General features: G+C 43.4%; 2 protein-coding genes across 11 annotated transcripts; one reads left to right on the top strand and one right to left on the bottom strand.

Moving 5' to 3' along the window:
* Positions 1-45,629: 45,629 nt before the first annotated feature.
* On the bottom strand, positions 45,630-80,158 carry lyar (Ly1 antibody reactive homolog (mouse)). 7 transcript variants are annotated; one of them, XM_068040279.1, is made up of 9 exons: positions 79,661-80,158; positions 76,627-76,795; positions 75,635-75,749; positions 64,500-64,607; positions 63,219-63,302; positions 59,886-60,285; positions 54,480-54,557; positions 49,829-49,914; positions 45,630-49,573 (listed from the first exon to the last, which is right to left on the bottom strand). In XM_068040279.1, the coding sequence occupies exons 2-9, from the start codon at positions 76,746-76,748 to the stop codon at positions 49,436-49,438; spliced, it is 1,131 nt and encodes a 376-aa protein (XP_067896380.1). In that variant the 5' UTR covers positions 76,749-76,795; positions 79,661-80,158; the 3' UTR covers positions 45,630-49,435. The 7 variants fall into 7 exon arrangements, with proteins under 7 accessions (XP_067896380.1, XP_067896361.1, XP_067896371.1 ...); XM_068040260.1 differs by having other exon boundaries at positions 79,676-80,158; XM_068040270.1 differs by having other exon boundaries at positions 79,703-80,158.
* On the top strand, positions 79,708-117,647 carry zbtb49 (zinc finger and BTB domain containing 49). 4 transcript variants are annotated; one of them, XM_068040237.1, is made up of 10 exons: positions 79,708-79,877; positions 80,010-80,259; positions 84,300-84,469; positions 85,433-86,613; positions 92,354-92,400; positions 103,382-103,455; positions 108,604-108,686; positions 110,131-110,292; positions 111,957-112,027; positions 116,663-116,909. In XM_068040237.1, exons 3-10 carry the CDS (start codon positions 84,312-84,314, stop codon positions 116,822-116,824), a joined length of 1,938 nt encoding a protein of 645 aa, XP_067896338.1. In that variant the 5' UTR covers positions 79,708-79,877; positions 80,010-80,259; positions 84,300-84,311; the 3' UTR covers positions 116,825-116,909. The 4 variants fall into 4 exon arrangements, with proteins under 4 accessions (XP_067896338.1, XP_067896328.1, XP_067896318.1 ...); XM_068040227.1 differs by lacking the exon at positions 111,957-112,027 and having other exon boundaries at positions 79,713-79,877; positions 84,305-84,469; positions 116,663-117,647; XM_068040217.1 differs by lacking the exon at positions 111,957-112,027 and having other exon boundaries at positions 79,713-79,877; positions 80,010-80,307; positions 116,663-117,647.
* Positions 117,648-132,171: the final 14,524 nt, after the last annotated feature.

Genomic DNA, 132,171 nt, shown 5'->3' with positions numbered 1-132,171 from the left:
CAGCCCAGTCCACCCGGCGTATAATTCACCGCAGCCCAGTCCACCCGGCGTATAATTCACCGCAGCCCAGTCCACCCGGCGTATAATTCACCACAGCCCAGTCCACCCGGCGTATAATTCACCGCAGCCCAGTCCACCCGGCGTATAATTCACCACAGCCCAGTCCGCCCGGCGTATAATTCACCACAGCCCAGTCCGCCCGGCGTATAATTCACCACAGCCCAGTCCGCCCGGCGTATAATTCACCGCAGCCCAGTCCGCCCGGCGTATAATTCTCCACAGCCCAGTCCGCCCGGCGTATAATTCTCCACAGCCCAGTCCGCCCGGCGTATAATTCACCGCAGCCCAGTCCGCCCGGCGTATAATTCTCCACAGCCCAGTCCGCCCGGCGTATAATTCTCCACAGCCCAGTCCGCCCGGCGTATAATTCACCACAGCCCAGTCCGCCCGGCGTATAATTCTCCACAGCCCAGTCCGCCCGGCGTATAATTCACCACAGCCCAGTCCGCCCGGCGTATAATTCTCCACAGCCCAGTCCGCCCGGCGTATAATTCTCCACAGCCCAGTCCACCCGGCGTATAATTCTCCACAGCCCAGTCCACCCGGCGTATAATTCTCCACAGCCCAGTCCACCCGGCGTATAATTCTCCACAGCCCTGTCCACCCGACGTATAATTCACCGCAGCCCAGTCCACCCGGCGTATAATTCTCCACAGCCCAGTGCACCAGGCGTATAATTCACCACAGCCCAGTCCACCCGGCGTATAATTCACCACAGCCCAGTCCACCCGGCGTATAATTCACCACAGCCCAGTCCACCCGGCATATAATTCTCCACAGCCCAGTGCACCCGGCGTATTATTCTCCACAGCCCAGTGCACCCGGCGTATTATTCACCGCAGCCCAGTGCACCCGGCGTATAATTCACCGCAGCCCAGTCCACCCGGCGTATTATTCACCGCAGCCCAGTCCACCCGGCGTATAATTCACCGCAGCCCAGTCCACCCGGCGTATAATTCACCACAGCCCAGTCCACCCGGCGTATAATTCTCCACAGCCCAGTGCACCCGGCATATAATTCACCGCAGCCCAGTCCACCCGGCGTATTATTCACCGCAGCCCAGTCCACCCGGCGTATAATTCTCCACAGCCCAGTCCACCCGGCGTATAATTCTCCACAGCCCAGTGCACCCGGCGTATAATTCACCGCAGCCCAGTCCACCCGGCGTATTATTCACCGCAGCCCAGTCCACCCGACGTATAATTCTCCACAGCCCAGTCCACCCGACGTATAATTCTCCACAGCCCAGTCCACCCGACGTATAATTCACCACAGCCCAGTCCACCCGACGTATAATTCACCACAGCCCAGTCCACCCGGCGTATAATTCTCCACAGCCCAGTCCACCCGGCGTATAATTCACCACAGCCCAGTCCACCCGACGTATAATTCACCGCAGCCCAGTCCACCCAGCGTATTATTCACCGCAGCCCAGTCCACCCGACGTATAATTCTCCACAGCCCAGTCCACCCGACGTATAATTCACCACAGCCCAGTCCACCCGACGTATAATTCACCACAGCCCAGTCCACCCGACGTATAATTCACCACAGCCCAGTCCACCCAGCCTATTATTCACTGCAGCCCAGTCCACCAGCCCAATCCACCCAGCGTATAATTCACCACAGCCCAGTCCACCCGACGTATAATTCACCACAGCCCAGTCCACCCGACGTATAATTCACCACAGCCCAGTCCACCCGGCGTATAATTCACCACAGCCCAGTCCACCCGGCGTATAATTCATTACAGCCCAGTCCACCCGACGTATAATTCACCACAGCCCAGTCCACCCGGCGTATAATTCACCGCAGCCCAGTCCACCCGGCGTATAATTCACCACAGCCCAGTCCACCCAACGTACAATTTGCAGCAGCCCAGTCCACCCAGCACATTATTCACCGCAGCCCAGTCCACCCAGCACATTATTCACCGCAGCCCAGTCCATGCGGCCTATAATTCGCTGTAGCCTAGTCCGCCCTGCATCTAATTCTCTGCAGCCCAGTCCACTCGGGGTATAATTTGCTGCAGCTCAGTCCACCCGGAGTATAATTCGCTGCAGTCCACCCTACCCGGGTATATCACATGACAGAAAATGCTGGAAATACTCAGCATGTCTGGCAGCATTTGTGGAGAGAAAAACAGCGTTAGCGTTTCAGGTCTGTGACCTTTCATCAGAACTGTCATAAGTTAGAAATGTAACTGGTTTTGATCAAGTGAAAGGGGGGAGGGGGGAAGAAGAACAAAAGGGAAGGTATGTGATAGGGTGGAGCACAGGAGAGATTAAATGACAAACGAATTCATGGTACAATGACACATAGAACCACAGAACAATTACGGCACAGAAGGAGGCCATTCAGCCCATCGTGTACTTGCTGGCCAAAAAAAAACTAGTTGCCCAATCTAATCCCATCTTCCAGCACCTGGTCCATAACACTTCAGGTGCATGTCCAGCAACCTTTTAAAACAATTGAGGGTTTCTGCCTCCACCACCATTTCTGGCAGCATATTCCAGACACCCACACCCTCTGGGTGAAAATGTTTTTCCTCATGTCCCCTCTAAATCTTCTACCAATCACCTAAAATCTGTGTCCCCTGGTAATTGACCTCCCTGCTCAGGGAAACAGGTCCTTCCAGTCTACTCTATCTAGGTCCCTCATAATTTTGTATACCTCAATTAAGTCACCCCTCAGTCTCCTCTGTTCCAAGGAAAACAACCCTAGCCTATCCAATCTTTCCTCATAGCTGCAACTTTCAAACCCTGGCAACATTCTTGCAAATCTCCTCGGTACTCTCTCCAGAGCAATTATGTCCTTCCTGTAATGTGACAACCAGAACTGTACACAATACTCCAGCTGTGGCCTAACCAGCATTTTATACAGTGCCAGCATTACATCCCTGCTTTTGTAATCTATACCTCGGCCAATAAAGGAAAGCATTCCATATGCCTTCTTCACTACTGTATCTACCTGTCTACCTTCAGGGACCTGTGGACATGCATTCCAAGGTCTTTCACTTCTTCTACCCCTCTCAATATTCTCCCGTTTATTGTGTATTCCCTTGCTTTATTTGCCCTCCCCAAATGCATTACCTCACACTTCTCTGGATTGAATTCCATTTGCCACTTTTCCACCGACTCAACCAAACCACTCCCTGGTGTGCAGCAAGGTTAGACTCAGACCAAAGAAGTTGCATCATTCCAAGCAGAAGGGCCACCCGCGCATCAACACGAGCAGAATTTCTCACCCACAGCTGTTACAAAAATTTCTAAATTCACTTGTAACAGCCCTTCAAAACACTCCCAAAGGGGATGCTGAGACCAAGTGGGCCCACATCAGAGACGCCATCTATGAGTCAGCTTTGACCACCTACGGCAAAAGTGCGAAGAGAAATGCAGACTGGTTTCAATCTCATAATGAAGAGCTGGAACTTGTCATAGCCGCTAAGCGCATTGCACTGTTGAACTACAAGAAAGCCCCCAGCGATTTAACATCCGCAGCACTTAAAGCAGCCAGAAGTACTGCACAAAGAACAGCTAGGCGTTGTGCAAATGACTACTGGCAACACCTATGCAGTCATATTCAGCTGGCCTCAGACACCGGAAACATCAGAGGAATGTATGATGGCATGAAGAGAGCTCTTGGGCCAACCATCAAGAAGATCGCCCCCCTCAAATCTAAATCAGGGGACATAATCACTGACCAACGCAAACAGATGGACCGCTGGGTTGAGCACTACCTAGAACTGTACTCCAGGGAGAATGCTGTCACTGAGACTGCCCTCAATGCAGCCCAGCCTCTACCAGTCATGGATGAGCTGGACATACAGCCAACCAAATCGGAACTCAGTGATGCCATTGATTCTCTAGCCAGCGGAAAAGCCCCTGGGAAGGACAGCATTACCTCTGAAATAATCAAGAGTGCCAAGCCTGCTATACTCTCAGCACTACATGAACTGCTATGCCTGTGCTGGGACGAGGGAGCAGTACCCCAGGACATGCGCGATGCCAATATCATCACCCTCTATAAAAACAAAGGTGACCGCGGTGACTGCAACAACTACCGTGGAATCTCCCTGCTCAGCATAGTGGGGAAAGTCTTTGCTCGAGTCGCTCTGAACAGGCTCCAGAAGCTGGCCGAGCGCGTCTACCCTGAGGCACAGTGTGGCTTTCGTGCAGAGAGATCGACCATTGACATGCTGTTCTCCCTTCGTCAGATACAGGAGAAATGCCGTGAACAACAGATGCCTCTCTACATTGCTTTCATTGATCTCACCAAAGCCTTTGACCTCGTCAGCAGACGTGGTCTCTTCAGACTACTAGAAAAGATCGGATGTCCACCAAAGCTACTAAGTATCATCACCTCATTCCATGACAATATGAAAGGCACAATTCAACATGGTGGCTCCTCATCAGAGCCCTTTCCTATCCTGAGTGGTGTGAAACAGGGCTGTGTTCTCGCACCCACACTTTTTGGGATTTTCTTCTCCCTGCTGCTTTCACATGCGTTCAAATCCTCTGAAGAAGGAATTTTCCTCCACACAAGATCAGGGGGCAGGTTGTTCAACCTTGCCCGTCTAAGAGCGAAGTCCAAAGTACGGAAAGTCCTCATCAGAGAACTCCTCTTTGCTGACGATGCTGCTTTAACATCTCACACTGAAGAGTGCCTGCAGAGTCTCATCGACAGGTTTGCTGCTGCCTGCAATGAATTTGGCCTAACCATCAGCCTCAAGAAAACGAACATCATGGGGCAGGACGTCAGAAATGCTCCATCCATCAATATTGGCGACCACGCTCTGGAAGTGGTTCAAGACTTCACCTACCTAGGCTCAACTATCACCAGTAACCTGTCTCTAGATGCAGAAATCAACAAGCGCATGGGAAAGGCTTCCACTGCTATGTCCAGACTGGCCAAGAGAGTGTGGGAAAATGGCGCACTGACACGGAACACAAAAGTCCGAGTGTATCAGGCCTGTGTCCTCAGTACCTTGCTCTACGGCAGCGAGGCCTGGACACCGTATGCCAGCCAAGAGCGACGTCTCAATTCATTCCATCTTCGCTGCCTTCGGAGAATACTTGGCATCAGGTGGCAGGACTATATCTCCAACACAGAAGTCCTTGAAGCGGCCAACACCCCCAGCTTATGCACACTACTGAGTCAGCGGCGCTTGAGATGGCTTGGCCATGTGAGCCGCATGGAAGATGGCAGGATCCCCAAAGACACATTGTACAGCGAGCTCGCCACCGGTATCAGACCCACCGGCCGTCCATGTCTCCGCTATAAAGACGTCTGCAAACGCGTCATGAAATCGTGTGACATTGATCACAAGTCGTGGGAGTCAGTTGCCAGCATTCGCCAGAGCTGGCGGGCAGCCATAAAGACAGGGCTAAATTGTGGCGAGTCGAAGAGACTTAGTAGTTGGCAGGAAAAAAGACAGAGGCGCAAGGGGAGAGCCAACTGTGCAACAGCCCCGACAAACAAATTTCTCTGCAGCACCTGTGGAAGAGCCTGTCACTCCAGAATTGGCCTTTATAGCCACTCCAGGCGCTGCTTCACAAACCACTGACCACCTCCAGGCGCGTATCCATTGTCTCTCGAGATAAGGAGGCCCAAAAGAAAAGAAAGAAAAGAACCAAACCATTGATATCATTCTGGAATCTACAGCTATACTCTTCACTATCTACTACATGGCCAATTTTTGTGTCATCTGCAAATTTCCCAATCATGCCTCCAACATTTATGTCCAAATCATTTATATACACCACAAACAACAAGGGACCCAACACTTCCTTTACTTGTTCCCATTCCCCTTCTATTTGGCTTCGTATAACACACTGCCGCCCAGCCTATCCTGCGTATAACACATTGCAGCCTAGTCTATCCTGCATAGGGGAGGCGGTGGTGTAGTGGTAATGTCACTGGACTAGCGACCTAGGCCAATGCTCTGGGGACATGGATTTGAATCCCATCATGGCAGATTTAAAATTTGAATTCAATTAATAAATCTGGAATTAAAAGCTAGTCTAATGGTGACCATGAAACCATTGTTGATTGTTGTAAAAACCCATCTGGCTCACTAATGCCCTTTAGGGAAGGAAATCTGCCGTCCTTATCTGGTCTGGCCTACAGGTGACTCCAGACTCACAGCAATGTGGTTGATTCTTAAATGCCCTTTGAAATGGCCTACTAAAGCCACTCAGTTGTATTAAACTGCTACAAAGTCTAAGAAAAGGAATGAAACCAGACAGACGAACTGGCACCCACCTAGGCACTGGAAACTACAATGGCAAACCCAGCCCTGTCGACCCTGCAAGGTCCTCCTTACTAACAGCTGGGGGCTTGTGCCAAGATTGGGAGAGCTATCCCACAGACTAGTCAAGCAACAGCCTGACATAGTCATACTCATGGAATCACATCTTACAGACAATGTCCCTGACACCACTATCACCATCCTTGGGTATGTCCTGTCCCACCGGCAGAGGTGGTGGCACAGTGGTATACAGTCAGGAGGAGTTGTCCTGGATGTCCTCAACATTGACTCTGGATCTCATGAAGTCTCATGGCATCAGGTCAAACATGGGCAAGGAAACCTCCTGCTGATTACCACCTAGACCATTTACAGCCCAAGTACCCAAGGACCTACCCCACTGAGAACAAAGAATGGAGTAGCGCTGATCAAGGGCAGAGAGGCAGTCAGCACTTGTTGGAAGGAATACTTCGAAGATCTTCTCAATTGTGACTCAGTCCTTGATGTGAGCGCCTTCGACCACATTCCACAGCATGCAACCCGCCACGACCTCAGCACAACCCCAGCCTGACACGAGATCAAAAAGGCCATCCAACAGCTAAAAAAACAATATGACTGCCGGCGCAGATGAGATTCCCCCAAAATTCTAAAATACGGCAGAGAGGCACTCTTGACACTGTTAAGACCGAGGCGGGAGTAATGCACTGTCAGTTCAGTCCCATCACTCCACAGGTCGCAGCATATTATTAAAGTTTTCCCAGCTAATCAGATAAAAGCCAAATTAAACACTTTATTAACCCCAGAATAAAATAAATACGACAAACCAGGTACCTTTAGACAACAAATTTACTATTTATTAATAAATCTTAACACTACTATGATAAATTTATGTCTAAAGACCTTATAACTTCTTATTTAACCTAACCCCCATGCTCACACACATATATTCAAAAACTAACAATTAACCGGTTTAAAAAATAATTATGTTTTAAAAATTAGCTGTTTCTTAAGAATAAATAAATAACTGGGTTGTAAGTCTTTGTGGGTTACGTTCCTGATGGGTGAGGTATCCTAGTGTAAAAAATAATCAGATGCCACTCAAAGTCTTCAGGCGTATTTGATGAACAGTCTTTACTTGATAGGTGTTCAAAGCACTTTAGTTGCAGCAGGCGTCACACAGTTCTTTAAACACAGAGTATAATGGTAGGACTATATTTGGATTTTAATATTGGGAGTCTTTCAGTCGAAACTTTACTGTGAATTTCAGAAAACACAATCAGTCAAGAGAGAGTCAATCTTGAAGCAAAGACTCTTAAACTGGAAGCAAAGAAAAAGAATTTTGCTACCTCCAGCAATACAAATGTTCTCTTCAAAAGAGTATTTTTTCTTCTTAGGCAATTAATGGAGCATGTGGCTCATTGTAGAATTTCTGCTGAGAGAATTCTCTTCCTTCAAGGCTTCATGTTTTGCTAGTGTCACTCCCAAGTTCAAACTGGTCAAAACTGTTTTTTACACAGAGTCAAAAGTTATAGTACACCACGTGACCACCTCACTCTCCTGCTGTGACCTCAGAACAGGTGCAACTACTGCACGCACTGTTCGCAGTCTTAAAGCTTCTCACTCGGTCTTAAAGGTACACTGTTTTAAACAGAGGAGAAAAAAAAACAGTTCCGTGACAACACAAATACATGGTCTCATCTCCCTCATCTAGAAGGAGGAGAACATGCCAGGGGTGCTCCAAGATGCTGTAACTGTGACCATCTTCAAAAAAGGCGACAAGACCAACTGTGGTAACTACAGAGGGGTATCCCTGCTGTCAGCCACAGGGAAGGTCATCGCTAGAGTCCTTCTCAACTGCCTCCTCCCCGTGGCTGAAGAGCTCCTACCAGAATCACAATGTGGATTCCAATCATCAAGAGGCACAGTGGACGTGATCTTCACAGCAAGACAACCCCAAGAAAAATGTAGGGAGCAGCAGCAACCTTTACACACGGCCTTCTTTAACCTCACAAAGGCCTTCGACTCTATCAACCAGGAGGGATTATTGAACATCCTCCTCAAATACACACATGCAGGTAGAGACAGAAAAGAGCAGAGGAAATAAAGTGGAAAAGTTTGAGGCAATATCTGAAAATGGTTTTAGTTACGGTTCTTCAAGCTCGCTGTTGAGTCCTTGATCATAGGTAGGTTTTGCTTTTCATTGACGCCCAGTATTCTTGTTAAATCTTGTTCGATGTAGGAAACTTTTCTCTCTTGAGGTTCATGTGTACTCAGTGGGTTCAGAGGCTTGTGAGAAAGAGACGGGAGAGGTCTTCTCAGTCCAGGAGCAAACTGTCTCTCTCTGTCAAACTATCTGTACACAATTCAAAAAAACTCAGATTGCCCAGCAGGTTAGTCATGTGACTAGCTGGTTTGACCACAACTGTTTGTGGATTCGGCCATTTTAGCAGTCATCCTGGAATGTGAGCTTCCTCGCCTACAATATCTGGTGATCAAAGTCCATTATGGGTTTAATGTGTCAGAGAATGGTCCTTTGTCTCCACCAGCACTGTCTGTTAGTATGTAAATGTTTTTTCCCAGGCACAGCTGATTTGTTTAACAAGTCATTTCCTCGCTCCAGCAACAGTTTAAAATCAATGTTCATATGACAAAATTAATATGCCTCATTCTTGGCAGGTGGGGGTCTGCATGACACAACAAAGACCTCAACCCTGGCACCAAGCTCATGGTCTACAGGGCCGCTGTGTTACCTGCCCTCCTGTATGTGTCGGAAACATGGACATTGTACAGCAGACATCTCAAAGCCCTGGAGAGATATCACCAGTGGTGCATACGCAAGATCCTGCAAATTCAGTGGCAGGACAGGCGCTCCCATATCTCTCAGGCCAACATCCCCAGTACTGAGCCACTGGTCAGGGCTAGTCAGTTATGCTGGGGTGGGCCACAACATCCACATGCCTGACACAAGACTCCCAAAACAAGCTTTCTACTCTGAGCTCCGTCACGGCAAGAGGCTACCAGGAGGGCAGAGGAAATGGAAAAGGAATGAAACCGGACGGACCACCCGGCATCGTCCTAGGCACTGGAAACGACAACGGCAAATCCAGCCCTGTCGACCCTGCATAGTCCTCCTTACTAACATCTGGGGGCTTGTGCCAAAGTTGGGAGAGCTGTCCCACCTAGCAACAGCCTGACATAGTCATACTCACAATGTCCCAGACACTGCAATCACTATCCCTGGGTATGTCCTGTCCCACCGGCAGGACAGACCCAGCAGAGGTGGCGGGACAGTGGTCTACAGTAGAGAGGGAGTTGCCCTGCGAGTCCTCAACATCGATTCCGGACCCCATGAAGTCTCATGGCATCAGGTCAAACATGGGCAAGGTAACCTCCTACTGATTACCACCTACCGCCCTCCCTCAGCAGATGACTCTACTCCTCCATGTTGAACACCATTTGGAGGAAGCACTGAGGGTGGCAAGGGCACAGAATGTACTCTGGGTGGGGGACTTCAATGTCCATCACCAAGAGTGGCTCAGCAGCACCACTACTGACCGAGCTGGCCGAGCACTAAAGGACATAGCTGCTAGACTGGGTCTGCGGCAGGTGGTGGGGGTACCAACACGAGGGAAAAACATACTTGACCTTGTCCTCACCAATCTGCCTGCCGCAGATGCTTCTGTCCATCACAGTATTGGTAGGAGTGACCACCGCACAGTCCTTGTGGAGACGAAGTCCCGCCTTTACATTGAGGATACCGTCCATCGTGTTGTGTGGCACTATCACCGTGCTAAATGGGATAGATTTCGAACTGATCTAGCAATGCAAAACTGGGCATCCATGAGGCGCTCTGGGCCATCAGCAGCAGCAGAATTGTACTCAACCACAATCTGTAACCTCATGGCCTGGCATATCCCCCACTCTACCATTACCATCAAGCCAGGAGACCAACCCTGCTTCAATGAAGAGTGCAGGAGGGCATGCCAGGAGCAGCACCAGGCATACCTCAAAATGAGGTGTCAACCTTGTGAAGCTACAACGCAGGACTACTTGCATGCCAAACTGCATAAGCAGCATGCAATAGACAGAGCTAAGCGATCCCATAACCAATGGATCAGATCTAAGCTCTGCAGTCCTGCCACATCCAGTCGTGAATGGTGGTGGACAATTAAGCAACTAACTGGAGGAGGTGGCTCCACAAATATCCCCATCCTCAATGATGGGGGAGCCCAGCACATCAGTGCGAAAGATAAGGCTGAAGCATTTCCAACAATCTTCAGCCAGAAGTGCCGAGTTGATGATCCATCTCGGCCCCCTCCTGAAGTCCCCAGCATTACAGATGCCAGACTTCAGCCAATTCGATTCACTCCGCGTGATATCAAGAAATGACTGAAGGCACTGGATACTGCAAAGGCTATGGGTCCTGACAATATTCTGGCAATAGTACTGAAGACCTGTGCTCCAGAACTTGCCGCACCCCTAGCCAAGCTGTTCCAATATAGCTGCAACACTGGCATCTAACCGGCAATGTGGAAAATTGCCCAGGTATGTCCTGTAAACAAAAAGCAGGACAAGTCCAACCCAGCCAATTACCGCCCCATCAGCCTACTCTCAATCATCAGTAACGTGATGGAAGGTGTCATCAACAGTGCCATCAAGCAGCACTTGCTTAGTAATAACCTGCTCAGTGATGCTCAGTTTGGGTTCCGCCAGGGCCACTCAGCTCCTGACCTCATTACAGCCTTGGGTCAAACATGGACAATACAGCTCAACTCAAGACGTGAGGTGAAAGTGACTGCCCTTGACATCAAGGCAACATTTGACCAAGTATGGCATCAAGGAGCCCTAGCAAAACTGGAGTCAATGGGAATCAGGGGAAAAACTCTCTGCTGGTTGGAGTCATACCTAGCGCAAAGGAAGAGGGTTGTGGTTGTTGGAGGTCAATCATCTGAGCTCTGGGACATCACTGCAGGAGTTCCTCAGGGTAGTGTGCTAGGCCCAACCATCTTCAGCTGCTTCATCAATGACCTTCCTTCAATCATAAGGTCAGAAGTGGGGATGTTCGCTGATGATTGCACAATGTTCCGCACCATTCGTGACTCCTCAAATACTGAAGCAGTCCGTGTAGAAATGCAGCAAGACCTGGACAATATCCAGGCTTGGGCTGATAAGTGGCAAGTAACATTTGCACCACACAAGTGCCAGGCAATGACCATCTCCAACATGAGAGAATCTAACCATATTCCCTTGACATTCAATGGCATTACCATCGCTGAATCCCCCACTATCAACATCCTAGGGGCTACCATTGACCAGAAACTGAACTGGAGTAGTCATATAAATACCGTGGCTACAAGAGCAGGTGAGAGACTAGGAATCATGTGGCGAGTAACTCACCTCCTGACTCCCCAAAGCCTGTCCACCATCTACAAGGCACAAGTCAGGAGTGTGATGGAATACTCTGCACTTGCCTAGATGGGTGAAGCTCCAACAACACTCAAGAAGCTCGACACCATCCACAACAAAGCAGCCCGCTTGATTAGCTCACCATTCACAAACATTCACTCCCTCCACCACCGACGCACAGTGGCAGCAGTGTGTACCATCTACAAGATGCACTCCAGCCACGCACCAAGGCTCCTTAGACAGCACCTTCCAAACCCGCGACCTCTACCGCCTCGAAGGACAAGAGCAGCAGATGCATGGGAACATCATCACCTGCAAGTTCTGGTCCAAGTCACACACCATCCTGACTTGGAACTATATTGCCGTTCCTTCACTGTCGCTGGGTCAAAATCCTGGAACTCCCTTCCTAACAGCACTGTGGGTGCACCTACCCCACATGGACTGCAGCGGTTCAAGAAGGCAGCTCACCATTACCTTCTCAAGGGCAATTCGGGATGGGCAATAAATGCTGGCATAGCCAGTGACGCCCACATCCCATTAATGAATTAAAAAATATGCTGCAAGGATGTCCTTAAAGCCTCCCTGAAAAAATGTGACATCTCCACTGATCCATTGGAATCTCTTGCCCGAGACCGCTCAAAATGGAGAAGAAGCATCCGCAACAGTGGCAGCCAGTTCAAACAACGTCGACATGCCCAGGCAGTGACCAAGTGCAAACAGCGGAAGGAGCATTCGCCAATTCCAGCATCCAATTCACTTGCGTTGTCAAACACCATCTGCCCCAGCTGTGGCAGAAGTGTGTGGATCCAAAATTGGACTATTCAGTCATCTAAGGATCCACAACCCTGGAGTGGAAGAAAGTCATCCTCATTCCCGAGGGACTGCCCAAGAAGAAGATGGACACCCCACCCCCTCCACCAACCTCAGCTTATGAATCAGTGCTTCTCCCTGTTGAACACCAATTAGAAGAAGCACTCAGGGTAGTAAGGGCACAGAATGTACTCTGGGTGGAGGATTTCAATGTCCATCACCAAGAGTGGCTCGGTAGCACCACTACTGACCAAGCTGGCTGAGTCCTAAAGGACATAACTGCTAGACCGGGTCTGCGGCAGGTGGTGAGGGAAAAACAAACTTGACCTCGCCCTCACCAATCTACCTGTTGCAGCTATATCTGTCCATGATAATATTGGTAAGAGTCACCAATTAAACAACTAACAGAAGGAGGAGTCTCCACAAAATCCTCATCTCAATGATAGTGGAGCCTAGCACATCAGTGCAAAAGACAAGGCTGAAACATTTGCATCCATCTTCAGCCAGAAGTGCCGAGTGGATGATCCATCTCGTTCTCCTCCTGAGGTCTCCAGCATCACAAATGCCAATCTTCAGCCAATCCAATTCACTCCACGGGTTATCAAGAAATGGCTGAAAGCACTGGATACTGCAAGGGCAATGGGCCCTGACAACATTCCAGCAATAGTATTGAAGAGCTGTGCTCCAGAACTTGCTGCGCCTCTTGCCAAGCTGTTCCAGTACAGCTACAACACTGGCATCTACCCAGCAATGTGGAAAATGGCCCAAGTATGTCCTGTACACAAAAAGCAGGACAAATCCAACCTGGCCAGTTACTGCCCCAAGAATCTACTCTCGATCATCAGCAAAGTGATGGAAGGGGTCATTGACAGTGCCATCAAATGGCACTTGCTCAACAATAACCTGCTTACTGATGTTCAGTTTGGGTTCCACCAGGGCCATTCAGCTCATGACCTCATTACAGCCTTGGTCCAAACATGGACAAAAGAGCTGAACTCCAGATGTGTGGTGAGAATGACTGCCCTTGACATCAAGGCAGCATTTGACTGAGTATGGCATCAAGGAGCCCTAGCAAAACTGGAGTCAATGGGAATCGGGGGAAAACTTTCCACTGGTTGGAGTCATACCTAGCACAAAGGAAGATGTTGTGGTTGTTGGAGGTCAATCATCTCAGTCCCAGGGCATCACTGCAGGAGTTCCTCAGTGTAGTGAGCTAGGCCCAACCACCTTCAGCTGCTTCATCAATGACCTACCCTCCATCATAAGGTCAGAAGTGGGGACGTTCACTGATGATTGCACAATGTTCAGCACTATTCACAACTCCTCAGATACTGAAGCAGCCCATGTCCATATGCAGCAAGATCTGGACATTAGCTTGGGCTAATAAGTGGCAAGTAACATTTACGCCACACAAGTGCCAGGTGAAGACCATCTCAAACAAGAGAGAATCTAACCATCTCCCCTTGATGTTCAATCGCATTCTTCTTCTTTGGCCTCCTTGTCTTGAGAGACAATGGGTAAGCGCCTAGAGGCGGTCAGTGGTTTGTGAAGCAGCACCTGGAGTGGTTATAAAGGCCAATTCTAGAGTGACAGACTCTTCCACAGGCACTGCAGACAAAATTGGTTGTCGGGGCTGTTACACAGTTGGTTCCCTCCTTGTGCTTCTGTCTTTTTTCCTGCCAACAGCCAAGTCTCTTCGACTCACCACTCTTTAGCCCTGCCTTCATGGCTGTCCGCCAGCTCTGGCGATCACTGGCAACTGACTCCCACGACTTGTGGTCAATGTCACAGGACTTCATGTCGCGTTTGCAGACGTCTTTAAAGCGGTGACATGGACGGCCGGTGGGTCTGATACCAGTGACGAGCTCGCTGTACAATGTGTCTTTGGGGATCCTACCATCTTACATGTGGCTCACATGGCCAAGCCATCTCAAGTGCCTCTGACTCAGTAGGGTGTATATGGTGGGGAAATTGGCCGCCTCGAGGACTTCTGTGTTGAAGATACGGTCCTGCCACCTGATACCAAGGATTGTCCAGAGGCAGCAAAGATGGAATGAATTGAGAAGTCGCTCTTGGCTGACATATGTTGTTCAGGCCTTGCTGCCGTAGAGCAAGGTACTGAGGACACAGGCTTGATACACTTGGACTTTTGTGTTCCGTGTCAGTGAGCCATTTTCCCACACTCTCTTGGCCAGTCTGGACATAGCAGTGGAAGCCTTTCCCATGCGCTTGTTGATTTCTGCATCGAGAGACAGGTTACTGGTAATAGTTGAGCCTAGGTAGGTGAACTCTTGAACCACTTCCAGAGCGTAGTCGCCGATATTGATGGATGGAGCATTTCTGACATCCTGTCCCATGATGTTCGTTTCCTTGAGGCTGATGTGTGGGATGTTAATGCAGCATTGTCAGCAAAGAGAAGTTCCCTGATGAGGCCCTTCCATACTTTGGTCTTTGCTCTAAGGTAGGCAAGGTTGAACAACCTGCCATCAGATCTTGTGTGGAGGAAAATTCCTTCTTCTGAAGGATTGAACGCATGTGAGAGCAGCAGGGAGAAGAAGATCCAAAACAGTGTAGGTGTGAGAACACAGCCCTGTTTCATGCCACTCAGGCTGAATCCCCCACTATCAACATCCTGGGGGTTACCATTGACCAGAAACTGAACTGGAGTAACCACATTAATACTGTGGCTACAAGAGCAGGTTAGAGGCTGGGAATTCTGCAGCGAGTAACTCACCTCCTGTCTCCCCAATGCCTGTCCACCATCTACAAGACACAAGTCAGGAGTGTGATGAAATACTCTCCTGGATGGGTGCAGCTCCAACAACACTCAAGAAGCTCGACACATCCAGGACAAAGCAGCCCGCTTGATTGGTACCCCATCCAACACTTTCGATATTCACTCCCTCCACTATCGACACACAATAGCAACAGTGTGTACCATCAGCAAGATGCACTGTAGCAACTCACCAAGGCTCGTTCAACAGCACCTTCCAAACCCACAACCTCTACCACCTAGAAGGTCAAGGGCAGCAGAGGCCTGGGAACACCACCACCTTCAAGTTCCCCTCCAAGCCATATACCATGCTGACTTGGAACTATATCGCCATTCCTTCACTGCCGCTGAATCAAAATCCTGGAACTCCCATCCTAACAGCACTGTGCGTATACCTACACCACAAGGACTGCAGCGGTTCAAAAAGGCAGCTCACCACCACCTTCTCAAGGACAATTAGGGATGGGCAATAAATGCTGCCCTAGCCAGTAATGGCCACATCCCGTGAAAGTATAATAAAAAACACTGCAGCCTAGTCTATCCTGCATATAGGACACTGCAGCCCAGTCGATCCTGTGTATAATGCACTGCAGCCCAGTCTATCCTGCATATAACACACTGCAGCTTAGTCTATCCTGTGTATAATGCACTGCAGCCCAGTCTATCCTGCATATAACACACTGCAGCTTAGTCTCCCTGCGTATAACACACTGCAGCTTAGTCTATCCTGTGTATAATACACTGCAACCCAGTCTATTCTGCATATAACACACTGCAGCCCAGTCTATTCTGCATATAACACACTGCAGCCCAGTCTATCCTGCATATAACACACTGCAGCCTAGTCTACCCTATGCACAACGCTTTAAACTATTCTATATGATGTATAAATCACTGAAGCTGAGTCAACCCAGCTATAACTCACTCTCGCCTAGTCTGCCCAGGGTATAACTCACAGCAGCTGGGTGTACCTGGTGAATAACTCACTCCAACCTAATCTATCCCCGGTATAACACAATGCAAACTGATCTACCCCACATATAACTCACTGCATCCTAAACTACTGCATGTAGAACTCACTGCAGCCTAGTGTACACTGTGAATAACTCACTGCAGCCTAGTCTACTCCAATATACCGTACTGCTTCGTCTACACGGTCTATAACTCACTGCAGCCTAGTCTACAACTCACTGCAGCCTCGTCTACCCCCGATATAATACACTGCAACCCAGACTAGCCATGTATAACTCACTGCAGCCGAGTCTACCCCATTTTTAAATCACTGCAGCCTAGTCTACCACGTGAATACCTTACTGATGCCTAGTCTTTGCCATGTATAACTCACTGCAGCCTAGTCTACCCCATTTTTAAATCACTGCAGCCTAGTCTACCACGTGAATACCTTACTGATGCCTAGTCTTTGCCATGTATAACTCACTGCAGCCTAGTCTACCCCTTCTATAACTCACTGCAGCCTAGTTTACTCTGGGTATAACTCACAGCAGCTGAGTCTATCCTATGTTTAAATCACTGCAGCCTCATAGACACTTTGAATGACACACTGCAGCCTAACCTACCTGTTGAATACTTCACATGCTGCCCAGTCTTCCGTATCTATAACACAGTGCAGCCTAGTCTACCCCATGTATAACTCACCGCAGTCTCATAGGTGCTATGAATGACACACTGCAGCCTAATCTACCTGGTGAATACCTCACATTCTGCCTAGTCTTCTCCATCTGACCACCAGACAGTCAAGAAGAAACAGGCAGGTAGTGCAGGAGACCCCTGAGTGCATCTCACTCTCCAACCGGTTCTGAATACTGAGGAAAGTGGTGGTTCATCTGGGGAGTGCAGCCAGAGCCAGGGCCATGGCATCAAGGGTGGCTCAGCTGTACAGGGGGTTCCAAGGAAGAGTTGAAGAGCGATAATGATAGGTGATTTGATTGTCAGGGGAACAGACAGAGTTTCTGTGCACACATACGTGAATCCAGGATGGTGTGTTGCCTCTCTGGTGCCAGGGTCAAGGATGTCACTGAATGGCTGCAGAGCACTCTGAGGGGGAAGGGTGAACAGCCAGCAACTGTGGTCCACATTGGTACAAATGACATAGGTACGAAGAGCGATGTGGTCCTGCAGAAAGAGTTTAGTGAGCTAGGTAAGAAATTAGCAAGCAAGAGCTCAAAAGTAGTAATCTTTTTCTGGATTACTCCCAGTACCATGTGCAAGTGAGTATAGAAATAGGAGGATAGTACTGATGAATGCGTGGCTGGAAAGATGGTGTAGGAGGGAGGGCTTTAGATTCCTGGGGCACTGGGACCAGTTCTGGAGAAGGTAGGACCTGTACAGACCAGACTGTTTGCACCTGAACAGAGCTGGTGCAAATTTCCTTGCGGGGCAATTTGCTGGTGCTATTGGGGACGGTTTAAACTAATGTGGCAGGGGTGTGAAAACCAGGAGATAATACAAGAGAGGAACACCAAGGTACACAGAGAGTTGAAAGTGACAGATAGCACTGGAGTAGGAAATAGCAAATTATTAGGTGGGGTCAGAGTGAGAATGTTAGACAGTACTAGAGAATGAAGTAGTCCTGTATTAGATGGAAGTGGACTGAGATGGACTATGAGGAATGCAAAAACAGGATTACGATGCATGTGTGCAAATGCACAAAGTGTGGTGAATAAGGTTGGTGAGCTATAAGCACAAATAGCATTATGGGAATATGATGTGGCAGTAACGGAAATGTGGCTTAAAAATGGCGAGGACTGGCGCTTAATATACAAAGATGTAAAGTGTTCAGAAAAGATAGAGAAGGAAAAAAAAGTAGCAGTACTGATTAGGGAAGACATTGCCGTGCTGGAAAGGGAGGATGTCCTTGAAAGGGCAAGGACAGAATTCATTTGGTTAGAGTCGAGGAGCAAAAAGAGTATGATCATGTTACTAGGGGTATTGTATAGGCCTCCAAATAGTGAGAGAGAGATAGAGGAACAAATCTGTAAGGAAATCACAGAGATGTGCAAGAACTATAGAGTGGTGATATTGGGGAACTTTAATTATCCAAATATCGATTGGGATAATTTTAGAGTAACGGGTAGGAAGGGGAGAAATTTCTGAAATGTTTTCAGGAGAACTTCCTTGATCAGTATGTTCTCAGCCCAACTAGAAAAGAGGCATTGCTGGATTTGGTGCCGGGAAATGAAGTGGGCCAAGTGGACCAAGTGTCTGTGGGGGTGCACTTAGATAAGAGTGATCAACATATAGTAATGCAGAAAAGCAAGGAATAAAATGATAGAATGTCTAGATTGGAAGCGGGCTAATTTCAGCACGATGAGAAGGGATCTCGCCAGGGTAGAATGCTGCCCTAGCCAGCGACGCCCACAGTAAGAGCTGTATAAGAACAGTTGCCTATCTTTAAGGAAGAGATGCTCCAGGTACAGGCTAGGAACATTCCAGAAAGGGTGAAAGGTAGGGGAACCAAGAACAGGGCTGCTTGGTTGATGAGGCAGGTAGAGTTGATGATGAAATGAAAAAGAGAATGTATGATGCAGGTGAACTCATCAGGTGAGAACCAGGCCTTATAGTATAGGTTGAGAGGGGAGGTGAAGAGGAAAATAAGACTGGCAAAGAGAGAATATGACAATAGAATGGTAGTCAACATAAAAGGGAACTCAAAAATCTTCTATCGACATGTAAATAGTAAGCAAGTCTGGTCACCACACTTCAGAAAGGATGTGAGGGCCCTTGAGAGGGTGCAGAGGAGATTCACCAGAATGGTTCCAGGGATGGAGAATTTTTGTTACAAGGTTAGGTTGGAAAAGCCATGTTTGTTCTCCTTAGAACAAAGGAGATTGAGAGGAGATTTAAAAGAAGTGGTTATGACAGGTTTAGATAAGTTAGACAATGAAAAGCTGTTCCCATTAACAAAAGGTACAAGGACTAGGGGACACAGACTGAAAGTTTTGGGCAAAAGATGCAGGGGGGACATGAGGAAGAACTTGTTTTTACAGAGCAGGTGGTAATTTTTTAAAATTCATTCGGGGGATGTGGGCGTCGCTGGCTAGGGCAGCATTTATTGACCATCCCTAATTGCCCTTGAGAAGGTGGTGGTGAGCTGCCTTCTTGAACCGCAGCAGTCCTTGGGGTGTAGGTACACCAACAGTGCTGTTAGGAAGGGAGTTCCAGGATTTTGACCCAGCCACAGTGAAGGAACGGCGATATAGTTCCAAGTCAGGATGGTGTGTAGCTTGGAGGGGAACTTGCAGGTGGTGGCATTGCCATGCATCTGCTGCCCTTGTCTTCTAGGTGGTAGAGGTCGCAGGTTTGGAAGATGCTGTCTAAGGAGCCTTAGTGAGTTGCTGCAGTGCATCTTGTCGATGGTACACACTGCTGCCACTATGCGTCGGTGGTGGAGGGAGTGAATGTTGAAGGTGGTGGATGGGGTGCCAATCAAGTGGGCTGCTTTGTCCTGGATGGTGTTGAGCTTCTTAAGTGTTGTTGGAGCTGCACCCATCCAGGCAAGTGGAGAGTATTCCATCACACTCCTGACTTGCGCCTTGTCAATCGTGGACAGGCATTGGGGAGACAAAAGGTGAGTTGCTCACTGCAGAATTCCCAGCCTCCGACTTGCTCTTGTAGCCATGGCATTTATGTGGCTGGTCCAATTCCGTTTCTGGTCAACAGTAACCCCCAGGATGTTGATTGTGGGGGATGCCATTGAACGTCAAGGGGAGGTGGTTAGATTCTCTTTTGTTTGAGATGGTCATTGCCTGGCACTTGTGTGGCGCAAATGTTGCTTACCACTTATCAGCCCACGCCTGGATGTTGTCCAGGCCTTGCTGCATATGGTCATGGGCTGCTTCAATATCTGAATAGTTGCAAATGGTACTGAACACTGTGTAATCATCAGCGAACATCCCACTTCTGACCTTGTGATGGAGAGAAGATCATTAATGAAGCAACTGAAGATGTTTGGGCCTAGGACACTACCCTGAGGAACTTCCGCAGTGATGTCCTGGGACTGAGATGATTGACCTCCAACAGCCACAACCATCTTCCTTTGCGCTAGGTACGACCAGTGGAGCGTTATCCCCCTGATTCCCATTGACTCCAGTTTTGCTAGAGCTCCTTGATGCCATACTCGGTCAAACGCTGCTTTGATGTCAAGGGCAGTCACTTTCACCTCACCTCTGGAATTCAGCTCTTTTGTCCATGTTTGGACCAAGGCTGTAAGGAGGTCAGGAGCTGAGTGGCCCTGGCGGAACCCAAGCTGAAGGATGGTGGAAGCAAAGACAATCAATGACTTGAGGAGGAAGTTGGATGGCTACCTGAGAGAAATTGACTTGCACAGCCACAGGGATCGAGCTGGGGAGTGGGACTGACTGCGAAGCTCCATGGAGAGCCAGCATGAACTCAATGGGCCGAATGGCCTCCTCCTGTGCCATAAAGAACTCTATGACTCTACACTGTGTAGAATGCACTGCAGCCTAGCCTAGCCTGTGTAAATATCACTGCAGCCTAGTCTACCCCAATATAAACCTCTCTGCAGCCTAGTCTACCCCATCATAAACCTCACTGCACCCTAGTCTACCCCATTGTAAACAACACTGCAGCCTAGTCTACCCCATTGTAAACATCACTGCAGCCTAGTCTACCCCATCATAAATATCATTGCAGCCTAGTCTACCCCATCATAAACCTCACTGCAGCCTAGTCTACCCTGTGTAAACCTCACTGCAGCCTAGTCTACCCGGCATATCACTCACTGCAGCCTCGTCTACCCCATATAAACCTCACTGCATCCTCGTCTATCCCATGTCAACCTCACTGCAACTGCGTCTACCCCGTTGTAAACCTGACTGCAACCTAGTCTAACCCATGTACAATTTAGTGCAGCCTTTTCATAGAATCATAGAAATTTACCACAAGGAAGGAAGTCATTTGGCCCATCTTGTGCTGGAAGGCCACTTGTCAGTTGTGACCTGAGGAGAAGTGGAACCAAAAAGCAATGCACTCCTCCCACCTCAGTCATAACACAATTATTAATTTAGATAATTAACAGTAATTGTTAGGTTTTTTCACTTAATGTTTATCTGACTCAGATCAGAAATGCCATATTGTAGATTTAATTTTTTTTCATTTTTCTCATTTAACAAAGTTATTCAAAATACAATGTGCCTTTTCTTCTCTTCGAGTTCTATAAGATGTCACACATTTTTTATTCATTTATGGGATGTGGGCCTCGCTGACAAGTCTAGCTTTTGTTGCCTATCCCTAATTGCCCTTGAGAAGGCAGTAGTGAACTGCCTTCTTTAACTGCTGCAGTCCATGTGGTGTAGGTACACTCACAGTGCTGTTAGTGAAGTAGTTCCAGGATTTTGACCCAGCGACAGTGAAGGAACAGCATTATAGCTCCAAGTCAGGAAGAAGGAGGACAACGAAAAGAAAATTAATTGAAGGGGTCCACCTACTTATATGTTCACTAAACTATGAAACTGGGCATTGTTTGATTTGTTTCCCTGAATGGAAATAGTCACTTTGTTGTGTGGAGGAAGATCTTACATCGTCAGGATGTTCCAAAGCATTTTACAGCCAATAGGTTACTTTTCAAATATAGTAATGGATGTCTTTGAAGACAAATATGGCAGCTATTTTGTGCACATCAAGGCCCCACAAACAACAACTGAGACAAAGAACTAGTTAATCAATTTCAGTGGTATTGCTGAGTAGAGCATGGCTACCCGACCCGAACCCAACGGGACCCGTTGACATTCTATCACCACCTCCGGTACATGGCTCCAGTGTTAATACACTTTTTGGACTTGAAAGGTTGTTTAGTTACAGTTTTTTTAAGCTTGTGCCGATAAGCAACAAAGTGAAAAACAAAAGCTAGGTTAACTAATGGTTGGGTCCGGTCGGGCATGGGAAAAAATGAAAGGACTCGAGCCGGGTCGGGCTCGGGTAGGATGTGGTTCTGTCGGGCTTGGGTCGGGTTTCATTTGCTGAGGAATGAATGCTGAAAATGATCCTGGGAGAACATCTTGCTAGTTGGTGTGAAAAATGCCGTTAGATTTTTTCCATTCACTTGAACAGGCAACTAGGAGCTTGGTTTAGTTTTTTGTCTGAAAGATGGTAACTCAGTATTGCACTGAAGTGTCAGCTAAGACTAAGGACGAGATTTTAACTCATTTCAAAATCCATCCACTTACACAGAGTTAAAATCAGACCCTGTGTGTTCAATGTGGGGCTTGGACCCTCAAACTTCTGACTCAAAGGCTACCACTCAACCAAACTGACAGTAAATAGAAATACATGAGATCACATTCATTGAATCAGATGAATTAATACATTGTGAAGTGACATATGGACAGTTGCCTGCATCTACATTAAAGTCTTACATCTACTGTCCTGTCATCCTGTTCCATAATAAATACCTATATCAACATTTATAATGGAGTCTGATTATGTAAACTTTTTATGCTGCCACAGTTCACCATGTCCCTCATTTTATTAATTAGGTAAACCTGTACTTCTCGTCAGGCCTTTTTAAAAAAAAATCTGTACTTTGCTCCCTGTTCTGCTCCTAATGCCCCCCACCCCATCATCCCCCAGCTGTGTTTTACACTCCTGAACTCCTAACTGTACTCTGCTTCCCAGCTGCCTGTTGAGTTCCACTCACACAGACGCCACCACGCAACAACTCCCCTCCCCAGCCTCCACTCAACCCCCAGCCATTGTATTACTCTCCCTGGTATTCAATGTAACCACCTTAAATGACACAACTGCAATCCAGGCCTGGACTACACATGACCAACATTGTGGGGATCAGCAAGATTTTTTTAAAATAAGCTCTCATTTAGATGAAATTAGTACAAAAGGCTATTAGAATTAACTCTTTCTAGGGCAATGTCATTAAATTGGATGGTTCTGTCTTCGTTTGGCATTATTTTTCTTTTGAATTGTCAAATTTTTGTATCAACATGTTATCATAATCTCACTTTTCTGCTTTACTAATTACTGTGATCTCCTGTTTTGTTCAGCAATCCTTCATCATGGGCTCAATTGTTGTCTGTTGAGAACATCAAGCAATCTGAGACACTCAAAGAGCTATTGTTTAGGGGAAAAAACACCCATTTCCAGCTATGCAATTCCATATTTCATCAGTGCACGTAATTCATTATAGTCATGTGCCTCATTTGGTTTCCTCAGAAAAATGGAGTGAGTTTCAGTGAAATGTGAGACGGATAATCTACACCAAAATTGGGATTGCTGCAATATGCACCTGGATTATTGCTCTGGCTAATTTACAAAACTCTGCACTTGATATGGTCAGCTCACATCAACCCTTTGTGGCAAATCACTAACCATGACTAATACAAAAGCCCTAATAAAAACTTTACTTATATGACTAAGTGGTTGAAATGAAGATACGCATGTTTATGTGCACTAAAAAAAGGAAACTGAAATGGAGATTTATTGAGTAAACTAACTATATATCAGTGTCTTCAACAAACCAAAAGATGACTGAGATCTGAAAAGTAATTACTGAAGAAAACACAATAAAAGGTGAGTAATGGCACCAGTATTTCCCATTTCAAATCAGTTACAAAGAACTTTAATTGACTTCATCAATATTTTGTTTACTTTCTTTTTATTTCTGTTTCTTCAATCAGGTTTTGGGTGCCAACCTAATTTTTACTGGCTTCATGTTATCAATCCTGTTAAGCATCCATTGTTTCCCAATTCCCTGTAAACTGCTTTGAGATATATTTCTATACATCAGGTGTGCTATATAAATGAAGTAGCTCTTGTCAGGCAAACCCTCCACCTGCCAAGACTGAGGCACACATGATTTCGTCACATGAACATTAAAACTTAAAATTGCAAGCCCCTGACTGGAAAGACATTTGCATAGTAACTAGCAGAGTTGGGACAAGGGACAAAGGACCATGCCTTGACCCCTTCAACCAACAATGGACTTTTGATTACCAGATGTTGAAGGTGAGGGGAGCTTGCATTCCAGGTTGACTACGAAGATAGCAGAATCCACAAACACAGAAGTGGTCAGACCAGTTTTAGTCACATGACTAGCTGGCTGTTGAGATTTGAACTTCCAACAAGGGATTTGAACCCAGAAAGCCGTGTGCTCATGGACTGAGAACATCTCTCCTGTCTGTCTGCTCATCTCTCAGGGAACTGAATCTTGTGAAAACACGTGAACCTCAAAGAGAGAAAAAGTCTCCCACAATGAACAAGGTTTAAGAATACTGAGCCACAACGAAAAGCAAGACTACTTACAAAAGGACTAAAGTGAGCTTGAAGCACAGTAAACAAGAAGCTCTTCTGATATTGCCTCAAACCCCTATATTTTCCTCTCCTCTTTTCTGTCCCTATTTGCATGTGTGTATTGCATGTGCATGCTAGCGTGGGTGTGTCGTATATCTGTAGGCGTGAACCGTATTAGAGTTTAAGTTTAAGTTTTAATAAAATTTCATCTTTTTTAAACCTCAAAAAGCCTGTGTGAATTGGTTTGTTTGTCTTATAATTGGAAAGCTGTGAACAAGGATTCACAAAAGGGGAGCTCTAAACTCAGTGTGTTTAAAAGTAAGACCAGGTAAAGACAGCAAAAGACCCCTAGACACATTTCTCACCTGGTCGTAACACTCTATTTAGTATATGCTTGCCTCAATAAATGCATGCTAAATACATCTTTGTTACCTGAATTGGAAAAGTTACTAAACTCGAGAGTTTCAGTGAGATAAAATAATTTACAATGTTGAAGTTACAAAACCATCAAAGCACCATAGTTTAATGACTATATCTGCGTGGGAGTTAAATTCATACTGCAGTGCTTTTGGTTCAGTAACTTTTCCAAGCCAGGTTTACGAATAATAGCATCAGCACCCATTGTTGAAACAAAAATAAACAGCAAACAGAAAAGATCACTAAAATTAATCAGAGTTCTTTCCAACTGTTGATTTTTAAATGGGTTATTGATTTTCTATATCTGCAATATATGAAAAAGCTTAAGTTTGCGAGCACTCTTGTCTGTGCCATTGACTTCCTGTTAAGCTTTTGTCACACTTTGTCAATTTTTTGAATTATAAATTCCCATGTTCACATATGTAATGAAAAATGCTTATGTAAGTACATCACTCTGATTGCACAATCTGGTCCTGGATTCCCACAATGCTTTCTCAAAAAATGTTTCTATGAACCATTTTGTTCTTGAACTTATACTACCCAAAATGATGGTTTTGTTAAAATAAAAAAATACATATTTCACAGTAATGTGATTAAATTTATCCATTGAATTCCTATCTTGGAATGCCTTCAGTCTTGCTGAAATCAATGACACTGAGAGCTGAATTTGGATTATGCAGCCTGATCCTGTGCAGTGCTTTTAATTTTGCATGATGCATCAGTATTGTTTAGTCAATTATACTGAATACTTTTTCAGCTTCTAGCAGTTAAAGGTGAAAAAGTTTCTTTTCAAAAGTTCATACTGGTTCCTTTTTCATAACAGACACACCATGAGATCAATTTTAGCTCTCCCCATCAGGCAGGAATGGGGTGGGGGATACACATTACACCACTTTCCTGAGGGCCTTCACATTGGTGGCCCAGACACCTACCTGCATCAGGCAGCATTCTCTTTTTCATATGCAATTCTGGCTTCTACAACCTACATATTTTCCCCCTATACTTTGATATGCTACGCAGTCTGATCACATGCAATGTATCTAATTTTCCAGGATGCATAAATCGCTGTTCCGTCTGCTGTACTGATGGGATGTTTATTGTTTTCCTACTAGCAGTTTCTGCTAACTCTTTTCAAAATTATTTAAGAAAAACTAGAGGGCAAACTTCAAGATTTTTATTAAGGTAAAATTCATAGAGTTTTGCTTTAAAGTTGTGTGTGTGTGTGCAGGTGCGCGCACACATGCGTGCGAGTGAGTGAGCGAGGAATTACATTACAAACGATGCGAAGAAGCATGGAGTGAATAACAGCTGCACCCCAGCTGGCAGTTCCCTCTAGTGATCAAGGGCACCATGAGAGGGCTGAGGAGACAGCAGATAATGATGAGGGAACAACCCTAACAGGGCTCTGTCATCATCATCATTCACCTCCATGGCCCCTCCAATGGTTGAAGCATCTGTAGATTTATGCCTGATGGCAAAGGCTGCAGTGATGCCGTGCAGCAGCCTTTGGAGGTGCCACCCCCACCCTGGGTGCAATCGAAGATCCCCTGCACCTGAGGGAATCCAGTGAAGGAGGCAAATCCCACTGCCCTTTGAGCTTGAGTGTCGCTATCCACCTTGAATTCAATGTAATCTGCTTCCCTCTTGAACAGAGCGTCCATCACCTCCATGACCTCCATGATACAATGTGTTGCTGCTGGTGTGATGCCTCCAATGTCTACTGCTGCTCCTTGGAAGGAACTGGTTTCAAAAAAAGTGCAAAGCCACTCTGACTTTTACCGCCACGGGAAGGCCATGGTGATGGTTCCTATGACCTCTCGCATGATCCTCAATGAGGATACACAAGTCAGAAACCATTTATCTGGACAGGCACGCAGCCTTCTGCAGCACTGACAATCCAACATGTCCAGGTAGTTTTTCCTTTGGTGTAGACCCTATGCTGAGGGTATCATCTTTGTTGCCTTCCTGCCCCTGGTTGCTCACCCCTGCACCCTTGTTGCCCAGGAGTCTGCCTCTGCTCCTGCAGATGTTGTTCCTCATCGCCAGTCAATCTAATCTCAGATATGAAAACAAGAAATGCTGGAAATACTCAGCAGGTCTGGCAGCATTTGTGGAGAGAGAAGCAGAGTTAACGCTTTAGAAGGGTCATTGACCTGAAACGTTAACTCTGCTTCTCTCTCCACAGATGCTGCAAGACCTGCTGAATATTTCCAGCATTTCTTGTTTTTATTTCAGATTTCCAGCATCTGCAGTATTTTGCTTTTATTAATCTAATCTCAGAGTAGCTTCATCCTATTTCCTGTTGTTCTATCCTTCCTTCCTTTTAATTGGAATGTGGAGTCTTCTTGAGACCCTCTCTCATGAATCTGAGAGAGCTCGATGCAGAACGACTCGTTCATCCCTCAAAGCCATCCCCGCCAAAATGCCCTTGTCAAGAGTGAAGGGAAATTACAGATAGTTATCCTGTCGCCGGACCACTAGTTGCCTGTGAATATGGGCCTTCTCTTAGCCTTCACTCTTCAATGGTGCCTCTTGCTGCTGTCCCGCTGCTCTGACTTAAAGCCTGGCTTGAGTATAAAATTAAAACCCGACCCGACAACAGCCAACCCGGACTCAACCCAGGCCAGAGTCCTTTAATTTTTTTAAATGCCCGACCCGACCTGAAAATAACAAACATATTTTTGAAACGGAAAAAGATCATAGACTAAAACAAAAACAATACAAAACAGAACAGTACAGTTCAGAACGACCCGACCCGACCCGAGCATCAATGCTGGACGCAGAATACAGACCTGACCCGAACCCGACACATGTAGTCGGGTTTGGGTCAGGTAGCCAGGCTTTACACTGACTCATTCCACGCTGTGTCACCACCTCCTCCTCCCTGTCATGGTTGTGACCCTGCGTGGATCTCATGCCTTAAAGAAAAGGCTGAGTTTGCTGACAATACAACCATTAGGTGGCGCTGTACTAGCACATGCACGAATGCAGCCTGTTCAACTGAAACGTCATTGTCTGCAACGTTCAGGCAACTGCCAGGAATAAAGATGGCGCTGCTCAATTTATCACTGCGCCGCTTCCCTCCTCTTGGCTACTTGCTCCTACGTCGCCCCGTCACCCCTCGTGGCCCGCCTTGCTTCTTCGGGCGGTGCGGTGGGGAACGATTGAACGTTGGAGCGAGTGGCCGAGAGGAGGGAAATGGTGCGACCCGTGGCCTAGAGCTAGCGTCTGGAGGGATGATGGGGGGGAAGCAGGGAGCGAGCGGCCGGACAGCAGTGGGTGGGGGGAGAATGCGGGGAGCGAGCGGACACAGAGCGGGAAAAGGGAGCGGGAATTGAGCGGCCTGGGGTGAGTGGCCGGGGGGCTGGAGAGCAATTTTGTGCGCATGCGCCAGTTAGTCCTGGCAATACATAGGCTGTGCATGCGCAGCATCTCAGAGCGCAGGAGACCGTTTGCGCAGCTTGGAGCGCTCTGATTACATCAGCGGGACGCTGCGTTGTCAGGAGTCACTTTGTAAAGAAAATTCCAACCTGACCTTGAACAAGCTGACAACAAGCTCATTTAGAGCCTTAACTGGCCATTGACCTATTTCAGGCAGGTAACCTCTTCCAGCTCTCCTTGGAGCCTTTTAAACTTGGAGTGTGCTGGTTTCACATCGGGCAACAGGCACGCTGACTCAAGTGGTGGATTTAAGCGACTGCCCCCTCAGTTCCCGCCCTCATATTTAAATCAAAATCCCGCCCTTAGGAACAGTAATAGATGCCACTCTAATTTTAAATTGTTCTTGATTCCTCCAGCAGAGCAAATAGTTTCTTTGCATCTAGCTTATTGAATCTCAGTGTTATTTTAATGCCTCAACCTGATTAACCTTCAATCTTCTAAACTCAAGGGAACACAGTTATGTAACCTGCCATAACAATTTAACTCTTTAAGCCTGGGTATCATATTGGTAAATCTGTGCTGTAGTACTTACAAGGTCAATGTATCTTTCCTGAGCAAACTACTGTGACTGCTGGAAATCTGAAATAAAGTCAGAAAAGAGTCATTTCTCTCTTCACAGATGCTGCCAGACCTGCTGAGTATTTCCAGCATTTTTTTTAAATAGCTTTCTTAAAGTTCAGTGCATTACCCATGTTTAGATCAATCTATCAAGACTGTAATTATGCACTGTTCAATTAAGACGAACATCCTTTAAATAGTATAAACTGTGTTCAAAAAGCTCAAACCAAAATGTGGGCAGCTTTCTCATGAGCCATGGTACCAAGTGAAATGTGATTAAGGTAATTCATTCCATGGTGAGTTTGACCTTAGGATCAATAGCAGTTATCATAAGGATTTAATTGGATTCACAACACAATTATTATAATTTTTGATTTAGTTATAACCAGGGCTAGAGCACAAAAATCTAGACTGACACTCCAGTGCAGTACTGAGGGAGTGCTGCACTGTTGGAGGTGCCGTCTTTCGGAAGAGATGTTAAACTGAAGCCCCATCTGCCTGCTTGTGTGGATGTAAAAGATCTCATGGCATTATTTCGAAGAAGAGCAGGGGAGTTATCCCTGGTGTCCTAGCCAATATTTATCCCTCAATAAACATCACCAAAACAGATTATCTGGTCATTATCTCACTGCTGTTTGTGGGAGTTTGCTGTGCACATACTGCTACAGTGTTTACTACATTACAACAATGACATTTCAACATACTTCATTGTCTGTAAAGTGCTTTGAGATGTCCGGTGGTCATGAAAAACGCTATAAAAATGCAACTTTATTCAACGTTTATGTCTAATTTACTGCAGTGCAACATTCACAGAATGATAATAAAGCATTTGTGAAAATCTGAGAATATTAGTGGTAATTTTATGAGCACACAAAGCTAGTGAGGACACATACTGGAAATTTGGACATGTTCTGTCCATGACTTTCTATATAGATTACATAGAACATACAGCACAGAAACAGGCCATTTGCCCCAGCCTGTCCATGCCGGCGTTCATGCTCGACTCAAGCCTCTTCCAATCCTTCATCATCTAACTCTAACAGCATAATCCTTTGTTCTCTTCTCCCCCACATGCTTATCTAGCTTCCCCTTAAATGCATCTGTACTATTTGCCTTAACTACTCCCTGTGGTAGCAAGTCCCATATTCTCACCACTCCTGGGTAAAGAAGTTCCTTCTGAATTCCCTATTTGATTTCTTGGTGACTATCTTATGTTGATGACCTGCAGTCTTGCTCTTCCCCAGAAATGAAAACACTCGCTTTGTATCTACTCCATTAAAATCTTTCATAACTTTAAAGAATTGTATGAGGTCACTCCTCAGCCTTCTTTTTTCAAGAGAAAAGAGCCCCAGCCTGCTCTTCATTTCTCAATAGGTATAATCTTGGATTTCTGGCATCATCCTTGTACATCTCTTTTGTACTGTCTCCAGTGCCTCTATATTCGTTTTATAATATGGCAAACAGAACTGTACACAGTACTCCAAATATGGTCTAACCAAGGCTCAATACAGGTTTAGCATAACTTCTCTACTTTTCAATTCTATCCCTCTAGAAACAAATCCGAAATTTTGAATTGCTTTTTTTTTAAATGGCCTTATTACCCTGCATCACTATTAGTGATTTGTGCATTTGTACTCCCAGATCCCTTTGCTCCTCTACCCCTTTTATATTGTTATTTTCAAAGTAATATGTGACCTCCTTACTTTTCTTACCAAAATGAAATACCTTCCACTTATCTGTGTTGAAATTCATTTGCCTATTAAATGGCCATTCTGCAAGTTTATTATTGTCTTCTTGTAATTTATTGCAATCGTTCTCAGCATTGACTGTCCCCCCCAATTTGTTGTCATCTGCAAATTTAGAAATTTTGTTTTTGATCCCAAAGTCTAAATCATTAATATAAATTGTGAACAACAGTGGTCCCAGCGCTGATCCTTCTGGTAGCCCAATTTACACCTTCTGCCACTCTGATTAACTATCTTTTATCCCTTCTCTCTGCTTTCTGTCTTGCAACCAGCTGCCTATCCATTCTGCTACCTGTCCCCCGATTCCACATGCTCTAACTTTATTCACTAGTCTATTATGTGGCACATTATTTAGTGTAGGACTTTTGAAAATCTAGATAAATTACATCTACTAAATTACCCTTGTCTACTCTCGCTGTTACCTCTTCAAAGATTCCAATGAGGCTAGTCAAGCAAGATTTTCCCTTTTGAATTCTATGCTGAATTCATTATTATAATTCTGGTTTCTAGATGCTTTTCTATTTATTCTTTAATAGAGGTTGCACTATTTTTCCTACCACTGATATAAAGCTGACTGGTCGATTGTTTCCTGGACATGTTCTATCGCCCTTCTTAAATATAGGTATAATGTTAGTTAACTGCTAGTCCTCTCGCACTGCACCTTTTTCTAACAAATTATTAAATATGTATAATAGTGCCTCTGCTAGATCTTCTCTAGATTCTTTTAAAATGCGCGAATGCAATCTGCCCAACCCAGGGGTTTTATGCTCTGAATTTGATTAGATTATTTAATATTTCTGCTCTCTATTTTAAATCTGGTTATATTATTTCTATCTTTTATCTATTTTATCTTCCGATGTAATACCCACCTGATCCATCTCCCTGGTAAATACTGAAGCAACGTAATTATTTAATATTTCAGCCATTTTTCTACTGTTGCCTGTGATTTTATCCTATCCATCCCTTAGAGGCTCTATTCCCATCCCAACTTTCCTTCTTTTTACTTATGTGTGTGTAGAATATTTTACTATTTTATGTTCCTTGATAATTTAATTTCATAGTTCCTCTTTGCCTTCCTAATTGGTTTTTGACTTTTCCCCTAATCTCTTCATGTTCTCTCGTTTTGCTTTCCCCTTCTATCCATGTACTTGGTGTATGCCTCGTTCCTTACCATCAATTTTTCCTTATTTCCGGCCTTGATTAACTCATAAAATCATCCTGACTGTCTTTATCTGTGGCACCTGGGTCAAATCCTGTTTATTCTGAAGATAATAAAGTCTCATCATTACTGACTACAGTAGTGTTAAATTAAATAAGTTTGGATAATCTCAATATACTTCCTAATGGGTGAAAACCCATGGTGCAAAACTGTGATTTGCACAACAGAAATTAAAACTAAATTGGCAGTTTCACTTGAGAGAGTCAGCAGAGGATAATAGAGTGTAAAACATTCCATTCCCCAGACATTTCTTACCTTGAGTTTAGCAAAACCATAAATATTTAGTATCAGTACTCTTAAAATGTATCCCTTTTTTCTTGTTGAGGGGAAAACTGTCATCATGCCAATTCACTTAAGTTGCACACCATGTGACACTTATTGCCAGATAGTGGAAGAGGACAAATGTTGATGGAGAGACTGATTGCCAAATGCAGGAGAATTTCTTTCACATTGACCACATTGCATTATATAATCTTCATCTCTGATTGAAGCTAGAGACATCAAATGTTCTTCTGGTAAGTTTGTTTATCATTGAGTGGTTACAGAACAGAAAAAGGCCATTCGACCCATTGTGTCTGTGTAAGCTCTCTGCAAGAGCAACTCACATAGTCCTGCTCCTCCGCCTTTTCCCCATAACCCTGCAAATTTTTTCTCATAAGAGTTCTTTTTAACCAGTAAGATTATGAACATTAACACAAAACAAATTCAGTCTTAGATAAATTGCCAAGATACTTCCATCAGCAATAATAATATTCACTACTTCAAAATGACTGTGCTTTGGATAAAGATTTTAGTCAATCATCAAAATGTTTATTTACTGTTGCAAGTACTTTCAAATTACTTTCTCTGGCCAATGTTTAATGGAAAAAAGAAATTTTAATAATTTCAAACTATTCTTTCATAATTGTCACTACGAGTGGAATTTAATTCCCCCCTCGGGAGTGGGTTGGGGGGGCAGGGTGTAGAATTGGGAGGGAAGGTGGGGTGCTGAGTGCCCGCCGCCTTTTTGACTGCCCCCACTTAAGCCAGATGCAGGAAAGGTCAAGGACGGGTTTCCCGCCCGGAGGCCAATTAAGGTCGCTCAGTAAAACCAGGTGGCCTTTATGTGGGCTGGTCCGGGTCAGGGTGGGGGGTCCCTCCTACTTGGGCAATCTGTGGCCTACGGAGGGCCCCGCAGTGGCAAAGGCCGCCCCTGCACCAACAGCCCTCCGCCCTCAACAACCCATCCCCATCCATGCCTGCCTACCTGTCCCCAGCGAGTCTGCCCTACTTACCTGAACTCTGGGGCTTCAGTGCTGCTCCTGGTCCTGCTGCAGTCCCAACTGGGACTGCTGAGCTGACGGCCCTCTGATTGGCTGGCAGCTCCTGGAGGCGGGACTGGACGGGATCCCTGGGGCTGGGCAGTTAATTGCCTGAGCGTTGTTAAATGCAGCCGGGGCATCCTCCAAACTGCTGAGTCAGGGTTCTCCTCGCCTTGCTGGTTTCACTGCTCTGCTGTTCTCCCAAAAATCTCTCTTCATATAAACTTTCCTATGCACATTTATAGCAATCATTTCAACCCGTGTTCTCCTGTGGCTTTTCTATTCCCAAGGTCTTGATCACAGGCAATTTCATCTCTAACCACTTCCCTGTATCCCTCGCCCACATCCACCTACCCCCTTCCAATTCCATTTCTTTCTGTCCAGGACCTACCAGAGGGCCACTGCCAGCTGACCCAAATTGGTCGAGAGAGACTCAGTGAGCCGTCTCAGGAGACCAGACAGACACTTGAGACCCAATTTCAAACAAACCTTAGGGATCAAGTTTCTGGTACTCTTGCTGTGAGTGTGTCAACCATTTCTGGCCCACTTTCATCAATGTCATGTGCAGGCACTTCAGTACCCCATACCATGCACACAATATACACTAAACCTCACACTCAGTGACAAAAAAGTGTTTAGGTAGGTTTTTAGTTAAGATTTTTTTTAAAAAAGAAAAAGCATAGATTTTATTTTACCTTCAATTTTTTTGAACTCATGGATTTATGTTCATGGATTTATTTAAATCATGGATTCACCTGCACCATTATTTATTTTGCAGTCTAAGTGGCTGCAGTGAGAAAACTGGCATAAATCCAGGAAATTTGCTTTTGCCACTGACCTAACCAGGAGTCTTGGCGGGGCCGGGGGTGGTGGTGTAGTGGGAGGGTGGGGGGGTGGGTGCAGTGAGCTAAGATACAAATTTTGTCCGGTTTCAGCAAGGGTTCTAGTGGAGCAGTACAAAAGTCCCAAGAAATTATTGCAGAGTGTAAATAATAGCATACTCATGTAAAAATCTCCTGTGACCTTTACCTTACTGTAGATACATCATTCCAATGGTGCAAATCTCCAGGAAATGCTGGGATTATATTTAATTAACTAGACCAACGTGACTTTCTTATAAACTGGTCAAGGGAAGGGCAATGACATTGTATTACATACTTTCTATTTTGGGCAAAACTCCTGATTAAAAGAAAAGGGCAAGTTGACAATAATAGTCTGGCTAACGTAATGATTTATGTTCATGCACCATCAAAGCATTTATGACTCTTGCTGAATCTCAGGTTCATGGAGTCCAAGCACAGGTCTTGATGAAAGATTACTAATTTAAAGGTTGACTTGATTTTTTAGATGCCTGCACTTTGGGCACAATACAATGGATTCTATTGTTTCACAAACATGTTGCATTAACAAATTGTGGAAAATAACTTTTTTCCCTCTTTCAATTTTCTTCCCCTTCCACTCCTATTCTGAAATTGCTTATTCATGCTGGTGCACAAGTAATCCTCAGTCAATTGGTCATTCCTCATCTCTAAGCTTAAACTGCCAGTTGCTAGTCTATTCAACAATGGAGAGCAGTATATGCAAGGCTGATCTTGTCTTCACTTAGTATTTAGACACAGGTACTGCCAAGTAAGATTACTAGATAAGTATCAATAGCAGGAACAGTTTGGGAGTTTGGAACTAATAAATCTTCATCTGTCATTTCAGAACTGTAATTTATCCTCAGTGTTGTTTTTAATAACTACTATCAGATCCCTCAGGGCATTGCTCAGTGTTAGTCAGAAGATACACTGTTTTATAATAATAGGGGTATTTATGATATGCAAGGGTGACATTAAGGATTTAGTGACTGAAATAAGTCAATTATTATTAAATGGCATTCTATGGTTTTTACTGATGCTTTGAAGGTTGAGTCCATTATTCAGTGAAAACTGCAAGTGTTGTGTATAATTAATTTACCTACGTCTTTAATTTTTATCCTCTCATTTTTAAGGCTGAAAATATCAGTTTGAGTTAGATAGCTGGGAGTGGTGGTGGGGGGGGGGGGGGGGGGGGTGGTGGGGTGTGAAGAAATTGAACATAGCTGTGCTTATGCTTTGATTCGAAAAGTCAGGTTGCGATCTCCAGTACCAAGTCTCCCCAGAAGCCAAATTGGCGACTTCTGGGTGTGCAGGGCGTCCATGTGAAACACCAATTGGGAAAATACAAATCGGGGTCTGAATGCGAGTTGTAGGACCATAATGCAAAATTGGTCATCAAATCAGCGGAGCATGCTCTCCCCAGTTGCTCTAGGCCTTCAGTAGCCTAACTAGTAGTCCAGGGCTGACGACAAAAAGGTAAGAAAACCTTGTTATGCTTCCATTTCTGTGGAACTGGAAGAAAAATGCTGTGAGTTATTTCCAGCTCAGGCTTGTTCCTTTACGTTTTTTTCAGAAAACATTTTGAATGATTTTTCTTTTGAGAAAACAACTGGTTCAGAAGATTGACATCACCCACTAACTGCACATAGGCAAACCAATTATAAAATGTGGATGTATGTGTTTATAATGGTAAAAATATGATTCAAAAGAGTGACAGAAACATGTGCCAAGTCAGGTTTTGTAGACCATAAGTACATGTACACACAAGATTTCTAATAAGATAGTCAATCTGGCTTGACATTGTGCAGGTGAGTGAAGATCAAGTGTAGTCTTCAGAAGGAAGAGGGTAGTGGGCATATTTGAACCAGGGCACATAGGCATAACTCTGTCCCACTTTAAAGTCATATATTGGCCCGATTTTAACTCAGTCAAAACCCAGTCATGTGCACAGAGTTAAAATCAGACCCTATATGGATTCCACCCATATTTGAAAAAACATTGCAATTTCGGAAGCAGTAAGTACAGTTGGTTGGAGCACAAGAGGTTTGTTTCAGTAGAGGCTGAAAAGCAGGGAGACAAAAAAGTGGTGCTACAGTGTGCATAGGAACATAGTATTAGGAGGAGGCCATTCAATCCCTCAAGCCGACTGCATCATAGGAACAAAAAACTATGAGTTAGAATAGACCATACTTCACCATACAACAAGATCATAGCTGATCTTCTACAACAACTGCACTTTCCCACCCTATCCTCACATCCTTTGACTCCCTCAGTGATCTCAATCTTGAATATACTCATTGACTGAGCATCCACAGTCCTCTAGGGTAGTGAATTCCAAACAATTCACAACTGTTTGAGTTAAAAAATTTCTCATCTCAGTCCTAAATGTCCAACACTCTACCTGAGACAATGACCTCTGGTTCTAGACTCTCTGGCCAGGGGAAACAGTCTTTCAACATCTGCCCCATCAAGCCTTCTAAGAATTTTATACATTTCAATGAGATCACCTTTGATTCTTCTAAGTGCTAGAGAACATAGGCCCAATCTACTTAATTGGAAAACTGCACATGCTACTCACTATTTAAGAAGGGTGACAGAGGGAAACCAGGAAACTATAGACCACCATTAGCTTAATATTTGTTGTCAGGTATTGGTGGAGACTGGGTGACTCAACACCTGATCAGAGAGAAACACCATGGATTTGTAAAGGGTAGGCCATGCCCGACAAACATAATTGAATTTTTTGGAGAGAAGACTAAAGTAGTGGACAGGGGAATGCCTATGAATGTTATTTACATTGACTTCCAGAAGGCATTTGATGAAGTCCCTCATAAGAGACTGTTAGCTAAAGTTGAACTTCATGGAACTGAAGGCAAATTATTGACCTGGTTAGGAAACTGGCAGGATGTGACTTGTGGTTTTACACAGATTCTACGTTGAGGTCTCAACTATCGATGGCATTTATTATTGACTTAGATAATGGAACAGAAATCCACATATTCCATTTTGCTGATGACACAATGATCGGTGGCATTGTAAGCAATGTAGATAGAAGCATAAAATTACAAAGAGATAGATTAAGTGAATGGGCAAAACTGTGGCAAATGGATTTCAAAGTAGGCAAACGTGAGATCATCCACTTGTTATCTAAAAAGGATGGAACAGGGTACTTTCTAAACAGTGAAAAGCTAGAAATAGTGGGGGTCCAAAGGGGGTATATGTATTTTTTCTTCTTCTTCTTTGGCCTCCTCGTCTCGAGAGACAATGGGTAAGTGCCTGGAGATGGTCAATGGTTTATGAAACAGCGCCTGGAGTGGCTATAAAGTCCAATTCTAGAGTGACAGACTCTTCCACAGGTGCTGCAGATAAAATTGGTTGTCAGGGCTGTTACAGTTGGCTCTCCCCTTGCTCTTCTGTCTTTTTGTACCTGCCAACTGCTAAGTCTCTTCCACTCGCCACACTTTAGCCCCGCATTTATGGTTGTCCGCCAGCTCTGGCGATCACTGGCAACTGACTCCCACGACTTGTGATCAATGTCACAGGACTTCATGTCGCGTTTGCAGACGTCTTTAAAGTGGAGACATGGACGGCCGGTGGGTCTGATACCAGTGACGAGCTCGCTGTACAATGTGTCCTTGGGGGTCCTGCCATCTTCCATGCGGCTCACATGGCCAAGCCATCTCAAGCGCCGCTGGCTCAGTGGGGTGTATATGCTAGGGATGTTGGCCGCCTCGAGGAGTTCGGTGTTGGAAATACAATCCTGCCACCTGATGCCAAGGATTGTCCGGAGGCAGCGAAAATGGAATGAATTGAGATGTCGCTCTTGGCTGACGTATGTTGTCCAGGCCTTGCTGCAGTAGAGCAAGGTACAGAGGACACAGGATTGATACACTCGGACTTCTGTGTTCCGTGTCAGTGTGCCATTTTCCCACACTCTCTTGGGCAGTGGAAGCCTTTCCCATGCGCTTGTTGATTTCTGCATCGAGAGACAGGTTACTGGTGATAGTTGAGCCTAGGTAGGTGAACTCTTGAACCACTTCCAGAGCGTGGTCGCCGATATTGATGGATGGGACATTTCTGACGTCCTATCCCATGATGTTCCTTTTCTTGAGGCTGATGTTTAGGCCAAATTCGTTGCAGGCAGCCGCAATCCTGTCAATGAGTCTCTGCAGACACTCTTCTGTGTGGGATGTTAATGCAGCATCGTCAGCAAAGAGGAGTTCCCTGATGAGGACTTTCCGTACTTTGGTCTTCACTCTAAGACGGGCAAGGTTGAACAACCTGCCATCTGATTTTGAGTGGAGGAAAATTCCCTCTTCTGAAGAAGATCCCAAACAGCGTAGGTGCGAGAACACAGCCCTGTTTCACGCCACTCAGGATAGGAAAGGGGTCTGATGAGGAGCCACTATGTTGAATTGTGCCTTTCATATTGTTATGGAATGAGGTGATGATACTTAGTAGCTTTGGTGACATCCGATCTTTGCAGTAGGCTGAAGAGACCACCTCTGCTGACGAGGTCAAAGGCATTGGTGAGATCTATGAAAGCAACGTAGAGGGGCATCTGTTGTTCACCGCATTTCTCCTGTAGCTGGCGAAGGGAGAACAGGATGTCAATGGTGGATCTCTCTGCTCGAAAGCCACACTGTGCCTCAGGGTAGACACGCTCAGCCAGCTTCTGGAGCCTGTTTAAAGTGACTCGAGCGAAGACTTTCCCCACTATGCTGAGCAGGGTGATTCCATGGTAGTTATTGCAGTCACTGCGGTCACCCTTGTTCTTATAGAGGGTGATGATATTGGCATTGCGCATGTCCTGTGGTACTGCTCCCTCATCCCAGCACAGGCAAAGCAGTTTGTAGAGTGCTGAAAGTATAGCAGGCTTGGCACTCTTAATTATTTCAGGGGTAATGCCGTCCTTCCCAGGGGGTTTTCCACTGGCTAGAGAATTAATGGCACCACCGAGTTCTGATTTTGTTGGCTGTTCGTCCAGCTCATCCATGACTGGCAGAGACTGGGCTGCATTGAGGGCGGTCTCAGTGACAACATTTTCCCTGGAGTACTGTTCTAGGTAGTGCTCCACCCAGTGGTCTATTTGCTTGTGTTGGTCAGTGATTGTGTCCCCTGATTTAGACTTGAGGGGGGCGATCTTCCTGATGGTTGGCCCGAAAGCTCTCTTAATGCCATCTTACATTCCTCTGATGTTCCTGGTGTCGGAGGCCAGTTGAATACGACTGCATAGGTGTTGCCAGTAGTCATTTGTGCAGCGCCTGGCTGTTTTAAGTGCTACAGATGTCAACTCGCTGGGGGCTTTCTTGTAGTTCAACAGTGCAATGCGCTTAGCAGCTATGACAAGTTCCAGCTCTTCAAAGTGAGATTGAAACCTGTCTGCATTCTGCTTCACACGCTTGCCATTGGTGGTCATTGCTGAGTCATAGATGGCGTCTCTGATGCGGGCCCACTTAGTCTCTGCATCCCCTGTAGAAGTGTTTTGAAGGGCTTTTACAAATGAATTTAGAAACTTATTTAACAGCTGTGGATAAGAAATTCTGCTAGTGTTGATGCGCGGGCGGCCCTTCTGCTTAAAGTGATGTAGCTTCTTTGGTTTGAGTCCAACCTTGCTGCACATAAGGGAGTGGTCCGTGTCGCAGTCCGCACTGTAGAAGCTGCATGTGATTTAAACGCTGTTTAAAGAGGCTCGCCTTGTGACGATGAGGTCCAGCTGGTGCCAACGACGTGATCTTGGGTGCCTCCAAGAAACCTGGTGACAGGGTTTAGTATGAAAGAACGAGTTGGTGATGCAGAGGTTGTGATAGGTACACAACTCCAGCAGTCTCTGTCCATTCTCATTCATCCTTCCAATGCCATAGCGCCTAAGGCAGGAAGGCCATGAGTCATGGTTGGCCCCAACCCTGGCATTTAAGACCCCCAGCAGGAACAGATGTTCGGTATTGGGGATGCTACTAATGATATTATGGAGTTCCTTGTAGAACTGGTCTTTCACAGGAATTCATGCAGCTACAAGATTACTATTCAATTCCCAGAGAATGAGATTTCTTTCCCATCTCTCACTGTTGTCTTCATGTTGCTGTTACTCTCTTTCTTCCCTTCAGGCTTTATCGTTCTCTACTGGGTCTTTCTCCACATCTCTTTTGCTTTTTTCTGAATCGTATTCTGCTGTATCTTTTTCTTTTTGCACTTGGGTTGCAGGAGTTGGGTTGTACAGCATGGTTTGGTGGGGAAAGAAGCTACATGCAACTGCAAGCTGCTTTTGGTATGGAGAAAGTGACCATCTCTTCCCATTGCATCCACAAGGTTAGGTTACTACAGGCCCCTTTACTCTCAAGTTTCCCACCTACCCTGCCCTCCCTTTCCTCCATACCTGGTTACCCTCAAATAAGCAGTTAAAAAAAAGTTATTTTTTAAAAAACTTAACGATGAAAGATGCTTTTACTTCTTTATCTATTGTTGTCATTCAGATAATTAAAATTTCTGCTTCATAGCTGTAAGAAATTGGCATTTATCTCTATTGTCAACAAAACACAAGTGAGACAATTAGTCGGTGAATTTTAAACTATTGAGTTGAAGAAAGACACATTGGTATAAACTTAGCTGAGCCCATAATCAGCACTGTGCAGGCAGTAGCGCATATCCAAGCAGGAGGCCCCAGGCTGGTTTGTAATTGGATTTCAAGCCTCATTAAGGCAGACACATTGAGCTTTACATTTCTACTGGAATCACCAGTAAGTGACACACAAATATTATGTTTCAATACTTTTATATAATTCATATGCAAAAATTACAAATTACATTTAATAATTGATACACATTAGATAAATGCACAATTTTACATATAATAAAAATATTGCCTCTCATGCACTTCCTTCAATTAATCCATTATAAATTCCAGTGTTCAGATTTGTAATGAAAAATAGGGAGGGAGTAATTTGAGTGACAAGTTTACATAGGCACAAACCATTATAAATGTAGACATAGGAACTTGTAAATGTATTTTTAAAAAATTAACAGAACGTATGGTTTTAAAATGCAGACTAAATTACACTTGTGCACTCTAATTTCATTGTGCCCCACCCCATTTCATTTGAAGACTCTACTTGGTCTTGACTCCCCACGTTAACTAGTAATAGAGTAAAAGTCTTGTGCCTGCATGCACTTCATGTCCATAATAAATTTCTTCTTCACATTTCTCATGGAAACTGTCTATATAAATTTGTCAACTCTACTTTCCTACCAGTAGAGGCAGAGCAGCACGACCACTGGGAGGAGGGTGAAATTACAGTGTGACAGGTTTAAATAAGCAGTTTTTGTTATAAATGCGAATATCAGAATTTATAATGGCAATATGAAAGGACAGAAAATATAACTTCAAAATGGGGACAGAATTATGTCTGCACACCCTGGTCCAATTATTCAGCTACTAATCCTGTTTGACTTGAAGCCTACACTTGCTTGCTCAATTCCCTGTGTGCCACACCACAGGTGGTCAACTAGTAGCATATTAAAAATCCTACTCTGTGGACTTACTGTCAACTTTTTCCATGCACAAATTATACCTTTTTTTAAAACAAAAAGATGGAAACTGCCTAAGTAAGCTCGTTGGGGTAGAGTTTTCACTTTGTCTGCAATCGGGAATTTGTGCCCAAAATGCACCTGAAATTGTGCTGGTTAGGTTACAGTTCAGGTTTCTGCTAAAATTCATTTGCATAATCACAAACATAAAATCTTATGAACTAGTGCATTCGGCAGCATAAGTGAACGTAATTGTTTTTCTATTAAAAATATGCCCTGATGTATTTAAGAATGGTAATCTGGTGCAGTTTTATTAATACAGCTGAAAAATGGGTTTAACAAAATAAGCATTTTTAATAAGATATCCAGTCCTTCACCTGTAAGTAACCAGTTTTAAAATCACTGAAGATGACTTAAAATAAAACTATACTGTACCATTTATTAGCTTAAATAGTGTACAGTTTAAATTGTGTTTTGGAAATCTGCCTATGAGCGCCTTAGAAAATAAACTCAATTTGAAGAATCTTCTTGCAATTGGCGCAATTATGTATTTTCAACTTGAGGCGTGACCAGTGTTGTGAGCGGAGCCTGATTCAGGCATTCTGAATCTTGAACCAGTGTAAAAGATCACAGGAAACACAAACACAATTGGTTTTGAGCAGAACTCATGTTTAAAATTTCCTATCTTTTGCATTGTTTTGGCCGATTCTGCTGATATTAGTGTAAACATTATACTTTAATTACAATCTCTGACCAGTCGAGGTATTGCAGTACCACCACCACTGGCAGGAGGCTGTATCTTCAAACTCTGCTTCACTTAAAGACCACACAATCTGTTGAAACCTGCAGTAGTGGGATAGAGGTGACAGAGAAAAATTAACCCACAATAGCCAGAGTCTTTACAGGTCTGTCTTGGTACAGCACAGGTTCCAGTTCCTGACTGGATGACATTGGAAACATCAAAAAATAGTATGGTGATCACTGTGCAATACCGTGGTAGACTGACGTATGTGTGCCAGAACATAAGAGAATAGAACAACATGAAACAATTGCATGGTTGAAGTTTATGCAAACTATATAGAATTTAAAGAAAAAATATAAAACAAAGTCACAACTTGAAACGTGTGATTAAGTTTAAGAGGTCAGTTAATTTCCCATTATATCCATAAATTGATTGAGAAAATGCCAATTTTTAAACAGTTATGCAACCTCAATGAAACCACTGATGTGAGGAATATAGTTTTTTGAGTCATATTTGGTTTGGAAGAGAGAAGAAAGGAAAATAGAAAGACAGAGGGGAAGGAGGAGTGGATAAAGAGAGAAGAGAAAGAGGATGAGCAAAGAAATGTAGAGGGAGAAGGGAAGGGAAACCTGACAGGGAACACTAGAACAGGAGTAAGCAGTTCAGCCCCACCTACAGTGGAACTGTGTCTTAATTCCTTTTACTCTCCTTTGCTCTGCATTCCTTAAGGGTAAGAGAAACTATGAAAATAAAAACTCCCTTTCCATTTCCATTTCCCCAATATATCAATATGTGGTAGCTCAACTGAATGCCAAATTCAGCATCAAAAAGTCTTGGGTTCAATTCATACATTCAAGTTTTTTATATTTCCCAAAGATGTGGAGAAACTGCACAGTGATCACCATACTGTTGTTTTCTGATGTTCCTGTTTGGTGACATTGGAAACACAACCTGGGAAACTGAGATTAAATACCTCTGAAGGACTCTGGTCATTGTGGGTTAACTTTCTGTCACCTCTAACTCACTGCTGCAGTCTTCAACAAATTTTGCAATAGACAAGCCAATGTACCAGTGGAAGTTCCCAATCTGAAATATTAACCTAATTTCCCCCCCCCGCTGCTGACAAATGTGGTGCTGATTTATAAAGAGCTTATTCCTCTTCTGCTACCTGGTTTTCAAAAGGGCAATTAAACTTTACAAGACAGCTTTTCCATGGCTTTGATTGGTCTTTTGAATAGCTACCAAGATCACACGTACTGGCTCTTGAACTGGTCTCCATGTCACAAGAACTGTATAGAATAACTGGAGAAAATGAAACAAGGAACTGAGAAGGTACAACTATCAGGAGAGATTGAACAGGCTGGGGCTCCTTTCTTCAGAAAAGGGTAGACTGAGGTGACCAGATTGAGCTTTAAAATTATGGAGGGGTTTGATAGGATAGTCAGAAAGTTGATGTTTACAATTGTGGGGGAGTCCAAAATTAGCGGCCATGAACATTAGATAAGAAATCCAATAAGAAATTCAGGAGAATCTTCTTTGCTCATGGAGTGGCAAAAAATGAATTACCACATGGAATGTTTGAGACAAACAGCACTGATGCATTTAAGGGGAAGCTGGATAGGTAAATGAGGAAGAAAGGAATAGGATATAGTGATAGGGTGAGATGAAGTAAAGTGGGAGGAGACTCATGTGAAGCATAAGCACAGATATAGATATGTTGGGCCGAATAGAATTTACAACACAGAAATAGGCTATGTAATACTTGCTTCTAAAAAAGACACTTCCTCAATTTGACGCTCAACAGCATTACCATCGTTGAAACTTCCACCATCAACAACCTGAGAGTTACCATTGACCAGAAACTGAACTGAACCAGCGATATAAATACTATGGCTATAACAGCAGGTCAGAGGCTGGGAAATCTGCAGTGATTAACTCACCTCCTTACTCCCCAAAGCCTGTCAACCATGTACAAGGCACAAGTCAAGAGTGTGATGGAATACTGTCCACTTGTCTGGATGGGTGCAGCTCCAACACTCAAGACGCGCGACACAGTCAGAACAAAGCAGCCCACTTGATCAGCACCCAATCTGTCACCTTCAACATTCACAGTCATCACTGTCACTCAGTGCAGCAGTGTGTATCATCTGCAAGATGCACTGCAGCAACTCACCAAGGCTCCTTCAACAACACTTTCTAAACCCATGGCCTATACCATCTAGAAGAACAAGGGCAACAGGCACATGGGAACACCACCACCTACAAGTTCCCCTCCAAGTCGCACACCATCCCGACTTGGAACTATAATTGCCGTTCCTTCACTGTTGCTGGGTCAAAATTCTGGAACTCCCTTCCTAAAACTGTGCATGCATCTTATGGACTGGAGCGGTTCAAAGCGGCGGCTCAACACCACCTTCTCAAAGGCAATTAGGGATGGGCAACACACATCCCATGAATGAATTTTTAAAAAATTCATTTTTAAAAGCTTCCCTGCTAGTTCATATACTGAACTATTTTCAAAAAATATTAAAACCCTTATTTCCTCCCCCCCCACAAAGATACAATGTTCCAGATCTTGCATTAACTATCATGGAGCAAATTGGACAGCAGCTTCTGGAGTCTACGCATGCACAATTAAATGTGGAAATCCGGAAGCTTCTATCCGAGGTACCCTGCTCCTCCACAGGCTGTACCACAACAGTACTTTGGCATTAAAATCCACTTAAGGGCATGAAGTTGCTGTAGTAACTCACTAAACAAGGCAGAAAAAGTTAAGGTTAGTGCATTCAGATGCAGATGAATCTTTAAAGGTCATAATTACTGGCAAACAACCTCTCTGGTCCAGAAAATTTAATATTACAAGTGCGGAATCGAATTAGCATTGGAGATTTAAAAGAAATTAAAATAGTTTTCAAATAAATTATTTTATTTTTCAATTCTGTCTATCCCATCTTTGTTTCATTCTCTATTTCTTTTTCAGTACCATTACTTTACAATGAATTTAATCTAATTTATACTTCCTGGTTTAGATGCTTCAGGCTGAATTATCAAATGGACACAGAGGCAGGACCCGAGGCAGATGGGCCCACAATTTCCTGCTACTGGTCTGCATGTTCCTGCTTTTGAACATGCTGGTTCCGCTTGGGGGGAGGGGGGCGGGGGAAGGGCTTCCTCCCCACTGAAGCCTAAACACAGCCAAGGGACGGAGACGGCCTCCCAGCGCCAGACTTGGGGGGGGGGGGGGGGGGGGGGTCCGTTCCTGCTCCGTCCTACAATTTAAACCCCCCACCCCAGTAGCCGCAACTAGCAGAGGGCCACAGCTGTGGCTACGATGACAGCTTGGCAGCTGTGGTCTCTTCATAATTTCAAGTTTTTAAAAAGTCTTCAGAGGGTGCCTACAACTAGAGATGCCCTCTCTTTCTCCTACCTGCATTGGCAGCACTCACTTGACAGTGGGGCTCCTGATCTTTTAGGCCTGGAGGGCCTCCTATTGGCCCATCAGCCACACCCCCCTGCATTGGTGAATTGGACGGTGAGCGTGCACGCTGGCTACTAATTGGCCTGGTTGTTATAAATCATGTCAGGCATCAGGCATTGATGCGACACGACACGGGGTCAGGATCTGGAAGCGCATCGGACGTTGGGGTCCTGACCCCAGAACACAAATTCGGCCCCATGTGTCTGAGGATTCTCCAGTCTGATTGGTTGAAGAGCTATGCTTTTGCTTGCCCAGCTCTCACACCACAAATCCCCTGTAGAGGGCACTATGCTGGAAATAATCCCTAACTAGTGCAAGTTGACAGTCAAAAGCCCATGAACAGACTTTGGGCAACTGTTGTGTTCCTTCACTGTTGATTTCAAAATCCAGGCCAATGTATTTCCAATTAAAAGCAATGTCATTAAAATCTTCTGTATAATGAAATTTAGTGGCTTGATCTCAGTGTTCCCTTTGATCTTTCCAAATCAAATATCTTCCGTTGGTAGATTATAAATAAGCACAGGTTACATTCTCATGATGGTGTTATAAAGAACATATGACAAAAAATTGACCAACCGGTATGAAATCCTACACTTAGAAGAAATTTGTTCATTTTCAGTCAAAGACAAAGTACAGACTTCTTTCATGCAGCTTGAGATGTGCCAGGAATTTCCGCAGTGCAGTTCCCTTTTCGTTGTTGTAACTTCACTGTTACGACAGGAGCAATGCACTGTTAATTCAGACCCGTCACTCCACAGGTCGCAGCATATTATTATTAAGCTTTCAAACCCAATTGGAAAACAGCCAAATTAAACACTCAAGTAACCCCAGAATGAAACAGACCAAACCAGGTATCTTTAGACAACAAATTAACTATTAAAAACTAAATCTTAAACACTATTAAGATAAACTTATGTCTAAAGACCTAATAACTTCTTAATTTAATCCAACTCCCCCCATTTACACACACACTCAAAAACTAATTAAGTCCGGTTTTAAAAATTGAGTTTTTAAAATTAGCTGTCTCCTAAGAATAAATAAAGTATGTTTTTTGTAGGTTACGTTCCTGGTGGATGAGGTCTTCTAATATGAGAATAGTCAACGGTCACTTGCAGTCTTCACATGCCTCTGATGAGAATAGTCCTTCAGAAGATTGGCATTCAACTCTTCAGCCGCAGTAGGCATTAAACAGTCCTTTGAACAATGAGCACCACAATACAAAATGGTTTCTTGAAAAACAAGGCTTTTCTTCTTTACTCAGGGAATTAACTTGGCTTGTAGGTCTTTGTAGAATTTTGCTGAGAGCGAACAAAAGAGCTCCTTTTCTTCAGTTCGCCTCGCTGGTAAGTCTCTCCAAACTAACTGGTTTCAGCCAGTTCCACACACAGTCAAATGGACACACTGCACTGTGACCTCAACCTCCTGCTGTTGCCCAGGGTAACAAGAAATGAGGCTCTGGTACACTGTCTCTCCAGAACGTTCACTCCCTTAAAGGTGCACTGTTTTTAACAAAGTCTTAAAGGCACACACTGTTTTTAATCAGAGGAGAAAAATAATTACAGGTCCGTGACAACTGGATGAGTGGTAGAAAAATTAAATGCACAAACAGGGTTTCCACTACATTTTTGGCAAAGTTACAGCAGTGGAGTAGGAACAGTTCCAAGAAAATTCAAGCTCCTAGTATTTTTACCCATAATACTACTGAAATACCTATTCAAATGGTCGTTCTGTTGTATTCTCATTGGTGATCAAGTAATCCCTGTACGAATGATGACTGGTTGTGTTTTAGTGCAGTAAGATCCTGGTAAGGGTAAGCATACCACTCACCCTCTTCTGCTGGCTCCAGCTGAGATGGGACTATGCCTATAGTCAAATACCGCAAATGTCTGAGAGAAGACTTTCAACTGCCGACTGCGCTGTTTGAAGTGTCCAGCAGCTGAAAATGGCAGGGAAACAATGCTTATGAAGTCCAGGGCTCACTTGATGCGACTTTCACGCGTATCTGTAAATGAGTGCATGACAACCCTGCCCAAAACAGATAGGAGGTTGCTTACATAGGCAAATCTTGACCCTATGCAATCTTCAAGTAAAAATGAGTGGAATGCTCACTGCGCATTCTCCACCCACGAGTAACAGGCAGCTTAACTAGCAGTTCTTAAAAGTTACGATTGGAGACTGCTCCAAAAGCAGTCTAGAACATTTTTGGGGGCAATTTTATTGGGCCCATAGTGTCTCCTGGTGTGCCTTCCCTGCGCACCCCCCCCCCCCCTCCACACTGTTCACTTCTGCATTGTCTAGCCAATGTAGCCACCAGATTTCCTTCAACCACACCTCCCCATCAATTCAGTGTCTGCTATTAAGCACTGGGCAGTTAGTTCATTAACTACATTCAAATGAGGTACAAACTTGAAAATGGTTTGGGCCTCCCACTGAAACCCTCAAACACGCTTTGAATGCAAGTTCAATATCTCACCCATTCCCCCATCTTGCTACTTTCCGATATTAACAGGTCTGGTTCAATGGTCAACCGTCCCACATTGCTGACACATTTACCAACTGGCAGGATCCCTCAGACAATTATGATTTCTTTTAATTATACCACTATTGATTTATTCAAGAACACTCTAAATAGTTTCCCTAGTTTACTCTAAAGTTCTGTTATTTGACATACAATAAGCAGGCACTGTATTATTAGCTGCAGACTCCAAATGCTATAGAGCCAAGCCAGAATCTTACTACAAATTTGAAGAACTGTTTGTTGCACTTCAACATTACACTTTATAACAAGAACATTTGTGGAAATATTTCACTGATTCACTCAAATTTAACATTCATTAATCTGCAGATCAGAACTCGAACGCTCAAATATTTCTGAATCAAAAAATGAAACAGCCAATTAAACTACTCAAAAATATTTTTATAATTCTTTTGGCTGCAACACATCAGAATCCAGTCACTGAGAAATCTACTAATTATATCAAAAATTTGAAACTGAACCAAATCACTCTGTTTTGTCCACCAATTTTCTTGCTCGCAAACTCAAAAGGTCAGCTGGTAAACCACCTTGTGGAAGGCCAAAGCTGAGAAGTTGAAGCTGTATTCAGGAGCCCTGAAAGAGTAACAATGGGAAAACAAGCACAGGGGCTGTGCAACGGCAAGGCATTGTAGCTTACATGCCCAGCCGGATTATGGTAACAAACTTACCAAAGGCAACTGGGAAAAGCCCTGTTCCCAACACTCAGTGCTGTATCTCTAAATAAAAATAAAATATCACAGCTTCTAAACACTGCATTTTAATGTGGATCATTTCTTTTTAAATACAAGGTTGTAAAGGAGTCAAGTTCTTCTAGCACATGTAAAAACTGTTCATTTTATTAAATAGTAGGGCACCTCTAAACCACAGCGAAGCAGTAGTTGTCACCCAACTCAATGCTGAAAATACAGCATTAGATTAAAAAAAGCAAATTATTCTGAAAGCCAGTTACAGAAAATGAGACAGAATCAATTCATTTTCTGTCTGTATATGGTCCAGTTGCTTTGCCACCTAAAATACAACAGATCAGTCAGAATGTTATTTTACAAGTTTTACTTTATCCTTCAGAACTTTAAATTTGGGGTTAGAGGCTATCTTCTTATAAAAAATTGCCAGGAGTTCCACTTCAGATTTGTAGTTACTATCGCCACTCTCAGCATAGTATTGGGATAGAACCTGCAAGAGTTTGGATACATGTCAAGTGAGACTGTTACAAAGAGAAATTATTATTTTAATACATCATAGGTAAAATAACCATCTAAATCAAATAATCTTTTTCAATATTCAACAGGGCAATACAAAAACTTTGTATGAACGAATTATTTCTATTATTGATCACAATTTCATTCTCAGTTTTGACAAAATGACTATATCCATATCTTAACATTACAGCTATTGTATACACATTTTTAAAACCACAATAAACCATACCTTTTTCCTTAATTTTTTAAGGGAAATTTCCTGCTCTGGAGACTGCTGTAGAACAATCTTGATTGTTCTTTTCCAGTTGAATTTTCCTTAAACAAATAGTTAATTAAGTATAAGATACAAACTTCAGAATTGGAAACTAAAAGCAACAGAACTCACAATGTAGCACCTTCCAGTTTATTAGCACTTGTTTAGTGCCAAATACACAATAGAACTCAAAATGACAATCTGTCAACAAGATATGCACCCTCTAATTTGAGAAATCAAAAAAAAACACTTTTTATAAATGTGAAAATACAAATGCACCCTACTTATTTACTAACAGCAACTTGTATTCCAAGTGCTGCTTTCAAAAATGAAGCATATATGGATCTTGTTGAATGCATAAAGAATGAAATTTTATGCCTCGTCTCAGTCTCGAGTGAATCAGCAGGTTGTCATTTCAAGTCTCAATCCAGAGACTCGAGTGCATAATCCAAACTTCAACGCAGTACTGACAGTGCACTGCAGTCAGAGGTGCTGCCTTTTGGACAAGACAGTAAACTAAAACCTTACGTTCCCTCTCTGGTCGACAGAAAAAATCCCAATCTACTATTCAAAAAGGAGCAGGGGAGTTGTCTCTGGTGTCCTGGCCAATATTTATCCCTCAAACAACATCACTAAAACAGATTATCTGGTCATTTATCTCATTACTATTTATGGGACCTTGCTGTGCACAGTTTGGCTCCTGTGTTTTCCTACATTACAGCAGTAACTACATTTCAAAAGTAGCTGTAAAATGTTTTGGGATGCTCTGAGGTCATGAAAGATGCAAAGATATCTCAGAACATTTTTCTAAATGGTAAAAAGCCAGGAACTGTGGATGAGCAGAGAGATTTATGGGTCCAACTACAAAAAATTATTTTAAAAAAACTAGTGGCAGGTACAAAAAAATAATGAAAAAGACTAATAGAATGTTGACCTTAATCTCAAGGGGACTGAAATACAACGGGGTGAAAGTTATGTTACAGCAACTAGAGAACTGTGGTCAGTTCTGGGCACTGCACCTCAGTAAGAATACACTGGCCTTGGAGGAGGGAGAGCTCAGATTCACCAAAATGATAGAGGCTAAAAGGGTGTATGGGTCATTCAGGAGCAATCTAATTGAGGTGCTGGTTAAGGTGATTAAAGGATTTGATAGGGTAGAGAGAGAGAAAGAAACTATTTCCTCTGATGGAAGAGTCCAGAACTAGGGGCATACATTAAAAATGAGAACTAGGCCATTCAGGGGTGATGTCAGAAAACAAAAGTATTAAGGGACTTGAAACCAGGGCAGGTAGATGGGGTTAAGACACAGATGAACCACAATCTAACTGCATATTGGAACAGACTTGAGGGGCTGAATGACCTACTCCTGTTCCTATGCAATTTCTATTATTGCCACAGAATATCAAAGCACATTGGAAAAAAAAGTGTCTAGGTGCCACAGTACACACTAGTTGCATGTTGTTAATCTAACGGACGGACAATACACACCATTTATACAATATTTTTGATGTAAATGGTTGCAGGAACATTTCCAATACACAATTTTCTCATCACAGGTCAATTAAGAATTAAGTGTCATGTTCTAGTTAATACCTCAAAAACATTGTGTATTATTTATATTGTACTGTCCAAAGGATAGTTAATTTAAGCACATAAAAAGCAGAGACCAGAAGTGATTATACGCAACTTTCCTAATTTTTATTAATACTAGTCGATCTCCCATTACATTGCACACAGGGAGTAAAGGCCAATTGTAGTCTTGATGCAAAGCCAGGTTAGAAAGTGGGAGATAACTGTATTAAGGAATGATTCAGTTTCATTCTAAAACTCTTGGATTTTGTCTTCATTTTTATACTTCTAATATAAATTCCCATGTCCACATTTATGATGGAAACTGCATTATAAACTTGTTATGCTGTAATTACACTGTCATCCCAGTAGTGGCACTCACGGCATGCTACGTTAGTTTGATTTGTTTGTGCAGGTCTAGGTTTTCAAGAACTTTTCCCACAAAGTTGCTGGCACAGGGAGAGCAACAAGGCATCTGGGACTTTGCTGAACAATGGGACAAAGAGGGTACCTCCTTCATCAATGAGATTTAAGGATTGAGAAATAAAGAGAGAAAGAGGGCAAATTAAAGTGGGTGAATTCAATATCAAATCAAGAACAGAAAAAGAAATAATGAGGGAAAGAAAGCGATTGGTTTAAAAGAGACAGAAAGGAATGAGACTCAACACTTGACTGTTCACTTTCTTGGCACGAGACACTGATTGGCAGTTATCAACAATTATCACCTTGTTAAAAGGGTATTTGCAGGTTAATTACTGGATTTAACTTTGTGGCGAGTTTAATGGTCAATTAATATGCAAATACAACAACTTCATGGAAATCATGGGGCGGTAACAGCAGATCAGTCAGCAATTTGTGCTGATTCTCAATTCATGGGGTATCTCTTCCTTGCTACAAGTTGCTGGCTAATTTGTGCATAAATAATGGCGTGTGCCATTCAGGTGCAACTATTTTTTCAGCAAAATCTGCCCTGATAAATTTGACAATTTCCATTTTAAGTGTGGCCATAAGGATTTATAATTGAAAATGTCGACAGGAGCAGACGGAGGGGAGGGGAGGGGAGGGGAGGGGAGGGGAGGGGAGGGGAGGGGAGGGGGATGTTGAAAGAGGAGGTGATACGTGGGTACTGTAGTAGTTCTAAGAGGAAGAGATAGGGAATGGTGTCATTTTAATAACCCTTATCCAACCCCTTCTCTACTGTTTCTTCAACTCTTATTGCTCTTTCTCCTTGGGGAAGGAGGAGCATGTACACTAGGGTAACTTGAAGAGGGAAGAGATGGTGGGCTGGCTGATATACAGCACAACTTGCTAAGCAGGGAGGGGCATCATACAATACAGCTGAACTTGCTCCATGGGGCAAAGAGAGATTTAAACAAAGGCTGCGTTTCCTGACAACACAACCACTAGGTGGCACAGTACTGCCACGTGTACAAATGCAGCCTCATCGACTGAAACTTCTGTCTGCGACATCTCACGCAGCTGCCAGTAATAAAAATATTACACAAAGAAGTGAATTAAACCCAAACCCCCTCAATAGCTGTGAATGCCACCTCCAACTCCCCATGCCCATCTGCTCGCCGTCCCCTCCTGCTGCTCCCGACTGTTCGCTGCTTGCTCCCCACTTCCCCACTTCTCCAGGCAGCGAGGCAGGGCTCGAATGGCGAGCAGTCGAGAGTGGGAGAGAACGGCAGGATGGAGCAGCGAGCAGATGGGCGCGGGAGGGAGTGGGAAACAATGCGGCGAGTGAGGCAGCGATCGAGGAGGCATTCAGGAAGAGAAAGCGGTGATCACAGAGGGAGTGGAGAAGAGAAGCAGTGATTGAAGCGACGTTCACGGAGAAGAGAAAGCGGCAATTGAGGCAGCATTCGCAGGAGGGAGTGGGATACTGTTGGGAGGGGATGGAGGTGGCAATCGCAGCCATTGAAGGGTGAGGCAATGCTCGGATATTACGTGGTGACACTGGTATGTGCATACGTGAATTCATACCGGCAAGCTGGCAAATGTTTGGACGCACTGATGATGCAGCAATCGCTCTGCACATGCTCTGCATTAAGAGAGACACTTAATTTTTTTTTTAAGTTTGCTCGGCAGAGGTACACTGCTTAGTGGGGCAGGAGGGTTTGCTGGATGATATTGTTTAGAGGTCAGAAGGGTGCTGTTCATTCAGGCTAGTAGGGGGATGATTGTGGGTGGGGGCAGGAGAGGTGATGGTGATGTGGATTCAGAGTAGGAAGGGATTGGCGGAGAGTATATGCTGCTCAATAAGGGATGCCTCTTATGCAGATCCACTACTTTGAGAGAATAATGGCACTTTTTACCCTGCTAATATTTATATAATTAGTCACAGGACTTTAACAAGTGTGGGTTTCAGTGGGAAGAGCTGCGCTGTATGCCACCTGAATGGGTGCACATCACTGGAGTTCATGTGACACACTCATGAGACACATTAGCCTGGACCATAATATGGTGTGATCCAACATTACATTCAGATTGTTTAATGTTTCATTCAGCACCGTGCATTTGCACTTTTTCTGTTGACTGCTTTTCAGAGTTAATTCTGAATGGGTGAGTGAGTGAGTGGATCAGAAGGAGACGCCAGTGACAGTGATAGAGTTTGGTGTGGGGTTGGTGGGGGGAGGGGGGAGCCCAGGACGTGCGGAGGAGTATCATTTAACTTTTTGATTCAACAGGGAGGTTTCAGGCTGATGGCTTTAAAACTACATTGCCCAAAGAAATTACCAAATTTAAAAAACATGAACAAAGAATCAACATAGGCCAAGAAAACAAAACTTATGTGCAGATTCAGCAGAAACATGGCTGAATGATAAGAATTTTTTCTGATAATTAGCCTGAGAATGCTCGTGAATTTGGCACTAAGCAACCAAGCAGTCAAATTGTGTAATTATAACATGATACATACAATATTTATAAATGTTGATAACAGTAATAATGGGAAAAAGTTAACAACTGACAACAAGTCTAAGTAGGAAGCCATGTGGTGCAGACAGAAAGTCCAGTTAGTTGAAAGATTTCTAATGTATTACAGATATATAAATACCTTGTTTGGCCTCATGATTTTCTTCCTCTTCCCTGATTTCTGCAATTTCAACTTTCTTCTGTTTAGCATTGGGTTCATCTGTTTAATGTGCAAGAAGATTGTCAGTCAATCATAAGTTTCTAGTCTTGGATAAAAAGTCAATGGTCGGCCATGATTAGGACTCTTACCCATAAAGCCACATAGATCAATACTAAAGGCTAAAGAGACCCTCTACACTACATTTACCCAATTCCAAATAACAAATTCCTTTTCTCCTCCAAAAGAAAAAAAGTTACTAAATAGTACAACTTGTCTCAGTAATAAAAAAATTCAAGATATTGCAAATAGGATTTTCATCCTTCAAAACATAGGCATACATCAATCCCATCCACATCTTTCCCTACTACTGGCCCTGGTTCTAGCAAACAATTGGGGGACAGCTTGTTTGCCCATAAGGTCACTCCAGCAGAGAACTAGACATGGAGATCAAGAGGATAGGTGCTTGCTAAATATCAGTATTATCAGATATTATCTAAAATTGACACATTGACCAGAATTTTTCTGATTTATAAAAATCTCTGGCGTTGGGACCATTTCCGGGTCCTGACCTCGCTCTCGAACTTACAGGAGGCGGCCAATTAACAGGCCACCTCTGCATTCGTCAACCATTCAGGGACAGGAGGAGGGTCTGGGTAAAACCAGCTGGAGGTCAGGCAGCCAATTCTAAAGGGTGTCTGTCTAGCAGCCTGAACTGTGGCTGCAGACAGTCCCTCTTCCGACTGTGGAGGGCGAGAGAAACAGGAGCAGGATACAGGGCTGGTGTAGAAGGGCAGCTTCAAGATTTCATGATGATGCCCTTCAGATCATGGAGAAGGTGGTGAGGCCCCACGGGCATATCTGATCCCCAGATAGCAGGGGAGAAAGCCAGCTGCCACAACAAAGTCGACATAATTGTGGCACAGTGGCGCAGTGGTTAGCACCACAGCCTCACAGCTCCAGCGACCCGGGTTCGATTCTGGGTACTGCCTGTGTGGAGTTTGCAAGTTCTCCCTGTGACCGTGTGGGTTTTCGCCGGGTGCTCCGGTTTCCTCCCACAGCCAAAGACTTGCAGGTTGATAGGCCAGATTGGCCATTGTAAATTGCCCCTAGTGTAGGTAGGTGGTAGGGGAATTGAGGAATATGGGATTAATGTAGGATTAGTATAAATGGGTGGTTGATGGTCGGCACAGACTCGGTGGGCTGAAGGGCCTGTTTCAGTGCTGTATCTCTAAATAAAATAAATAAATAAACTGGAGGTGGGACAGGAGGTTTTTTTAGAGACTCAGTGTTGTGAGGACATGGATCCAGTGCTGGAAGCGATTCATTGACCTGCCAAGGTCTGGGAAGGCAAGAAGCATGAAATCCACAGGCGACACACGTGAAGGATTGAAAAATGCAGCAGCCCTCTGCACTGCAATGCTTTAGCGCAAACAAATCCCACCAATGCTGAGACTCATGCACACAGGTCTCCTCCGCGACTAATCAAATCATTCCTACCATGGAAGACGTGGGAATCACACCTTGACATTAATGGTCTAAGATGCATTACATGGCGCAACGCCTTCTCAGGTGCGGATGGGGGCTTTCCATTCATGACACTTGTTCTTCACCTTGCAGGAGGAGAACATACACAACATCTGGGGGTGGAGGTACACCGGGGGTTAAGTGCCCCTACTCTCAGTCCTCACATCAATGGATGAGGAGGCGCTGGAGATTGACCAAGTCTCAGCAGGTCACGCAGTCACCGAAGGTGAGGCGAAGGTGTGCCAAAGAGACGGTGAACGCCTGATGTCTGAACCATGCCACTGGCTTGGAGCAGCTAGCTCATTTTTACTTTTGTATCCATACGCTCTCATTTTAAAAGTAGCTAGAAGTGTGCAGAAGCAGCAACTGAGAGATGCAAGCTTCACTAACTGATGTCTTTCCTAAACCATAGGGCCAATGTCAGAGGAAGAGCAGGAAGCAGCAGACATGATGGCACAGGTCTCAGAGGGCAAGCAGCCCTCTGCAGATGCACCAAAGGAGTCAAGCACATCCTCCATCAGTGCAGACACACACACCTCTGTGGGTTTTTGGTCATGTGTTTAATAGGTAACACAAAGGTGAGAAACACGTCACAAGGATCAGGTGATGAAGGCAGTGGAGGCTGGTAGCAGTCCCCATCGGAGGGTGGAGAACAGTGGCGCAGTGGTTAGCACCGCAGCCTCACAGCTCCAGCGACCCGGGTTCAATTCTGGGTACTGCCTGTGCGGAGTTTGCAAGTTCTTCCTGTGACCGCGTGGGTTTTCGCCGGGTGCTCCGGTTTCCTCCCACAGCCAAAGACTTGCAGGTTGATAGGTAAATTGGCCATTGTAAATTGCCCCTAGTATAGGTAAGAGGTAGGGGAATTGAGTAAAGGTGGGGATGTGGTAGGAATATGGGATTAATGTAGGATTAGTTTAAATGGGTGGTTGATGGTCGGCACAGACTTGGTGGGCCGAAGGGCCTGTTTCAGTGCTGTATTAATAAATAAAATAAATAAATAAGCAGTACCAGTCATGCTTAGCTCACTTGAGATGCTGAGCCTTAGAGGTCATGCACAAAGAAGGTGCTTGTGGAACAGCAAATGGAGAGCTCTCTGAGGCTGTACACATCGTTGGGTAGAAGATGGAGGAGGGGTTCATCCAAGTCACAAGTCCCTCCATCTCTCAGTCAAATGAACACATGAGTACTTTCATTGAAAGAGTGGCACTCTCATGGAAACTCATATATGCCAGGCCAAAGAACGGATGCAGGAACAGCACAGTGGCCTCCACAATATGACTGCAGTGTTCAGCAGCATTGATCGTTCCGAGCAGTGACGACACAGATGCAGGGACATGCAACCAGGTGCTATCCTGGTTAGCATGCATGTGCAGATGTGCCCTGAAAGAGTAGAGGAGTTATGTCTATCGGTAATGGGGGAGGCAGCATCCTCAAGGCACCCCCCAGTCTGTGGTCATCACCCACCTCCTCTGACAGAGACACACACTAGGCATCCTGCCCCCATGATCAAGGCTGCCCCTGCACAGATGCATTAATATCAGTCAGTGGCAGAGTCTACACAGGCAAGGCAACCCAGAGGACGGTGGCCACAACCATCTCCTGTGCCAGAGCAGGGAACCGAGCCTCAGCACAGTGGGGAAGCACAATGTAGAAACTCACAGAAAAGAACAGAGAAATTGTGGTAGCATCACAATGGGACGCACTTGGGTGAATTTCATTATGCCTCTGTTAAATGCATACGTTTAATTTGAATGAATGCGCTTATGTTGGCAACCCGATGTGTCATGTGGTTCATTGCAAACACATGCTTAGCAGCGGTCTGGAAGCCAGGGAAGTAATCATGGGACAAGTCCTGGCATGGGTGGGGCGACTGAGTATGCAAAACATCTAGGGAGGAGGATGTGGTCAAGGATTGATGAAAGCACCTGCTTCTGGTCTCACACAGGCCTGCATGACACCACTGCAACACAAGACGGCCTATTCTCAGATGAATCTTGCATCGATGCGGGCATCCCTGCCATGCAGGGGTACCTGCTGACAGTTTGGCGGCACCTCAGCATAGACATGTTGCTCTAGCTATTCGTCCTCTTCCTCTGAGAATGCTGGGCACTCATCCCGATCATGGGGTTTCAGTTCCTCTCCCCACTGCATCGCCATATTGTGCAACATGCAGCATATCACCATAATGCACAAGACCCTTGAAGGGCTGTATTGGAGGACTCGCCCAGAGCAATCAAGGCACTGGAATAACATCTTCAGAAGGCCAATGGCCAGTTCAACAGTTTCCCAGCTGTAGCATTCCTGTGCCTCTGTTGTGGGGTTCCGCACTGGTGTCACACACCCTGCCTTTAGCAGAAAGCCCTCATCACCCAGGAGACACCCACAGTGACTATGTGGTGGCGTGAACAGTTGAGGCACACGAAACTGCCTCAGGATATACGCATTGTGGCAACTGTGAGAAGCCATTGCACATACTTGTGGTAGTCGTACATGAGCTACATGTTTGAGGGAAGTTAACCAATATCCCTGGCTGCTCCAATGGCACCTCAACAGTCACGTGGGTACAGTCTACCACCCCCTGCCGCTGAGGGAATCTTGACATTGAGACAAATCCTACAGCCTTCTAAGCCTGACTGGTTACATCTATGACAAACACAGTGTAGTCAGGTGCCCTTGCATTTACAGGGCACCCATTACCTGTGATGCAATTATGGGGGCCTGACTGTGGAATTCTACATATGTCCAGGAGCCAAACTCAAAACTCAGCACAACAGTCAGCTTCACTGCAAAGAGAATTGGATGTCCACCTGTTCCTCGAGGCCAGAGGTCCTTATCCAAAAGGACATATATGCCCGCGACCATCTGTCACAGGACATATGCCCTTCGGAGGCACTGCTGCTCTGATAGATCTATAAAGCTGACCCTTTGCCAGTATACCCGCTATTGAGGGTAGCACCTTCTTCTGACTCCAGTCCCTTGTCACTGCCTCTGCAGCTGGATACATTGCTCACCCTGCTGCTGCTGTTCCTCTATGGTTCACCCGGTCACTGAATAAGTGCATTCCATGTCCAGGTGTGCCCTTTAGTACACTGGGCTGTGCAGCACAGTTGTCCTGGTAACCTATGCTGGTGCAATGCCAACCAAAATGAGCACCTCCAACACTTGATATATCACCCATTTCAGAACAACAATTTCTCAATGCCAGGTCTCCAGCTACGCAATGGGTCATCCTTGCTGCCTTCTCCCATCATCCTGCTGACTGGATGTCAATTTCGATAGGCAATGGATTGCAGTTATGCGGTCGCCTCAGCTGAGTTGCCAAAGTGCTGACAGAGCATGGGGTCCATGCGCCGTCATAAAATCTCACTGAAGTGTAAAATTAGGGGCTAGATACCCTTTTAAATGCATTAATTGGCTACCTGCAGCTGCTGGGCAGGAAGCTGATACCACTGGGAGCTCGTCTCTAGGTAAAGCGCCTGGAAGCAGGAACATGTCGGGAAGCCGACCCAACGCGCTGCATTCTAAATTTCCAAGCCCCAGTCATCTTCACAGGGCTGGAAAAATTCCAGCCTCTGGCCCTGAATTTTCATGGAATTTTCCCAATCTTCTGCCTCAACCTCGATGAAACCTTTGGAAAGATTGTGGTTTATAACTCTCAAAGCCATTTCCCTGGAGATTCTCTCAAAACAACCAAAGAATTCCAACAGAAATTCCAGCAGCCTCTTCTTTTTTTAAAAAAAGGCTAAAAATCACATTGCTGATTTTAAATTTAAAATCAGCATTGTGCTATGCAAGTAATGCTGATATCAAATCATCTGGTTTTCTCAAGTGTTTCACTGAAGCACCAAAACACTAATTACCTACCTTCACTGGATTTTATATGTTTACGCTTCTTGCTCTTCTTGTTACCATGTAAATTTTCACTGTCCTGTTGCTCGTAACCCTTTGTTTGATCGCCATTTTCCTCTACTATATGAACTCCATCTTTCTTATGCTGCTTTTTAAGTTTTTTCTTCTTTTTCTCTTCCAGCAGACTTGTTTTGGAATCTGGCTCATGCTTTGAACAATTTTTATCTTCATTTGAGTTTAAGTGTTTCTTTTCTTTTTTGGATTTCTTTTGCCTTTCTTCTTTTCTTTCCCGTTTGTTTTTTTTCCTCTCTTCATTTTCTGCTACAAGTGCCTGATCCTGATTTGCTTCTACCGATTCTGATGGGCCTACACCATTCTGAGAGTGTTTCTGCTTTGGTTGCTGGGTGCTTTTATCCTTAGTAAAACAAATTCAATATATTTATAGATCATACTGTAGGATTAATTTACATCACAGAATTATCAAGGTTCCACAGTTGAACAAAGGTTTTACATTTTCTGTACCACATGCATACTCCTATCATGTTGCAAAGTAGATCTCCTCTTAACCTCGCTACTGCACAGCAACAGGAGTAGACCATTTATCCATCAATCTCAATCTTGAAAATTTCAAAATGACCCAGCATCCACAACCTTTTGGTGGAGCAAGTTCCAGTTTTCCACTATCCTTTGGGTAGAAAAAGTGTTTCCTGATTTCACTCATAAATGACCTAGCTGTAATTTTAAAATTACACTGGAAGAAGAGGGTGTAAAGAGCTCCAACTTCTCTAGTCTCTCCTTGTAAATAAAGCCTTTCATCTTTGGTACCATTTGATAAATCTCCTCTGTATCTTTTCAATAGCCTTTATAACCTAATACGAGGTGCACAAAACTTGATTTTGTGTTTCTAATTGTGGCTTAACCAATGCTTTGCAAAGGTTTAGCAATACCTCGGTTTTTGTACTTCATGCCCGATTCATAAAACCTACTATCTCAAATGATTTTAAAAAATTGTTTCACGATTTTCCTATTTACCTCTACATTCAGGTCTCTCTGCCCTTCAACTCATTTTAATGTTTAGTGTATTAAGTCCTCACATTATTTCTCTCTAGGTGTATTCTTACATTTTCATGTAGCAACTATGTGTCTGATCTAACTTGTCTATATTCTCCTGAAGATGTTTTTAGTTCTATTTTCAGTTAACCATGCTCCCTATTATTGTGATCTCTGCAAATTTAGATACTGCACTTCCTTTACCCAATTCTAGATTATTTATATACATTCAGAACAGCATTAATCTCAACAATGAACCCCTCCAAACTGGCCCCCACATATCGGCTTAAATGGTCAGTCACCGACAACATCCTGCGTGATTTTGACCATGATCTCCTATCTTTGACCTTTCGGTCACCTTTGAAACTGATGATCATTCCAACCACCTCCAACATCTGCCCTCTGCAGTTCACCTGAGGCAATACTCTCTACAGGTTCCACTCTCACCTGACTCAACACAGGTGCTAAATTGTTGCCAACGTCTTCATTGAATCGTAGAAACTTACAGCATAGAAGCAGGCCATTCAGCCCGTCATGCCTGTGCTGGCTCTTTGAAAAACGTAGTCATGCTTAGTCCCACACCACTGCTTTTTGTCTGTAACCCTACAAGGTCCTCATCCTCAAGCATCTGTTCAATTGCCTTTTAAAATTATTCATGGAATCAGATTCCACCACCTTTTCAGCTAGAGCATTCCAATTGTAAAAAAAAAATTCTCATTTCTCCTCTAGACCATTTGTTAATGATTTTAAATCTATGACCTCTGGTTATTGGCCCACTTGCCAGAGGGAATAGTTTTTTTTCCTCCAGCAAAACCTCTCATCTTGAAACCATGGTCACCCCTTAGCATTCCCTGTCCCAAGGAGAATATTCCTAACTTTTCCAACCTCTCCTCATAACCAAAGTCCCTACTTCCCGGTAAACCTAGTCGGTAAACTTTCCAATTGCTTTACATCTTTCCTGTAGTCTGGTGCCCAGAAGCGTCCACAATACTTCAACTGAAGTTTAACTAGTGATTTATAAAGTTCTTGCGAAATCTCTTTGCTTTTGTATTCTATACCTCTATTTATAAACCCAATTAACCCACATACTTTTTTCACCACCTTATCCACTTGGCCTATCACCTTTAAGGACTTGTGTATATGGAGACCAAGGTCTCACTGCTGAATGACATTTTTCAAAATCATGTTATTTATAGCATACTGTCAGTACCTCCCTGCCTTTGTTCTCACAGTTCCTTCAGGTGTACCCCAGAGATCCATCTGTGATGCCATCCTTTTCACTAATCATAAACATTATCTGAAAGCACAGTGTGCGCTTCAAAACCAAGTTATTGCCACACACTCAAATTTCTTACTTCCTATCAAGATCTGGATAAGCAAACGCTTCCTCCAATTTCAAAGTGGCAAAACTGAAACCAGCCCTTTTCACTTCTGTCTGAACTTTCCTACCATTGGTCTAGATTCCATCAACCTCTCTGGCTACCCTCCAAAAGTGGAATCTGATGGTACAAACCCCTTGTGCCCCAGCTCAGCTTCCTCTCCCACACCCACTCTGTCCCAAAATGACTTTGCTTCAACACCATAATATTGGCCAAGTGCCTCACTTCTTCTGTTGCTAAATCATCTTGAGGCTTTATACCTAAAATGACCTTCTAGCTGACCTCCCCTCCTCAACCTTTTGCAAGCTTTGTCTCACCAAAAATAATTCAATCCTTCATCTATAGCTGCATTAAGTCTCGTAAATCTGTCCAATCCTCTACAAACTCTACACTGGCTCTCCATACCCCAAGCAAATCTACTCCAAAATTCGTGTCCTTGTTTTCAGATCTTTTCATGGCATCACCCCTACCCCACCTTTTTGCTTTCTTCCTGCCCAATACCCCATACGCACCCTCTGTTCCTCCAATACCAGACTTCTCCTTATCTGGTCCTTCTGTTATAGCCATTCATCAACTCTGGCTGAATTTATCAAGGACACTGAGTTAACCAGGGATTGAACCTACGATATTCCTGGACTGAAAGACTGCTAACAGTCCAACATACCAAATTTGAACTGGTTAGATGGAATTACCATGTAGATTTGTATTTTATTCAGTTATGATCTTTGTTCAATAGCTATGATTGATTCACAGCAACTCCTGTGACATCCCTGCTAAACAACATGCTGCAATGGGTCTCGATCTTGGAATTTGCCAACATGCGGGAAATCTAAGAACATAGGATATTCTATTTCTGTCTAATTTCAATTGCGGGCAATCTGTTTTAGTTTAAAGTAGTTTTGTATGTGTTGTGACTTACATTGCTGATAGCAGCAGCAAAGATCTCCCACACCTGCTCCTGTAGAGCCTCATTATAGATCTTCAAACTGTTTTTCATCCAGTTCTGCAACACAATGGAAGAGATCCAAGTATCTGGTAATATCATTTTCAACTGAATAAACTGATGTTTCTGAAACCCATCACTCCTATTAGATCAAGGCTTCAAAAACATTTTAAGAGTATCTGAAATAAGCTTCCCAAGGACAACTTACAAAGCAATGATTTGATGAATTCAACTTTGGACCTTTAGAAGTTGATACACTGTTCAAAATAAAAACATAAAATGCTGGCAATATACACTCAGTCAACATCTGTAAAGAGAAACCTTATCACATTTTAGGTATGTACCTTTTATCAGAACCTGAAAGACTAAACATTGGAAACATCATAATCCATCTCATCTTTTTACAGATGTTCACTGACTTGGTGGGTATATCTAGCATTTTGCTTTAATTTCTGAATTGCAGCATTTGACGTTTTTCTTTTCATTTTATTGATAAGTTGTACATCAATCGATAAAGCTGTGTAGTAAGTCAGAGATGTTCTAAAACTTAAAACCTTTCAGAACGGTAACTACATAAACATTTGTAGATTGCCTGTATTTGAACATACACACACACACCCTTGTGTATACATTAAAAATAGAACATCTGGTTCATGTAGGTGCCATTTTGTTGCAGATGCAGAACAGTCTTGAAATGTTGAGCAGTTGTGAACTGCAGTCTGAAACTGACAAGGACATTCCAATTTGCAAAACTCCCTGCTCTATTAAAACACTATAATATTGACACTGTGAGCAATGCCAAAGATCTGTAAGTAACTAGTTACAAATTAAGAAGTTAATAAAGTGACTTCCATTTCTCACATACATTTGTATTGAGCAAATTCCAATTTAACCTTATTTCAAGTGCCAGTCATCCAAGCAAGAAACCATAATTCATAACGTTGTACATTCGCAGTTATTCAGCAAATAACATTCGTGGATAAGGAATGATAGTTATACAGCATCACCATTTACCATGCAGCTAACCAGGGGGCCGTTTTTGTTTAAAATTATTTGCTTTTTGGAATTAGTGTTTTACTAAACATCTTGAAAAATCCCATATTTACAGTACAGAGGAGCTGTCTGTCTTATGAACTGTAAAAATCTACACAAGAACTATGCAATTGTAATCTAATTTTAAAAAATTATCTTGGGCAATTTGTAACAATATTAAAATCAGGTTACTATTAAAATGGGAAAAGTTAAAAAAAAACAAACCTGAAATTTCACTTTTTTTCTGGGTAGGTTATCATAAGAATCGATTTGCTCCAGAATTTCGCGCACCTTGGGATTAACATTTGATTCATTCATAGCTTCATGAACTTTCTATAATCAGGAAAAAGACTAAATTAAACATCTGCAGCTGTACCCAAATAATGCATTCTGCCTTTATTAACTTTTACACACAATGCATCTAACCCACTATTATAATCAAGTGGCAAATATTACAAATACAAACTGCAGTAAATAATCTATCATAATAAAATGTAACCGTTATGTTTCCTTTATTCTACTGGCACCGGTTTGATACCTGCATCTAAAGCAGTGTGAACAATAAGTAGTACATCACCGTACTTTGTATTCACTGCTTAACCTGAGGGCCACATCTGGATATGAAAATTGTATGGTGGGCCATAAATGCTCAAGAAATGAACAATTCATGTTCAAACAGGGACCAACACAATTCTGTTTTAAAATCAACACTGTGTAAACAATCAAATGCTACAGGACATACTGACAGTCTGAGAGATCATCAAAAGAATCCTGCAGCGTTACTCTGTTAATAGCAATATTTCAAAGCTGCATTTCAGACATGAAAATGCACGCACCAGTTTGTTTGTTGTTTTGCAATTCTGGGAGTGAGCGAGGCTGCAACAACAGCAATGTTCAGGTGCCTGAGTGGCTCCACTCTCTCCAATCACCTGTTCTCAACAGAAAGCAGCAAATGCAGCCTCAGACAGCACATTACCACACATCACTGCAAGAAACAAGATAACATGGAAGCAAATATGTACAGAGCTTTGCGTCTGTAGCTTGTAGGTGACGCTGTTAAGGTTGATATGGTTCAGCTCTCTTTTTGCAAACGGTGAAGTCAAGTCTTTTGCTGGTAGAGGTTTTCTTTTCTTTTCCTGGGATGTGGGCATCACTGGCAAGGCCAGCATTTGTTGTCCATCCCTAATTGCCCTTGACAACTGAGTGGCTTGCTAGGCCATTTCAGAGGGTAGTTAAGAGTCAATCACATTGCTGTGGGTCTGGAGTCATATGTAGGCCAGACCAGGTAAGGACGGCAGATTTCCTTCCCTAAAGGACATCAGTGAACCAGATGGGTTTTTACGACAATCATTAATATCGGAGTTGCAGGGTTGCATCTGAAAAGTGAGCTCCTTTTCACTCGAGATGCAATATACTACTTTGTAAGTGCCGTGTAGTAGGCCAAGTAAAGGATTAGTAGAGTTAATGCTGAGAACAATTAAAAAGTGTTTCTTGTCGATGGACCTTGCACCAGGGTAGGCGGTGGCGTAGTGGTATGATCACTGGACTAGTAACCCAGAGACCCAGAGTATTTCTCTGGGGACATGGGTTCGAATCCCACCACAGCAGAAGGTGCAATTTGAATTTAATTAATTTTAAAAAAAAATCTGGAATTAAAAGCTAGTCTAATGTTGGCCATGAAACCATTGTCAATTGTTGGAAAAACCTGTCTGGTTCACGAATGTCCTTTAGGGAAGGAAATCTGAAACAAAAACAAGAAATGCTGGATTCACTCAGCAGGTCTGGCAGCATCTGTGGAAAGAGAAGCAGAGTTAACGTTTCGGGTCAGTGACCCTTCTTCGGAACAAATCTGCTGTCCTTACCTGGTCTGGCCTACATGTGACTCCAGACCCACAGCAATGTGGTTAACGCTTACATGCCCTCTGAAATGGCCTAGCAAGCCACTCAGTTGTATCTAACCGCTACAAAGTCTAGAAAAAGGAATGAAACCGGACGGACCACCCGGCATTGACCTAGGCACCGGAAACGACAACGGCAAACCCAGCCCTGTCGACCCTGCAAAGTCCTCCTTAATAACATCTGGGGGCTTGTGACAAAGTTGGGAGAGCTGTCCCACAAACAAGTCAAGCAACAGCCTGACATAGTCATACTCACGGAATCATACCTTACAGACAATGTCCCAGACACGGCCATCACCATCCCTGGATATGTCCTGTCCCACCAGTAGGACAGACCCACCAGAGGTGGTGGCACAGTGGTGTGCAGTGGGGAGGGAGTTGCCCTGGAAATCCTCAACATCGACTCCGACCCCATGAAGTCTCATGGCATCAGGTCAAACATGGGCAAGGTAACCTCCTACTGATTACCACCTACCGCCCTCCCTCAGCTGATGACTCACTACGCCTCCATGTTGAACACCACTTGGAGGAAGCACTGAGGGTGGCAAGGGCACATAATGTACTCTGGGTGGGGGGACTTCAATGTCCATCACCAAGAGTGGCTCGGTAGCAGCACTACTGACTGAGCTGGCTGAGTCCTAAAGGACAAGGCTGCGAGACTGGGTCTGCGGCAGGTGGTGGGGGAACCAACACGAGGGAAAAACATACTTGACCTCGTCCTCACCAATCTGCCTGCCGCAGATGCTTCTGTCCATGACAGTATTGGTAGGAGTGACCACCACACAGTACTTGTGGAGACAAAGTCCTGCCTTCACATTGAGGTAACCGTCCATCGTGTTGTGTGGCACTATCACCGTGCTAAATGGGATAGATTTCGAACAGATCTAGCAATGCAAAACTGAGCATCCATGAGGCGCTGTGGGCCATCAGTTGCAGCAGAATTGTACTCATCCACAATCTGTATCCTCATGGCCTGGCATATCCCCCACTCTACCATTACCATCAAGCCAGGAGACCAACAGGAGCAGCACCAGGCATACCTCAAAATGAGGTGTCAACCTGGTGAAGCTACAACACAGGACTACTTGCATGCCAAACTGCGTAAGCAGCATGCGAAAGACAGAGCTAAGAGATCCCATAACCAACGGATCAGATCCAAGCTCTGCAGTCCTGCCACATCCAGCCGTGAATGGTGGTGGACAATTAAACAACTAACTGGAGGAGGTGGCGCCACAAATATCCCCATCCTCAAATGATGGGGGAGCCCAGCACATCAGTGCGAAAGATAAGGCTGAAGCATTTGCAAAAATCTTCAGCCAGAAGTGCCGAGTTGATGATCCATCTCGGCCTCCTCCTGAAGTCCCCAGCATCACAGATGCCAGACTTCAGCCAATTCGATTCACTCCGCGTGATATCAAGAAACGACTGAAGGCACTGGATACTGCAAAGGCTATGGGCCCTGACAATATTCCGGCAATAGTACTGAAGACCTGTGCTCCAGAACTTGCCGCGCCCCTAGCCAAGCTGTTCCAGTACAGCTACAACACTGGCATCTACCCTGCAATATGGAAAATTGCCCAGGTATGTCCTGTACACAAAAAGCAGGACAAGTCCAACCCAGCCAATTACTGCCCCATCAGCCTACTCTCAATCATCAGTAAAGTGATGGAAGGTGTCATCAACAGTGCCATCAAGCGGCACTTGCTTAGCAATAACCTGCTCAGTGATGCTCAGTTTGGGTTCTGCCTGGGCCACTCAGCTCCTGACCTCATTACAGCCTTGGTTCAAACATGGACAAAAGAGCTGAACTCAAGAGGTGAGGTGAGAGTGACTGCCCTTGATTTCAAGGCAGCATTTGATCGATTATGGCATTAAGGAGCCCGAGCAAAACTGAGGTCAATGACAATCAGGGGGAAAACCCTCCGCTGGCTGGAGTCATACCTAGCACAAAGGAAGATGGTTGTGGTTGTCGGAGGTCAATCATCTGAGCTCCAGGACATCACTGCAGGAGTTCCTCAGGGTAGTGTCCTCGGCCCAACCATCTTCAGCTGCTTCATCAATGACCTTCCTTCAATCATAAGGTCAGAAATGGGGATGTTCGCTGATGATTGCACAATGTTCAGCACCATTCATGACTCCTCAGATACTGAAGCAGTCCGTGTAGAAATGCAGCAAGACCTGGACAACATCCAGGCTTCGGCTGATAAGTGGCAAGTAACATTCGCGCCACACAAGTGCCAGGCAATGACCATCTCCAACAAGAGAGGATCAAACCATCTCCCCTTGACATTCAATGGCATTACCATCGCTGAATCCCCCACTATCAACATCCTAGGGGCTACCATTGACCAGAAACTGAACTGGAGTAGTCATATACATACTGTGGCTCCAAGAGCAGGTCAGAGGCTAGGAATCCTGAGGCGAGTAACTCACCTCCTGACTCCCCAAGGCCTGTCCACCATCTACAAGGCACAAGTCAGGAGTGTGATGGAATACTCTCCACTTGCCTGGATGGGTGCAGCTCCAACAACCCTCAAGAAGCTCGACACCATCCAGGACAAAGCAGCCCGCTTGATTGGCACACCATCTACAAACATTCACCCTCTCCACCACCGACGCACAGTAACAGCAGTGTGTACCATCTACAATATGCACTGCAGCAATGCACCAAGGCTCCTTAGACAGCACCTTCCAAACCCGCAGCCTCACAGCTCCAGTGACCCGGGTTCAATTCTGGGTACTGCCTGTGTGGAGTTTGCAAGTTCTCCCTGTGTCTGCGTGGGTTTCCTCCGGGTGCTCCGGTTTCCTCCCACATGCCAAAGACTTGCAGGTTGATAGGTAAATTGGCCATTATAAATTGCCCCTAGTATAGGTAGGTGGTAGGGAAATATAGGGACAGGTGGGGATGTGTTAGGAATATGGAATTAGTGTAGGATTAGTATAAATGGGTGGTTGATGGTCGGCACAGACTCGGTGGGCCGAAGGGCCTGTTTCAGTGCTGTATCTCTAAACTAAAACTAAACTAAACAACTAGAAGGACAAGGGCAGCAAATACATGGGAACACCACCACCTGCAAGTTCCCCTCCAAGTTACACACCATCCTGACTTGGAACTATATCGCCGTTCCTTCACTGTCGCTGGATCAAAATCCTGGAACTCCCTTCCTAACAGCACTGTGGGTCTCCCTACCCCAAATGGACTGCAGCGGTTCAAGAAGGCAGCTCACCATCATCTTCTCAAGGGCAATTAGGGATGGGCAATAAATGCTGGCCTAGCCAGTGACGTCCACATCCCATGAATGAATAAAAAAAGTGAAAATCCTAGCTGGCGATTCAGAGCACATAACATTTGGGAGGGATGTTGCATGATTCGAACAGTCCTCCAAGAAAATACTAGGAAGTCATCAGCATTTATAAGAGGGCCTGGAACGGGAACAGAAACGCGGGCACACGTGATCGAGCACTCTGGTATTCGGAATGTACAAAATGCCGTGTCCGGTACTTGGCTTATCTGAATCAGTCAAAATGTACTGACAATACATGGCAAAAACATTTCATATTACCTTCGAGAATCAATTAATTGAGTCAGTATTCAGACATGATGCTTTAGTTTAAGCAATGCAGTCCGAGGGTCAGATGAAAAGCTCCAACAGGCCGGATGTGGCCTGCGGGCCCATTGTTTGCCCACCCCTGCTCTGTTACAAATCAACTGTGGCAAATATTACAAATATAAACTGCAGTAAACAGTCCATGACAAAATGTAACCCTTATGTTTTCTTTATACTACTGCCACTAGTTTGATACCTGCATCTAAAGCAGTGTGAAGAGGCAGAAGTACAATATCAGCTTGCGCCACTTAGTACTCACACAAAGCTGAGCTCCAGACATTCGTGCATAACATGCACGAATGACTCTACTCAGGATGCCCACAGAACTATTTGAAGTTTATAAGTTTCACACCAGTTGCAGTTATGCTGCAAACAACTTAAAGCCCATGGTTCTAGTCCATCCTTCAAAGCGTTCTTATATGACTCAATAAAGTTGAAAATCTCTCAAATTCAGTCCGGTATTATTGCTCCTTCAAGAACAGGAAACCTTGTGCACACTAAAAATTGTCTGAGTTTCAGTAGGGGAGCATTTCGGGAACAGTGACCATAATTCCATAAGTTTTAAGGTACTTGTGGATAAGGATAAGAGTAGTCCTCGGGTGAAGGTGCTAAATTGGGGGAAGGCTAATTATAACAATATTAGGCAGGAACTGAAGAATTTAGATTGGGGGTGGCTGTTTGAGGGTAAATTAACATCTGACATGTGGGAGTCTTTCAAACGTCAGTTGATTAGAATCCAGGACCAGCATGTTCCTGTGAGGAAGAAGGATAAGTTTGGCAAGTTTTGGGAACCTTGGATAACACGGGATATTGTGAGCCTAGTCAAAAAACAAAAGGAAGCATTCGTAAGGGCTGGAAGGCTAGGAACAGACGAATCCCTTGAGGAATATAAAGAAAGTAGGAAGGAACTGAAGCAAGGAGTCAGGAGGCCTAAAAGGGGTAATGAAAAGTCATTGGCAAACAGGATTAAGGAAAATCCCAAGGCTTTTTATACGTATATAAAGAGCAAGAGGATAACTAGTGAAAGGGTTGGCCCACTCAAGGACAGAGAAGGGAATCTATGTGTGGAGCCAGAGGAAATGGGCAAGGTACTAAATGAGTACTTTGCATCAGTATTCACCAAAGAGAAGGACTTGGTGGATGATGAGCCAAGGGAAGGGAGTGTAGATAGTCTCAGTCATCTCATTATCAAAAAGGAGGTGGTGTTGGGTGTCTTGCAAAGCATTAAGGTAGATAAGTCCCCAGGGCCTGATGGGATCTACCCCAGAATACTGAGGGAGGCAAGGGAAGAAATTGCTGGGGCCTTGACAGAAATCTTTGCATCCTCATTGGCTACAGGTGAGGTCCCAGAGGACTGGAGAATAGCCAATGTTGTTCCTTTGTTTAAGAAGGGTAGCAAGGATAATCCAGGAAATTATAGGGCAGTGAGCCTTACGTCAGTGGTAGGGAAATTATTAGAGAGGATTCTTCGGGATATGATTTACTACCAATTGGAAACAATTGAACTTATTAGCGAGAGGCAGCATGGTTTTGTGAAGGGGAGGTCGTGTCTCACTAATTTGATTGAGTTTTTTGAGGAAGTGACGAAGATGATTGATGAAGGAAGGGCAGTGGATGTTATTTATTTGGAATTCAGTAAAGCCTTTGACAAGGTCACTCATGGCAGACTGGTACAAAAAGTTAAGTCACACGGGATCAGAGGTGAGCTGGCAAGATGGATACAGAACTGGCTCGGTCATAGAAGACAGAGGGTAGCAGTGGAAGGGTGGTTTTCTGAATGGAGGGATGCGTCTAGTGGTGTTCCGCAGGGATCAGTGCTGGGACCTTTGCTGTTTGTAGTATATATAAATGATTTGGAGGAAAATGTAGCTGGTCTGATTAGTAAGTTTGCGGACGACACAAAGGTTGGTGGAATTGCGGATAGTGGATTGTCAGAGGATACAGCAGGATATAGATCGGTTGAAGACTTGGGCGGAGAAATGGCAGATGGAGTTTAATCCGGACAAATGTGAGGTAATGCATTTTGGAAGGTCTAATGCAGGTGGGAAGTATACAGTAAATGGCAGAACCCTTAGCAGTATTGACAGGCAGAGAGATCTAGGCGTACAGGTCCACAGGTCACTGAAAGTGGCAACGCAGGTTGATAAGGTATTCAAGAAGGTATACGGCATGCTTGCCTTCATCGGTCGGGGCACAGAGTATAAAAATTGGCAAGTCATGCTGCAGCTGTACAGAACTTTAGTTAGGCCACACTTGGAATATTGCGTGCAATTCTGGTCGCCACACTACCAGAAGGACGTGGAGGCTTTGGAGAGGGTACAGAAGAGGTTTACCAGGATGTTGCCTGGTCTGGAGGGCATTAGCTATGAGGAGAGGTTGGATAAACTCGGATTGTTTTCACTGGAACGACGGAGGTGGAGGGGTGACATGATAGAGGTTTACAAAGTTATGAGCGGCATGGACAGAGTGGATAGTCAGAAGCTTTTTCCCAGGGTGGAAGTCAGTTACTAGGGGACATAGGTTTAAGGCGAGTGGGGCAAAGTTTAGAGGGGATGTGTGAGGCAAGTTCTTTACACAGAGGGTGGTGAGTGCCTGGAACTTGCTGCCGGGGGAGGTGGTGGAAGCAGGCACGATAGCGGCGTTTAAGAGAAATCTTGACAAATATATGAATAGGATGGGAATAGAGGGATACAGTCCCTGGAAGTGCAGAAGGTTTTAGTTTCGGCAGGCATCAAGATCGGTGCAGGCTTGGAGGGCCAAATAGCCTGTTCCTGTGCTGTACTGTTCTTTGTTCTTCTTGTCATAACAGCAAAGGCAAGAATCTGGGACATTATATGCTTCATATCACATACAAAGTGACGCTGTTGTGTATGTTTTCTTTCCTGGATCATGGTTCAAATCATTTTACAGAACAACACATTAGAAAAACATCACTCGCACAGACATGGTCATCAACTGTAGCTCTATAAGACTAACATTAATCACTGTGCGGGCAAATAAATAATGACCTACAGTTATATATGGCTGTAGGTATCAAACCCTATTTTCAAATCAGTCAGAACAACACACAATGCAATAGGCAGTACAATTGTTTTTCATGGTGCATTGAATATCCATGCTACAGGTGTAATGATGAAATAATTCCTTACAAGAAAAATTTCTGACCACAACTCTATGATCAGTGGCAACTACTGGATGTGTGGTAGTAACATAAAATGAAAAAATACAAATCAAATCCATCCAGAAAAAGCTGGAAACAAATAGCATTCCAGTTAGCATCTGTAAAGAGAGAAGACAGGGTTATAAGATTTGTGTATGTACACTTCATCAGGCAAAAAGTCGAGAACTAAACAGATACGGTTGGAAAAACTGTAAAGAAAGAAACTGAAAAGAAAGAGGCAGGGTTAGGACGAGGGGTGGAAAGAGAACCAATTTATACACCAGAAGCAGATTGGGAGTGAAACAAAAAGACAAAATGCTCAGCAAGTACTTGTAAAGAGAGGAAGAATGCTAATGTTTCAGGCATAGCTCTTCATCAGAGTGGGAGTTAATGTATTAAATGACCTATAAACTGAGCAATAGAAAACAAGATAGATCAGAGACAGACAGTGATGCAGACAGAGACAGAGGCTTCCAATGCAGGGTGGTTGTGTCCGTTCTTTTTCTCTACATGCAGCTGATGGATGCACCACGTTTTGCTTGCATTTTCTGTTTTAATTTAGCTTCTACTACACGTTCAGCCCTTTTAAATTTGTTTGATCCTCCTTCTCTTCCTTTTGTTGTACACAGAGATCCTGTTCCTTTGCACCTTCCCCTGACCCACTATTTACACATTCTTCTGCCTTTAAGTTTCCATAAATTCCATATGTAACGTATGTGAAATAATTTTGCACAAGACAACCCAAGTGGACCTAACTTCCTGAGTGTCAGAGACTCAGGACAGCAAATAAATTTAATCAGTGGACAAAACAGCAATTAAGAACAAACTTGTCTTTGATTAGTACCTTTTCCAATCCCACAATGCCCCAAAGCACTTTAGAGTCAATGAAGTAGTTTTGAAAGGCAGTTACTAATATAATTTAGGAAACAGCAGTCAATTTGAATACAAAGTCAGCAGTGAAATAAATGACCAAATACCCTGTTGTAGTGATCCTGGTTGAGGGGTAAATGTTAGCCAGGAGAACTCACTGCTCTTCTTCAAATAATGCCACAGGATATTTTAAATCCACCTGAGGGGGCAGGCGGGGCTTTGGTTTAAACCCTACTGTACCAGAATCCAACTACTATAAGATTTAAATCCATTTTAAACAAAGTTACACAAACTGCACACACTCAAAACATAATAATTGGTCTTTTGAGGGGAAATATATTGGCAGGGATTGAGAACTGGATAACGGACAGAAAACAGAGAGTAGGAATAAATGGGTCATTTTCAGGTTGGCAGGCTGTAACTAGTGGGGTACTGCAAGTATCAGTGGTTGGGCCCCAGCTATTCACAATCTATATCAATGGTTTGGATGTGGGGACCAAATCTAATATTTCCAAGTTTGATGGTGACATAAAACTAGGTGGAAGTGTGAGTTGCGAGAAGGATGCAAAGACACTTCAAGCGGATTTGGAGAGGGTAAGCGAGTGGGCAAAAATGTGGCAGATGGAATACAATGTGGAGAAATGGGAGGTTATCCATTTTGGCAGGAAAAACAGATATACAGAGTATTTCTTAAATGGTGAGAGACTGGGAATTCTTGACCTTCAAAGGGACTTGGGTGTCCTTATTCATGAGTCACTGAAAGCCAACATGCAGGTACAGCAACCAATTAAGAAGGCAAATGGTATGTTATCCTTTATTACAAGAGGATATGAGTATAGGAGTAAAGATGTCTTACTGCAATTATATTGGGCCTTGGTGAGACCACACCTGGAGTATTGTGCACAGTTTTAGTCTCCTTACCTAAGGAAAAATATACTTGCTATAGAGGGAATGCAACAAAAGGTTCAGCAAACTAATTCCTGGGATGGAGAGATTGTCTGAGGAAAGGTGACATTGACTGGGCCTTTATTCTTTGGAGTTTAGAAAAATGAAAGGTGATCTCATTCAAGCATGCAAAATTCTTACAGGGCTCAACAGGGCAGCTGCAGGAAGGATGTTTCCCCTGGCTGGGGAGTCTAGAACTAGGGGACACAGGCTCAGGGTAAGGGGCAAGCCATTTAGGACTGAGATGAGGAGGAATTTCTTCACTCAGAGTGATGAATCTTTGGAATTCTCTGCCCCAGAGGGCTGTGGAGGCTCAGTCGCTGAGGAAGTTCAAAACCGAGATTGAGAGATTTCTACATATTAAAAACTTCAAGGGATATGGGATAGTGCAGGAAAATGTTGAAGAAGATCAGCCATGATCTAATTGAAAGGCAGAGCAGGCTCAAAGGGCTGAATGGTCTACTCCTGCTCCTATTTATGTTCTTATGTTTTTCTCTTTAAAGAGGCCAACAAATATACTGTGTTTTTCATCATTTCTTGTTTTTACTTCTGAAGTCAAACATGTACATTTTTATCAGAATGCTGCACGATAAGTTCTTGAATGCTTGCTTATTCCATTCATGAAATTCCAAATAACTCACTTAGGACCTGTTGGCCATGAGTGATCTTATTCACTGATGTAATAAAAAAAAAGTATCCAACAACTTACGTAGAATCTTCCACACAACTACGATTAATATAAAAAGGTGGGTGAGATTCAATTAGAAAAGTTGAGCAGCACACAACAGTTGAAAAACTTTTTAAACAGTAATGAACTACTGTAGCCTTTTGAGTCCCTAGAAGCACAATAAAAGTAACATACATATATGACTTATTTACCTGTACCCACTGTTGTTGTTTCACATCTCCCTTTTTGGCCTTGGCTTCAAATCCTTTACCACCATACTTCTGATCTTCACTAATGCATTTAGTATGGGTCTTGTAATCCTCTCCCCTATAAACATTAACAGTCCTCTATTAGAAGGAAACGTAAACTCATACTTCATCTAGCATATAGAATTTAGGAGTGTTTCTGTTGCATATTTTGTTGAATGAAGCTAATAACCCACAGCAAAATCCTAAAACGTGTTCTTCAAAACTAACTGCAAAGGTTTAATAGTTCTGCTCTACATACTATGATAGAGCACTGAACTGTATGCAGTGCTATCCATTTAACTATTCCACAAACTCATTAAACATCAACAGAGTACTAGTGGAAGCAACCAATTAAAGTTGAGAGTCACAGAAATAATGTGATTGCGACAGACTATCTCTAATGATGACAATCACAGTAAAACCAGCACAATTTGTTATACAAAATATGATTAGGCAAAAATTTTCCACATTAGCTTTTCATCTAGTACATTTAAATGCTGTAAATTTCAAAAAGTATTTTTTTGTTAACTTTTTGGAGTCATTTTGTCACTAAAGATAGCAAGCCAGCAATGTCAGGCGAAAAAGCTATTTTGACATAGAAGGTGGTGAGAAATTGCATCAGAACCCATTGAACTATTGCACCAATGAGAGTTCATAATCTCAGCTGCACTGTAATGGACAGCAGCTAAAAAGGTAGCTAGGTGCTCCCTCAGAGAAGACGAGATAAACAGCAAGCATTTTCAACAGCACTCTCACGTATTTCTTAGTGATCAGCAACTTAGGCAGAAACCTGGAAGCACGGTGCCCAATCTCTGTACAGGATGTTTGATGAGTGGTGCAGGGAAACCCAAAAAAGTAAGTTAAAAGAAATACTTTTAAAAACAATTTAAGTTCAGATAGAATACAATATACATGCAAAAGCAAACATTTTGTACAACCGTATGTCAAATGCTTACCAAAAGTCCTTGCCACAATCAATACACGACAAACACAGACTGTTCCGACAGATATTAAAATGTTTTTCCACTTGGGCTTTCTTGACAGACTCTCCACATCCATTACAGATGAAGACCACCATTTTATTTTATTCTAGGCACCTTCTCCTCACACACCACAAAGCAAAGCCTGTGCCAGGAATAAATATACACATTTTTGAGATATAAAAGAACAATTGGTTCCAATATAGCTTTACTTGTGCAGATTTTATCTTATTTGTACAGTTGGTTTTAGGATATTTGTTGGGGCTATAATGGATAATTGCATTCCTCAGATAAACCTTTTCATTCACACTTTTGTCCAGATTTCTCATCAGTCAGATTTCAAAATCATTACAGAGTCTTTATGTTTCAATCCTGAAGAAGCTGAGGCTTGATTTTTTTTCAAATGCTACTGTGCTGTAAGCCTATTGAATGCTCAATGTAATGCTGGAGGAAGAACAATCAGTCTGGACTATTTTAGGGTTGCCTTTAGTATTATAAACTTCACCATTAGGATTAACTGCAGTGCAGCTAATCGTGTGGCAGGTTTAAGTCCACAGCTGATCCCAGCATTTGCAAGCTTTGGCACCCCACACCTGATACAAGCACCCAACTTCTCATATACCACAAAGTAATGCCTTTGTCAGAAGAAAAAACACCCATTTTAGGGAAATGAGAGAGAAACATATAGGCAGATCTTCCATGGCATTGCTCACTATTAACTGGATGATAAGAGCATAAAAAATAGGAACAGAATAAGCCATTCGGCCCCTCACGCATGCTCCACCATTAAATAAGATCATGGCTGATCTGATCGTGGCCTCAACTCCAGTTTCCTCACCTCCATAACCCTTGACTCCCCATTAAATCAAATATCAGTCTAACTCAGCCTCGAAAGTATTCAATGACCCAGCCTCCACTGCTCTCTAGGGTACAGAATTCCAAAGATTAACTACCCTCAGGAGAAATTCTTCCCCACCTCCGTCTTAAATGGGAGACCACTTATTCTAAAACTGTGCCCCCTGTTCTAGATTCCCCACGAGGGTAAACATCCTCTCAACATCTACCATCAAACCTCCTCAGAATATTATGTTTCAATAAGATCACCTCCCATTCTTCTAAACTCCAATGGGTATAGGCCCAACCTGCTCAACCTTTCCTCACAAGACAACCCCTTCATCCCAGGAATCAGTCTAGTAAACCTTCTCTGAACTGCCTCCATTGCAAGTACTCTAGATGTGGTCTCACCAACGCCCTGTAAGCTGTAGCAAGACTTCCTTACTTTTATGCTCCACCCCCCTTGCAATAAAGGCCAACATTTCATTTGCCTTCCTAATTACTTGCTATTCCTGCATGCTAACTTTTTGCGGTTCATGTACGAGGACACCCAGATCTCTCAGTACGATAGCATTCTGTAGTCTCTCTCCATTTAAATAACATTTTGCCTTTCTATTCCTCCTACCAAAGTGAATAACCTCACATTTTCCCGCATTACACTCCATCTGCCAAATTTTTGCCCACTCACTGGACCTATCTAGATCCCTTTGCAGGCTCTGTGTCCTGCTCACAACTTGCTTTCCCTACAGAGATTTCAAAAATCGAAGAGTTACTGGACCAGGAGCCAATGCAGGTCAAAGAGCACAGGAGATGTTTAAACAGGACTTGGTGCGAGTTAGGATCGGGGTAGTTCAAGTTTAGAAACGGTAAAACATGGGAGGCTGGCCAGAAGTGCAAAGGAATAGTCACGTCTAGAGATGACAAAGGTATGCGGTTTCAGCAACAGATGAGCTAAGGTAGGAGCAGATATGAGTAATGTTACGCTGGTGAAAGTAGGTGGTATTGGTAATGGAGTGAATATGAGGCCCAAAACTCTGCTCACGGTCAATAGGATGCCAGGTTTGCAAAAGTCTAATGTACAGCCTCAGAGAGACCAGGGAGAGGGATGGAGTCATGGTTAGGGAATGGAGTTTGTAGCAAGGACCGAAGATGATAGCGTTGGTCTTTACAATATTTATTTTTTAAGTAGGTTGGCAGTAAATAACATCACGTAATTGACAGGACACAGGAGTGGAAGTTAAGTTACTGACAATGAAGCCAAGAGGATTTTTGTTGAGGGTACGCCAGTTTGAAGCTAACTTGCAATGAGATTAGTGGGGGTGGCGAGTGATGAGAAAGTTCCATCAAATGCAGGAATATGAATCGGTCTCCCACCATTACACTAAGAGACCAAATTTGACACTATACAGCATATTGCCTCAGTCAGAGGTTATGGGCTCAAGCCCCACTCCAGAGACTCGAGCACACAATCCAGATGACACACGCAGTACTGATGGACTGCTGCATCAGAAGCGCTAAACCGAGGCCCTGACTGCCTTCTCAGGGCCTAAAAGATCCCAAGGCACTATTTGGAAGAGCAGGAGAGGTATCACCAGTCTCCTGGCCAACACTGTTGTGCATATTCTGGCTGCCATATTCCCATCAGTGACTGTACTTCAAAAATATTTAATTGGCTGCAAAGCACTTTGGGATGTGCAAAGGTTGTGAAAGGTGCTATATAAATGCAAATCTTTCTTTAGAAATTACAGTCAAATAAAATGATTAATTTAGAGAAAAAGACACTCCCAAGTCACTTTTCTGCAAGTTTCAATATAAGACAAAAGGAAGAAAAACACAATAAAACTTGGCAAAAGAAAGAGAGGGAACATTCTTGAACACACAATCCAGGCTGACAGTACAGTACTGAGAGCGCTGCATTGTTGTAAGTGCCAACTTTCCAATGAGACGTTAAACCGAGGCCCCATTCAATCTGAAGAATAAACTACAACGGCTAAAACATCTTGTGTAATTTAAACCACAGCAACAAGGAAGCAGACAACTCCAATAATCAATATTACAAAAGTAAGCGACTTTCTTAAACGGAATGAATTGCAAGTTATGGTTCAACTCTGCTCAGAGCTCCAGTACATCAATGCGCACTTACAACATTCACAGTAATTTCCTCACACACACACACCAGCCGCTGCTTCACCTCCAGAATCTCACAGCCCGAACTCACACGTGCAGTACCGGAAAAAGGTACAACGCTCTGCTCCTTCCCTTTCCTCCTGCTCCCTTGCCAGGGTTCCGGGTCGCCGGCTCTGCTGGAGTTGACTATAAAGTGGGAAGAAGAAGGAAATGGAGATGCCAGAGAGGACGGGCGAGAAGGGGAAGCGGAATCCGTAAACAATTAGGTAAAGACGCCGCTTCGGAACCTTGCCCGGGAATGGAACGCGGCCCGGTCCGGGTCTGGTTCCAATTGTTTGTACAACTGCTGTGGACTGTCACCACCCAGTCCTAAACTGCGATATGTTTCTCTTTAAAAGGGCGGGGAGGCAGCTCCTTTTGCAGTGACCTAGTAACCAAGGAAAACGTTTGGAGGCGCCACAGGATCAGTTGGTTCGATCGCTGCTCGGGTTTCGTGTTTCGCCATCCAGCTATTTCGTGCTCTTCACTGCGGCTGCATTTAGGCCCCGAGTCCCTTTCAGGAACTGTTGTCTTGGAAACCGAATCAGGGAAAACCTCTATTCGGGTTTGGCGGTGATAGCAGAGGGAAAGGATGGAGTATGATTGAGGGTGAGAATGTGCTGCAGAATGAAAACCTATTTGGAAGGAAAGCGGAATGTAAAATTTTTTACAATTATATTTAAAATTTAATTTTAAAGACGCAATGGTTTGTTTTCTATAACGTTGCCTGGTTAAATGTTCCAGTCTTCGCTATTTTCAGTCACTTCGTGAAATTAATCCTAATTTTGAAATGTTTCGCGTATATGCAGTCAGAATTTGTACATCTTGTTGGATGTGATTAAGAAAGTTATTTTTAATTTATTTATTTATCTTTTCATTGTTGAGAAATACAGTGTACCAAACAAGCTTCCAGTACAGACACAAGATCATTCCTAACTACCGCATGGTTGGTTCAGTCACCCTGATGCATATTTACATCAGTCCCTTCTACCGAGTTACTTAACATATCATACTAACAAGCCTGGATCTGTTCCATCTGTCACCACTAATAATAATGGCAATTAAACATTATTTTGATTCATCCAGCAGAACTTTTTTGTTACGGAATGTACTAAAACAGGAAATGCTGGAAAAACTCAACAGGTCAGGCAGCATCTGTGGAGAGAGGAACAGAATTAACGTAATACAAACAGGAAATGCTGGAAATACTCAGAACTGTGCAAAGTTAGAGACGGCTTTAAGCAAGTGAAAGGGGACGGATGGGGAAAAGAACAAAAGGGAAGGCCTATGATTGGGTGGAAGGCAGGAGAGATTAAATGACAAAAGGGTTGATGGTGCAGGGCTGAAGGGAGTGATAATGGGACAAGTAAAGAAACAAAAGATGTGTCTAGGTGGGTGAATGGCAGACCTGTCACAGGCTGTGGAAGACCTCAAGATAATCGGCAGACACCAGAGTCACATGGACATGGTCAAAGCTGCAGAACAGAGGCAGGCAGCTAGAGCAACCACCTCCGCAGTCGTATGCACTCGTGTGACATTTCCATCTCCTACATCAGCTTTGTTTGTAAACTCTAAAATAAAAGCAAAATACTGCGGATGCTGGAAATCTGAAATAAAAACAAGAAATGCTGGAATCACTCAGCAGGTCTGGCAGCATCTGTGGAAAGAGAAGCAGAGTTAACGTTTCGGGTCAGTGACCCTTCTTCGGAACCTCCGAAGAAGGGTCACTGACCCGAAACGTTAACTCTGCTTCTCTTTCCACAGATGCTGCCAGGCCTGCTGAGTGATTCCAGCATTTCTTGTTTTTGTTTGTAAACTCCATGGGAGCCAATGAAATTTTTAAAGTTCATTTTACTCAGCACCTTAACAGTAGAGAGAAACTTTAACCTCACCCATCTGGGATGGATTTCAAGATCTAATCTCAGGGACTAATGGAACTAACTGTATCATCCAGTTTATCTTATTCCACATGCTGCTTATTTTGAAAATAATTTGCAATTTTTTTGTTGTAATTTTCAATTTTGGAGCCTTCAGGAATGTGGTATTCCTTACAGTATTTCTTATAAATCATTAATGTAGTCAATCAGGAGCATTGCTGCTTTTCCTCTGACAAAGTTCTCAAGTAATTAGAGATACATGGGATGTATTCTGGAAATAATGCTTTTATCCATTATATTAAGTTTAATTCCAGCACCACCTTATAAAAATAAAGTATAACATGAATAATACTCCATAATGTTCAGTTGGGAAACTTATAATGGAACTATCTGTTAATAAACATCTAGCACTATATTTAAATATGAATAACTTAGAGGATATGTTCTTAATAATGATGAATATAGAATTCTGTCAATTGTCAGAGCTTGACATTAACACTCGCAACCTCAGTGTTCCACTTCTTCCTGAGTTGAGATACAATACCTCGTGCGATGCAGCAGCATGGCTGCCTACTTCCACCTCATATCACTCATCGTCATCATTGCTTTATATCCACTGCCACTGAAAACCTTCAGTCGCATCTTTACTAGCTTGTCTTTTTCAGTGCTTTTTTCATCAGCTTCCTGAGTTGCACCCTCTCTTATAAACTCCAACTTTTGCTGAAAATTACTGCCTGCTTGTCATCCTGCTTAAAGTCCGACATGTCTACCGCTCAGGTACTTATCAGCCTTTATTGGCTCCCTGTTTCCCCCAGGATATTGATTTCAAAATCTTCATCTAAAAAACTGTTCCTCCAGCCCTGAAACCCCGTTCATACCCTCTGCTCTTCCAACTCTGGTCTGCTATACATTCCACCCCTCTGTTCTACTATTGATGACAGACTTTCAACATTCCCAGCACTCTGGAACTCTTTCCCAAAACCCTTGTGCTTTTCAGTATTTCTTCACCCCTTCCAAAGGCGCCTTAAAGCCAACCTCTTCAGTTATGCCTTTTACCATCTTCTGTAACACCACTCTTAATCCTGACCAATATTCAGCTTTAGGCTGCTGCATTCTGCAGGCAACATTTTGCACCTTCTCCCTCTCCACCCACTCAAGGCATCTCACCTCAATCGTCTTGTTTTGCAGACAGCTGACTTTTAAAAGTATAATTTCCCTCAAAAACTGCAGGAGCTTGCAGAAATGTTTGCTGTTTTTCCTGTAAAATGTAAAATGAGAAGCATTGTTTTATTTGTTTAAATTTCTAAAAACTGGACAACAGGGGAAACCACAAACCATAGAACAAATTACAGAGGTGTTAAGTCACAATTTTTCCACATTGTACCAATAAGTTATGGCCTAGTTGCAGACTTCAACATCTTTGTTTTAAGAGACATTGCGCTTGTTGTGTGGTGTCTGCTGTCAACTGTAAGCCTATGTGTGTTATAATTATTGTTATAAGAATGTGAAGGAACTGCAGACGTTGTGAATTGATGATTTGGAAAATGTAAATTTTTTTTAAAAAGTGATTCGGTAGTTAACTGGAAAATTACAAGGTAAGTTCAGTTTTTTTTTCTTAGCGATCAGAAGTTGTTCAGTGGTTTTGTACTTTTATAACAGATTCTCTTTGAGTGTACAATTAGCATCCAAACTGCACATACAATTAAATGAGTTACTTTACATTAACATTGGACGGCCAAAAAGACTTTCCAGCTGGTAATCCTCAAACCACATACCATTATTTTTTCAGGAATGTGAAGGGTACTCTGGAATGGAGGGAAAGGATATTGATCCATGCCCACTATGTATGGACAGTCTTACTGCATGGTTCTGGAAGGTTTTGTACTCTTGTGTGGGGAAAAAATTATAATTATGGATGAATCTTTACATAGTCGGGTATGGTGTATGTTGGCAAAGAGATAGTTGTTTGAAATGTTGTTGAAGGTGGAACAAATGTAATTAGAAAAATAGGCAATAAATCATTGAACCAAAAGTGATTTCTCCCTCTATTTAAATAGATCTGTGGTTAATTTAGTTTAAACCCAAGCCAACTAAGATGGAGGTAGAGTGTTATTTATTATTCTAAATTAAAACAGTTGACTTAAACCTCAAAAGCTACCACGTTTCACTGCAGCAACACATAGTCATTTTCTTGTAGAAAATAAATTTACTTGTGTCAGCACATTTTGGGCTAGATTTTATTTTAGAAATATTGGAGCTGACAGTATTTTCTTCATGTTCACCCTCCCCCACTATCTTTTCATCTTCTTCAGCCCCATTAGTAATAGTGCATGATTATGGTACATTTACGCCAAGTCTCAGTCTCAATGGACCTTTTTAAAGATAGAACCTTTCCATTACCAGGGAGGAAATCATATGTTTGAACTTTCACCTTTTACTACAACAACTTACATTTATGTAGTGCATTTAATGCAATATGTCCCAACCACTGTTTCCTACGCACTACACAGATAAAAGCATTGCACAAACAAATTGATGAACTATGCACACAGGATTACATTTTAACTAATGCAAGTTGTACAAATAATATTAGCTGGTCATTTTGCTTTTGACTTGTGAAAGAAGTATTAATGACAAGCTGTGAGTGGCTTTCTGCCTGAGCTGAGTTTGATTTCATCCTGCTATATGAATAAAACCACATCCCCTCCAGTTGGTTGGTTCTGTGGCTTTTTAATAAATCTCATGTGAAGTAGAAGTTTTTTTCTGTCCTAGGGTAGCTAAAGAATGGCAGCTGAAGCCCTAGGAAACCACAGCTGCCATCTTTTACAGCAGCTTCATGAACAACGAATCCAAGGCTTTCTATGTGACTGCATGCTGGTGGTGAAGGGCGTCTGTTTTAAGGCCCATAAGAATGTGCTTGCTGCGTTCAGCCAGTATTTTAGGTGGGTATGAGCTATTTGTAATATTTTTAAAATTCTGACTGGAATTATACTCTCTCTAAAAGTCATTTTTTTTATATCAGCCAGCCTTTGCTTAATGGACACAATGGACAAAAGGCAGTGTGTTCACATGCATAATATATTAAAAATCTTACTTGTAGCAAACACTTTTTCTAAGTGTCACACATGCTCCCTCTGAAAAATTCCCCATCAGACATTTCCAATCACACACTTCCTGTTGACTATGAGCAACACAATGGGAGATTTTAGTTTTATAAATAGATTGTGAAAAATTCATTTAATTTTAATGTACATGGCACATTTCAAAGTTTTTCTACTTAACTTTTATTTCATTATAATTCATGTTACAATGTGTCAGAATCCATCTAACTTTGGATTTACAGCTATCTGTAGTTACTTTAGACATGTAGGAATCTTTCTATTTGGGTTTTTTTGTGGCAATTTATATTTAGCATCCATAAATTTTTCATATTGACTCTTTTCAACAGATTTTCTGTGTTTAAATAATCTAGAAATTATTTGTTTTGCATGTATCTTTTTGTGCTCTTTAAATTCAAAATAACTTATGGATTTTCTTGATCCATCAGCCAGTATCACCAATAAATCTTTTCCAAAGACATTAGAGAAGAGATTTTTGCGAGCCTTGTGGTTTATTAGCCAGCAGAAGTTGATAGATGACAGACACATAGAATCATAGAACCATTACATTTCTTGCTGAAAACTCTGTCTTGGATGTCTTTAGTGCATTTTTAAATTGCGTACAGAAATGGCATTTATGGAATGAACTAAAAGCATCAAATTTCACTTTCACTTTTGCATCAAATGCTGTGGCAATTTAGGATTGAATTCTATGATTTCATTTTTTAATAAAAGCATTTAAGTAGAAAAGTGCTGTCAATGATGCTTTTTAGCTTGAAGTAATTTTGTGTTCTATCTATGTTTCAGGACCTTATTTCAGAATTCTTCAGGTCAGAGTCGTGACGTCTTCCATTTGGACATTAAAAATGTTGGTGGCATTGGCCAGATTCTGGATTTTATGTATACTTCACATCTTGATCTTAGCCATGAAAATGTCCAGACAGTGTTGGACATTGCTCAGTGTTTGCAGGTACCCAATGTACTCAGCCTGTGTTATACTTTCTTGAAGGCTTCAGCAAATGTCATAGGTGGTACCAGCAACTTGTCAGCCACTGGTGCCATTTCGCTGCATGGGGCCCTGACAACTGATACAGAGGACATGCTAGAGAACAGTGATGGCGCTGAGATAAACCGCGACTGCTCATTTGGGATACAGAGTCATATTCATAAAGTGCAGGAGCTGGGCCTTTTATTTAGACCACTGCCAGATATTTCCCAAGCTGAAATATCAGCCACTTTGCAGAATCAAACACCTGGACATCCGGACAGGAATTCTTCAGATTATCCAATCAGGCAAAATTCACATCAGCCTTCTAAGTTGTACAACTGTTATGGTAAAGAAATGTTCAAACAAAATCTGTCTCCTTTTGTCAATAATAATCAAGGGGAGCAAAGAAGAGCAGATCTCGATGATGGTTTAAATGCAGCAGTAACCACAAAGAATGTCTCTTCTCTTGAGCATTCTGAATGCAACACAGCTAGTCAGGAACCCTCTTCAGGCATAACAATGCATACAGAAGAAAGGTGGTCCTTTGGTCAGGGTGCAGGGAACATGGAACCTCAACCAATCAGACAATTGCCTCATGTGAAAAAGACAATCCCTCTGAAGAAGTATGATTACTTGTGGCCTAAAAAGCTGCTCGAGTCATCTTCTGTGCTACCTAAAGTGAATGAAACAACCGAAACAGAGAAAATAAATGAACTCTGTTCAAACAAGCTGCCCAAAGAGAATCTGAGCCAAGGCAATTGTGCTGGGGAAAAAGATCAGGAACAAATGAAACCAGCTGACACACCTCTGAGAGGGAGTGATCTAGTACCAGTTGACCATGGAGCTACTGGAGATTCAGAGGAAGTTCTTGACCAGTCTTTAAATGGCTCAAATGCTCAGTCCCAATTTTGTCAGTCACAGAAACAATATTGTTGTGAACTGTGTGGAAAAACCTTTAAGCACCCAAGCAATCTAGAGCTACACAGACGTTCTCATACAGGTATAGTAAGTGTTGGAAACATGCAATTTTGAATTTTGTGTATGATTTGAAAATATGGAATTACAGTACATCATGGTAGGCTTTGTGTTGTATGCATTCAAAGCTGAAGAGCCAGAAAAAGATATTATATCCAATGAAAAGTCACTGCTGTCTGCTGTTCGGAGTTTGGGAAATTTGTAGTCAAGGGTGCATTTGACTGAAAACTGCTTTCTCACAGTTGATACTCCACTCAAGATCATAGCCTGCAGCGTGGTTTTTTTTTCAATCAGGCAGCTCCAGAGGAGCCCACGTGTTGGTTTGAATTCTTCGCCCTGTTGTTTACAATGGAGCTGCTCTAGGGTATTTCCATAATTCACATCAGAATAGCCTGCTGTGCTAGTAGGAAAAGTGATTCTTTCAACCAAAGGTTTTCATTTCAAACACTTGCATAGCACAACCTGAGTCCAGGTCTTCCACTCCCATTGCACAAAAATATTTTTTTCTATTTGCCCCAGCCATGTTGCCCTAGGTTCAGCTCTGCTGTTTAACTGAATTCTCATTATCGTGAATTAAAATTTCCTCGCAAAGATAGACTTGTATTTATCTAGAACCATATGCTTAAAAAGTCTCAAACCGCTTTGCATGAAGTAAATTACTTTAGTTGAATGCTATGAAAGTACAACTTTTCTCCATGACAGTCAAAAGAAAATTATTCTGTGCTTTTTATGTCTGACTGACCAGTTAACTTGCCAATGGACCATGCCGCCAATGCGCCCTTCCACTCCCTGCTTAATGTTCCTCACTGTACACTATTTCCCACTTCTCGCCACTCCTTTCTCTATGCCACTTGTACATGCTTCCTTCTGACATTGATAGGTTAAACTAGCACTGGTTCAGCTAGTGAAGTAGGGGATACTGCACTATGGGGAATTTGAATACAGAGGAAATGAGCTGCACTTTGAGGACATGAAACCCACAAGTCACAAGTCGTCAATGCATTTATAAGACATTTTTACAAAAGCAAAATATTGCAGATGATGGAAATCTGAAATAGAAACAGAAAATGCTGGAAATACTCAGCAGGTCTGGCAGCATCTGTGGAGAGAGAGGCAGAGTTGACATTTCATGTCGATGACCGTGTTCTGATAAAAGGTCATCACTGTTAACTCTATTTCTCTCTCCGCAGATGCTGCATGACCTATAATGCATTATTGATGTGTGTTGTATTTGGTACAATCTGATTAGTGATGTAAAGTCTTGTGGACAACTTGGGTAGCTTGCATTAATATTTGTTATGTTTATTTATGAAGGAAGGGAATTGTGAGGGTATAGTTTTCGCCACCTCTGGTTAAATCTTATGATTTGCCTTTAGTTGAGTAGTTGCCATATGTCTTGTGAGGAGTGTTGGTAGCATGGCTCTATGTTGGCAGTAAACCAGGAACAGGGACCAAATACTGAACAATTTCTCTTGTGCTGTTTTCCTCTGGGCAATTTTCAATCCACATTGATCAGTTCCTGTCTGTCTGTATGACAGTGGGTTGCACCACCAGGCGACAGAAGAAACCCCAGGAGTTGTGCTTTATTAAAATCATTGTAGGCAATCCCATGGGCACTGTTTTGGGTCCAGGATGATGCTGAGCAGATGAATCTTCATTTCCTATTAACCAGAAGAAATATAAGTTTTTGAAGTGGGGATCTGTAACCCAATGGGAAATTTAATGTTAATCTACTTATAAAATCAAGAAATAGAAAACAGACTTTGAAAAGAACACCATATCCTCTGCACATGATGTCAAAATATACTCTATTTCTATAAAAATGTGGAAGTGAGTAAATAGAGGTAGAGGTTTGATACTCACTTCAAAATTGTCATTCGTAAGTTGTAAGAAGTCCCAGGTTCAAATACCTGGTATTTTGCTTGGCATCCCTCTTCCCTCTGGACCAGGACATAGTAAATTCAAACTTACATCAGGACTTGAGCTCCTAATCTAGGATGCCCCATCACTACTGAGGGGATGCTGCAATGTCAGAGATGACATTAAAAAGGAAAGACTGTAGGAGAAATATGCTGGAAGAATGAGATCAAATGGCTTAATGGGCCTTGTTTTGGGTCTATCTTGTGAAATTGTTTTCACAATAAGCACAACTGTGATGAAACAAGAACAAATTTGCTTTGGGAAATATATTTTAGGTTGACATTTGCTGAAATTCAACTCATCGTGATTTGATGGAAGATTAGTTCATCAAATTTAAGATTAAAAATCATTTGCAACACATATGTGCATTAGAAGTATGTTCTTGCATTCTCATTGAGGTTTTATGGGCTTTTCAAGCTGTTCACAAAAGTAGAATGGCTTCATTTTCTTTGAAGGTTATTTTCTCCTAATCCAAAGTAGAACTGTTAATGTTTAGTACTAGTATTTGTATGTAGAGGGATGGGTGCTTGGGAACAATGAGAAGGCTATAATCTAATAAAGGAGCCAGATGATGTCTGAAACTACAAGGGAAACTCTGGTGATTAGAACTTGCTATCCAAGACCTAACATGGGGTTTAATGCTTAGAAATAACTCCAAGATGTCTTTTGCGTATAAACATAATTTGTGGAGTAGCTTTTATTCCATTTTAGAGCCTTTTTATGGTGGCAGTGCCTGTTGTAGCTGTGCTTTATCTGTCATTGATGTCAGGTGGCATTCACATTGGAAGGTTACCAGTTGTGAGATTGCTGCTAACCTTTATAGAAAAATAATTTGCAGTTTGTTACCAATTAATTCTATGACATATATGTTTATTATAATTCTTGTGTTTGTTTGGTGCTCCAAATCTGACATCTACATTAAGGCATTAGTGAATTTTCTTCAAGTGCTTATCTCCTCCTTACTGGTTCCTTTCTACTTTCATTTTTCATCAACCACATGGTGCGAAACGTTTCAGATTTCCCCCACTCGCACCCCAGCAAAGTTACTCTGCTGTAACAGTTTCTCTCTTCACTCTATTATAACTCTAGGCTTAGCATTTATAATAGGAAAGAAATAAGTTGCATTCATAAAGCATCTCCCACACCAAAGCCTTTCATAGCCGTGAGGTATTTTTGAAGTGTAGTCATTGTATTTACTTCACGATTAAACACAAATGCAACAATTTAGAAAATGTACTAATTGGGTTAAAATTTAGTTCGTGTAGCACCGCTTCAAAGCGGAGCTGTGTGAACTATGTTGTTTTCCCCAGGACAGATGGCACCACAGGCCACAATCTGTGTGGTCCACACAGGTTTCTTCAATGACATGGCTGCTCAGGTTCTGGCCGGCGGCTCTATTTGCCCCCGGGGAATCTATGTAGTTTAGGTAGCACCACTTTGAAGCAGCGCTATGCAAATCAATTTTTACCCCATTAAATTCATTTATCCCATCTTCCAAAGAGTCGAACAACTGTTCCCCTTACTCCATGATGCTTGCATGCACAGCTAGATGCAACCTGCCAGGCCTCCTGACTATATCTGATCTCAGAGTGCACGCTCATCCTGATACTTCACAGCTCAGCTGAAGCCTAATATTCTAAGCCAAATATTGCAATTTTCATACAGCTATGCATCTATGACACTATCACAACACATACGCAAAGAACACAATTATATTGTGAGGGTGATGTAACATAAAGAGGGAAGCAAACTGCAACTCCCAGAAGCCATCATGGGGCCCTTGGACCACAAGGGCGGCGCAGTGGTTAGCACCGCAGCCTCACAGCTCCAGCGACCCGGGTTCGGTTTTGGGTACTGCCTGTGTGGAGTTTGCAAGTTCTCCTTGTGACCTCGTGGGTTTCTGCCGGGTGCTCCGGTTTCCTCCCACAGCCAAAGACATGCAGGTTGATAGGTCATATGGCCATTGTAAATTGCCCCTAGTGTAGGTAGGTGGTAGGAGAATTGAGGGAAGGTGGGGATGTGGTAGGGAATATGGGATTAATGTAGGATTAGTATAAATGGGTCGGCACAGGCTCGGTGGGCCGAAGGGCCTGTTTCAGTGCTGTATCTCTCGATGACAATTTACCACCGCTTGCAGACTTCATCCCTTATGGTCCGGCCATCATCTGGTTGCCAACCACCAACCCCTGCCCCATCAAGTCTGGGAATGGATTTAAAGTCCTGTTAAAGCTGCTGTCATTTCCCATAAAAGACTGATCTCACTATTCTTTCTCCTCTTAGGAGTGCATCTCCCTTCTTGAACTCTGGGCTTTATGTTATCCTTGTGTCAGTGCTATTCCTTACTTTAGCCTCTAGCCCACTGCCTTCCAATAAAAACATCTGGAATTAGTCACAATTTTTGTTATTAAAAGATAAAAATATAATTTGAAGTCATATGTTTTCATATCTTGGAGTTGATAGGGAGCCAAAATGATTGCTCGGAGAAGTTGCAAATAATGGTCTGAATTTTAATGGCGCACCGCGCTCTGAACTTGGCCTTCCAACACGCTGAAGAGCCCCCGCAATATTATGCATGAGGGCTCATTTAAATAGAGGGGGTGGAGCGGCCACCCCCAATGACGTAGAGGGGGCGACTGCTGCATCCCCGGCAACAGTGTCCAGTGCCATCACGCAGGCGCTGGTGCCATTTTTAAAAGGCTTTAAGCCCTTTGATGAAGTTTTAACTTTTAAAGGCAAAGTAATCGGCATTTTTATTAAACAGATAATAAAGATATGGAGGTCTTTCCCAACCCCCTTCAATGGTCATTTTAATGCCCGATATGACCAGCACTTGCCTTTTTTCCTACCCGAACTTTTGACCCCCAACCTTCTAACTTTGGCCCTTCAACCCCTTCCCACCATCCCCACATCCAATAAAAAGTGATTTCACCATTTCCCCCACCCCTCCTGCCCTGGAAATTTTATTTCTTCCCAACCCCTCCCCACCAGGTTCCCGCGCATGAAGGACAAATGGCAGCCGTAAAATTGGCGTGGGACGGCTGCCACCAGCAGGTAAGTGAATTTACATGTCTTTATTGTTAATTTGCATATTCAGATGAAGGCCCACTGCCAGTAATGTGTGTGGGTCTGGGCAGGCCTCTCCCCCGTAATTTTACCGGCACCCACCCCCCGCAACCCACAGAGTCGAGGGGCTCGTAAAATACAGCCCAATGTTTTCAGGGATCTAATCGGTCACATTTTAGTAAATGTAAACTTTTTGAGAGTAAGATAAGACTTTATTTTGCAGTTGATATGAAATTTGATTCAGTCGGGAATGCTTTATGTACTTTGGATAAGTCAGTTTACCACAAGTAAAGCTTTACCACAAGTAAAGCTTTTATTATTATATAGAATGGACAGATTGATGTGGAGAAATAATAAAAGTTCAAATAATGAGAGAATAGATTATTTTTAATCTGTTCAGTATTGTAAAATTATTTTCATCTGAGCAATTCCACAAGAAGAACACAAATGTTATGATTTGGTAGAAACATGTTCCCCATTATTTATACACTCAGTAACTTCACTGCACACAGAATGGTGTAAAAAGGAATAGAATTTACTCTAAGATCACTTTTTACTTGTAGGGAGGCCAGATGGCAGCTAATGTTGTGATTAAACAAGTAACTGACATTTTGGTACTTAACTTTTGTCAGTGATTTCTGATTTTTGAGACCTGTTTATAAATTCTACCTTTGCCAAATGTTTTGGATAATCAGTACAGATATTGGTCATCCTTCCTTTGCATGTCCATTGTGAATAATTTTGTCTATCTTGCTAATATATGTATTTCATTGTGTTTACAGGAGAGAAACCATTCGAGTGCAACATCTGTGGGAAGCACTTTTCACAGGTAAAATAGTCACAGTAAAAGTACAGTCAGAAGTGTTCTCAATATATTTTTGCTGTCTTTATTTAAACAAGGTTATAGGGTCAAAATGTTGCTGGACTGTTAGAAATTCGGTTCTGACATGGCTTCTTTGGTTCCGTGGTGTCAGCCATTCCTTACAGTGGTCTGTTCCCTACAGTTAATTTTGTGGCAGTGATCTTATTGCCCTGTATCCATTTGCACAATAGTATAGCCCAGTGACTTAACAATAGCGTCTTCTCGTGACCCAGACCATGTCTTTTGTACATGGATACCTTCAATCCCTCTGTAGGTAGACCGGGTAAACACTAGATGAGGCAAGTCTTGATTCAAATCATTAACTTCCTTTGTCACATAGTAAGATAAGCATACTGAGCCATAGTTATGATCAGGTTCACCTAGTTTAATTGATTAAATTTATAAAGTCATTAGAGTCATAAAGCCATTATGGCACAGAAGGAGGCCATTTGGCCCATTAGTTATCTCTGTGTCATGACATAAAGATAACAATCTCACTACACTACCTCACCTGGTCAGCTTTTTTACCTTATGCAGAGGACTTACTCTGTTAACTATTTGAGCCTTCCTTTACTGGGATCTTTCTGCCTCAGCAGCTTCTCTGTTGCAAAAATGAGACTTTTAAATGTCTATTGTTGCTTTATTCCTTATTGTTCACAGTTAGAAAGAAATGTAAAAAAAGATCCAACACCATGGGTATGCAATGTTTATTGATAATGGGGCAAACCACTAAATTACTTATTTGTAGTATAAACAGAAACATCACAGCTCATTAAAATCCTAACTGCCTATTGTCTCAGACCCTTTTTATATTTGCAGATAGAAACTCTGGGCTGGATTTTGTTCTCATCCCGATGGCGAGTTTCACGACGGAGTGGGGGGACTGGAGAATCAGGGCAAAACCGCCCGCCATGGAACCCAAAGCCAGGAATCCTGGTTCTAATTCTCCCTGGGGTGGGATAGGCCAGCGACGACCTTCCCGCCCAGAGGCCAAATAAGGGCCTCTTCCCGCTGCTGCTGGAATCTTACCAGGGTGGGGGGTTACCTCTGCCGTGCAGGGAGGACGCCTTGGAAAACGAGATGCACTCCCTGCGGGCTTTGTGCCTGGGGCGGGGGCTGGGGGGGGGCGCCCCTCCTTCGTGGGCAATTTGTGGCCCACGGAGGACCCTCACTGGGAACAAATGTACTCCCGGGAACCCGCCTCTTCCCCCTGGATCAAGTGCCCACTCCCCACCTCGTTGGGGCCTTCCAGACTGGCCGGGCAACCCCGCCTCACCTCCCTTTTCTGTCGGGTTCCAGCGCTGGGCCTGGGTCCGAGGCTTCTGCAATACCAGCTGTGGCATTGCTCCCAGTGGCACTGCTGATACTGCTGAGCTGCTGGCCCTGTGATTGGCCAGCAGCTCTTGGGGATAGGATCTCCATCCCGATTAAGTCTTTAAAGGGACGGGGATCCCGCCTGCTTAAACTTTGACTCCAAAGGTAATAATCTCCAGATTACTACCTGAGCCACGTGCAAATTGGCATAGGTTAAATAACATTAGAGAGGTAAATGCATGGCTCAAAGATTGGTGTGGGAGAAATGGGTTCCGATTCATGGGGCACTGGCACCAGTACTGGGGAAGGAGAGAGCTCTTCCTTTGTGACAGGCTTCATTTGAACCATGCTGGGACCAGTGTCCTGATGAATCATATAACTGGGGTTGTAGATAGGACTTTAAACTAATTAGTGGAGGGGAGGGTTCAATTGAAGGGAAATTTAAAAAATCAAAAAGAAATGAGAGTGCAGAGGTGCAGGGTAGTGAAGAGGCAAACGGTAATCAAAGTGTGACAGGAAGGGTCAGAAAATATAAGCAGAAGAGTGCAGCAGAAATTAGAACCCGAATGAGTAATAATGGTTAAAAGTCAAAGATTAAGGCTCTTTATCTGAATGCCAGCAGCATTTGTAACAAGATAGATGAGTTGACGGCACAAATAGAAATAAATGAATATGACTTGATAGCTAATACAGAGACGTGGTTGCAAGGTGACTAAGACTGGGAACTCAAAGTTCAAGGGTATTCAACATTCTGGAAAAATAAGCAAAAAGGAAAACGAGGTGGGGTAGCTTTGTTAATAAAGGAAGGTATCAGTGCTGTGGTGAGTAGTGATAATAGGTGCAATAGATTGTGATGTGGAATCAGTTTGGGTGGAAATAAGGAATAGTAAGGGGAAGAAGTCACGGGTGGGAGTCGTCTATAGGTTCCTGAAGAGTTGCCTCACTGTAGGACATAGTATAAATCGAGAAATAATGGAGGCATGTAAGAAGGGTGCTACAATTGTTGTGGGTGATTTTAATCTGCATATTGACTGGACAAATCAGATTGGCAAAGGTAACATGGAAGCCGAATTTGTAAAGTGCATCAGGGATTGTTACTTAGAGCAATACATCACAGAACCTACCCGGGAACAGGCTATTTTAGATCTAGCAATGTGTAATGAGGTAGGATTAATAAGAAATATCGTAGTTAAGGATCCTCTAGGGGTAGTGATCATAACATGGTAGAATTTCACATTCAGTTTAAGCGCGAGCAACTCGGGTCTCAAACCTGTGTCCTCAACTTAAACAAGGGCAATTACAGAGGTATGAAGAAAAAGTTGTCTAAAGTGGGCTGGGAAAATAGACTAAGAGGAAGGTCAGTGGATGAGCAGCGGCAGACGTTGAAGCAGATATTTCATAACGCTCGGCAAAAATTTCTCCCAGTCAAAAAGAAGGACTCAATGAGAAGGATGAATCATCCGTGGTTAACAAAGGTGGTCAAGGAGAGTATCCAGTCAAAAACTAAGGCATACAGAGCGGTGAAAACTAGTGGTAGGCCAGAGGGTTGGGAATTTTTTAGGAACCAGCAGCAGATGACTAAAAAGCTAATAAAGAGGGAGAAAATTGATTTATGAAAGTAAATTGGAAAGAAATATAAAAACAAATAATAAGAGCTTCTAAGGGTATATTTAAAAAAAAAGAGTAGCTAAAGTGAGCCTTGGAGGGGAACAGTGAAATGGCAGATAATTTAAACCAATATTTTGCATCAGTCTTCAAGATGGACGACACTATAAACATCCCACAGATATCAGATAAGCAAGGAGCTAATGGGAGGAAAGATCTTGTAACAATCTCTATCACGAGGGACAACGTATTTGACAAACTAATGGGACTAAAGGCAGACAAGTCGCCAGGACCTGATGGCCTGCATCCAAGGGTTTTAAAGGAAGTGGCTGCAAAGATGGTGGAGGCATTGGCCGAAATATTCCAGAACTCGCTGGATTCCGGGAGGGTCCCAGCGGATTGGAAAACCACTAATGTGACGCCCCTGTTCAAAAAGGGAGGGAGACAAAAAGCAGTAAAGTATAGGTCAGTCAGCCTAACATCAGTCGTTGGGAAAATGCTAGAGTCCATTATTAAGGAAGAAACAGCAGGACATTTAGAAAAGCTTAACGCAATCAAACAGAGTCAACATGGTTTTGTGAAAGGGAAATCATGTTTGACATTTGCTAGAGTTCTTTGAGGATATAACAAGCAGAGTTGATAAAGGGGAATCAGTAGATGTAGTGTATTTGGATTTCCAGAAGTCATTCGATAAGGTGCCACATAAAAGATTATTGCACAAGATAGGAGCTCACGGTATTGGGGGTAATGTATTAGCATGGATTGAGGATTGGTTAACTCACAGAAGATAGAGAGCCGGGATTAATGGATCTTTTTCAGTTTGGAAAGACGTAACTAGTGGAGTGCCACAAGGATCAGTCCTAGGGCCTCAATTATTTACTATCTATAATAATGACTTGGAGGAGGGGGCAGAGTGTAATGTACAAAAATAGGTGGGAGGGCATGTTCTGATGAGGACATAAGGAATCTGCAAGGGGATATAGATAGGTTGAGTGAGTGGGCAAAAACTTGGCAGATGGAGTTATTGAATGGCGGGGTAGGCTTGAGAGGCCGATTGGCCTACTCCTGCTCCTATTTCTTATCTTTTCTTACGTTCTAAAAGACTGGAGGATCGCTCCCGGGGGTTGGGGGGGGGTTCTGAAAACATCCAGAGGCGGGGTCCCCACCACCTTTTCAGCCCGGCACTGGGGCCCCACCTCCCACACAAAATCCAGCCCCATGCTTCAAAGCACAGCATTTAAAGTTACTTTTTTTTCCAGAAACTAATTTCTATGGAAATTTGTGGCAAGGTTCTGAACTGTAACAAGCATTTGCTTCTATATGAGAGTGACTTCTCAATGTGGCTACTGTCAGGTAGCCATTGCGATGTGCCAAAGAAAGTATCATTACTTTAAGGTAGCGGGAAAATATTTCTGACATGAATACTCCCCTTTGGTCTGTTCTTTGTGACCAGGATCCCTACAGAAATGCTCTGTAAGGTTACCATGACAACCTATATCACCATTTGAAACATGATTGGAGATGTTGCCCCACCTAGGTTTTTCTTGTAATCAGGGAGAAGTTACCATTCCAATCCTCTTAAACATGTTCAATGGCACCTCTTGGTGTTTGGCTCCAATTGGAACAAACATCAATTGTAGGAGGAAACAGCCTGATGCTTATAATAACAAAGTTCATTTACAAAGGACTGATCATCCAAATCACTGCAGCTTATGACAAAATCTCAACTTGGAAGTTGCACAAACATATCAAATAGCATTTGAATACAAGCTTCATACTGGCCAGTACTGACCATTTGGTCTAGGTCTTTGGATGGAGAGAGAAGACCCTCAGTAAAGGCAGATTGATCCATTGATACCGAGTCATCACAAGTCCAGAATGGGGTAGGGCCCACCCACAGAAATTGCTTCATTCTTTGTTTGGTAGTTTAGTGCTGAGGCCTACACTGCCAAACAATCTTGTGGCTCCTGGACCTCTTTCATTGGGGAGATGTTTTGCTGAATTCTGTTGTGGTTGCAATCAATGCTCAGTGTTCAGTCACACTCTATATGAATGACCCTCTGTGTCATGATGCAATTTCACTGTATTTTCAATACCAGGAGCTGCCCATCACCATCTGCTTTTATCATTTATGTCCTCTTTCTAAGGTTCCATGGCTTACAAGGGAAATTAGACAGAGCATTAGATCCAAGGAAGAGGCACACCAATTTGCCAGAAAAAACAGCAGACCTGAGGATTGGGAGCAGTTTAGAATTCAGCAAAGGAGGACCAAGGGATTGATTAAGAAGGGGAAAACAGAGTACAGGAGCAAGCTTGCGGGGAACATGAAAACTGACCGTAAAAGTTTCTATAGGTATGTGAAGGGAAAACAATTAGTGAAGACAAATGTAGGTCCCTTACAGTCAGAAACAGGAGAATTTATAATGGGGAACAAAGAAATGGCTGACCAACTAAATTCATACTTTGTTTTATTTATTTTTTATTCAGAGATGCAGCACTGAAACAGGCCCTTCGGCCCACTGAGTCTGTGCTGACCATCAACCACCCATTTATAGGAATCCTACATTAATCCCATATTCCTACTACATCCCCACAATTCCCCTACCACCTACCTATGCTAGGGGCAATTTACAATGGCCAATTTACCTATCAACCTTCAAGTCTTTGACTGTGGGAGGAAACCGGAGCACCCGGCGAAAACCCACGCGGTTACAGGGAGAACTTGCAAACTCTGCACAGGCAGTACCCAGAATTGAACCCGGGTCACTGGAGCTGTGAGGCTGCGGTGCTAACCACTGCGCCGCCCCTTTGGTTCTGTCTTCACAAAGGAGGATACAAATATCATACCAGAAATGTTTAGTGAGAGGGTGGAACTGAAGGAAATCAGTATCACTAGAGAAATGGTGTTGGGGAAATTGATGGGATTGAAGGCCGATAAATCCCCAGGGCCTGATAATCTACATCCCAGAGTACTTAAGGAAGTGGCCCTAGAAATAATGGATGCATTGGTGGTCATCTTCCAAGATTCTATAGACTCTGGAACAGTTCCTACAGATTGGAGGGTAACTAATGTAACCCCACTATTTAAAAAGGGAAGTAGAGAGAAAGCAGGGAATTCTAGACCAGTTAGCCTGACGTCGGTAGTGGGGAAAATTCTAGAGTCCATTATCAAAGATTTTATAGCGGAGCGCGTGGACAACAGTGGTAGAATCGGATAGAGTCAGCATGGATTTACGAAAGGGAAATCATGTTTGACAAATCGACAAGAATTCTTCGAGGATGTAACTAGTAGAGTTGATGAGGGAGAGCCAGTGGATGTGGTTTATTTGGACTTTCAGAAGGCTTTCGACCAAGTCCCACATAAGAGATTAGCATGTAAAATTAAAGCGCATGGAATTGGGGGTAGTGTATTGCGATGGATAGAAAATTGGTTGACAGACAGGAAACAAAGAGTAGGGATAAATGCCATTTTTCCAAATGGCAGGCAGTGACTAGTGGGGTACCGCAGGGATTCACAATATATATTAATGACTTAGATGAGGGAACTAAATGTAATATCTCCAAATTTGCAGATGACACAAAACTGGGTGGGAGGGTGAGTTGTGAAGAGGATGCAGAGAGGCTTCAGGGTGACTTGGACAAGTTGAGTGAGTGGGCAAATGCACGGCAGATGCAGTATAATGTGGATAAATGTGAGGTTATCCACTTTGGTAGCAAAAACAGGAAGACAGATTATTATCTGAACGGCTATAAACTGAGAGAGAGGAATATGCAACGAGACCTGGTAGTTCTCGTACACCAGTCGCTGAAGGTAAGCATGCAGGTGCAACAGGCGGCAAAAAAGGCAAATGGTATGTTGGCCTTCATAGCGAGAGGATTCGAGTACAGCAGCAGGGATGTCTTGCTGCAATTATACAGGGCCTTGGTGAGGCCACACCGGGAATATTGTGTGCAGTTTTGGTCTCATCTGAGGAAGGATGTTCTTGCTATAGAGGAAGGTTTACCAGACTGATTCCTGGGATGGCGGGATGGATGAATGAGGAGAGATTGAATCGGTTAGGATTATATTTGCTGGAGTTCAGAAGAGTGAGGGGGGCTCTCAGAAACCTACAAAATTCTCACAGGACTTGACAGGACAGATACAGGAAGGATGTTCCCGATGTTGGGGGAGTCCAGAACCAGGGATCATAGTCTAAGGATATGAGGTGAACCATTCAGGACTGAGATGAGGAGAAATTTCTTCACCCAGAGAGTGGTGAGCCTGTGGAATTTCCTACCACAGAAAGCAGTTGAGGCCAAAAGATTGTATGTTTTCAAGAAGGAGTTAGATATAGCTCTTGGGTTTAAAGGGATCAAAGGATATGGGGCGAAAGCGGGAATAGGTTACTGAGTTGGATGATCAGCCATGATCATAATGAATGGTGGAGCAAGCTCGAAGGGCCGAATGGCTCCTATTTTTTATGTTGTTGCTGGTGTTATCTGTTGGTTTGCTTTCTCGTTCTAATTTGCTTTATTCCTTTAAACATCAGAGTATGCACACGTGTAGTTGTGACAATGCAGGGTCAGGACTTTATTGAGACATCATACCTCACAATTCAGTATGTGTGCTCAGGCACATCATACATCGCGGGCTGGATTTTGTTGAGGTCCTGATGTCGGGAACCGTGGTGGCCGGGGGTCCGGGAGATTGTACCGGCAGCGGCCCGCCACAGAGCCCGATGCCGGGAGTGCCGGGCCCGATCTTCCCGGCGGTGGCGAGGCTCCGTGACAGCCCCCCGCCACTGGGCAACGGGACCCGACTTTGAATATGTAAACTAAGAAAATGAATATATTGAAATAAACTTGTCATCGATCTTACCGGCTGCCTGGGATCTTCCAAGTGGCGGCAGGCACTCGTGCACCTTCACTTGCCCTTCGAGGGAAAGCTGGTGTCACCAAGGTGGGGAAGTGGGGCACTTAGGATTTTTAGTGTAGCGTGGGCAGGGGTGACAGGGTGCAATCAGCATTAATAGTGTAGGGGAGGGGGTGACCTCTGCACTTTAAACAGTTTGGGGAGGGGTAGGTCAAATCTTCCAGGTAATAGGGCAACATTTGTGTGTAAGTGTTATTGGAGCGGTGGGGAGGGGGCGATTTAAAATTTTTTTTTGCAGTGTACTGGGGGTGTGTGGCTTTAAATATTTAAATTGAGCAGCAGGGCTAGCAGGCCTTTAAAAATGGTGCCAGCGCCTGTGCAGAGGCAGCTGCCGCCATTGTTGGCATCGCAGAGCCCTCCTCCACCTCATGATATGGGGAGGGGCGGCCTGACCGGATTATTATCTCGAGCTGCCCCCTGCTACATCGGCGACCCGCAGGCCGCCATTTTATTCGCTTGCTGCTGCTCCCGGCGGCGGCAGAATAAAATTCAGCCCTGCAATTCCAGTATGAGTACAGCATAACAAAGTGTCACTCACACTTATACTAATTCTGCCTTTGAGCCCAACATTCCATGCATACTACCAATAAAACATAGTAAAAGATGCATACAAGTGACAGCTGAATAGCAACATGAAGCTAGCAAAATACACTTAGCCCTACTCAATCACTTCTAATCATTCTGTTACTATGGTTATATTGCCCTCTTAAGCTCCATGGTTATATTTCCCTCACAGTCTCTTCCCATCATTTTATTACTATAAACACACAAGTGACCAAATTAATATATTCCAAACCATTACAGACATGAGTGAGTGAATTTTGCACATTTCCATCACCCCCTTATCTGAGAAGATATTCTTGCCTTACGCCTGCTTACACAGCCATACTCAACAGAAAGCTATTTTCATTCACCATGTGCTGATACCACAGACAGCCCAGGACATCGAGGTCCTCAGGTTGTGTGAATTCTTGTTCCCACATGATCAACATTTAATATCCTTCCAGCGGTGTCTTCAGAGTCCTGCTTAATATTTCTGGACATCTTACCTAACGATCAGTAGCAGCTACACTGCTTTCTTTTCCAGTCATAAACCCCGTCCTAACATGTTCCAATAGGAGATGTCAAATTTTGTTCCAGTTAGAGGAACTGTTGAACCCATTCTAGCAGTCTAACTATTTCTTTGAACAATATGTATATGTTTCTTTCATTTACTCTGACTCTTAAAGCTCTGCAGAAGTAATGGATGGATTAAATTGAGATCATTCTCATTGCCATTTACTGGGAAAGTAAATAATGGACATCACTCAGATTTTCAACTTCCGATCTCACTGTCATGGTAGGCAGGTTTTCTGTCTCAGTTAAAGGCAAAAGTTTGCATCCTTTCACAGACAGTTTTCGGTTGAGCTCTGGAATATTGATTGAGATCAGTTCTTGTAGGAATGCCTTCCGCTGTCCCTATTGATGACTTCATGGGTCTTCAAGGAGGCTCCTGCCAATAAGTGGTAGAAGAATTCTGTTCTCTGTGGTATAAAGCCACAATCCCATACCTGGTGAGGTCTCACTAATTGAAGAACCTCTTAGCAGCTCAAAGTTTCAAATGTGCATACGTGTCAGCTATCACAATTTTCTCTCCTTCCCTTACCTGAACTTTTTTGGGGGAGCAAACCATCATCTCCTGATTCATAAAGAGAGCCTGAAAGAATTTCCCAACATACAACTGGCCAGTGCCCTTGTAGGATCTAAATTTGGGTTTCTGGAAACTTTGTGTATTACTTTGACAGCTGTTCAGTTCCTGTGATCTTTAATTTTCCACATAGAAAGCAGTCTTGATGACTTGGGTTTAAGAAATTTAGTAATTCCAGGGGTATCGTACAGTGAACCAGACTAGATCAGTTCATTGCAAAAAAAATTATCAGCTGGACTTCTTACCGTTTGGGCTTTAATTTTCAAACAGATGCTTGTCAATTAGTTAGTGGAATATGTTTGAGGAGTGACTGAGGCAGCGACCATCACTAAATGTTATAAGCCATTTGTATTTTGCAGCTCCATCTTAGACCAAGTTCAAGGTTAATTTGGAAAAAATCACTAAAACTGTTGGTGTAATCCTCAATATTTCTGCTAAATACTGCTATTTGGACCTGCTTAAAAATAGTTGGGATTTGGTATTTATATTTTTGAATGCTGACGTGAGGAGTCTTATTTTCCTGAGGTACCATTAAGTCAGAATCCTGTTAATGTATGGATGGATGGAGATATCATTCACATTTTACCCACCTGTCCATGTACTGCACCTTTCAGAGAGATCAGATTCTGAATCAGAATTATTGCTGAAATTCACTTATTATAGTGTAAGCTGCTTATAGCAAAGTTATCTGTTCGATTACAATAGCCATGGAGCATGCCTGAAAATGAGGTCTGCATGAATACGTCTGCCATACATGCTGATTGTGGAGAGTCTGGGTAGCCTGAAAGGTAAGGTCAGATCAAAGAGGTTTAGAGATTTGAATCAGGTCAAGGAGGTCAGAAGAGTGGGCAGTCAGGTGGAGACTGGGGAGGGCAGCAGGGTGGAGAATGGGGGTATGCTTGGGGAGGCCTGAAGTATCAAATGGTGTTGCCAGGTTGGAGACATCTGGAGAAGTATGGAGTTGATTTGGGGACCATTAAAGCAAACCAATACACACAAGTTGCAGTTTGATTTATCATCCTATCTAAATGAACCAATGAAACGTGCATATGTTAATGTGTTTGGGTTTGGACAGACAGTGTTTATCTAATTTATCACTGCTATAATGGAGCTGCATAACTGTTTGTTTCTTGTTTGCTGTTACCAATGCCTTTGCTGGGCTGGGAAGCTGTTACCCTGAAATAAACCACCTTTTGTATATGGCATAGCAAAGAGCATGTAATTGTCACAAGAGACATCAGAAGCATCTTAAATGTAGTGTTGGTTTTCTGTTAATGACTGACCTCACTCTTAGTGAACTGTGGGAATAATTCTAATCAAAGAATGATGACTGTATCTGTTGGGAAAAGTTGACTGTTTGCGATTGAATATCCCTTTGTTGTTGTGGGTTTCAATGCATTGGCTTAAATTTTTATTTTAATTTTTGCCAGGCTGGAAATCTGCAAACCCATTTACGCCGACATTCTGGTGAAAAGCCATACATTTGTGAGATCTGTGGTAAAAGGTAATGACAGCAACCTTTTTTTAAAAATGTGTTATTGATAGTTATTCAGTGTAAACTGCTTATAGCAGCCTTAATCCATGAGACCTGATGTGACTGGTTACACCGGTCATGGGACTTGACTGGACACATTGGACTGAATTTTCCCGTGGCGTCGGGACCATTTCCAGGTCCTGACCCTGCGTGGTTTTGGATGTGCAGCCCATTTTACGCAAGGCGGCCAATTAACAGGCAGCCTCCGTGTTGGCCATTCAATCAGTGGTGGTGGGCAAGTTCCAGAGGCGGGAGCACAGGACATCATAGCCCACTGCAAAGAAGTCCAGCAGCCCCTACTGTGAGGCCAATGGGAGTGCTGCTGAGGGCTGGACTGATGGAGCGGCAGGGAGGCACTGTCATCAGCTTCAGTGGAGCAAATGAAAAGTAAAATGCATATGGCTATCTGAGACAACTGATTCCATGATTTCATTATGCATTGACAAGGCTGCAATATTGTAATATGGGCAGACAGCAGCCTTTCCATTTCATCCTGGTGCGCTCTTCAACAGCTTCAAAACTAATGACGCTCTGAACTCCCACTGCGAAGCTGCCTCCTCTCCCTCCGGGGAACGGACTCAGAAGGGGGCCCACACACTGCTCACAAAATTTCAATTGTGTCCAAAAATAGGGGCTAATTGCCCTTTTCAGTGCCTTCATGAGCTACTTGCTGCTGTTGTACATTCAGCCCATTGTGTCTCCATGGATCAGTCTGTGAGAAGTGGGAAGATTGTGGAGACATGGAGAAAATCTGAAGAGTTGCATCAGGTTAGGAAGGCCTAGAGAACCATGTTGGATTGACAATGACTGGAGAGGCAGGGATTGCTGAGTTTGGTTAAGTCAGGGATACATGGATGGATATTTTTCAAAGCTTAAACAGGCTACAGAGCCATGTTTATTTGGTGTGTGGAGCATGCCATTATTTTGAAAAATGATTATTACAAGGTTACTACATAAGATAAGTGCTCATGGTGTTGGGGGTAATATATTAGCATGGATAGAGGATGGCTAAAGGAAACAGAGAGTCAGGATAAAGGATCATTTTCAAGTGGAGTGCCACAGGGATCAATGCTGGGTCCTCAACTATGTACAATCTATATTAATGACTTGGATGAAGGGACCGAGTGTATTGTAGTTAAATTTGCAGACGATACAAAGATACATAGGAAAGCAAGTTGAGGAGGGCACAGAGATTCTGTAAATGGATATAGATAGGTTAAGTGAGTGGGCAAAAATTTGGCAGATGGAATATAGGACTGAATTTTGTTCGCGTGTTTGGGGGGAGTGGAGAATCTCCGCGGAGCTGTCCACCATGAAACCCAGTGTCGTTCCACAGTGTGCCGAATTTGTTGGAGGCGGGGAAGTTCTGTGACGTTACTAACACCTCGACACAATGGCATCGTCATTTAAATATTGTAAATTCCCTAACCAGAGTAGCAGAGGAAGTGGGGTTCACAGTGACCATTGCCACTATGTTGAGTCCTCGGGGCTTGTGTAGGAAGTGGGGACCTCTGCAAGGGGCCTGTGTGTGAATGGGGGGGATCTCTGCAAGGGGCCTTTGTGTGAATGGGGGGAACTCTGCAAGGGGCTTGTGTGTGAATGGGGGGGGATCTCTGCAAGGGGCCTTTGTGTGAATGGGGGGAACTCTGCAAGGGGCTTGTGTGTGAATGGGGGGAACTCTGCAAGGGGCTTGTGTGTGAATGGGGGGAACACTGCAAGGGGCTTGTGTGTGAATGGTGGGGGGGGGGGAATTTCTGCAAGGGGCTTGTGTGTGAATGGGGGGGAACTCTGCAAGGGGCTTGTGTGTGAATGGGGGGGAACTCTGCAAGGGGCTTGTGTGTGAATGGGGGGGGGGGGGGGGAATCTCTGCAAGGGGCTTGTTTATGAATGGGGAGGATCTCTGCAAGGGGCTTGTGTGTGAATGGGGGGGATTCCTTGCAAGGGGCCTTTGTGTGAATGGGAGGGGGGGAAATCTCTGCAAGGGGCTTGTTTAGTTTAGAGATACAGCACTGAAACAGGCCCTTCGGCCCACCGAGTCTGTGCCGACCATCAACCACCCATTTATACTAATCCTACACTAATTACATATTCCTACCACATCCCCACCTGTCCCTATATTTCCCTACCACCTACCCATATTAGGGGCAATTGCTATTGGCCAATTTACCTATCAACCTTCAAGTCTTTGGTATGTGGGAGGAAACTGGAGCACCCGGAGGAAACCCACGCAGACACAGGGAGAACTTGCAAACTCCACACAGGCAGTACCCGGAATTGAACCCGGGTCGCTGGAGCTGTGAGGCTGCGGTGCTAACCACTGCACCACTGTGCCGTGTGTGAATGGGGGGGGAAACTCTGCAAGGGGCTTGTGTGTGAATGGGGGGGGAACTCTGCAAGGGGCTTGTGTGTGAATGGGGGGGGATTCCTTGCAAGGGGCCTTTGTGTGAATGGGGGGGGGGAATCTCTGCAAGGGGCTTGTGTGTGAATGGGGGGGAACTCTGCAACGGGCTTGTGTGTGAATGGGGGGGGGGGGAATCTCTGCAAGGGGCTTGTGTGTGAATGGGGGGAACTCTGCAAGGGGCTTGTGTGTGAATGGTGGTCCTCTGCAAGGGGCTTGTCTGTGAATGGGGGGGAGCTCTGCAAGGGGCTTTTGTGCATGGAGAGAGTAAATGCAGGGCAGGCAGGCTTTTACGAATGGTGCCAGCACCTGCTCCAACATCAGGTGATGTCATGACCGTGTCTCCATTGTCACCCCACCATGAGTTTGGGGGGATAGCGGCCACCATTATGCTAAATGGCTGCCCGCCGCGTAATCGCGGCAACATGGCCGCTGATGTCACAAGGGGGACCGCCACTATTTTGTGCACCCGCTGCCAGAAGTAGCAGCAGGATCATAAAATTCGGCGTATAATGTGGGGAAAATATGAGGGTATCCACTTTGGTGGGAAGAATAGAAAAGCAGAATATTATTTACACAGAAAGAGACTGCAGAATGCTGCAGTACAGAGGGATCTGGGTGTCCTTGTATATGAATCACAAAAAGTTACAGCAAGTAATTAGGAAGGCAAATAGAATGTTGGCCTTTATTGCAAGGGGAATGGAGTATAAAAGTAGGGAAGTCTTGCTATAACTGTACAGGGTGCTTGTGAGGTCACACCTAGAGTACTGTGTACAGTTTTGGTCTCCTTACTTAAGGAGGGATATACTTGCTTTGGAGGCAGTTCAGAGAAGGTTTACTAGGCTGATTCCTGGGATGAAGGTGTTGTCTTATGAGGAAGGGTTCAGCGGGTTGGACCTAGACTCATTGGAGTTTAGAAAAATGAGAGGTGATCTTATCGAAACATAGAAGATTCTGAGAGGCTTGACAGGGAAGATGCTGAGAAGATATTTCCTCTTGTGGGGGAATCTAGAACTAGGGGAGATGGTTTCAAAATAAAGGGTCTCCCATTTAAGACAGAGATGAGGAGGAATTTCTTCTCTCAATCCCTTCTCCAGAGAGCATTGGAGGCTGAGTCATTTAATATATTCAAGGCTGAGTTAGACAGATTTTTGATCTACAAGGGAGTCGAGGTTTATGGCGGGGTGGGGGGGGGGGCTGGTGGGAGGGTCTGGCGGGAGGGGCCGGCAGGAAAGTGGAGTTCAGGCCACAATCAGATCAGCCATGACGGAGTGAATGGTGGAGCAGGCTCATGGGGCTGATTGATCTACTCCTCCTCCTATTTCTTATGATCACATCATATATTGTGTGTGGAGAGGAAAACCAACTAGAACATTTTAAATCTAACTATGGGGTTTAACAATATGGTAATATTTCTGTACTATGGACAGAAGTGAGATAATTAGATTACCATTCAAAAGAATGCACAGTGTTATGGCCAGGTGAGGAGGGGGTCTCAGGCTCCCTCTTCGCCCTTCCTCTCATTTGACCTCAACAGAGTTTATTCCTTTTTTAAAACAGTGGTTGTGCTTACCAGCGCCATGATTGTTTGGCCTTGTTCCTCTAATGTAATTGCAAAAGAACCAATCAGATAGGTTTTCTTGAGTTTAAACAAGAAAGAGGGAAGTTTATAAAATACTAAAAATACACTACACACTCATGCACACATTCACACGAGAGTCACGCGCGCGCACACACACACTAAAATAGATTACAGAGGGAAACCGATTTGGTGGTTGGATTAAAGTCCAGAATAAATGGAATTTAAATACAGTATGTAAGTCCAATAGTCCTCGTCTGAAGTTGTAGTCTTGAAATCCTCGCTGGGCCACATGCACAGTGGTTGGCTTGCATTGCTCAGGGCTCCTGAAGGCGGATTGGGTTGTTGATTTCTCTTCCCCTGGTTGCTGACTGTAGTGGTCTGTAGGCTTGTGGGTTCCCAGTCACAGCCAGGTCTTCGCTTGATTTTTCCAAGGGAGAAAGAGAAAGCAGCTGCCTGTTTCTTTGCTGTCTTTTCAGTTATTGCCTGTCTGCTGTGTGTGTGACAAAACCTACAGTTTCTTCAGAGCTGTGCAAGCTGTCACATGGTTCTATCAAACCCCTTCATTTTTAATGAGTGTTTGTTTTTTTTGGAATCTTCTAATGAAATTCAAGGTGTTACATGCCCCATGGTGTCCATCCACACTTGGAGGGGGTTGCCTCTTTCAAAGTCAATGGGTGGGAATGGCCTTGACGACCGTGCTGATAAAGCCATTCTAGGCAATTCAATCACTGAGAAAAAGCCATTGTTCTGGCTGGGCTTTGTTAGACTTTTCATCTCCAGTTCAGTCTCCCGGTGTTTCAAATGTAAATTCAATTGGCCATCTTGTCTGCTAGTTTTTTAAAAGTTAACTTGTAGGATTTTTCCATGAAAAGTCTAATGTCAGTTTCCAGCCGATTAAATTAATATTTCCCATTTGGCAGAGAGGGTTTTCCTGACACACAGTTACGATGAATGTTGAATAATTTTACTGTCTGGTGATAGTTATTTGCATGAGATTTTTTTTTTTGGGGTGGTGCTGGAGGAAGAGAGTTTCGTGCATAGGAGAGTGTTCAATATTTTGAAAGTTGTAATGGTTCATTTAAAAAAAAAAGAAAAAGAGTATTTGTTCTTTATCTCTAAATCCTTGCCTTTATTTCAGGTTTGCTGCCTCAGGTGATGTACAACGCCATATTGTTATTCACACAGGCCAGAAACCTCATCTGTGTGACATTTGTGGTCGAGGTTTGTGTTTGAAATATTTCATTTCTGTTCATCTGTAAGCTGATGAAGTATAAATACTGACCTTTGCAAGATCCAACATGGAAGGTAAAGACGGGATAAAGCTGAGTCCATCATTCCAGCTTAAAACCTTCTGGAATGTTCATTAAAACCATTAAGTTAAAAAGAATTGGTATTGTTGTGGCTGTTTTTAGCAATGCAGCAACATGCAGTGAATTGAGGCATGGCTAGAGTGGGAGATAGGAAAGATTGATTGGTTCATAAATTATAATGTATTTCACAGTTCATTATTGTATCTATAAGACTTTAATGTGTTTAACTTAAAATTAAGGGAAAGCAAGTCTGTTGGTGAGTATCCTCAATTTCTATCTAGGGGAATCTCTTTATCATGGTGTCTTTTATTCTTCATCTATTTCAAGTCGAAGTTTGTTACTTGGTTAGCTGCTTGAAGAGCAACAGTGTGATTTAATACCCAGTTAAAGCATATTCTTGCGTGCCCATTGCTCATGTTGTCATAATCTTTTCTCATCTACTTGTCGTGTTGATGCTCTGTTACGAATAGACTATATTGTGCTGAAGAGACATGTCACTGGAAACCAGGCTGGGGCTCTTATAATTCACCTAACCTTGGACCCTTCAAGTCCATAAGATTATTTTAATCAATCTTCAGGACTGGGTTACAACTGCAGCCGCCCAGACTTCAACTGCTATTTGTTTTCAATGAACTACAGAACATGCTATTTAGAAAGATGATTACTGTAATCAGACTGATAATTTTAGTTAGTTTTTGTGCCCCTTTTTTCTGCTCTCTTGCATACACAACAGTAGACCATTCTATAACTCAACAGTACAACAGAGGAGCTTCAGCTTGTTGGCCAACATCTGTGAGGAGCACTAAAGTGACCTGTGTGGCTTTCCTGTTTTTTTTTAACTCTTCCACTGGGCACATGCCTGGTCTCTCCCTTCCCTGCCATTATGACTACTGCAAACAGTTACAGGCTTAGTGGAAGATTACAGGTGTAAATCTGCTCCACCAGCGCAGCATATTGAGGCATCTTGCAGACTTCTTTGCATGCTTACTTCAGCGGTGGCGGGGGGGGGGGGTGAAATCACATGGCTTCATGCTTGGGAGTGTTTTCAATAGGACTTTTAAAAAACCTAATTACTTGAATTATGAACAAATAAACCCTGCAATACAATAATAGATTTTGATCTTCTGATGACTTATGTCAGAAGTACTGGTGACGATGATGGGGTGATAAAGTAAGAGTAGCCTGCAGATTGTATATCAGCTTACATACAATTTTTCCTTTAACATATGGATACTATACTGATATGTTAGTGACAGCACTGCTTGTTACTAATAAACTAATCAAAGTTTGTGAATACTTATGTTGCAGTATGCAGCAATGTGAAGTTTATTTTAATTTGTTAAAATTTTGCTTAGGTTTCAGTAACTTCAGTAATTTAAAGGAACACAAAAAGACACACAGTGCAGATAAAATGTTCACTTGTGACCAGTGTGGAAAGTCTTTTAACATGCAGAGGAAGCTTGTCAAACACCGAATCCGTCATACAGGAGAGCGACCATATAATTGTTTAACGTGCGGTAGGTTCATTGTTAAAATAACTAGATATGCTTGTTCTCTTAATGTTTCCTTTTATTTAAAATGATTATTGGTTTACTGATGGCTCAGCAATTTTTTCCAGATAGTAGCTGAACCACACGGATCAAACTTGATCTCTGGTGGTGCTGAGTAGTGTACTTGTTGCCACAAAAAGTATTAATCAGTGTAAATGAGGGTACTGAGCTTATGTTGTGAGTGGATAGAGAGGGGACGTCTCAAAGTACTGCATAGTTAGATTGTGATGTGATATTCAGAGGAATTCCCAGAACTTATAATGGGGAATTTCTATTTTGTTAAGTTTATGGATTTTTTAATAATATATTTTTTCAATAAGTATGGAATTTTTAATTCAGAAATATAAATATAGACTTTCAGCTTCCAACTCATGAACACAATTACAAAAATTAAGCCTCTATTTAGCTCAAATACTTTGTTTTTCTTAATTTTTATATTAACATTTTTTATTGTGAAAACTTTGATACTTAGGATGATTCATGCTCTAATACTTTTAGATGTTTCTTTGCCTGAAATCTCATCTGTGCATCACTCTAAACAATTGGTTGAACCCAAGACTGCCAGGCCAGCATTGCATAATGCACATGAGGAATGTCTGACCTTGCCACAAAACATAGGTTAAAAACACAAGTTTTCAAGAATATTTCAGTTGAGGGAATACTATAACAAAACATTTTTCTTTTTAATCCATTCTCTTAAAAGCGTTCGCTTGTGCTGAGATGTGGTTTTGTAGATGTCAAAACACGTTTTGGTACTTCAGTCAAGTGAATGGTCTTTTTCATATATGATCCGCAGCAATGTAGATCAGCAGGTTCTTCGATAGTGAAAGATGTCACCACTGAATCATCCATCTTTACATATATACGCATGCACACATAGGGCTGGATTTTAAGAGCCTGCTGCCGATTGCGGCAGCAAGCTGAAAAAGTGGTGGGCTGCCCATGCGGGCTGCATGCCAAAGAGCCACCACAATCTCAAGTGCAGCGGCTCATTTAAATAGCAGGGGCGGTCACACCCCCCACCGCATCTCGAGGAGGGGCGGGCTGTCAGTCCCCAGTAATGGCAGCCAACCCGGCTGCCCAATTTAAATTTTTAAAGTCCTACTGCCCAAAATTAAATAAATAAATTTCAGCGCCCCTTTCCCACCCCTCCAATAGCAATTACAATAACTATTTGCCCCCCCCACCCCCCAACAAAACTCTTCACTTTTAGGAACATATGAGCAGGAGTAGGCCATTCAGCCCATCAAGTCTGCCCCGCCATTCAATATGATCATGGCTGATCATCCACTTCAATGCCTTTTTCCCACATCCCCTTATGTTATTTGTATTTAGAAATCTGTCAATCTCTGCTTTAAACATACTTCAATGACTAAGCTTCCACAGCTCTCTGGGGTAGAGAATTCACAACCCTCTGAGTAAAGAAATTTCTCCTCATCTTTGTCCTAAGTGGCTTCCCCCTTATTTTGAAATTGTGTCCCCTGGTTCTAGACACCCCAACCAGGGGAAACATCTTAGCTGCATTTATCCTGTCTATCCCTTTAAGTATTTTGTAGGTTTCGATGCGATCATCTCTCATTCTTCGAACCTCTAGAGAATACAGGCCCAATTTCCCCAATCTCTCTTCATAGGACAGTCCAGCCATCCCGGAAACAAGTCTGGTGAACCTTCGTTGCACTCCCTCTATAATATCCTTCCTAAGGTAAGGGGACCAAAACTGCACACGTGCTCCAAGTGCGGTCTAACCAAGTTTCTATACAATTGAAGCAAGACTTCACTACTCCTGCACTCAAATCCTCTTGCGGTAAAGGCTAACATACCATTAGCCTCCCTAATTGCATGCTGCATCTGCATGTTAACTTTCAGTGACTATTGACAAGGAAACCCAGGTCCCTTTATACATCTACACTTTCTAATCTCTTACCATTTATGAAATACTCTGCACATCTGTTCCTCCTACCAAAGTGGAAAACCTCACATTTTTCCACATTATATTCCATCTGCCATGTTCTTGCCCACTCGCTAAGTCTGTCCAAATCGCCTTGAAGCTGCTTTGCATCTTCCTCACAACACACATTCCCACCTAATTTTGTGTCTTCCGCAAACTTGGAAATATTACATTGGTCCCCACATCCAAATCATTGATGTATATTGTGAACAGCTGGGGTCCAAGCACTGATCCCTGCGGTACCCTGCTAGTCACAGCCTGCCAGCACAAGAATGACCCATTTATTCCTACTCTGTGCTTTCGGCCTGTTAACCAATCCTTAATCCGTGCCAGTATATTACCTCCTATCCCATATGCTTTAATTTTGCTAACCAACCTCCTGTGGGGGACTTTATCAAAAGCCTTCTGAAAATCCAAGTATACCATGTCCACCGACTCCCCTTTATCAATTCTGTTAGTAACATCCTCAAAAAACTCCAACAGGTTCGTCAAACGATGATTTCCCATTCATAAATCTATGTTGACTATGCCCAATCGGATCATTATTATCCAAGTATCCATTTATCAAATCCTTTATAATAGATTCTAGCATTTTCCAATGACTGATGTAAGGCTAACATGTCTGTAATTCCCTGTTTTCTCTCTCCCTCCCTTCCTTAAATAGTGGGGTGACATTTGCAACCTTCCAATCTGCAGGAACCGCTCCAGAATCTATAGAATTTTGGAAGATGATCACCAGTGCATCCACTATCTCCATAGCCACCTCTTTCAACACTCTGGGATGTAGAATTATCAGGTCCCAGGGACTTATCAACTTTCAGCCCCATTAATTTCTCCAATACAACCTTCTTACTAATACTAATTTCCTTCAATTCCTCATTTCCCCCAAACCCTTGGATCTCTAATTCTGGGAGATTTCTTGTATCTTCTTCAGTGAAGACAGACACAAAGTAATCATTTAGCTTCTCTGCTATTTCTCTATTCCCCATTCTAAATTCTCCTGACCTCCTGTAATGGACCCACATTTGTCTTAGCCAGATGTTTCCTTTTTACTTGCCTGTAGAAGTGCCATGTGAGCCGCATGGAAGATGGCAGGATCCCCAAAGACACATTGTACAGCGAGCTCGCCACTGGTATCAGACCCACCGGCCGTCCATGTCTCCGCTTTAAAGACGTCTGCAAACGCGACATGAAATCCTGTGACATTGATCACAAGTCGTGGGAGTCAGGTGCCAGCGTTCGCCAGAGCTGGCGGGCAGCCATAAAGACGGGGCTAAAGTGTGGCGAGTCGAAGAGACTTAGTAGTTGGCAGGAAAAAAGACAGAGGCGCAAGGAGAGAGCCAACTGTGTAACAGCCCCGACAAACAAATTTCTCTGCAGCACCTGTGGAAGAGCCTGTCACTCTAGAATTGGCCTTTATAGCCACTCCAGGCGCTGCTTCACAAACCACTGACCACCTCCAGGCACTTATCCATTGTCTCTCGAGATAAGGAGGCCAAAGAAGAAGAGAAGCTTTTACAGTCAGTTTTTATATTTTTTGCTAGTTTACATTCATATTCTATTCTCCCTTTTTTTTTACCAGTATCTTCGTCCTCCTTTGCTGTATTCTAAAATCCTTCCAATCCTCAGGTTTACTACTATTTCTGGCAACTTTATAGGACTTTTCTTTTAATCTTATATAATCCTTAACTTACATTGTTATCCATGGTTGACTGCCTTTACTTTTGAGGTTTTTGTGCCTTGAAGGAATGTATAGTTGCTGTAAACTATGTAATATTTCTTTAAAGACTATCCATTGTCTATGTACTGTCAAACTTTTTAATGTATTTTCCCAATCCACCTCAGCCAATTTGCCCCTCATACCTTCATAATTTACTTTGTTCAAATTTAACACCCTGGCTTCAGATTGAACTACCTCACTTTCAAACATAATATAAAATTCCATCATATTATGGTCACTCAAGATTATTAATTAGCCCTTTCTCATTACATAAAACTAGATCAAAAATAGCCTGTTCTCTAGTCGATTCCTCAACATACTGCTCTAGAAAACTATCCCTAACACACTCCAGAAACTCATCCTCCACAGTATTAGTGCTCATTAGGTTTACCTAGTCTATATGCAGACTGAAGTCACCCATGATTACTGTATTACCCATGCCACATGCTTCTCTAATCGCCTGATTAATACCATGCCCCACACTACCACTACTGTTTGGTGGCCTCCCTATGTTTGCTGTCCCTTGCTGTTTCCTAGCTCCACATTTTGTTCCGATCTGAGATACTTCCTTAGTAATGTACTGATCCCATCCCTTATTATCAGTGCAATACCACCTCCTTTTCTTTTTTTGCCTGTCCTCCCTAAATGTCAAATATCCTTGAATATTCAGTTCCAGTCTTGGTCTTCCTGTAGCCATATTTTCGTTATGGCAATTAGATCATACCCATTTACCTCTATTTGGGACTTTAAATCATGTACCTTGTTGCGACTGCTGCAAGCATTCAGGGAGTCCCCTTAAACCTTGTCTTCTTGACATTCTGCATTCTAAGCCTAGTTGATGCTTGCCTTTGTTTCGCCTGCCTTCTAATGTCACTTGCTACTTTTCTACCTCCTGTTGCCAGCTTTACTTCCTTCCAATTGGAGCTACCCCTCAGGTTCCCATCCCCCTGACAAGCTAGTTTCAACCTTCCCCAACAGCACTAGCAAATCTCCCTGCGAAGATATTAGTCCCGGTCCTGTTAAGGTGTAGCCCGTCCATCTTGTACAGGTCTCACCTGCCCCAGAACTGGTCCCAATGCCTCAGCAATCTGATGCCCTCCCTCCTACACCAATTCTCCAGCCACATCTGACCTCCCCCGAAAACTGCATAGTTTATGGTTCAATCCTTCCCACCATCCCCTACACCATTACATATACTTAACCCCGTTTCCACCCCCTTCCCCCCCCCCCCCCCCCCACCACACTGACGAACTTACCTCCATCCCCCTCCCCAACAGTGTGGCGCCGTGTGTCCCCGGACGGGGATCTGAAGGCGCAGGAGTGATCACGGCGGGCCCTCAAGATTGCAGTTACATCTTTGTAAATTTATTATTTTAATTCATTTAAATACTTAAATTGTGGTCCCGTTGCCTAGTGGATGGTGGGGGCTGCCACAGAGCCTCGCCACCGCTAGGAGGATCCGGCCGGCCCTCACGGCGTAGAAGTCTGTGGCAGGCCTCATCCGGAACCATCTTCAGGCCCCATCACCACGGAGCCCGATGCCTGGGGAAGAACAAAATCCAGCCCACACTTTCAGAAGGAGTCAGTGGACAGCAATTGAAAGCAGGAATAAAAACATAAAATGCTGGAAATACTCAGCAGGTCAGGCAGTATCTGTGGATAGAGCAACCGAGTTAATGTTTCAAATCTGTGACCTTTGAAAGGTCATTGACCTCAAACGTTAACTCTGTTTCTCCCTCCACAGATGCTGCCTGACCTGCTGAATATTTCCAGCACTTTCTGTTTTTATTTCAGATTTCTAGCATCCACAGTGTTTTGTTTTTGCAATATAAGGCAGGAACCTTAGCTAATTTTACCAAACCCTCCATCTCTAGGCCAGGGTGCTCAAACTCATTTGTAATGCCTTAATGCCATCAGAAACAAGATCAGAGATTAAGCCTTGGACCTTCCTCTGTGTGAGTTAGCACTATACTTGGTGATCCATTAAGCTATTGGACAAATTCTAACATTTCACTTAGTTTGAGCAGTGTATCTCTAATACTTGACTATTCATTCACATATTATAAAAATATCAATATTGCCCTTGTTTAAACAGTGTATCGTCCTTTCTTGTCAAGCAAGATCATAGATTATTTTACCCGCAAAATCCTAGTTTCTATCACATGAAAGCTCTGTGACAATAAGGGAAAAATATCAACATTAATGACAGCCACAGTCTTAGTTGCTGCTAACTAATGACAGCAACTGATTGACATAAAAATGATCATAATTTATAACAGGCTTTCAATAAATAGACGTCACTAACAGTTACATAGTGTACTAATGTTGGTGTACTATAATCAAGCATAGAAATGCTCAAAGCACTTAATTTAATAGTATAAATGGCGAGAGCTGTAAAACTAATTTCAAAGGCATATAATCTTCGTGAAAATTGATATTTTAGTTAGATAGCTAACAAAGGATACTTTGTAAATCTCATTTTCTTTTCATTTAAGATATTTGAGAGATAGGGGCAACCAGGATACATTTATGTCATGTTAATTTGACATTCATTGAACACTACAGAGTAACAGGTGGCAGTTTTAGAAACCGTTTTCCTTGGTGCTGAATTATATGAACAATGTCTACTTGGTGAATGCCCGAATAACCTTTCTTATTTTAACTTGCAGGAAAACGGTTTGCAGGTTCTGGTGACTTGCGCCGCCACATCCGAACACACACTGGTGAAAGGCCATATAACTGTGAAACATGTGGCAAGTGCTTCACACGTTCTGCCGTTCTGCACAGACACAAGCGAATGCACTGCAGGTACAACGGAGAACATGATGTAAGAAATGAGGAGATTGACAGCTCTGAGGAAAATTATCGACAGCCTGTAGAGCAAAGATCACCAAACTCTGAGCCTCTCAGCCAGGCTATGCAAGTTGCACTGTTGCCTGTGTCACCATTAGAGAAGCTTCGTGGTGACCCAGAACAACCTTCTGTTGGAGTGACTGAGACATCAGCAACTATGCATGAAAATTCTCATTCTGAATACAATTCTTTGGTTCAACAAGTGGATGATCATCAAAACAAGATGGTCTTGAGTACTGCCAAAACCCACAAGCTTCAAGCTTCCCATCAGTCCCACACTCCCATTGTTGACAGTAGTCCAAGGCCTGAAGAACCCCTGCCATCTCAAAACCCCTCAACTGTGCGATCATCAGTGACAAGTCTGGACATTCATATTAACGTGCCCTTTGGAAATCATACACCTAGTGTTTCATATAGAAGTAATGAAGGACCATTCCTTTCTAGCCTGACACTGTGGGGTCTAGCTATGAAAACGTTACAGAATGATAATGAATTAGATCAATGACAGTCTATTATTTTGATTCAAGGAATATAAGTGACAGAATGCGCTTCAATTTTATTTTTGGCCTAATTGTTGACTTGAGAAAAATGTCTTGAAAAATGTATTTTTGTAAAGTTTTAATAAATGCAATCTTCGATATTTAACAGAATCTGATCAGTGGGACTGTACAGTATGTGGTGGTGCATAATGTTTTTTATAAACAAAATTAACTTTGTCTTAAAGCACAAACGCCTCAACAGCTTGTTTCAATGTAAGAAGCAAGTTCATTGCAAAGACTTGATAGACTTTTACCAATCACTTACTATCTAACCCTGCTTGATTCTTTGATTCCTTACAATGCCCAAACCATGAGTAAGGTAAGCTGTGCAGCTGGAAAACTCATATTATGAACACTTCAAAAAAAAAAAATTCATACTGTAGTTTTCATTTACTATATCAATAACACCAGCCCTCTTTGGCTCTCTGTCATTTGCCATTGGGATCAGCTGACGTGTGTAAAATAAATATTGCACAAAAACTGCTGCTTTAAGCTACAGTATTTGTAAAGGCTTTCAAGAGTGACTTTGTTGATGTTATGCAATGATTTGCTTTTCAGCCCATATACTATGATGATATCTTCTTCCAATTGCAGATGCAAGTAGTTGAATTTGTATACATATTCTGCATACACAGACAAAGATGATGGGCTGGATTTTCAAAATCTGACCCTCAGATGATTTCCGGGTCCCAACCCCATGTCTAAGCTGCACTGCCAATGTGATGCGATTTTCAAATGGTAATGCCCTAATTGGGCAGGAGATGGGTTCGGCACCCAATTAGCAGCACCAAGCATCTGCAGGAGGCGGGAACCTGCCTCTGCCTTGTCGATGAGAGCAGGCAGCTCCTCAGACCAGTCGAATCAACAGGTGAGGCAGTGGTTCCATAATGAAAAAAAAATGTCCCAGTGCAGGATCCCTGTGGGTTGAAAACATCTCTTGCTTAAACAACTAAGCCAGCCCCTTGCCCGCTATGAGCCCGACAGTTGTGCACTATCATGATCCAGACTGGTCGAGCTCACCAGATTCCTCTTTGAAAATTTTTTTTATTCATTCATGGGATGTGGGCGTCACTGGCTAGGACAGCATTTATTGCCCATCCTGAATTACCTTCGACAAGGTGGTAGTGAGCCGCCTTCTTGAGCAGCTGCAGTCCTTGGGGTATAGGTATACCCACAGTGCTATTAGGAAGGGAGGGTCAACAGGGCTGGGTTTACCATTGTCGTTTCCAGTGCCTGGGTCAATGCCAGGTAGTCGGTTCGGTTTCATTCTTTATTGACTTTGTAGCGGTTTGGTACAACTGAGTGGCTTGCTAGGCCATTTCAGTGGGCATTTAAGAGTCAAACACATTGCTGTGGATCTGGAGTCACATGTAGGCCAGACCAGATAAGAATAGCAGATTTCCTTCCCTAAAGGACATTAGTGAACCAGATGGGTTTTTATGTCAATCGACAATGGTTTCATGGCCTTCATTAGACTAGCTTTTAATTCGAGATTTATTAATTGAATTCAAATTCCACCTCCAGCCGTGGTGGGATTCGAACCCATGTCCCAAGAGCAATACCCTGGGTCTCTGGGTTACTAGTCCAGTGACAATACCACTATGCCACCACCTCCCCAAATTACGGTGTTGACCCTCCCCCCCCCCCCCCCCCCGCCCCTTTAACGAGCTCCTAAAGGAGCTTGATGACCCCTTAATTGGAGGCGAGTGGCTTCTCCGTTCCCTTCCCCGCCTTCACATTGAAAAGTGTGAACTGTCCCAGAAACATCAGGTTCTGGAGACAAACTGCAGGACTGCGATTTTTACATCACATCCACACTGGGTCCCAACCCTATGGCACTCTCAAAATCTGGCCCAATGTGTCCCACTCTAAACCTGCTATATTTGTGGACCGCAAGCTCCTAAGGTAGCATCCTTAATCATCTGAAAATAGTACTTGCGATCATAAGAAAAAAATCTCTCAAGATAAGGCTGAATAAGAAGGATAAGTGCCTTAAATGCATGATCTTGTATTTCTCTAGAGGTCTTGATTATATAGCCAGAACAGTAGCATATATTTCTACAGAAATTATACTAAAGATTCATAGCAAACTGGTCAGACCACCCTTAGAAAACAGTACTATGTTTTGCACACCATAGCACAAAAAAGATAGACTTGTGTTGGAAAGATTACAAAAAAGAACAGGACCGACTCCAGAAGAGATCAATTATGAGGAAATATAAGGAAGTTTAAGATTTACAGTCTAGAAAGAAGATAAATCAAAAATAACTTCCTTGAAATTTCTAAAATATTTAATGGTACTAGTTGATTTCTTGTGGTTTGTGTCTCTTCCTCTATCTGCATCTGCCACACTCTAATATATATTCTCTCTCTCTCATACTCTTTAATTTTTGTACTGTCTCGCTGTTTAGACTCTCATTCTTTCTGTAAGCCTGCCTTCCATTTACCTCCTCTCACTGCTCTCTTTCCCACTATGTCTATATTCATTTTGCGTATTTCATTTTCTAAGCTTGTACTTTGCTTAAAAAGACAGGGCATGTAAATAGAGCACAGCAAAGAGAACAAATGTGGAGTGTGGGGGTGCTCAGGCTGAGATAGTGTGGAGGGGAATTGAGGTCTGATCTTAGACACAGCAGTGGACTTAGAGCCTCAGGCTTCTATACCAGGCAAATGGTCTAAATGTTGATCTTCAGGTGGATCTGAAGCTGCGGGCTGGCCATTACTCGTGGATCCAAAAAACATTGCAACCTATGCAGGTGGAAGAGAAAGTGGGCTTGGGTGGGAGCTTATGGGATCTGAGGATGGAAAGGGAATGGGGGCCAAGGCTACAAGGAAGTGGGGTGGTGATCCCAAACTTTAAACTAGAGTGGGGATGAAGCACAGCAGGATCTGAGACCCAACGAAGGAAGAAAGGTTATGTTGGGAGAATCTCGAGGCTTCTCCCACTGTGCTGCCAGAAGTTCAGGAAAAAAAAACATTTGTGTGTAAAGCCCTGATCTAATTACAATTGTGGTTATGCAATCCCAAACATTTGGATTTCAGATACTTTGTTGATAGTCCACGTACTGTATATAATAGCGGAGAAAAGGTTTTGTGGGATTTGTTTGTGCTCTTAATGCCTAAACAATCAGCTGATATCATAAAATAATACTTAATACAAACATTTTAAGTAGAGCATCAGACAATTCATTTCAAGTTAATCAGACCAGTCAAAGAGCTGGTTATGAGTGAATCCTAGCTAACAGTTCTATATTTTTATCCTTTTTGATGGTTAATTATAGAAATAGTTTTGTGATGGCTGCAGTTCATGTAATTCAGGATGTGCTTTATTCCTTCACGCATTAATTGACTTCGATTCATTGCTGTCCATTATAGTTTTAAAATGAGAGTGCAATAATTGCTTAAAAACTATTGTTAATATGTTACAAGCAATCGAAAAGATATGGGGGCTAAAAGTGATAACCCCCCAAAACAGGCGAGGGGGTCGCAATGAGGGATTAACCTGTGCCTGTTGCTTCTGATGCAGGCAGCACGTCAACTTTGTGCCAACTGACATGACAGCAGCTTTCAGCCTCAGCAAGCAGCTCAAGTTTGTGCGAGGCTAGCGCTAGTTAAAGTTAGGCTGTACTACTAAAAGACATTCTGGCTGGAGCAGGTGCTGGAAGTCATTCTGCAACTAATTCTGACCTGGGAAAGACACAAGAGTGGCATAACATGGGAGAGAGTGCGCTCTAAGATTTTCCAGCGCTGCATTGGAGGCCTTGGTCAATGAGGGGACATGGGCTCTATCTCTAGGGGTCCAAGCGCCCCTCCAGCCGAACTCTCAGCAGGCAGTGGGACCAGATAGCTATGATGGTTAATGCCAGGGGCCAAACCCTGAGGACCAGGATGCAGCGCCACAAGAAGTTCAACGACCTGTGATCAAGGTCAGTGTATGTGTCTTCAAATGTTATATACTACCAAATGCAACCTCACACACTGCTCAATGCACCATAGCCCCACCACTCACCTACCAACAATCTCTATCAACCAAAATCTATACGTACCTCTCATGAGTTTACCTCATCTCATGCAGTTAGCACGGATGCAAGCCGCAGATCCATATTGCGCAACTTGCACATGATGCAAGCTATTCAATCATGACAGCCACATCACACAAACATATTGCATGACATTCACTGACACACTTCCCTCCCTCTTGTAGGACAGGATGGTGCATAACTGGAGGAAGCAAGTGCTATCCGGTGGGAGAGAGCCACACCAGCATGTTCTAAACCCATGGAAGAGATGGTGCTGGCTGTTATGAGAAGGGTCATAAGTTGGCCACCACTTCACCACTTCCACACTGGAAAGGATGGACTCCAAGCTCAGCTCAAAGTGTTGTACAAAATTGGTGCTGATCTCATTCATGCTCTTTGACATTGCACACAGGCTTTCTGGCAACTTAGAAGGGTCATTGCTGAGGCTGTGATCAACAGCGGAACTGAAGGGATTGAAGATGAACGACGGTATCATCATAACTAATCCCCTTCTCACATCCCACTTCCCCTCCCCCTCCCGCAATTTCTTCTGACTCACAAGCTGCAGATGATGGAAGCATGCACCTCTTCCCTGCCAACACCCCTTCCTCACCACAACTCAACCCTTGTCCTTTTATCCTTCTAGGTACCCAAGAACGGCAACCTAGCCTGGCAGTGGTGGAAGAGCAAGATGACAGTGATGATAAAGAAGCACCTTCAATTTATCTCACACTTGTAGCCATCAGACCAGTGCCCATATTTTAGAGGATAGCTTAAAGGTAGGATATGTATGTGATGAGATGCCAGGCACAAATGGCCTGCAGTAAGGGCAAGGGTAGAGCAGGTGCCAGCTCCACAGAGAGTGAGGTTGCACATGAATTCTGCTGCAGAGGACTCAAATGAGCACTTCAATGGGGCAGACTACAAATGAAAGCTGATGGGCATGTACAATGAAATGCTTGGTACAGTAGTAGGTTTGCCAGAAAGCCTGCATGCAATGTCAAAGAGCCTGAATGAGATCGGCGCCAACTATGAGCAGAGCTTGGAGTTCATCCTTTCCAGTGTGGAATTGGTGTCCACCTCCAATAGCACACTTGAGGACCCAACACTGATGCGGCGTCTGATGGCCAATGTCTCAGCTTCCATTGCAGCACGAGCCGAAGCCACCAGAAATATGAATGCTGCCATCGTGGCTGTGGATACTGGTGTTCAAAGGAACTTGCAGGGTATCACATCAGTCTAGCAATATGTCCTGTAACGGATTACTAGGATTTCTGAGGCATCGCCCTGGGGGAGTGGTAGTGGCTCTGTGGAGAACGAACATGCTGTCCTCTCTTAGAATGACAGTATACGTCCTCCACCACTGCCACTCTGCCAGCTTCCTTGCTTTTCCTCTCAGCAAGCCAACCCAAACTGTTGCCACCCATGCCGAGGTAGTGCAGTCTAAAACCAGGGCCTCTAGGTCTGGAGCTGCTTGGGGTCATTCTCCAAGGTCACCTGCAGTCTCCCCCTCTGAAAGTCAGCAACCTTCCACCAGCCATGCTACGGCCAAAATATGTCACCTAGTAACTAATATTACATGAAACTCAGAAATGTGGTAAACAATGAAGAGGCTAGTAACAGACTTCAAGAGGACATCGACAGACTGGTGAAATGGACAGGCATGGAGTCAACGAAATTTAATGCAGAGAAGTGTAAAGTGATGCAATTTGGTAGGAAGAATGAGGAGAGGCATTATAAACTAAATGGTACAATTTTGAAGGAGATGCAGGAACAGAGAGAATTGAGGGTGTATGTATACAAATCTTTGAGGTGGCATGACAAGCTGAGAAGCCTGTTAAAGCATATATAATATTTTCCTTTATTAATAGAGGCATAGAGTACAAAAGCACAGAAGTTATACGAAATCTTTTTAAAACACTGGTTAGGCTTCAGCTGGAGGACGATGTTCAATTCTGGGCACGACACTTTAGGAAGGATGTCTTAGAGAGTGTGCAAAAGAGATTTTAGAATGGTACCAGAAATGGGGCATTTCAGTTATGTGGAGAGACTGGAGGAACTGGGATTGCTCTCCTGAGAACAGAGAAGGTTAAGAGGAGATTTGATCGAGGCGCTCAAAATCATGAACGGTTTTGATAAAATAAATAAGGAGAAACTGTTTTCAGTGACAGAAGGGTGGGTAACCAGAGGGCACAGCTTTAAGATGATTGGCAAAAGAGATGACTTGAGGAAACATTTTTTCTGCAGTGAGTTGTTGTGATCTGGAATGTGTTGCCAGAAAGGGTAGTGGCAGTAGATTCAATAGCAACTTTCAAAGGGAATTGGATAACTATTTGAAGGGATAATATTTACAGGGCTATGAATAAGAGAAGGGGAGTGGACTAATTGGATAACTCTAACAAAGAGCCAGCACAGACACAATGGGCCAAATGGACTCCTGTGTATATCATTCTATGATTCTATTAATCTACGATTATTGGTTTGGAAATAGTAGTTATGTACGCTTGCAGAAAGACTTGGAGATGCATTGGTTCTATACAGGAACACCTACATCTGTTTTCATGGATTTTTATCATCCAGCTTAAATTATGCATGCTCTGGATTCTCAACACATCACAAAGGAAATTGGTCACATTTTACAATGCACCACACTGCAAATGGCTTAGGGGTTTAAATCCCTTTGGTAGCATTTTTATCACATTATCACAAAGACACATTGTACAGCGAGCTCGCCACTGGTATCAGACCCACTGGCCGTCCATGTCTCCGCTTTAAAGACGTCTGCAAACGCGACATGAAGTCCTGTGACATTGATCACAAGTCGTGGGAGTCAGTTGCCAGTGTTCGCCAGAGCTGGCAGGCAGCCATAAAGGCGGGGCTAAAGTGTGGCGAGTCGAAGAGACTTAGCAGTTGGCAGGAAAAAAGACAGAAGCGCAAGGGGAGACCCAACTGTGTAACAGCCCCGACAAACAAATTTTATCTGCAGCACCTGTGGAAGAGTCTGTCACTCTAGAATTGACCTTTATAGCCACTCCAGGTGCTGCTCCACACACCACTGACCACCTCCAGGCACTTACCCATTGTCTCTCGAGATAAGGAGGCCAAAGAAGAAAAGAAGGTAGCATTCTTATCAATATGGCCACATACCCATCCTTTGAGTGATCATTAATTCAATTGTTTTAAACAGTTTAACAATATAATTAAAACAGTGTTCAAAGGTTTTTTTATATGAATGTGTTAATGTGTTTTCGAGGAAATGTGAACTTTCATAACAGTGAGCTGTTCAGTATTGCAAAGCTGGATATATTCCACAAGGTGGCAATGGTGGCAGCTGATCACTGCACCCATCTGCAACAGCATATCGTACACATGACAGTGTATTTACACTCAAAAAACAGAATTTAGTCTCTCTGCAAGAGTGGGCCACTTTCAAGCCTCTAAATTCCTCTTTCTCAAGACAGATATTGAATCAGAATTAGACTATCATTCACAAAGTCCAGGTTACTTGACACACTGGAATCAAATTCAATAGCATGTATAATCTGGGTTCCACTCTGCATTCAGCTAGGCAAGGAATCTGGAATCTGATTGTTGGACTATTCCTGTGAAGACATAAAAAGGCCAATCATAAAAGCAAATACAGAATGGCCTTGAAAGTATCTTCACTCACCCATAACACCAGTTTCATCTTCTAAGGAATATCATCAGTGTTGGCATTGTGAAATTGAGAGAGAATGGAAATTAAAAGAACTGCCAACTCCCAAACTTATTTGCTGATTTCACCAACTCCTGCCATCTCTCAAGTCCTTTCAGCTCTATAATTCTTAAACCAAGAGATTTCTTGGATAGTTGTATGTTTTTCTGCAGTAGTGCTGGGTTGGCTTCTGATATAAGAGTTGTTTCCTGCAGAACCAAGAGACCTTTATTACTGATAATAGTATTGGGAAACTGTCCAATATTAGCTGGCTCCTCCCCCTGTACATTAATAAGGAGTTGCAGTCAAATAGCAGTTGCTGTTTAATGTTTCTTCATCCATTCGATCCTTTCAACCACTTGTGTGGAATCAGCATTTTTAGATTGTGACATGAGTTATTTCAAAAGGAGCAGAAGACTGCATGATTATATTATCTAATTTGACTACATTCTGGGATACAATACGTTATGGGCTCATAAACAGCTTTATAGGTGTGACATTTCACACTCACTCCTGTGTTGCAACCATATCCTGTAGACAGTGCTGCCAGAGTTCATGGCCTCAGCCACCTCTTGCGATGCTCAGTATGCTACAATCTTGAGTGCCTTCCTTCCATGCTGGTGATTGGCCTTATCATCAAAGTAGGGAGTCCTTACATTTGCATAATATTTTAAATTTGACACTAGTTATTTCTCTTTGGCATTTTTATTTTCACCTCTGGCACAAATAGCTTTCTAAGCTGCTCCAGGAATTTTGGAATAAAGTTGCCAACTTTCCAAGTAGCATGCTTTGTTCTCTCTTTAGCGTTTCTGCACAGGCTCTCCCACAGAACCAAGAAGCTGAAACCCCTTTAAAGCCTGTAGCAATTTTCCAATTTCCTGGCCCCCCTCCTCTGCACTAACCCATGTAACTGTCTCCATATTAAAATGAACCACAACAGGAAATTGGGGCACTAATCTGTGAGCTCTGGGGATGGGACGGGACATTTCCAGTGCACTGCCTTTGTGTTCAAATCACCAACAAAGGCCCAAGGAAAATTGGCCTTAATATTAGTTTGGACATATGTACAATATGATGACCAGCTGTAGTTTGAGTAGGTTATGGCCCATAACTTATGGGTTAACTTTTGCAAGGTGTGGTTTCCAGCATCAGAGTTTTAATCAATGGGAGCATGGATTGGATGATTGAGGATGGAAATCAGCATGTCTGATTTGCACTGCTCCCAATTTTCAGGTCATTAAACATAATCAGTGAAAAATCAGAAGAATGGAGCACCGTGTATCATAACATTTACCCTTGTATGTTCACGTGTTAAAGTGTACAGTGACAACAATGCAGAACTGATCAAGTGTTTTTGCTTTGTAAACAATACTCGCAATTTCGTCTGTGTTCTTGTCCAGCCAATAGATTGCAAGCTGAAGAGGAGCTCCAATACAGCAATACTATTACTTTTAATTACATACTTTGGTGCGTAATTTCGAACGCCAAATAATTGTCAGGCTTGTGCTGTACATGTCAATTAGGAACTGCGGTCAGAATTGATTTATTTGTGTTCACAACAGCCATCAGAGGACACAGACCTGTCCCTGAGCTTGATTTGCACCCAAACTCTCAGGATCAGTGTGAGTGTAATTGAGAAGAGGCTGCTAACACATTAGCCTTAAGTTGCGCAATAAATATCTCTTCTTATGGACAGCACAATATTGTGCAAATTGCGGAAGTAGCAGTTGCCTCCTGACAGTAAAGTTGTGGAAGCAGATGCCAGGCATCACTGTTACTCAAATCTATTCTGTTTCAGTTGGATGGGTCCCCTCAGTTCTTCAACAAATACGGAGTAAGTGGGCAATTGATGCAAGAACACATAACTCTGGCAGAAGACTGGCGAAACCCCCAAGAAAAGTGGTGGCCTAGTTGTGCCAAGTCTCTGCCACTTCTGGGACTTTCCTGACTGGTGAGGTGAAACTTTACAGAGCAAATGAATGCTAGGGAATGGAGCCAGGGGTGGAAATTCGCTAATCCAGAAATTGCCACACCTAACTGGAAGCAGACCCAGTATTCTGCAGTTGTTGGTGTCTAAGTAAGTGGAGACATACCAGCTTCCACAGGAGTGTGGGAACAGGAGTAGACCAATTAACCCCTCGAGCCTGTTCTGCCATTCAATGAGATTATGGCAGATCTGCAACCTATCTCCATAAACCCAGCTTTGACCCATATCCCTTAATACCTTTGGATAACAAAAATCTAACAATCTCATTTAAAAGTTAGAATACAGTTGGCATCAATTGGCATTTGTGGAAGAGTACTCCAAAGTTCTACCACCCTTTGTATTTCACTCCTGAAATAATTGGCTCTATTTTTAGACTATGCACCCTTGTTCTAGACTCCCCAATCACTGGAAATAGCTTCTATCTACCCTATCTGTTCCCCTTAATACCTTGAAAAATTTGATCCCTTAACCTTCTAAATTCCAAGGAATATAACCATAGTTTGTGTAATCACTCCTTGTAACCCTTGGAGTCCAGATATTATTCTGGTAAACCTACACTGCGTTCCCTCTAAGGCCAATTTATCCTCCCAAAGGTGTGGTGCCCAGAGGTGCTCACAGTACTTCAGGTGTGGACTAACCAGGTTTTGTATAGCTGAAGCATTACTTCTACTCCTTGTATTCTAGTCCTCTAGATATAAAGGCCAGCATTTCTTTTTGATTATTTTCTGTTCATGACATTTTAATGATCTATGTACCCAAACTCCCAAGTCTCTTTGGACCACCACTGTTTCTAGCTGTTCACCATTTAGAAAGTACCCTGTTGTATCCTTTTTAGGTTCAAACCTCACATTTGCCTACATTGAAATCCATTTACCACAGTTTTTCCCATTAACTTGAACGAGTAATATCTTTTAATTTTACGCTTCCAACTACATGGCTTACAATGCCACCTATCTTTGTGTCATCGGAAAATTTGGATATGTGACTTTCTATCTAAGTCATTAATAAATACAGTGAATAGTTGAAGCGCCAACACAGATCCTTTGGGACCCCATAAGTCACATCCTGCCAATTAGAGAACCTACCCATTATTCTACTTACTGTCTCCTTCCGCTCACCCAATTTCCTAACCAGGTCCATAATTTGCTTTCAATTCCATGGGCTTCAGCTTTAGCTAACAGCCTCTTATGAGGGAGTTTATCAAACGCCTTCTGAATGTTCATGTTAATAACATCCATTCACCACTTTAGTCACTTCTTCAAAAATTTCAATCAGGTTCTTCAAACATGACCTATCCTTTGCAAATCCATGCTGGCTTTCTCTGATCCACTGAAAATTTTCAAGGTGTTCAGTCACCCTATCTTAATTATAGACTCTCGTAATTTCCCAACAACAGATGTTAGGCTAACTGGTCAAACTGGTTTCCCTCTCTCAGCTTCCTTAAAAAGCAGAGTGACGTGCACAATTTTTCAATCTATAGGAAAGCTTCCCAAATTGAGAGAACTTTGAAAGGTTATAATGAAGGGATTGGCAATGTTCTCACCTATATCCTTTAAATCTCTGGTCCTGGGGATTTGTCATTCTTTAGTGCCATTATTTTCTTGGTTACTGTTATTTTTCTTATGTTAATTTTGGTGAGTCCCTATCCCTAATTCAATAATAGATTCCTTGAGATGTCTGGCATGCTGATCTTTTCCTCTACTGTAAGTACTGATGCAAAGTCATTATTCAATATGTCCATCACTTCCTTGTTTTCACTGACAATATCATTGTTACCAGTTTTCAAGGAGCCCACACTGCTCCTGACCATCCGCTTTAACCTAATATAATTTTTTTGTTGATTTTGAAATTCCTTGCAATTTTTTTTCATACTCCCTTTGTGTAGCTCTTATTATCTATTTTGTTACTATTTGCTATTCTTTGTATCTTTCCCATTTGCCAGGATCTGTGCTGTTTTTTTCATTTTTGTATCTTTTTTCTTTAGTTTTATGTTTCGTCATCCATGGCTGTTTTTATGACAAGTACCGCTCTTTCCCCTTGGGGGTATAAACTGGTTCTACATCATTTTAATTTCTTTTTGAACATCTCCCACTGACATTCTGCCATTTTACCCATGAACAGGCTTGCCCAGGTTACTGTGAACAGTCTCTCTCCCATTGCATTGAAGTTAGCCTTACTGAAATCTAGAATCTTAGTAGCTGTTTCACGTTTCTCCCTTTCAAACGCTATGTTGAACTTGATCATATTATGAGCACTATTAGCTAAATATTTATGCATCACTAGATTGTTAACTAAATCTGACTCATTACATTATTGGATCTAATTGGGCCTATCCCCTTGTAGTTCTAGGACATATTGGGAGAGAAAATCATTCATGTAGTGCTGCTTCTAGTGGCGCTACAAGGACTTATGTCAATTCCCCAGGGTAGGCAGTGCCACAGGCCACTCCCTGCATGTCCCTATGGGCGTTCTTCATTGATAGCGATGAAGATTATCGTCAATGTTGAATTTCCCTAAAATTTTCTTCCTTGATACATTGAAATGGACACGACCATGTAGATTCCTTACCATCAGTTTCTTTTAATGAAAATTTGATTATCCCCTTAAACTTCAGGTAAATTTTCCCTTCTTGAGTGCTTGAAATAGCAACTCATATCATCTTATCTTTATCAATTCCAGTTTCAGAAACAAATAATGCCCAGGCTTGGTGGTTTTCCATTAGAGACAGAGGTACTTACAATGGTAACTCTCAAATCTCCCCACTCCAGCTCTCTGTCTCAGAAGACAACAAATGACCCTGAGTGCGTTTAGGCCAAGCTTTTGAAAGGCAAAACCTTTAGTCCAAATTGTCACCACATTATTGCATTTGATGTCTGACGATATCTGCAGATACATCTTAAAATCTTAAAACTACTGGATCTCTTGCTGCATCAAAATTTTCAACAGTCATTGTATTACTCTGAAGCCATTTTTGCCAAAGAACTACTTTCAGTAATCTTGCACCATCAACATTCATGCAGTCTTCAAGACCATGTCCCCCTGCTTAAAAGAAATGAAAAACACTGGGCTGAATTTTATCGGTCATCTGGGGTGGATAGGATGGTGGAGGGGCGCATAAAATTGCGAGGGAAGGCTGAGGGTGGAGTGCCCGTTGCCTTCCTTACGCCATTCAATTTGCTCAGGGATGAGGAAGACTGAGGACGGCCTTCCCGCCTGGAGGCTAATTCAGGCCCGTAAGTGGCCACTTAATGGCCACTTAAGGGCCTCATCCCACCGCTGCTGGCATTTTACCAGCAGCTGGGAGGTCGCCCAGTAATACCAGGCGGCCTCACTGCAGGCTGAGGGCGGGCCCTCCTGCTTGGGCCACCTGTGGCCCACAGAGGACCCCCCAGCGGCAAAGGCCATAACACATCCCCTACCCTCAACAACCCACCCACCCTCATCACTCTCCAGGGCCTGCCTGACTGGCCCTGACGAGCCCACTCCACTGATTTTCTCTCCGAGGCTCCATGGCTGCTCCTGGTCCTGGGCCTACTGCAGTTCCAGCAGTGGCCACCACTCTTGGTGGTGCTGCTGGGACTGCTGAGCTGCTGATCCTCTGATTGGCTGGCAGCTCGAAAGCAGGATCCTTGTTCTTAAAGGGACAAGGATCCCTGCGCTGGGCAGTTAATTGCCGGTACACAGTTAAATGCAACCAGGCTTCCCCAAAATGGCCAAAGCAGGGATCCCCTTGGTTTTCAGGCCCTGTGTCGGGAACTCCGCTGCTACATAAAATTCAGCCCAGTAAACCCATTGCCGCTCTTGTTTAATTTGCCAATTCTCCATTTCTTCCTGTCACTGGGGGGGATGTGCCCAGCATGCGTACAATGAGAACCATGCTGTCACGCAAAACCTTCCAGAGCGGACCATTGGTGGGCTGAAGCAACATTCTTCTACCTGGATTGCTCTGGAGGAGCCATCCAGTAGTCACTGCAGCATGTGTTCCATTTTGTGGTCTGCTGTATCCTCTACAACCTGGTCATCATGAGGACACAGCCTTCCTAACAGGGATACAGTGAGCAGCTCAGGAACAGGAAGTGGAAGAGTGGAGGCAACCGGCACATCTCCTTTCTGACCAGCTTTTCTGTGATCACCTCAGTTAACTATGGTCCCACTGAACACAACGCCAAATCCCCATTTCACAACAGTCATACACCTTGCCATTCGTCTGTTACTGATCATCACAGTATCTTCTTGGTCAAAATGCTGAAATAAAAGATTCCCCCCCCACCCCCCCCACATAAGAACCATTCCAAATTAACTGCATCCAACAAACCATCCAATATTCCATACAAAAGTCAACTAATCATCCTTGTGCATTTCTTTACTGCCTGCTTTGACAATGCCTTTGCCTGGGCTAGTGCTCCTACACAGTGCTACCCCAACAGCTGCAACATGACTAGTAGAAGGCAGATGGCCTTGCAGCTCTGGGCCTTGTGGGTCTGGCTTCAGACTGCACCAGTTCAGCATGAGTAGCAGCAGCCTGGCTGGCTGGCTGGCTGACAGGCAACTGCAGGGGCACTGGCAGAGTGGCAGTGGTGGAATGATGAATGCTGTCATCCTGAGAGAGGACAGCAGGTTCGTGCTCCAGGTAGCCACTGTCAATCCCCCGGGGAGGTGCATCAGCAATCCTCATAATCTGCTGGAGCACAGATTGCTGGGCACAGAGAGCCTACAAGCTCCTTTGAGCACTGGTATCCATAGCCATGATGGCAGCTGTCTGAGCTGATGTGGCAGCAAACTGGGCTTGCATGGCAACAACCTGAGATTTCATGACCTCAGTCTGAACTTCCACTGTGGGGTGGCTTCTGCTTGTGCTGCAATGGAAACTGAGATATCAGCCATCAGACGCTGTTTCCTGGTTGAATCTGCAAATGTTCTCATGAAGTTGGCCACCACCTCTACCCTGGAAAGAATGGTCTCCAAAGCCTGCATAAGGCCCTGTGCCATGTTGGATCCAGACTCCTCCATACTCCTTGCAAGTGACATCAGACTTTCTGGTAGGCCTCCCAATGCATCATGCATTTCATTGTGTATGCCCATCAGC

The sequence above is a fragment of the Heterodontus francisci genome, chromosome 1 (assembly GCF_036365525.1).
Source record: "Heterodontus francisci isolate sHetFra1 chromosome 1, sHetFra1.hap1, whole genome shotgun sequence".
NCBI lineage: Eukaryota > Metazoa > Chordata > Chondrichthyes > Heterodontiformes > Heterodontidae > Heterodontus > Heterodontus francisci.
Note: the sequence above shows the minus strand (reverse complement) of the source record. Positions and strands in the feature narration are given on the sequence as shown.

Excerpts from the sequence above, each read along its gene's own strand:
- lyar (XM_068040279.1), bottom strand. The coding sequence starts at position 76,748 with ATGGTGGTCTTCATCTGTAATGGATGTGGAGAGTCTGTCAAGAAAGCC. Across the intron at positions 75,750-76,626 it reads GATTGTGGCAAGGACTTTTG|GGGAGAGGATTACAAGACCC; the intron begins GTAAGCATTTGA and ends TAATGTTTATAG. Across the intron at positions 63,303-64,499 it reads GAAAAAAAGTGAAATTTCAG|AACTGGATGAAAAACAGTTT; the intron begins GTTTGTTTTTTT and ends ATTGTGTTGCAG.
- zbtb49 (XM_068040227.1), top strand. The coding sequence starts at position 84,312 with ATGGCAGCTGAAGCCCTAGGAAACCACAGCTGCCATCTTTTACAGCAG. Across the intron at positions 86,614-92,353 it reads ACACAGACGTTCTCATACAG|GAGAGAAACCATTCGAGTGC; the intron begins GTATAGTAAGTG and ends TTGTGTTTACAG. Across the intron at positions 108,687-110,130 it reads GTGTGACATTTGTGGTCGAG|GTTTCAGTAACTTCAGTAAT; the intron begins GTTTGTGTTTGA and ends AATTTTGCTTAG.